Source organism: Malus domestica, chromosome 01 (assembly GCF_042453785.1).
Source record: "Malus domestica chromosome 01, GDT2T_hap1".
In the NCBI taxonomy this organism is placed as follows: Eukaryota; Viridiplantae; Streptophyta; class Magnoliopsida; order Rosales; family Rosaceae; genus Malus; species Malus domestica.
This window is the reverse complement of record NC_091661.1, coordinates 17,255,219-17,399,397: the sequence shown is the minus strand read 5'-3', so window position 1 is coordinate 17,399,397 and position 144,179 is coordinate 17,255,219. Positions and strand designations below refer to the sequence as shown.

Here is a 144,179-nt window from a genome sequence, read left to right as displayed (position 1 = left end):
GCTGCTTATGTGGAATTTGCAGGGGATGCACAGACGGTGATCGCTGCACTTCAACAAAATTCTGCGGACGATATGTCTCCGCTGGGGCATGTTATTAATGATGCTAGACATTTTCTGTACTCAATTCCCCACTCGCGACTGTCTTTCACTAAACCGGAGGCTGGCAGGGTTGGACACCGCTTGGCTCGGTTGTGTCTTTTTATGGACGGACAAAACCTATGGCTTGAGGAACCCCTTCATATTATTGAGGAAAGTTTAGACTTGTAATTTTAAGGTGCGTGATGCTCTTTTTTTCTTCGATCGGATTGAAATTTCCGATAAATTTTTTATCGAGGTGCATGTATGCACCTGTTCCTCTTTTGTACGTATTCCCTTCTCTTATTTATGAATATTGTACTTCTCTAAAAAAAAGTAATGGCTTGAATTTAATAAAATATAAGATCCAACTATATTTTCTTACCAAAATTTATAAATTCTTAGTAATTTATTAGGTGACAACCATGAATTTTGGATATGTTTGAATCTTTCAAATCTCTTAAAACTTTGTGAGTCATGATGGTTTACCTAATTATACTTGCCCTCCTCTACTTTTACTAATTAATCACAAGTTGATTGGTATTAGGTGTAAATTGTTTGTCTAATGAAAGTGATATTTATGATTATCCATCACATGGAAAAGAATCCACGCCGAATTCTTTTCCTAGAGATCCGAGAGATTATGTGATCGTGTCCGTTCATCGTATATCGTATGGTCAAAAATCATTTCAAAATTTAAAATTTAAAATTAAATATAAATAATACCTAATGAAAACTAACCGCACGATGTACAACGAACCGTCACAATTATGGAATCCTTGGAATCCCCATGAAAAGGATCCTTGTCGGATCCTTTTCCCTATCACATGTTTACCAACTTTTCCTTGTCGACAATATAACATTCATTTCATCCAGTCTTCCTTCACATACAAATACTAAGGAAATTCTCTTAAAGTAGGATTATTTATGAACTTTATGTTACCTCACAATTTAATGTTAATTTTCGTGCTGCAAAAAACATGAAGTAGAAGAAATGCTACTTTTAAAAAAGTTTCCTACACATTTCTCTCATTCACATCATCATAGCATCCTCCTCTATAATAGGAGCTGCCGTTGATTTTAGTTTGGCTAGTTTGAGTAACGTGCTACTCTTTGTACACGCACATTCGAATTTATGAGTCGTAGTTTAAATTAAATTGATTATCGGTTAGATAATTTATTTTTTTTGGTTACCATTTATTCTTTGAAAAGTATAAAGCATGAAATTACTTTTTTTTTAAAGGGATTTTCTTTCTTGCTTATAAAGTCTGGTTTTTGTTTTTTTGTTTTTCATTCTTCATTTGAAAAAGTTTAATTTATTGATTTGCCTCCTAAAATTGTCTCTAAGTCTTACTTTACCATCTGAAATTGGATTTCTCTATCTTTGCCTCCTCAAACTGCTAAAATAAAGGCATTTCACTTTATTTCTGTCAATTATATCCCATGAACGTTAAATGAAATGGTACTTTAGATATTTCATACTATGTTGGCAGAGATGAGCCATTGTGGTTGACGAGGTGAGGTATGAAAGTTTTTAGAATGCTCTAATCTCTAAATATGACAAATCTTTGCTAGAATGGACGTAAACATGGTGAAATGGCTAGATTTTGGCAGTTTTCAAGGGTAAAATGAGACAAATCCAATTTCATAGGGTAAATTGATATTAGAGGGCGATTTCTGAGGACAAATCAACAAATAAACTTTTGAAAATATAGAAATTATCTACTAATTCACGAATTTAAAGAAAAAAGAAAGATGAGTACAAGGTGATTATTTTTCAGTGCTTATGGAGAAATAAAAATTTAACAATGCATTGCATAATTTTGGAAATTGGGATATGTGCTAGTAGTCTACTAGACATGGACGACGAAGTTAGGAGATAAACTCACTTTAATGGCATTGGTGTTGACATCACTACATATGTATTTCAAACCAATCACGTATTGTTATTCATTTCAAATTTTTTTGTATGACAGTGCATGATTAATTTTAAATACCTTTGTATTGACATTTTAACATTCTTTCCTTGCAGTCCACTCTCAGAATCTCGAGTGTTGCAATTTAAAGTAACAAATCACGTTGATTCGCCTGGCCTTCTCTGCATTCCCTTAACAATGGGAGCTTGATGAAGGTGAGAACCATCAATGAAAAATTGACTCTTGAGAGACTTTCATGGAACGAACGTAACACTATCGTGGCTTCTCAAACCACTAATACAAGGTCATGTTTACGACTTTCTCCACATTACCTTCATTAGTGACTCGGAACGTGATAAAAAATCTGAAGGCAACATGGAAGAAACAATTTTGGTTTCAAAAATGAAGTTCAGTTAGGAAATTCCTGTATCTCCTTTCATACCCATGTGACTGAATTTCGGTGTGCATTGTACCATCAGATCACTTGGGAGGATTGGGATGGGTGCGGCTAGGAGGAGGAGGAGGTTGAGGATAACCGTCAAGAGGAGAAATTGGTGGAGGTCCTGGAGGATACGGAGGAGCAGATGCAGATTCTGGAGTATAACCAGGGGGTGGAGGAGGAGGTCCGAGGTTGTAAGGAAATTCTCCTGACTCTGGAGGAGGAGGATACGCGTGAGGTTTAGGCCCTGGAGGATATACAGGTTGCCCATATGCCGGTGGATGCATATATCCTACTGGCTGATGTCCATATCCTGCATGTTGATTTGGATACACCGCATGTTGGTTTGGATATCCTGCCGGTGGATATCCCGCTGGTTGATTTGGATATCCTGCCGGTTGATTTGGATATCCTGTTGGTGGAGGTGAACATCCAGCGTGTGGATGTTGATATCCGGCATGAGGAGAAACTGGCTGATCATTCCGTGACATCTGCTGCATCGGAGGAACTGCCATCACGAGCGGTGGACCAAGCTTGCCATCCCTTTTGTCCAGTTCAATCTTGTGCTGGGTCTGCATAACTCCAACTCAATGTTTGTTTGTTACGATAGAGATTCATCGCCATGAAATTAGAGGATTTTATCATATGCATCAGTAATGTAGGGTTGGAGATGAAGTTTTTAGTATCTTAGAGCAAAGGGGTTCAGGGATTACAGTTCAAATTTCATTGATTTATCAAAATTCAGGCATCAAGTTATATAAGCGAAAAAATCAGAAGCTCAATGCTTTTAAAATGCACTTGATCACTAATTTATTGCATACCTGCATGCAAGCACAGACCCTGAAAAAACAGACCAAGTCAGAATCAGTAAAAGGTGTAATGAGCTCCGGTCTGAATGAGTCAAGAAAGGTGGAATGAAGGCCTTACGAGCAAAACACCGTGTCAGCTATACAGTTCAACACACTGGAAATATCTGAGAGTTCCTCGCTTCCAGTTAAGCAAGCAATCAAGGAGCATATACACGCAATTTGGCTGAGGCAGAGCATACATCCCTACAAAAGAATGGCATGTTGGAGCAAGAAGGGTATCATAATATGTGTAGATGCAGAGAAAAAATTGTAAACATAAACATCAGGACAGATGAGATATTACAATAATGCAGTTGTCACACGGTGTTGTTTGTATATTGAACTCATCTTGGATTAGAAAGCGTGTCGAGGAAACTGAACTTGAAAAGCAGCAGCAGACCTGAAAGCAACAAAGTATGCAAACATATATACAGTAAAAGTTTCATGGATGTCGATGTCTAGAAAAATGCAGTAATAGAGCGCACAAGGTGAGGAATACCTACATGGATTGCAACATGTAGTAATAGATGAGTTAAGCCTGAATTTGTTCTTTAAAAAATGATGAATACCACATCACTAAACGCGTAAATTACAACAACAAAACAATGTGATTAATACCTCCGTAACAAGACACAATTGAGGGCAACGCCTTTCTCCAAACTTTCCACTGCATGGCATATATCCGGCACAGCATGTGTACCTGTAACACAGAATATCGCCAAGCTAGTGTTCAGGAATCGCAATCTTTCTGTAATGATCAGGAGTATCTGGAAATAAATGTAATTATTAGTTACAGTTACCTTGACATATCATTGTAAAGAGCTCGTTTGCGTAGCAGGTAAGAAACACACGGAGCACTATCATGTAACGAAGAAAAATTAGATTGCAGAATGCAAGAAACAAGGCATCTCTCTATAAAACACAAGTCTGAGTACCGAAAAATCAAAACGAGCAATCATATCGCCAGTACCAAAGTGTCACGATGAAATCGTTGATACGAGAACATCATACTAAACAATCTTACAGCAAAAGTAGAAACATATCTAATCGATAAGTGAGCTAAATGCAACAACTTAAGAATGCACCACAGAGATATAAGAGTGCTTACCAGAAACATGCCAAGCAAAAATCTGCATAACAAACAAAACATAACAAGATTAAATTTCGGGTTGGATCAAATGCACATAAAGAAAGAAATACCAAAATCCAAACATCAAAATTAAAGCCAATTCTAGTTGATGATGTTAGCGAAATCAAATTTTCCCTTTCTTCAAAAAAAAAAAAAAAAATCAAATTTTCCCATTTCTTTGAGATAAAACACCAATTTATTTGTCTATTTTCTTGCACTCATTTTCCCTTCACTTTCTCATAAACCAAACAACTAATCACCAATAACTAACGGTACAGCCTAAAATTTGGTAGGGCAGCCCCACATTGTGTGGGATTGCGTGAGGATGGTGGGACCAAAATACAAGATCACATGCTTTTATGAGATGCACCCTATGGATGACATCGTCACGTCAATCTTATACATACAAAACCTCAAAACCCATTCAGCCAAAAAACGAAAACTAAAAAACAAATTAAAAATCCACATCCCATCTGCATGGAGCTCACTACGTTTTCTCAGTAATACTCAAATCTTTTATTTCCATATTCATTTCTTCGTTTTTGTTTTACCTACATTTTCTTATAGACAAATCATCAAAGACGCAACAAAGAATGAAATTCCAATCAAAACAGTCGAACACCTCCCCCGATTCATAACAGAAACAAGGAAAATCCTCTGTTTTTTTCCTTCAAATTCTTGGCAACTAAACACAACTAAACAACAATGTACATTGAGCCGATACAAATCGCTACTTACAGGAAGTGTCGGCAGTCGCGGTGTCCATCAAACCGGCGTGCCATAGATTCCGGTACCCCTGACGGACCTGCATTTTCCCTACCTGGTCTTGAATCCCCATTTTCTCTCGATCCAAACAAGTCTCAAAATATTCCGAGAATGAAAGTTTATTGTAATGCGATCGAAATACGAAAATCGCAAACCAAAAACCACTCGCCGACAGAGAGAAGAAAGGATTTGTGGCGAAATTGAAGCGTTAATTTCAATAATCGCGAAGAGTGATTACCTTTTTTTGTTTTATATATATGCGTAACTGCGTACATGCAGGCAAAGCTGGTGGATGAGCGAGGTGAAATTACGTTCGAGGAGCTGACGAGATTGTGTGAGGGGAGAACAGCTGTGATTTGATATGTCCAAAAATGTAATTTAGGAGGTTGGGAGCTTAAGTCGCATATTTGCATGTGATATAGCGTACGTAAGTGGTGGAAAGATTTTTCAGTGGACTGGCCATATGTCATTCTATAATTGGAGTAAAGTTTTTGTTTTCCAATATCCTTTAAATTTTATAATGACATATAATGTTCTGTCCCCTGTTACTAATATAATAAAAACTCTCCTTAATTACGAGCGGGAATTACATTTTATGATAAACTATAGATACAATTGTAACTATGAGGAATAAAGTGAAACTTGAAGTAATCTACAGGGATCAAAAGGGATATTAACTTTAATATTTGTGTGGATTTTAATGCTTATTTATTATTGACTCATTGTACGGCTTCAAAACAAAATTTACCCCCATCACCTCTCTTTTAAAGTTTAGAATTAAAATATCAAATAAAATGAAATAAAATCTCTCAAGTAATCAAAGAAAAATGATCCTACATAAAATATAAATTAAATAAATTATTGTTTATACAATAAAAAACTAAACTTTTTTAAATGGTAGAATATGTGATTAAGAGTGTTTACCTCTGCACCCTATATTAATATAGGGAGAGTAAATTTTCTTCATGCGAAAAGAGCGTTTCTAAAATTATCTTGGATAAACAATTAGTTTTTTCGTTCCTTTTCAAATAATCCACATCAACAATCGGAAAATAGCTATATAAGGAATTAAGATTTGTCAAGAGTTTTAGTGATATTCTTCTTCATTTGTAAGTGAAAGGTTTTAGGTTTAATTCTCGCCAAAGGTGAATTTGATCCACATTATGCTAACCCATCTCCAACTCTTGGGTTAAAATCTACTTAAAATTTTTTTTTTTTTGCTTCGATGTTTATGGGTTAAAATTTTAGCCTGAAATTATTAAAAAATGAATTCAGACTAAATTTTATTTTTTTTGTTAACTTTTTTCAAATCTTTTTTTGAAGATTATCATAATTTATTTTTATGAACATTTTAACCTAAAAATATTTAAATTCTGAGAAAAATTGAAAATTCACTAAATCAAACCCAACAAGTATTTATAGAGTTTTTGGGTGAATTTTGGTTAAAATTTTTTTTTAATTCTTTTAGTCTTTGGATTTAATTTTGGGCATTTAGATCTTTTTTTTACCATTAAATTTGATCATATTCCATCTCAGCCATTGGATTTAATGCATTTTCAATTTTAAATTGCCCAAATTTTAAGTTTTAACCCAAAACTTATTTTAGACCCAACTATTGGAGAAGGATTGTGTGTGTTTAAACCTAAATTTTAGGGGCCAGCCTTTTAGACCTAAAATATGCGTTAAATTGGCCCTAATTTTAGTTTTAAACCCAAAACTTATTTTAGGCCCAACCATTTGAGAATAATTGGGTTAGTTTAAAACCTAAAATTTTCAATCCAAGAGTTGGAGATGGTCTTAGTGTAAATAATATCATTTGGTAAAAACATAAAAAATAACAAAAATAACAAAACAAAAAAGGGTAAATTACATAAAATTACCTCAATTATTAGGCCAGTCACAGTTTCATACCCCTTCTTTAAAAAATTTGAATGTCATACTTTATCTTCGAATTTGTTGCAATGTCATACATTTTATCAGTTATCTGTCAATTCCTCTGTTAAATGCTGATGTGGCTTGAGGCGGGGCCCACTTTCTATTAAAAAATTAATTAAAAATAATAATAATTTACCCTTAAAAATAAAATAAAATAAAAATCCCCAAATGCCCATCTTCCCCGACCCCCCCTTCCCTTCCCTGCAACCCAAATCTAAAACCCTGGTCCCTTCCCTTCCTTGCAACCCCCGACCCCTTCCCCACCTAGGCCAACATCTCCCCCCCCAGACCCACCTCATCCTTCTCTGCCGCCCACCCTTCTCCCTAAAATTGACCGACCCAGATTCATAATTGAAGCTTCGAAGGCCAAATCAATGGCCAAGCAGTCCAACCTCACCGTCCTCCAACTCCTCTCTTCATTCGTCAAGTCCGCCCATGCCCTCGCTCGCCCGCCCATCTCCAAATTCCACTTCGAAACCATCAGGTACAGTTCATTGAGTCAGATCTTCCTCGGCGTCAACCTCGAGTTCCTGGGTCTCCCCTTCCACTACTCGGTCCACACCGAGCAGTTCCTCATCACCAACTTCTCAATCCAATCGAAAGAGGTAAGCCTGAGGGGGAGATGTTGACGTGGGTGGGGAAGGGGTCGAGGAAGATGGGTGTTTGGGGTTTATTTAATTTATTTATTTATTTAAAGGGTAAATTATTATTTTTTTAATACTTTATTAATTTTTAATAGAAAATGGGCCCCGCCTCAAGCCACGTCAGCATTTAACAGATGAATTGACAGACAACTGACGGAAGGTATGATATTGCAACAAATTTGAAGATAAGGTATGACATTGAAATTTTTTTAAAAAGGGGTACAAAACTGTGACTGACCTAATAGTTGAGGTAGTTTCATGTAATTTACCCAAAAAAAAAACTTTAAAGTTTGAAATAAAATCAAATTCCATTAAATAGTAATAGAATTACCACTTGAGAATAATCTAGTGCCACAAATGTAAGTATGTATAATATCCATTGGAAGCAGTGTCAGTCTTGAGATTTTTGAGGTCCGGGGCAATACCAGAAAAAGTGCCCTAATATAACTCCACATAAGAAACAAAATTCAATTGTTTTAGTGTTCGTATTTGTGCATGCCGATGTAACTTTTCTTTGATAAAATGATAGTGGGGTGTGAGGGATTATGCTAAGCAACATGATAGCGGGGTAACTTCTACTACATTATGCTTTTCTTTATGCTTATAACTAAAATGCCATGGTCTAAAATCTCTCATGTGAATCCTGGCCATAATTATACTAACTTATGGTTTACAAATACAACTTTCTGTATTATCACAAAGACATGGTGAATACATGTTTGTAATAATATCTGTTTGTACCATACTTGACCAATCCCGAAACTACCGAGCACCGGCCAACGCTATACTGTCAAGGACCCAGAAGAGTTCCCCTCCGACCAGGAGGCCAATCACTACTCGACACGTGTCAAGATTAGAAGCCAATCAGAGCGCAGCACGTGTCGACATCAAGAACCAATCATAACATGACACATGTCAATGTGACAAAGCTACAAGTTTTTCTATAAATAGGGGTCATTCCCCCACAATATGGCCTAATGCCATTTGTGTTAAATCATTCACAAGAACTCACTAAATTGAGAGCTTGATCTTTTGTACTTGTGTAAGCCCTTCACTACTAATAAGAACTCCTCTACTCCGTGGACGTAGCCAATCTGGGTGAACCACGTACATCCTGTGTTTGCTTCTCTGTCTCTATTCATTTACGTACTTATCCTCACTAGTGACCGAAGTAACCAAGCGAAGGTCACAAAACCTGACACTTTCTGTTGTACCAAAGTCTTCGCTGATTTTGTGCATCAACATTTGGCGCCGTCTGTGGGAACGACACTTATTCCTACTCTCTTCAGCTGTGTCAAGCTGGTTTCTATCATTCATACACTTTCTTTTGACCATGCATCCCTCTCCAACATGGGAAGCGAAGGAAGCCACAGCACACAGAATGACACCCCCCTTGCACATAGTGCGAAGCAACGAAAAAAGGAAGGAAAACGAGTTCTTCTTCAAGCTAAAGTCGATAAGTTGGAAGCTCAGAACAACAAGATAGCAATGAGGAATGAGGTCCTCCAGGAGCAATATGAGAAGCTCTTCGAGACACTCCACGAAGCTAGGCAAGCTCAGACACGCGAGCTTGTTGCCCCAGTGGAAGTCAACCATCAACTGGGTGCCCTCCAACATGGAGGGTCACATGCATTCGACATAGATATCCCTGATAGGGAACAGATTACCCCTCGACTTGATAATCAACATGAGGCTTCTCTTAACCCAGTTGCTTCGACCCGAACCATGAGAAGTGGAGGGAGACACCTCTTTGCTGAAGGGGCAGAAGGATCGAAAGCCGTCTTTCGCGATTGTCGGGATTTCCTGAAGCAACGTCGAGAGAATTCCATCCATATAAGCTCAAAGATCAATGACCCAAGGATTTCTGAGAGACTCGGTCCCCTGCCACGGCCCGAGCCGGCCACCAATTTGGGGAAGGGGCAACAAGTCCTAGAGAGACATGAGGGTACAGGGGACTCAGAGGTGTTCCGACAGACATACCCTGGAAGCCAGTACAGCGAGTCCAGGGAAAAATCACATGCCCTTGATCAAACCTTCCTAATTCCAAGAGGAGATGGAGGTTTACGAAAGAAAGCTCCAGTGGCACATAACTCCGCTCAGGACCCCCTTGTCCTACAACTTCTTGAGGAAGTAAACAAGTTGAAGGCTGAACGTCAGGCTGAAATACCTGACTGGAACCAACCCAGGCCTGGCCCTCTTACAAGGAGGATCCTCAACACCCCCCTTCAAGCAAAGACAAAGCAAAAGCTTGGCTTGCAACTTTATACTGGAAAAGAGGACCCGATTGAGCACCTTAACCTCTTTGAGTCCACCATGGCATACCGGATGCACACCGACGAAGAGCGATGTCTTCTCTTCCCCTCCACCCTCTCTGGTGGAGCTCTAAATTGGTATTGTCGTCTTACACCTGAGACGGTAGACTCATTTGAGGAATTGAGGAAACTATTTGTTTCCCAACACATTTTCCAAACCGATCGCTTGCACTCTGCAGATGACTTGTACACTATCCGCCAGAAGCCAGACGAGTCATTACGTATGTATGCTGGCCGCTTCAGCCATGAATACTCCCGGTGTGCCGAGGCAGACGACAAGACTGCCCTCAAAGCCTTCACGGCAAGCCTACGTGATTGTTTCTTTAAATACATGATCAATGCCAATACTTGGAAGACTTACTCTGAGGTGATGGCGCAGGCTTATAACCATGCCTCCGCCGAGGCAAAGACATATCAGGAGAAACCCCCTACAACCATCCTTTATCAACAAGTGGGAGGTGGAAGCCAGACTCACCTAAATGAGAAGACCTCGACTTTCCAAACAGCAGTGGCACCTCCCTATGCCTTGCATAATGCTTCACCGAATCAACAGACATATCAATTTCAAGGCAAGAGGAAGGATTTCCATCCTCACCACTCTCCTTTCAGTAAAAAGAGTAAGGGACACTATCCCGATAACCAAGGGTATCGCCACAATAACGCTCGCCCCCAGGCAGTCAATGCAGTGGGTCAAACCTGCGTCAAGATACCCCCTACCCCAAGGTATGAGACATACACGCCCTTGAATGCCACATGCGCGACCATTTACCCCAGCATAGCTCACCTGATACCAAAGCCAAAGCCGAGGCACCCAGATTACACGCCTCCGAATAACGCGGGCATGTTTTGTTGCTACCATGAGCATAACGGTCATGATAGCGAGAAATGTATCATCCTCCGTGATCGTATTGAAGCTTTGGCACGAGAAGGAAAAATTGATCAATTCCTTCTTCACCCTCAAAGGGATAACCGTAACCAACGCCAGGTGAATGTCATATATTCCATAAGCGGCGGCACACCCATATCTGAATCTTCCAATAGGGCCATGAAAAACAGTGAACGAATTCTGAGGCCTGGTCACCAAGTGTTTCACGTGGAAGACATCAGGGGAGGGAAGTATCAAAAGCCTAACTGGGATCCGATATGTTTCTACCCTGAGGAAGAAAGAGGCATCATCTACCCTCATAACGACCCATTGATCGTGGAGGCTCACATAGCCAACTTTGATGTTCGACGAATCCTCGTAGACACAGGGGCTTCGGTCAATATCATGTTTGCCGAAGCTTTCAGGGCACTCAGTGTAGCTGAACACTTGCTCGATCGCTCGATTTCTCCTCTGATAAGCTTCTCCGGTGATATCGTGCAACCCTTAGGGAGCATACATTTACCCTTTACTATTGGTACAGGCCCTTACACGGCTACCATTACCACTAACTTCCTAGTGGTTGACTGCCCAACGGCATACAATGTCATCTTTGGGCGCACAGGCATCAATGATCTCAAGGCTATGGTATCCACGCATATGCTGTTGATGAAATTTCCAACCCCCCATGGCAACAGCTACATCAGAGGAGATCAGCTTAGTGCACGATCATGTTACAACACTTCAGTTAAGCAACAACACTTGCCCGGACCCAAGGAAACCCTGTCTGTACATGACCAAGTCACAAAGACCAGCCTAGATGAAGCGAACTTGGATCTTCCTGATAGCAACAATCAACCCGATGATCCTCGAGATGACTCTTTCACCCAGCAAGCCCAACCTGCTGAAGAGTTGGAGAAGGTACCTATCTCAAGAGATCATCCAGACCGTATGGTGAATATTGGCACCACATTGTCACCACCTTTTCGGTTAGCATTGATATCTTTTTTGAAAGAGAACACTGAAGTCTTCGCCTGGTCATACGAGGACATGCCAGGCATCTCTCCCGATGTCATCTGTCATCGTTTGAGTATTGACCCCAAGATCAAGCCGGTGAGACAGAAGCGAAGATCTTATGACGCTGAACGATACGAGGCAATGAAAGCAGAAGTTGAAAAACTCAAAGGCATAGGCTTTGTCCACGAAGTCAATTACCCGACATGGGTAGCAAATGTGGTCCTTGTTAGGAAAAATCCGACCAAAGAAAGTCTTTCGCTTCAAAAGGTCTTATGGAGGATGTGTGTTGACTACACCGACCTAAACAAAGGGTGTCCGAAAGATAGTTTCCCTCTTCCTCTTATTGACAGGCTTATAGACTCTACGGCAGGGTGTGAGCTCTTGAGCTTTATGGACGCTTATTCAGGATACAACCAAATCCTCATGAACCCCTCAGACCAAGAACACACGGCCTTCACTACTGACAGGGGACTATATTGCTATAAAGTCATGCCTTTCGGCCTAAAGAACGCAGGAGCAACTTATCAGAGACTGGTCAATTCAATGTTCGCCGAACAAATTGGGAAGAACATGGAAGTTTACGTTGATGATATGCTAGTCAAAAGCAAACATGCTGACCAACACATCACCAACCTATCTGAAACTTTCACCATTCTAAAGAGGTATCGAATGAGGTTGAACCCCAACAAATGTGCCTTCGGCGTGGGCTCTGGCAAATTCTTAGGCTTCATGATTAGCCAACGAGGCATTGAAGCTAACCCTGAAAAGATCAAAGCAATCCTCGACATGAAAGAGCCAATAACTTCAAAAGACATCCAAAGCCTTACTGGCAAGGTGGCAGCCTTAACCAGATTCATCTCTAAGGCCACAGACAGATGTGCTCCTTTCTTCAAAGCACTCAAGGGAAATAAGAAGTACATTACATGGACTGATGAATGTGCCGAGGCATTCAAAAACCTCAAGGAGTACATGAGTAAAGCCCCTCTACTCTCCAAGCCCGAGGTAGGAGACATTCTCATTATCTACCTATCGGTATCAGCTTCAGCCGTAAGTTCCGTTCTCATTCGAAAGGATGGGAATATTGAGCGACCTGTCTACTACGCTAGCAAAGCCTTACAAGATGCGGAGACACGGTACTCTAACATTGAGAAATTGGCTCTGGCATTGGTCATGTCTGCTCGAAAACTCCGCCCTTACTTCCAAGCGCACTCCATCATCGTGCTTACCAATTATCCTCTTCGACAGATACTCCAAAGTCCTGACACTTCAGGGCGAATGATCAAATGGGCAATAGCGTTGGGTGAGTTTGACATCTCCTACCAACCAAAGCCAGCTGAGAAGGGCCAAGCAGTGGCAGACTTCATTGCCGACTTCACATATCCGATTGACATTGCTTCTACACCTGAAGCAGTGGCCTCATTACCCCCGGAAGCTCAGAAGATAGAACCAACAACCCCAGCATGGAGTCTGTATGTTGATGGCTCATCCAACCAACAGGGCTGTGGAGCGGGACTAGTCTTGACTACACCCGACAAAGTAGCAATGGAGTATGCTCTTCGTTTCAAATTCAAGGCATCAAATAATGAGGCCGAGTATGAAGCCCTCCTAGCAGGATTACGTTTGGCCAAACACCTCGGGGTTAAACAAATTGATATTTTCAGTGACTCCCAATTGGTGGTCAACCAGGTTACCAACAACTTTGATGCTAAGGACAGCTCCATGGCAGCATATCTTGCGCAAACACAACTTTTGCTCAAGCACTTCCACTACCAGATCACCCAAGTTCCTCGAGCGGCAAACAGTCATGCAGACGCCCTGGCTCGCCTCGCCTCGGCTGTGGAAGACAAGATTGGAAGAAAAATTCATGTCGAACTGTTGGCAACACCAAGCACCATGGCCGCAGAAGTATGCAACTTACAACAGGGGGATAGTTGGATCACCCCGATCTATAATTTCCTTGCTCATGGCACCCTCCCAAATGATAAAGTCCAGGCTAAGCAAATTCGATACAAGTCTACCCGCTACCTGATCATCAATGATCAACTTTATAAGCGAGGTTTTAGCCTGCCATACTTAAGGTGTCTTACGCCTGCCGAGGCGGAAATCGTCCTTCGGGAAATACATGAGGGAGTCTGTGGAGATCATGTTGGATCTCGGTCCCTAGCACACAAGACTTTTCGCCAAGGATATTACTGGCCAACACTCCACCAGGATGCCATCAAAGTATCCCGCTCATGTGACAAATGTCAACGATATGCGGCTATTCCTCATTCCCCTCCAGAGCCTCTTACTCCTATGATCAGCCCTTGGCCCTTCGCCCAGTGGGGACTTGATTTGATCGGCCCAATGCCAGCAGGGAAGGGCAAAGTCTGTTACGCAGTCGTTGCAGTGGACTACTTCACAAAGTGGGCCGAAGTAGAACCCTTGGCAACCATTACTGAGGCAAAGATAGAAGACTTCGTGTGGAAGAACATCCTTTGTAGATTCGGCATTCCCAATGCGATAGTCACTAACAATGGGCGACAGTTCGACAACAAGAAGTTCAGGTTGTTCTGCTCTAAGTTCAACATCAACTTATGCTTTTCCTCTCCAGCTCATCCCCAGTCTAATGGACAAGTTGAGGCCATCAACAAAATAATCAAGCGCACTTTGAAAACCAGCTTGGACAAAGCTAAAGGCTGTTGGCCAGAATTTGTACCCCAAGTTCTTTGGTCATATCGCACTTCATATCGGACTTCAACAGGAGAAACTCCATTCTCACTTGCCTTTGGCACAGAGGCGGTTGTCCCTGTTGAGCTCGAGCAAGCAACATTCCGAGTCCAGAACTACATTCAAAGTGAAAATGACAAACAACTCACCCTCAACTTGGATTTAGTCGAGGAACACAGAAACCAAGCTCACTTGAGGAATGTCGCCTACAAGCAGCGCATCTCCAACTATTATGACTCTAGGGTCAAGCCTCGCTCTTTCAAAATAGGAGACTGGGTCTTAAAGAAAAGATTACTCTGCGACAGAGTCCCGAGTGAAGGCACACTTAGTCCAAACTGGGATGGACCGTATGAAGTCATTGGCATCAGTCGCCCTGGCTCTTACACACTTAGAAGCTCCGATGGCAAGACCCTTGGCCATCCATGGAACGCTGATCACTTGAAGTACTACTACAAATAGACTCACGATGTACAAATGTTGAGCTATAGCCGTTCGGCATCCTATGTAATGAAGGCCATTTGGCAATGAATTCACTAAAGAGGTAATTTAGCCAACTTGGCCCTCACTCTTTTACATTCCTAGCAATGGAACACTCAAGTGTTGAAACCTCAAAGCAGATATATCCAACACGAAACAAAATCTAAGTATGTGTCGACAAGACTATACAAAGAAAGGAACAACCAAACAATGGCTTATATCCAAACAATAGATCTATTCATACACAGCCAAAAAACTTCACTTAAAACAGCTTCACCCAAAAAAAAAAAAAAAAAAAAAAAGCTTCATCCAAAAAGTTTCACCCAGAAAGTTTCATCTATAAAGCTTCACCTACGTAGCTTCACCCAGAAAGCTTCACCATCAAAGCTTCACCTAGAAAGCTTCATCTACAAAGCTTCACCCAGAAAGCTTCATCTACAAAGCTTCACCATCAAAGCTTCACCCAGAAAGCTTCATCTACAAAGCTTCACCATCAAAGCTTCACCCAGAAAGCTTCATCTACAAAGCTTCCCCATCAAAGCTTCACCTCGAAAGCTTCATCTACAAAGCTTCATCTACAAAGCTTCACCATCAAAGCTTCACCTAGAAAGCTTCATCTACAAAGCTTCACCTACAAAGCTTCAACACCAAAGCTTCACCTACAAAGCTTCAACACAAAACCTTGCTCCAAATAAACAAATTTTGTTCACAAAACCCAAGATGCCCTTGAACTTGTACAAAAACACTTGGGTAAACATAAACATTTTTTGTTTTACACCCACAAGGGCCCAAAATTTTCCTTCTTATTTATTCACTTATATATGTTCCCAAACATATTATAATAGATCCAACAACAAGCCAAAGTCCCAAGTTTCATAATGGACAAAAGTACAAGCAATTCATCAATAATGAAGGTGCTACAAAAATTGGAATCTGCCCCAAAATAGAAATCCAACCCAAGAGACTTTTTCTCTCTCTCCCTCTTCCGCCTCCTTTCATCTATCAAATTTCTGCAACCTCTGCTCTTCTCCAATGGAGCTGAATTTTGGACACCCTATAGTTTTTGAGCATATGAACAACTTTCAAGAAGGAACCATTTCTGTTTGAGCGACGGAAATTAAAGTGTTGAAGCTCCAAGCATGACAGTCGGATTCTTGCAGATTTCGAAGCTGCTGTGATGTTTCGAAGATCTGGAAATATTTAACCATTAGTTCATTCTGAATTTTTGATATGTTATGAAAGAGACGATGAGGAACAACTTCAATGAAGAAAGCATGCTGATCTGAACAATAGAAAATGGAGTTTCGAAGCTCACTACAAATCTGACGGGTTGACAGAAAAATAATAACCAGTCATTCATCATACCTGAATTTCTTGAGTTATACAGCTCCGAGGGATCTCAATTTTGGATATGTTGTAGTTCACAAGTTAAGGAACAACTTCGATGAAGAAAGTATGTTGATCTGAGCAAGAGAAAATGGAGTTTTTGAAGCTCACAACAAGTCTGACGCGTTGATATACAAATGACGAACAATCACTCATCATACCTGAATTTCTGGAGTTGTACTGCTCCGATGGATCTCCAATTTGGATATGTTGTAGTTCACGAGCTAAGGAACAACTTTCATGAAGATGGTTTTGCGATTTGAGCCACAGAAAATGGTGTTATATTGAAGAGCTACCACTCCCTCTACGTAGACACCCTCCTTGGTTTACCTAGCTCCAACACCCACATTTCCTTCAACAAGACTGCAGCAAATCCGATTGTGAGGAAAGATGGCAATCTTTCCAGCCAAAAAGGAAAGGCAAAGCAAAAGAAAATTAAACACATTGATGGCATATTATGAAAGAAGAAAAGGAAAAGTAGTAAATGATGATGAAGTGTGGGAACAACATCATGACAAATGATGATGAGTCATGCTTTCCCCCCTCCTTGGATTCGGCTGAAAACATCCCCCTATTTGGATTCAGCTGAAAACATCCCACTCAGTCGACAAAAAAAAAAACAAAAAACAAAAAAAACAAAAAAAAAAAAAGAAAAAAAAAGAAAAAAGGGCCTAGGCCTCCACTTCTTTGGGCCTAACACATCTTCATAACAAAAAAACAATATATGAAGAAAGAGCCCTGGGTTACCACTTCGAAAAGAAACAAGTGAAGTTTTCCTACTCATGACATTGACTACTAGCTAGACACCTCATTCGGCAACTCTCTTCGCCTGAAGACTTGGGGGACTCCCACCATATGCTACTGCACCTTGACACTCGGCAGTCTCACAACCACTCAGTGACTTGGATTTTTCAAGTCTCCAACCGAGAAGTTTTCCTCACTCGGGAAATTAAGGGAACACTACCTCAAACTACATGCTTCACTCACAAAGCTTCAACAATACAGGTTTCAACAAAAGCAAAAATTCAAAGAACTTTATGAAGAAGGCTTTGGTGTATTTAACACAATATGTTGAAATGAAGCAAAGCTTATTTATTAATATTTTCGATAAGCCACAAATATGTACATATACATGAGTCAAAATAAACAAACAAAAGGAAGCCTTCACAAAGGTTGCTTAGGGGAAGTCTCAGCAGTCGGTAGAGCCCCAGAAAGAGAAAGCACCGGAGGGTGGTTATCCGGAGCCTCAGTACTTGACAAAACCCCAGAAGGAGGAGGCATTGGAGGTTCATCATTTGAAGCTTCATTACCAGGTACAGCCCCAGAGGACGAAGGCAATAAATGCCTTTGGAACAAACCCACAAACCGCTGATGATCAAGTAAAACCTTACCATCAGATTCCTTCATCTGGTCAAGCTTCCTCTTCATGTTTGTAGCATAGTCATGGGCGAGCCGGTGCAACTGCTTATTCTCATGCTTGAGCCCTCTAATCTCCTGTTTGAGACTCATCACTTCAGCAGCCAATGATTCAACTTGGCGGGTTCTAGCAAATAGGCGTTGGGCCATATTAGACACAGAACCTGCACACTGAACACTAAGAGCCAGAGAGTCCTTAACAGCCAACTCATCAGACCGTTTGGAAAGTAGTCTGTTATCTTTGGGAGTGAGAAGGTTCCTGGCCACCACTGCAGCGGTCATATCATTCTTCATCACAGAATCCCCAACGGTAAGAGGACCAGTAGGGGATATGAAGGATGGGCGCCATATGTTGTCTGGAGAAGGCGTGGCTGTCTCTTCTCCAAGGTTCAAGTCAAAATGACGGTCGGAGGGTCCAGACATTTTCAAATGTGTTGAAGAGGGAAGAGGTCAGACAAATCAAGATCTTAGAAGTGCAAGAAATGAGCTTCTACTGGTAGAGATTCAAGTGTGCTGTGGAACTTAATGCCAGCCTCTATAAAAATCTGCACTCGACGGAGCTTCAGAAATCGAAGAGGCGTTTGCTTTCTCAAAAGCTGGGCTGCTCAGAGACCACGAGGGCCGATCTCAGAAATCGAAGAAGCACCTGCTTTTTCAGCCTCGTCAGCACCTGTCACATGCACACTCAGCTTTGCGGAAATTACGGGCAATCTGTCGAAGATTTCTGGTGAAGTAGAAAGCACGTGAATCTTACTGTTCAATCACCGCTCTCCATATGCACCATCAACTCCTCGGGTACCACATATAACTTTGTCAAAGATCTCTGACAAAGTTTAGGCACGAGAATTTCGAAGTTCCAGCTACCCTACTATTACCCATAAGGGTAAAGGAACAGCACCACTGCTTGACAACTGGAAAGTCCCTATGTGTGTCGACCTCCGTGTTTTGCGGCAAGACAGGTTGGCAAGAACGTCCAACCTTTACTCACATTCGAGAAAAGACTCCCAACATAATTACTTTCTCAAAAACCGGAGTAGCACCGCTTTCCGAATCTCGAGAGTCAGATCCTCGACGGGATTGCTTGTTCGAAAACCGAAGAGGCACAACTCTCAGAACTTCGAGAGCCAGATTTCCTTAGATAAAGCTTGTCTGTAATCTTCACACGTAACATCAGCTTTCCAGATACCACATACCACTTTTTCAAAGTGCTCTGACAAAATTAAAACACGTGAAGCTGGCAGCTCCCACTACATTGCTGTGACCAAAAAGGGTAAAGGAATAGCATTACTACTTGTTATTGGGAAATCCCTATATACATTGACCTCCCTCCTCAACGGACAGGAAAACCTGCAAAAATGCTCAACCCTTTCTCGCATTCGAAAAGGCACACTCAACATAACCTCTCGAAATACTCAGCTTTATTTCCCCTCGATAATACCTCAGCAAATAAGCCACACCAAGAACAAGAGTATCTCATATCATCAGGGTCGAAAGCAAGAGTATCCCATATCATGCTTTCTCCCTGTCTTTGTCTTTGTCCTTGTCCACACCTGCAGGACAAGGAGAAAGAGAGCAGTCAGTCGGAACCTGAAATCAAACCTCCAATTTGGAACTGACTGCCTGGAGCCTTTGCCTGGGTGCTTACTTAGCATTGCTCTCGAGTACTCATCCTCAACTGCTGTCAAGGTCACGAATTCCACCGGCAAATGCCTCATGACAGTTGATCAGATATTGGCTCTTTACACTGAAGCTGCCAAGCGTGGATGAGTCACTATGAAGGAATGTTCTGAAGGACCATTTAAATGCAAAGGTTGCACACCACTTCTGCCATGCAAAAGATTGAAGCAGAAGGTTCAACGGTGAGCTGAAACAGATCACTACAGTACGACACCTTTCCATACCACATTCATTATTCCGTCAACAGCAAAAGTATCCCATATCATCAAGGTCGAATGTACTCTAGATTTGATGGACTTGTTTTGACCCTCAAATTTTTGAGTCGGCCTTATACTCTGAAGGGCACCAGAAAACCCTCCAGCACAGTTCAAGAATAAGCATGTGGAAAGTTACTTCTTCAAAAGCAAAAGTATCTCATATCATCTCTTATCCATTTGCTTCTCCTTATCCTGGCAGTTGAATGAGAGACAAGGAGAAGGAGAACAATCAACCGGAAGCCGAAGTCAAACCTCTGATCCTGGGTTGCTTACTTGGAAGTTTGACTGCTTACCTTGTCTGTCACCTCTTTCGGCAGATCTCCTAGCTCGGCGACTTGGGGGACTCCTACTATAGGGTTTGTATCACACTTGACTAAGCCCGAAACTACAACTAAGCTTCAAGTGAAATTGATACATTACCTTGTGCGTCAACATCAGCTAAATACACCATTCCCGGATGGAGGAAAGGTACTTCCAGAGAAGGGCAGATGAAGATCAGACCACACTTCAGTACTTAGAAGTTTGTGATTACTCAAGGGATTGGATCTTGCAAGTCCCCAACCGAGGAGTTTCCCTCACTCGGGAACTTAGGGGAGCACTGTTTGTACCATACTTGACCAATCCCGAAACTACCGAGCACCGGCCAACGCTATACTGTCAAGGACCCAGAAGAGTTCCCCTCCGACCAGGAGGCCAATCACTACTCGACACGTGTCAAGATTAGAAGCCAATCAGAGCGCAGCACGTGTCGACATCAAGAACCAATCATAACATGACACATGTCAATGTGACAAAGCTACAAGTTTTTCTATAAATAGGGGTCATTCCCCCACAATATGGCCTAATGCCATTTGTGTTAAATCATTCACAAGAACTCACTAAATTGAGAGCTTGATCTTTTGTACTTGTGTAAGCCCTTCACTACTAATAAGAACTCCTCTACTCCGTGGACGTAGCCAATCTGGGTGAACCACGTACATCCTGTGTTTGCTTCTCTGTCTCTATTCATTTACGTACTTATCCTCACTAGTGACCGAAGTAACCAAGCGAAGGTCACAAAACCTGACACTTTCTGTTGTACCAAAGTCTTCGCTGATTTTGTGCATCAACAATATCCATCCTTGGTTTTGGATCAAAGATGGACTGATACAAAGCACATTGCAATTGTAATTGCAACTCTTTCATGGACTATTGTGCTCTGCTCAGAATCTTATTTTGCATATCTGGTGGCATTATTCTTAATTTTGCTTTTGAAATTTCTTTTAATAGGGTATCATTTATTATTAAGTCTAAAGATATTTTCCTAAGAAAACTTTCATATCTTTCTTGTTTTTCTTTGCCACTCAAATGTTGATGTTGCTCACTATTTTGATGCTGCTTCATTTCAATGTCTTCTTCTAAGAGCTCAACCTTAATCTCTTCTATGAGTTCATTAGCCTCTTGTTTTATGGGTTCAATAACCGTTTTTTCTTTATTCTTATGCTGATCAGTTTCCAAACCTATTATCAATTCTTTTTTCCAGGTGTCACTTGCCTTTTACTGCATTCTAAGATATTGGAGTTCTTGGTTCATTTTGGTAAACTTATTAAGTAATGACTCATGGTCTTTAGAAATGACTTGAAGGCTATACTCAAGAGAATGAATCTGATGCTGACTTTGATGGAAATTAAAATTAGAGCTATCAAATTCTTGTTCTAAGGCTCTAATTAGTTTTTCATGGCCTAACCTCATGCTTGGCTGTTTGATTTGGATATTCCAAAAATTATCTAAGAGAACTTGTTGCCTATCATAGAGTTTTGGTATCCTTGACCTATACCTCAGGGTTGGATTTTTTATTCTTTCAACATAAGTGTCATTAAAGTTGAAAGTGGGTACTAGTGGTAATACTGGTCTACTTATGCTATTTTGGAATTCATTGAATGATGGAGGTCCATGGTGCACCATTATGCTATTGAAATGTGCTCTTCTGCCTTGTGGTCTTGTGCTATTTAAGGATGATGGTCTACGATATTCCATTCATGTTCAACAAATTAATCTTGAAAAGATATCAACTAATATATTGTCACTACCTTTTATATTTTCAAAAATTGGTTTAAAACCATTTCTTGCAATTGAATCAATAAAATTATCCCATCTTCGAGCTGCCTATTTATTAGCATGTATCTTGTTATAATGAGAAACTATACTTTGACAATTTGTTCTAATCATAAATACTTCATTATATAAAAATAAATAAAATATTTCAAGTGAGTTAATTATTCTAAAAATTTCTAAATTTGTTGATGGTAATATTGACTGTACATCACTAAATTTTCCCGATGAATATCTACAAACTTGTTCTTCAGACTTTGGTGACTTCTTATGCTTTTTTTGGTATAGTATACATGCCCATCTTAATGATAAAGTATTTGTTTCAACTATTTTGTAACTATCATCTAATGGTAATTAATGGCTTGAGTTGAGTAATTTCTTCCTTTATATTTTGAACTAATTTAATATATGCACTATTAAAATACTTTTGTCCAGTTTTGCTAGTTTTACTGTGTAATACTGCTATTTTTCTTCCTAAATCAGGGATAAAATTTCTTACATAATTTAACAAACCTAAAAATGTAACATCTCATATCGCCCAGGGGAGTGGATCATGTAAGCCTTATATGTATATTCTTATCTCTACCTAGCACGAGGCCTTTTGGGAGCTCACTGGTTTCGGGTTCCATCAGAACTTCGAAGTTAAGCAAGTTTGGGCTAGAGCAATCCCAAGATGGGTGACCTCCTAGGAAGTTGCTTGTGAGTTCCCAGAAACAAAACCGTGAGGGCGTGGTCGAGGCCCAAAGCGGACAATATCGTGCTATGACGGAGTCGAGCCCGGGAAATGGGGGAGCTCGGGCCAGGATGTGACAGTTTGGTATCAGAGCCAATCCTTGACCGGAAGTGTGTCGACAAGGTCATCGAGCCCCTAAGGGGGTGGATTGTAACATCCCACATCGCCCAGGGGAGTGGATCCTGTAAGCCTTATATGTATATTCCCATCTCTACCTAGCACGAGGTCTTTTGGGAGCTAACTAGTTTTAGGTTCCATCGGAACTCCGAAGTTAAGCGAGTTTTGGCTAGAGCAATCCTAGGCTGGGTGACCCCCTGGGAAGTTGCTTGTGAATTCCCAGAAACAAAACCGTGAAGGCGTGGTCGGGGCTCAAAGCAGACAATATCGTGCTATGGCGGAGTTGGGCCCAGGAAGTGGGGGAGCTCGGGCCGGGATGTGACAAAAAATGCTTGTAATTGTTTCTATATTCTAACTCATCTGGAAATTCTAAGACTTTTTAGCTATATGATCTTGTAATTGTATCTAACTTGATATAAATTCCTAAAAATTCTATATCTTGCCTTTCTAATGCTATTTTATTTTAGCTAATCACAATTCCATTATTGATAAATTTTTGTAAAACTATCACTAAGTGCTTTCTATGTTTATTTCTATTTTTACTATGTACTAAAATATTATCTACATAAACACTACAAAATTTGTCATATTTCTTGAAAATTTGGTCCATCTTTCTTTGAAAGATCGATGGAGCATTTTTAAGTCCAAATGACATAATAAGCCACTCAAAATGTCCTTCTGGACAAGTAAAAGATGTCCACTCAATTGATTCTTCTACTAATCGTATTTGCCAAAATCCTGATTTACAATCAAATTTGCTAAAATATTTACTCTCTTGAATTTTATTTATAAGCTCATCCTTATTTGGTAACTTATAACTATCTTCATATGTATTATCATTTAATCTCTTGTAATTATAAACTATTTTAGTCTTACCTCTCTTTAGTTCTAAATGTTTCCTCACAATAAATGCTACTGATCTATGTCTAGATTTAGAAGGTCTAATTACTTTTAAATTTAACAACTCTTTTATTTGATGCTTAAACTCTTGTTTATCTATTAAACTACAAGACATATTAGCTGTCTTTATGGTTATATCTAGATTAATTATATCTAATTTTGCTAATATTTTAGTTTTACTTCAATGTAATTGTAGGTCTTCTCCTATGATTCTAGTTTGTTCTGCTAATTGTAATAATTCTTCTAAACTTTTTTATCTATCTAATTGTAATATTTCTATACGGTTTCATTCTTCTATAATCGGATATTCATGTTCAAATATTTCTTTATCAAACTCTTCTATATTATTATGCTCATCATTTTTTTTTGAATTTTCTAAATAATAATTATCTTGGCCACTAGACTCTTTTATACTTATATTTTTGTATGTTTCTACAGTATTACTTTGATCAGTTATTGTAATGCCTCTTGTGAAAAATGTTATGTTAGGATTCATAAATAAAAAACCTTGCAAACTTTTCAAAAAGTTTAAACCTAAAATGAATGGGTATGATCCTACTGGTGAAACAAATGTTAATGGTAAATTAAATTGTTGTTTTTCTACTTTTATAGACTCATTATTAATACAATGTGTTAAATAAACTGGTATCTCATCAAACTGTGTTATTCTCACTGATTTTGCTAATTTTTGTCTATATTTTTTGGTATTAACTCTTTTTTTATGACACTCTTTGTGCTTGTTGTATCTATCATAGTTGTTGTTTGTATTTTGTGTTCTTTTGCTATTTCTATTTCACAATTTATGGTAATTAAAGAACTATTTTTTTTCTTTTCTTTACTATAAACAATATTTCCTAATATTTCAGTATTTTCTTGTGATTCTGCTGAATTAATTTCTTATAGCCTATTACTATATCACTTTTCACACATTATTGAATATGTATTATAATATTTATTTGCAACTAACTTTCTACACTTATGATATTTTTTCTGGCCAACCTAAATTTATATATTTATACTTTTCTTCATGTTGTTCTTCTATGAATGCATACATGTACTCTTCTAAATCACTATTTGAACAACTTGAATATTTTGAGTCTGAATCTATCATATTTATACTTTCTATACTACAAATACTCTCATTATCACTTAAATCATCTAAATTATATATTGAATGTATATCCTCATCTTCTTTTAACTTAAACATCTCCATCAAATGTACTTTATCTCTCTGCTGTTTACCTAATTTTGGACATTTAGGTCTAAGGTGCCCAACTTCTCCTCATAAATAACATTTACAACTACTTTTATCTTTTGGTGCTTTATATTTTCTAATGTAAGGTCTACCACTTCTTTTTTCTAAATGGTTTTGAAATATATTTTCTCTTCCTATATGTTCTTGAAGGTCTTATGCTGAAATTCTTATGTTGTTTGTAGGGTTTATATGACTTATATTTCTTTTTGTATATGACACACTCCGACTCAGAATGTCCACTAGGACTCCAAATCGAGCCGTGCTGGCCGATACCTGGAAGGTGACGAAGCCATAAGGTGTGATAATGTATAACTACGAACAAATTTTAAACCTAAAAGTGCCTAAACACACGAGTGCGCGGTGAGCGGGTATGGACCCATTCACACGTGATACAGAGTATAAGTAAAGTACAGTAAGGTAAGATAATGATTATACCATCATAAGAAGTCACCTGCATAGGGAAGTTGCTACTAAAACCTGGAGGAATGCAAAAATAGAAAATGTGAGTGGGTGAAAGCAAAGCTTTTCAAAAACCATTTCTCTTTCTAAAAGTAATAATTCCTCACCGTAAAGCTTGAATAATTTCCCAGAAAATATAATACATATTTGTATCGAAACCATAATCGGAATAGAATCTCTGGAAGTGCTATGATCACGTGAAGGTTGTGTGAAGTGCTACGATCACATGAAGGCTACACCTACCTTGAATCCAAGGTGAGCGTGTGGTGCGGGAGGTGAACGATCACGTGAAGGCTAGACCCTGTCCTCGGGTGAGAGCACTAACACCGGGGCGCAGGTTTATGAGCTCTAACTGCATCTAATATGACATATACAACTCATGGGCAACTTGTATGACAATGTCGGAGTTACCTCTTATTGCAACCTGTACAACAGTGTCGGAGTTGCTTAAAACGTAAATATAGTCATGCCATAACTCAATCATTCCAAATAAAATGTAATCATAACCATGCATCCCACATTTCTCAACATATACTCATTGGAAATTACCTGTGCATCATGCATTCACCTTCGTACTTCAAAGCATTCACAGTAATTATGCGCAGTAATATACTTATGGATATGCCTTGATATAATCCAAATATTAACCATATCGTAGTGCTTCCATGTATATATATATATATATATATATATATATATATATATAGACACACACACACACACACATATAATGTGGCGTAAAAGGCACAATCTATAAGGCCTTACTCCCGAACTATTTATTTTCAGGAATAATTATCGGTGACAAGCTCAACTAAACACTAGTTTAACTAACTATCAATACTACGATTCTTTACTTCAATTTCTCAATCCCTCACACAATGATTTATGACCAACATCCAATTACTAAATTATAAGGTTAAATCTCATATTTTCACCAATTCCTTCACATTACTCAATTTCCCAAACAAGGCTTTTGTCTCAAATATTGTATGGTTGCATCTAACGTCTTGTTAGACTGCCTATGTACCCTAAACAGCAATCGTACTAATACTCAAACCACAACAATTAGGTCTCAAAAGCATAATTAGAATAACAAATTTCATAAAATAAAACCATGTCAGCTCATTGGCCGTGTGCCGCCACACCAGCTGCCGCGAGTGGCGGTCGACCGCCCTGGCTCGTCGGAAAACTCAACTATTTCTAAAAATTCTAAAAAATTACAGAAATAAAGGTCTCAAAGAGTAGAATAAACTGTATACCTACAGCCAAGACCAATTTGGCTGGGAAACACCTCAAACTGGCCACGAATGGCCGGAAACCCAAGAAATGAGTGCTCCTTGATTTGTCCTCAAATCGATTCCGACGCTCCAACCAATAAGTGGGCATTGTTCCTGAGCTCAAGGAAGGTACTTTGATGGTGAGGATTGGTGGAAATCATTTCACAAATGGTGGATTCCACCACCATGCACCCATGAACCCGTCGGTGCTATCACACGAATTCGAGGTCAATTCGTGTAAATTTTTGAATGAAAATGGAAGATAAGATGATGCTAAGTTAGTTCTAGGTAGAGGATGGCTGAAATTCGTCGGAAGATCGCCTGAAAAGGCATCGAAAATCATGGAGAAATCGGGTCCAGGCTGCGGGTCAAAAGGGAATCCGGGTTTTCCCTTCCTTCTCTCTTCTCTCCGGTCCCTCCTTTCTGTCTCTCTGATTGGGCCATCCTCTCCTTCTCTCCTCTCCCGATTCGCTATACCCTCCCTACTTCTCTCCTCCAATTGGGCAGCTTTGCCCAATCTCTTCCTTTCCCTTTTATTTTTTTTCAACCACACACCCACATAACATATAAATCATTTAGTAATAATAAAAAAAACATAGTGTAAAATAATTAAAATAGTATTTCATTCCAAATACCTTCGTGTTCGTAACTCAATAAAACTTTTACTGTAACTCCAAAATCACTTCTATCTGTGCCTATGCGTCTGTAGGATCGAGCTTTATACAAACATGTCAAGAAACATGACAAAATATACGAGAATCACATACGTCCTCGAAAATCATGCTTTATCCACATGGCATTTCTGTAAATTCACATATTAAAAATTATAAAAACCATAATTTTTAGGGACGGGCTTTCACAGTATATTTTCTTATGCTTATTATTCTTATGACAACCATATTATTGTGGTAAATCTATATTGTTACAGCTCATATAAAATTGCTTCCTAATTTGTTTCTTAGCTTTTATTTGTTTACACTCTTGTCTAAGTATATCATATACATGTTGAATTCTAGGTCCTATTGCAATATCATTTTTCTTTGGATGCTTTTGCCAATCATTCCAAATCTTTTCTCCCATTGGTCCTTTTATTTTTGTCATACAAGTATCTAATAAATTAATATCACTAATTCTACATGTTCTTCCTAAATATTTAAAGAAGTCTGTTGTATACTCAGCTATATATTGTAAATCACGAATTTGTAATTGTTCTAAATTTCTAATTGCTCTTATTTATTCTTGTTCGCTTCTGCCATCTAACCTATTATGATTTAAAAATTCTTGTTTAATCAAAGTAACAAAACCATCAATATTAAAATGTGTTTTGGCTACCTGATGTTGTTCTGGATTTTGAACTTTTCATGACTGAAAATAATAAAAAAACTAAACCATCTAAATTGTGCTTAAAATAATATAATATATTTTGTGAATTGCTAAAATCTAACATTAATGCTACATGTACGCAACCTTTCTCCCATCTCTCAATTGTTCTTTCCCATTCTTGTGGATCAACATTATTTAAATTCAATATATTTCCTGTTATATTAATTTGTTCTAATCCTTTCAAATATGAAATTCTATTTTTTCTAGGTCGTTTTAGGGGTGGGCACAGTCCGGTTCGGCCCGATTCCACCCTCAAAATGAAACCAGAATCGAAAAATTTCAACGATTCGGTTCGGTGCGGTTCTGCTTAAATTTATTACTAAAACCATATGGTTCGGTTCATGACGGTTCCAATTCGATTCATGCCGATTTACGGTTCTAACCAAAATTATATATATGTTTTTTTTCTAATTTTCTACTTCTAATACCAAACACATATTTCAACCACAAATTTAAGTAAATTTGAGTTTCCACTACTAGATCTACAAGATTTGTGACTGGAGGATAGAAGGTGTGCATATAAATATAAATCAAAAGATAGAAAGGCTCATATCAAGACCAAAGTGTAGATCTTAAACTAAAACTAAAATGTACATAATGCATAATATACTGGAAAAGAATAGAGAAAAATAATGTAGGGGGAGAAAAGTGATAAAACAGCAAAGAAGGGGGAGAGAAGTGAAGAAAAATATTGGGCTTATGCACATGGTCTTCTTGGAAAAATCTCTTAATTATAATTCTACACTATTAAGAGAACCCTCCTTTTCAAAATTTTGCCACTTTTTTTTCCTATTTTGCCCTTACTTTTGATACACAAAGTTTACATGATGAGGGCAAAATAGTATTTTTGTATCTTTTAAACTTTTTGCCCCTTTTTTCTAATTTTCCCCTCACTTTTGATACACAATATTTACATAAGGAGGGCAAAATAGTAATTTTCTATCTTTTGAAAAAATGACAATCACATCCCTATTTTTCCTATTTTACTCTCACTTTTGATACACAATATTTATATAAGATAAAAAAATATGCACTTATTAAGAGAAATTATCCCACCATCATTTTTCATACAAGTAAGTGAAATCATGCCCTCACTTTTGATACACAAAGTTTATATAATGAGGGTAATTTTGTATCTTTTGAACTTTTTGCCAATTTTTTTCCCATTTTGCCCTCATTTTTTATACACAATATTTACATAATGAGGGTAAAATAGTAATTTTGTATCTTTTGAAAAAATAACAATCATATCCCTATTTTTCCTATTTTACCCTCATTTTTGATACACAATATTTACATAAGATACAAAATATGCTATTAAGAGAAATTATCCCACCATCATTTTTCATATAGGTAAGTGAAATCATGATATTTTTTGGATAGTTTGAATGAACTGAAGCAATTGTGCTTGAGGAGAAGGTGAGAGGAGGTGAGCGGTTGAAGAGGCTTTAATTTTGTACCTTTTGACAAAATGACAATCATATCCCTATTTTTCCTATTTTATACTTGTTTTTTGAGAAAATAACAATCATATACATATTTTTTTTCTATTTTACCCTCACCTTTGATACACGATATTTACATAAGAATGACAAAACAGTAATTATCAAGAAAAAATATGCACTTATAAAGAGAAATTGTCTCATCATCATTATTCCATACTCTTTTTAAAATTTTAAAAACTAATCACACTCCTTAATCAATAACAAAAACTAAAATAAAATTGTTCACACACATAGAGTGTTTGCTCATCTGCTAGTTTATATAAAAATAATAATAAAACAATAACATTTTGAAACGGTTCAGTTCGGTTTTTGTTCCGGTTTTGACTTTTTTGGTAAACGCGATTTTTTAAGATTTTTTTTTGTCACGGTTCGATTTGGTTTTCTGGTTTGGTGGTTTTTATGCCCACCTCTTGGTGCCTTCATCATACTTTCTTCTATGTAATCTATTCTAACTTGTTCTTTATATTATTCATTTGTTGGTCTAAAAAGTTGTCGATCAGTTCTACTTGTATATCCTGGATTTTCTACTCTTGATGTACTACTTTCTTCTTTTGGATTACAGTCTACTTTCAATTCTAATAAATTAGTATATTCTTTTCATCTTAAAATATGTTCTACTCCTATTTCTAAGATTAATTTTTTCATCTCTTCATCTGAAATTCTATGTAGTCCAAAATCATATGCCTTATATTTTTCTAAGTATTGTTCTTTATCTAAATGATCAATATCTTTTATAAGCTTATCTACAATATGATCAAAATTTTGCTCAACTAAATTAATATCTAAATAATAAAAAAACCATATGAATACTCTCATTTTCGATCTCACTCTCATCTTCTTCTATATTTTTAAGTTGCTTACTAAACCTAACTGTTGCTTTACTTGTACTAGTTTCATATATTTGTACTTTATCTGGTTGTCTATTGTTTGCTACTTGTAAATTAGATAATGTCCATTGAGTTCCTTCTAAAAGGCTATTATCTACGAGTGATGCTTCTATCATATTTACATGCTTACTACCAAATGTTTGAACTAAAATTTGAAATTCTAAATTAAACTTATAATTATATTTATTAAACACTTTTCCAATATACATTAAACTAATACACAAATTTGTGTACTCTCATTTCATATTATAATTTTTTGTTCTTATGCTTACATTAATATATTTACTAAATTCGTTTATTGTCATAACTTAATTTGGAATACATCCTATGACTGTTAAGTTTGAACTTAAGTCTACTTCAGTTGTTGCTATTGCTGATTGTTGGTGATTATCTCATCTATCATCATATATGTATACTAAAGCTTTTGTGCCTACTTATGCTCTAGTTAATCCTGATATTCCAATTAATATGGTTCCTCTGTGAATCTGACTGAAATGTGATTTTCTCAGATGCATAACTGCTTCCTTACTAAGTAAATTAAGTATAACTTCTTTATCAATACAACTAACTTCATATTGACTAATGCTACTTACAATTCTACTTCTATTTTCAAATAAACCTAATTGGTACAAATTATATTTATTTTTCTGTGTTTTCTCAAATGCTCTTCTAATAAATTCTTGTGCTTCCTCTTCTCCTAAAGAGTTCCATTTTCTGTTATCAAAAGATTTATCTTAGGTTTTCTAATATTATTATCTGCACTTAGAGTTAAATTTTCTAATTTTTCTAGCAAAGATGGTGGAAGTGATGAAGATGCATTATGTAAAACTTGGTTTATTTCTGGTATTTGTTCTTCAACTTGGTCTAATTTTTCAGCCAAGCTTAAAACTAATTGAATAATTAAATTATTTTATCGAATGGGAATATTACTACTAGCTACTTGTGTTGAAAAATCTGTTAAACCTACTTTTATCTAACTTACTAATTTCTTTCAAAGCTTAGATATATTATATGCTAGTTCTAGAATCGGTCATTAGACTTGTCATAGCCTGTCCCGGAGTTGTGTATTATTTATTTATCGATGGCATGAAATTACTTAAATACCCTTGGACGTTGAGAATTATTATGGGGTGTTGTGGTTTAGACTTAAGATTGTGGACCAATTAGCTATATTCCTCTATTATTGGACCCAATTAGAACTAAGTGTTCTCTTAGTTGTGATTCGTGGCTTTTGGACCACATATACCCACCTACCTTCTCTCTCTCTCCCGTACTCTTTCTATCTCTCAGACTCTCTTTCTCCCTCTCGGCATTTTCGTACAGATAACCCAGAAACCACATCAAATCTTGCAGATCGAAACCAAGGTAAGTATTTTCGTGTTCCTTGTGATCTCAGGAATCCATTAGTACAAGTTTTAGAACCCGAAACCTTCGAAAACCCTGTGAAACCTAACCTTCGATTTGTGCACTGTTCATACACACGTAAAACCTTGTGTTTCAGGGAATTTTAAGCTCATAGAGAGCTTTTGGAGGTCCCAAAGAGGCTCGGGGTAGTTCGTTTGAAGAATTTGGACGTCGGGAAGCCTATATACGAAGAGTTGCAGAGGTCACCAGATTTTCGAGCTTTCTCCGACGGGATTTCGTGAGATTTGAAGCTTCAAATAGGTATAACGCCATTCTTCTCACTCTAAGCTTTCATTTGGTTCAAATTTCGAAGAAAATGATTGAAAAATAAGTGAGAATAAACGGTTAGAAGTTTTTCCCAGTTTTCGGTGACGGCGACAGTCGCCGGAGTTCTGAGGTAGGAGACGACGGAATATTCCGATGTCGTCAGTTAGTTTGGACGGTTACTGTTGGGTTTAACGGAATATTCTGGGGAATATTCCTAATGGCAGTTAGGAAATCTGTCAGGATTCCCTGCGCGTGGCAGCGCATCTTGCCGTGCACTCTCCGGTGCATGGCGGTGCGTGAAGGGTACAAAAATTAATCTAAAATTTTGGGGATGATCCTGAGGTTGTGTAGGTCATTGTGGTATATTCATATACGAATTTTGAGCTATGTATGAGAAGTTATTAGCTAGTTTTGCCTATGTGCTTTAAAATAACGTTTTTATAGTTAATTCGCATATAGGTGAGACTTATCCCGAAGACGAGCGTATCCAAGGGCGACTTAGGGGCTATGACTCTTCGACATACCAGTAAGTGGGCTTTTGGTTTTCAGTATATATTTATATACTTGATATTTTTCCAGAAAAATGCGTTTAAATGATAGTATGCCATAAATGTCATGCATATAAGTTTATAATTCATATATAAATTGGTATGTGATGCTTTATATATATATATGTGTGTGTGTGTGTGTGTGTGGTGCTGTGGGCGCTTAAGTAAGCTCAGGTAAGTTGTGTTTGGTTATGTGAATCATCGATGATGCGATATGTGATTGAATAATGTTGAGCTCATAAAACTGCACTTAGGGTGATTGTGATTTAGCTATAGATATGACATGCCTGTTTATTATGTCACCTCCCGCACTATATGCTCATATTGGATCCAATTTATGTGCACAGTCTTGTCATACAAACCTTATTTATGGTTCTGATTCGTAGGTGACTAGCGAATTATCGCCCAGCTATTATGTGAGAGTAGTATTGAGCATGATTGTATTACACCCATTATTGTCGTATAGACCTTTTTGTTTGGTTCCGACTCTTGTGCAGTATATTGCCGTATAGGTCATAGTAGTGACTCCGGCTAGAGTAACTTTTGAGCTATGAATTCAGCCGTACAGACTACTATAAGGATTCCGGCTCACATGTTATATTTCTATGAAATTATTCTTACCTGAATTGCTTACTCTATTATATCTTGGCATGACATACATATGAACATGATTATGTGAAGCATGAATTGAATTGATATGATTTCATATATATTTGTGTATATGCTTATATCTCGATTCTGGGAAAAATTATACATGTTTTACAGCGATGGGTTAGTTATGTTGATAAATGAAATGGTTTTGTAAAACATTTGTTTTTGCCCACTCACGTTTTCTGTTTTGCGCCCCTCCAGGTTTTAAGTAAGCTTGTTATTGGTGGCTTGAGGACGTCGGCAGTTCTGACCTATCTAAATAATAGTAGGACTTTCTTGGTACTGTATAACTAGTCTTTGTCCTACTGGACTGCACCTAGACTTATTATGCTTTGATTATGAGTGTTTACTTTTGTAACTAACTCCTATCACTTCCAGTTTAGTAGTGCACCCTAGTAATTCGGTTTTTAATTATTCGTATATTTCCTATCATTATTGCTTCCGCACTATGCACATGGCTACGTCACTCTCACGTGATGTCCATCATACCATGATCTCGGTCGAGGTGTGTCAAGACTAATAATCTATCTATTTTATTATGCAACTTATCTACTTGTTCACTCAACTCTTTTTGCACTAGTTGAATTTTTTGAACTTCTAATTTTAACTGCTCAACTATTTCTAATGATCTAAGTTCTACTTGCTTAGGTTTACTATCTATAAGGTCAATGAGTTCTTTTACCTCTCTTTTGCTAGGAAACCTTCGAATATTTTTATTATTATCTTCTAACTGAGATGTAATATAATCTAAATTTTGTCTAATTGTTTTTATGGATTTTTTCTAAAAATGCTCTAACAACTGGTTTAACAAATGATTATACTTATTATTTTCTAATTTTATATTTTCTGCTTGACTAATAATAAGATCTACAATACTATTGGCTTGTGGATTTTCTTCACTATACAAAATATGATTATGGTTTCTCAATGGAAAATAACAAACTAAACTATTTTGGTCTAAGGTTATTTTTCTTTTTTGTGATTCACTAATTTCTAAATTAAGGTAATCTATCATATATTACAGTCTACCTTTCTCTAAAGGTACGGCTAACTGGTTTCTTAGAAACTCTCTTTCCTCTCTTAGGGTCTATAAAACTTGATATGTTGCTCTTTTTACTTCTAAAATTTTATGCTGCACTTCTGTGTTATTATATTTACTAATAAATGAAGGATGTTCAAGATAACCAAGATAAAACTTTTGCTCCTTCAAAGTCCTACTAATTCTTTTGGAGATATATGCTAATCTTCTCTTTATGCTAGTTATAGTTGGGTGTCTGGGACAATAAATACATGGTGGTTGTGGTTGACAGGGTCTACAAAGACAATAATATATGTTAGTCATGCAAAATAAAAGAGTGTGATATCAGTTGTGTTAATGACTTCCGTCCTCAAGGTACTTTACTATTATAACTATACTATTAAAATGCTAAACTTGGCTCTGATACCAAATTCGTGAAGCAGGCTTGGTTAAATAGTCGGATGACCATTATAACAACTAGACATAAAACCTTGCACATGGAACTTGACATGTTTCAGCATGACGGTCACTCACAATGCAGGTATAAGGCCTTAACAGCTAAACTCAGAGGTACGAAGAACTCAGAGGTACCCTGGTTAATGTCTAGTTACTTGTATGACAAGCATTCAACTATAATATAGTGCTCGAGTAAAGTATGATCATCAGTTTAGCAAGTTAATAATATAACTATAATAGTGTTTCCCTGTTTTGGACTAGAAGTTTAATTAAACAAACACACTAAAGAAAGAAAAGAAAACTTACTTAAGACTTGGAGATTGCTTGAATCTGTACACTTGAACTTTTATTGATATATAGAATGTTTACAAAGAGAAATGTTTACAAAGAACTGTTTACAAAAGATGCTAGGAAAGTTTCGGATGCTTGAGTGTATAAAGATTGAAGTATGGTATGTATCTGGTGTGTTTATACAATGAATGTAACTCCTCTTATATAGACTGAATGAGGATACTCTGATATAAAAAATTAAAATCTTTACAAAATGATATGGGCATTTCCTTGGTACTTTTCATCTTCTACTGTTGTTGAAATTGTCAGCACTGTTTCTGAAATGTGGTCTGACTTATTTGTCTTCTTTTGCTTTGTTTTGATAAATGCATGTGAACTTGCTTGTCTTCTTTTGCTTTGTCTTGATAAATGCATGTGAGCTTGTTGCATGGTTGTCTCCTGAAGCCCATTTTTTCCTTTTGTTTTGAACATGCATGTGATCTTTCTGAAATGGTTTGTCTCCCTTGTCTTCTTTCCCATAATTTAGGTATTATCAAATTGTTTTGTCCTGATGATTAAAAGGAAACTTTTCGTCTCTTTTGTTCAGCTTAATATGGAGATGCGTTTGCATAACTCCGCAGAAAAAATTATCTTTTACAAATTAAAAACAAAAAATTGGGACCTAAGTAGGTCATAAACTAAACATGGTTATTAGTTTAAATTTTCTTGATTATGTTAGTTTATTGCATACCTAGATGCAAGAACATACCCTGGAAAAACAGAACGTGTCAAAAGAATCATTACAAAGACTATTGGGGCTATAGATTGAATGTGTTGAGAGGGTGAAAAATGAAGGCAAAAGACTGCGTCGGCTATGGTAGTCAGTACATTGGAAATTTCACCGAGTTCTTCATTAATTTCCAGTTATGCACGCAATTAGGGAACATATGCATGCAAGTTGGCTAAGAATGAACATAAAACCCTACAAATTAAACAAGGACAAGTTGGAGTGAAATGGTATATGTCTCAAGATGTGGAGAAGGGCTTTCTACGAGTTCACCGTACTATGATACCTTAGTCTAATAACAAAATATCATGTTTAAGTCTCTCTCCACATTATATTGGACCGATATGCCATTGTTGATATAAAGCATTCCATATAAGTTGCTCTCCATGATGTGTGTGTGTGTGTGTGTGTAAGCCATGAGCTGATTTGAAGTTAGTAGAAATAAGCCTTGTATTTAGTTGTGTATTCACTTTGGTTAAAATTACCAAGTGTTGGGCTCATATTGTAATTTTGTCTAAGGGACATGTGGATGAATCACCCTGAATCTGGCTATATGTGTGGCTGAGATCACTTGATGTATTGGTGAGATCCCATCAGCATAACTAACCATTATGCAGTGCATCATTGTGTGTGCAAGTGGAATCAATAGAGAACATTCTATGAATTTTGCAAAGATAGAAAGAGAAGCTCTCATCACCATTTTCGTCCCTCTATGATTCCTTTCTCTTGTTCTTTCTTCGATTCGCACTTCCTCTTATACTAAAACTTTAACATAGCCTCAGAGCTAGGTTCGATCAACTGAGATCTGGGCGTGAACTATGAAAAGGTCATCGACGCTGAAGCAATCGAGCTGTATTTCAGCTTGCTCTGATTCTGGTGAAGTCGCCAGAACTCCATAAAAATCAAAATTAATTTGCCTTCAAATCATCTAAGCTAAGAGATGGATAGATTGGGAGTTTCTGAGGTGAGAACTCCGATCTTCTCCGATGAGAACTAGGAGTTTTGAAGAATTAAAATGGTCACCTTTTTCAAGTCACATGGGCCATGGAATTTGGTGGAAAATGGGATTACAACTCCCGATTCGAAATAGAAGAAGGTGAAGACTAAGGAAGACACAGACACTGATGACGAAGCCAATGAGAAAATGGTTGCAACCTTCATGCAAGATGCAAAAGGTCTGGGCATCTTTCAAAGTGCAGTCTCTAATCAGATCTTTTCCCCGGATTGCTAACATAGACTCAGCAAAAACGGCATGGGATATGTGAAACTTCATAATCTTATACGAGAATTTCAATATACTAGAATGTGTGACAATGAATCCTTATCTGGATATCTTACTCGATTGAATAATCTAATTAATCAAATGAAGACATTTGGATAAACTCTTTCAAATAAGAGATTAGTCCAGAAAGTGTTAATTAGTCTCACCAAGATGTATGATCCTATATGCTTAGTGATAGAAAACACAAAGAGTCTGGAGTTTATTGAGTTGCAAGAAGTTGTAGCTATCTTGAAAAGTCAAGATGAGAGGTCGATATGCATATTTCAGATACAACTGAGAGAAAATTTGCATCATTGTCTGTGAGTCTAAAAGGGCAAAACAATGGTAATGCCCACTCCGGTGCATTCAAACCACATAAAAACTGGAATTCAAAAAGGAAGAAATGAGAGTCTAAGCCTAACTTCCAGCAAAAGTCATTTGGAGGTCCTGTACATAATTCAACTTCTTCATGATCTACAAGACAAGATGCAGTCAAACCATAGTGTAAAGTGTGTTCTAAGTTCCATTTTGGTGAATGTAGATATAAGGGGAAGCCTAAGTGCTATAATAGTGACAAATTTGGGTATTGGGCCAGGGAATGCACAGTAGGCAAAGCTATCCAAAAAGCAAATTGTGCTAATCAAATGGAAGTGACATGAAATCTTTTCTATGTGAATAGTGTCATCACTGAGACAAAGGTGAATGGAAATTGGTATATTGATAGTGGTTGTACCAACCATATGACTGGAAATGTTTAACTACTTGTTGATGTAAGGACAAATGTCACAGAAAAAGTACAAATGCCTACTGGAAATCTAATGGATGTTGCTGGAATGGGATTACTTGTGATTGATACAAATACTAGCAAGAAGTATATCAGGGAAGTGATGTATTTACCTGGTTTAAAAGAAAATTTTCTAAGTGTTGGGCAAATAGATGAACATGGTTATTATCTGCTATTTGGTGGAGGAATATGCTGTGTTTTTTATGGTCCATCACTTGACGGTCTTGCTATCAAAGTCAAGATGAAAGGAAATAGGTGTTATCCTTTATCTTCAATGCGAAATGACCAGATTGCATTGAAAGCTAGTTTAACAGATTGCACCTAGACTTGGCACAAAAGGCTAGGCCATCTAAATCTCATAAGTCTCAAGCAACTGAGAAAACAAAATATGGTTCATGGTCTTGCACACTTAGAAGAGACTGATGGTGTATGTGAAGAATGCCAACTTGGAAAACAACACAATGACTGGTTTCCAAAAGAGCAAGCTTGGAGAGCAAGGTACCCTTTGAAGTTGATACACATTGATCTGTGTGGTCTCATGCAGAATGAATCAATTGCAGGGAACAAGTACTTTATGTTGGTTATTGATGATTGTACAAGGATGTCATGGGTATACTTTCTGAGATATAAATATGAGGCTCTAAAACGTTTCAGAAAATTCAAGGCAATAGTTGAACTTCAATGTGGATTTAAATTTTAAAGTGAAGTGTCTAAGAAGTGACAGAAGGGGTGAATTTCTCTCAACTAAATTCAACATGTTCTTGGAATCTGAGGACATTTAAGGACAATTATCATTGGCCTATACTCCACAGCAAAATGGAGTTGTGGAGAAGAAGAATACAACAGTTGTAGAAATGGCCAAGGCAATGCTTCATGATAAGAACATGTCATACTTCTTATAGGTAGAAGATGTACACACTATTATCTACATTTTGAACAGGTCTCCTACCAAAGCTCTTGGAAACTTAACTCCATTTGAAGCCTATAATGGTAAAAAGCCTGGTATTGCACATCTGAAAATATTTGGTTCACTGTGCTATATGCATGTACCTACATAATTGAAGCAGACATTTAACGCAAAGAGTACCAAAGGTATATTTGTAGGGTATGGAATTTGTGAGAAGGGGTACATAATCTTTGATCCTTCTACCAAGAAGCTGATTCTCTCAAAGAATGTGGTTTTCGATGAAACTATGTCTTGGAATTGGAAGGAAAGCTCAGAAATTCTATTGCAGTGACTTATATTCAAAATCAACCTGAGAATGTGATTGGTGTGAGTTCACCTAGACTAGGTGAGGTTGAAAAAGGTTCTTCTAGTTCTAGTAAGCACTGAGGAACAAGAAAGTATCACTCATGAGACTCAAAAGATTGCACAGCCTTATGATCATACTCCAGTGAAGTGGAGAAATATAAGTGATATTCTAGCTTAATGCAATCTCTGCATTGTGGAGCCTAAGAAATATGAAGAAGCTGCACAAGATAAGTCCAGGATAAAAGCAATGGAAGAAGAACTGTCAATGATTGAGAAAAATGAGACTTGGGAGCTTATGGATAGACCAGTTAATAAGCAAGTCATTAGAGTTAAATGGGTGTTCAAAACCAAGTTGAATTAGGATGGCTCAATGCAAAAGAACAAGGCAAGACTGGTTGCCAAGGGGTATGTGCAGAAACCAGGAATTGACTATAATGAAACATTTGCTCCAGTTGCTAGACTGGACACAATCATAACCTTAATTGCACTTGCTACTCAAAGAAGCTGGAAATTGTATCAATTGGATGTTAAATATGCATTTTTGAATTGAAAATTGCAGGAAGAGGGTTATGTTGATCAACTTAAGGGGTTTATGATTAATGGCAAGGAAGAAAAGGTTTATAGATTGCAAAAAGCTCTTTATGGATTGAAGCAGACACCTATTGACAATTATTTTGGTCAGTGTGGGTTTGATAAAAGCTTAAGTGAAGCAACCTTATACACTAAGAAAATGGGAGAGAAAGATATACTAATCGTATCCATCTAGTATATGACATAGTATATACAGGAAGTAATCAAGAGATGTTGAATGAATTCAAAGAAGACATAAAAGTGAAATATGAAACGACAGATTTGGGGCTTCTCCATCATTTTCTGGGAATGGTTGTGATTCAAACTAATTTGAGCATTTTCATTCATTAAAGGAAGTATGTTTCTTCTTTGTTGAATAAATTTGGCTTAAGTGAATGCAAATATGTCTCCACTCTTCTTGTTACTACTGAAAAATTGAGCAAGGATGATGGAAGTGGTGCAGCAAAATGAAGAGCAATATAGGAAGATTTTGGGAAGTTTGTTATATCCCACTGCTACAAGGCCGGATGTGATGTATGCAACTAGCTTACTTGCTAGATATATGCATTATCCTACAAATAAGCACTTTGAGACTGCCAAGAGAGTGCTTAGATGTGTCAAAGGAACACTGGATTATGGACTGAAGTATGAAAAGGGAAATAATGCAATACTAATTGGATACTATGATAGTGATTGGGGAGGTTTCATTGATGACAGCAAAAGCACATCAAGCTATGTTTTTTCCTTTGGGAGTGGAGTCTTCTCATGGGCATCTGTTAAGCAAAATTGTGTTGCACTTTCAATTGCAGAGGCAGAGTACATCGGTGCTTCATAAGCCACAACACAAGCTATATGGCTTAGGTTTGTTCTGGAGGATTTTGGAGAGTTGCAAACTGAAACAACACCTTTGCAATGTGACAACACATGTGCAATCTCTATAACCAAGAATCCAATGTTTCATCAAAAGACAAAGCATATAGATAGGTATCACTTCATCAAGGATGCCTTGCAGCAAGGAATTGTTGAATTGGTCTACTATCCTACCAAAGAGAAAGTGGCAAACATTTTAACTAAAGCTCCAAAGGAGATGTTCAACTATCCCAGAGACAAGCTCAGGGTTATATCAGCTCAAAGCTTAAGGGGGAATGTTAGTGTATAAGCCATGAGCTAATTTGAAGTTAGTAGAAATAAGCCTTATATTTAGTTGTGTATTCACTTTGGTTAAAATTACCAAGTGTAGGGCTCATATTGTAATTTTGTCTAAGTGACATGTGGATGAATCACCTTGAATCCAACTAGATGTGTGGCTGAGATCACTTAAAGTATTGGTGAGATCCCATCAGCATAACTAACTGTTATACAGTGCATCATTGTGTGTGCAAGTGGAATCAATAGAGAACATTCTTTGAAATTTGCAGAGATAGAAATAGAAGCTTTCATCACCATTTCGTCCCTCTGTGATTCCTTTCTCTTCTGCTTTCTTCGATTTGCACTTCCTCTCACACTAAAACTTTAACAATACATATATTACAATCATGCAATTGGGTATTGTTTGAATATTTAGTTCATCTTGTATTAGAAAGTGTGTTGAGAAAACTGAACTTGCAAATCAACTACATACCTAAACACAAGAAGGTATAAACCCGATATTAGATAGTTGCTCGACCCAGAAACTTGTAAGTTGTCAAGAAACAGACCAACAATGTATATCAAACTAATACTTGATGCACAAAATGTGCGTAAAATTACACACGCCCATGAAAAAACAAAATGTGGGGTAGTGTTTTTCTCCAAATGTTCCACTACATGGCATATATGAACGAGTGCTTATTCAACATATAAGAGTTGTTAAGTAAATGATCAGGTTTATTATATTCAGAGATAATGTATGTAATTCTTGTTTGGGTTAATATTTAACACTGGGCTTTGTAATAATGAAGGCCCAAAGGCACGAAAGTAAATGAAGACTTGCCCGAGCTCAGTCAATAGGTTCGAAGCATATTGAAAACTCTTTCAGCCAAAGTTTAGGCCACATGCCTATGATTGAAATGATGGGTGACAGAGACCAATTCACCACCATCCAAAAAGCACTTTATAAGGGCATGACAAGTAAATAAGTGACAACTCACTACCTTTCAAATGTTATCAACTAAAGACAGAGATATGACAGTATGGCCAAATGGTCTATAAAAGCTGAGATAGGCACTAGAGACAATGACACTCAACCAACCAATCAAAAGGCATACAAACTCTGCTCTCAAGCCAATTCGTACCCAGAAAGCTAAATCTTATCTAGATCCAGTCCCTTTTAACTATGGTTCCCTCATAGAAAGCTATCTTTTGTCAAGTTTAGAAGGTCTGCTACTTTCCCTTAGTGTTGTAGTATCGATTCCCTCCAGTAAAACCTGTTTATCTTTCATTCTTCATCGCGTACAAACCTTTGTAAACACAAAGAAAGGTGGCTGCAAGAAGTTCAACCTTGCCCGACAAGGTTAAATCTTGCCCGATTCTCTCTTCTTTGTACTTACATTTAATAGATCTGTCATTAATGTACTTTCCTTCATGTATTCAAGTCACTTTCAACTGTTTTCTACTTAAGAGTTTTATTTATGTTCGAATCTGGTTAAGTTATTAAGCTAGTTTTCATTAAAACAAAGTTTGATCGAGAAAATGGTTAAAAGGGCCTTGAACCCCCTTCATTTTGGACAAACAAGACTATGAACTAAAAGTCCTTGTTTACAAACAAGAAAAGAACTTAATGCAGATTTAACCCATCTGTGACAATCCTTTGATAAACAAGAAGTCTAAGTAACTTGGGACGCAAGTAACCAGCTTAAATCACTTCCATTCAACAATATGTTATATAAAGATAACAGTGGCACGCTCAGATCCTTGTTAGTTTTGATTGTGAACCTCTAGGCCTATACCAAAGACCTCACAAAGGCACCTTTCAAAGTAACTATAAACTCATCTTGCAACACACCAAGCAGCAAGATCTTGCCCAACAAGCAAGAATGAGCCACTTCCTCGGGGAGCTGTGCAAGGGTCCAGGTCCAGAAATCCAGCTCGAACAATTCTTTTTTTACATTTACATGTCATTATAAATGGCTTGTTTGCGTAGCATATAAGATACACATGGACCACTACGTTCACGTAACAAACAACAATTAGATGTAAAAACCAAGAAAATTAACAGATTGCAAAATTAGACTGCAGAATGTACGTACATATTTGAGTAGAATTTGAAAACCCGAAACTAAATGCAATAAGCATGCTTACCAGAAACATGCACAACAACAATCTTCATATATACAAACACACAGCAAAGAAGAAGATTAAATCCAATTGTAGTTTGAATATTTAAAAGAGAACTTTAATGAAAATGGCTTGGACTAAGTTTATTTTAATAAAAAAAAAAACCATGCTATAACTTTATTTAATTAAAAAGACTTAAATTTTAATGAAAACCCCTTACATTTTAATAAAAATGACAAAAGAACTTATATTTTAATGAAAATGACATATTTTTAATATTAAAAAAAAAATTTTAAAATCTGACGCGCGGACCCATGCAAATCCTCACACAAACTGTTTATGAAACTTTTTACACTATTTATGAAAATTTACGACACTTTTTATGAAACTTATTACACTGTTTATGAAACTTAACGGTACTATACTGTTTATAAAACTTAGCAGTACTACATTCTTCTCTCTCCTCTTCTTGAATATTCTTGGCACATTCTCACCTTCCAAACACATTTTCTTCTACTAATTTTCTTCGATACTTATTAAAATACAAATATTTAAAAATCATTTTTATTAGTTTTTTTATAAAAATATACACATATTTTTATCCTTTTGTCGCCAAGTCTCTGCGGCTGTTGTGTTGTTGGTTTATTAATTATTTGATACATGTTCGCCATCGATCTCTTTTCTGTGAAAATTTCTATGACACTTGCAAGCTGCGCATTTTAGGGATCCCGGAGTGTCCTCATCTCCGCCCAACATGAACTCACCGCATCCATCAAACACGTGGCCGCCGCTGTTGGCAGCGTGGTTTTTCAAACACTCCCTATACCTAACTCTTGATGTTGCTGCACTTGGCGGCGGTTGCGGTGGAGCTACTGGTGCTTTGAAATTTGATCTGCTAGCAATTGTTGTTGCAGCACTTGGGGTGACAATAACTGGAGTTGGGGTTGGGTCAAGATCTCTTCTTGATATGTCTAGGGTTTGATGAGGTGGGGGGGGGGGGGGTTGTCTGATGGGAGTTTTGGGGGTTTTTGGTTGGGGGTTGAGGGACGCGCGACTTGGATTTTTTTATGTTTATTATTTATTTTTTATTTGTTGTCCTTATCATTAAACAAAGTTAGTGAATGGTTTTTTATTAAAATGCAAAGATTTGAAGTCCTTTTGATTAGTTTTCCTTATTTAAAAACATAGTTTTTGCATTATTTTGAGAGAAATAACAATTTTTATGTTTCTTCCTCCTACTAAAGAAATTTCATTTCCTATTTAGTGATTTTCCCATTTATTTTCTTAGAAACCAAGCAACGACATATCTACAACCTCCATTTGGGTGACTTAGCCTTAACAAGAACTTTTCCCCTCGTATTCTCGGGAAGCAATCAGAAACAAACAAATGGAGGATTGGGGGTCTCTTCGCCTGTAACTACGTACTTACATGGACAATCGGCAGTCACCGTGCCCATCCAATCGGTATGCCATAGATTTCTGTAATCCTTCCGGAGCTGCATTTTATCCACCTGCTTTTGCATCGCCATTTTCGCACGATTCGGTCGAGTTTCAGAGAATGAAAACTAAGCTGATGATCGAGATATCACCACGGAATAAACAAACACACAAACGCAAAGAAGCATAGGGTTTGTGGTGAAATCTAAGCGCCTCGGCCCTCGTTCAAAAGGGCGCAAAGAGTGTTGTAATATGATGAGATATAGGCATTACGGTACGGGTGGAAACGAGAGTGTAATGGCACTGCACTACATAAAAATAGTTAAAGTTGTTTTTATGGAATGCAAGGCTTTTCATTTTAGGTAATTTGACCATAAAACCCAAGTTTATATGCAAAATGGAAAATACTAAGGAGATGAACTTTTTAGATCATATTTTATGGATCAAATAATGTAGCGGTTGATAGATGGATTTCATTTTTAATAAATTTAAAGGAGTTCAACCATCAACCGCCACATCAAGGCCGACCCTAAACATAGCCGAAGTAGGCGCTCACCTAGGGCCCCCACTCATCAAAAAAATAAAATCATAGACATTTGAAAAGAATTGATTGAAAGATTAGATTATGTAAACTTAATTAGTACATTAGCGTCTAAAATGGGAGACCTATGATATTTAAGTAATATTTGTATATCTTTCTTCTTTTGATATTAATTTTTAATGATATTGGATGTAGAAATAGACTCTCTCTTGTTATGTATTTAGCATTTTTTTTAAAATTTATATCAATGTACTAAAGGTTGTGGATCAGAGAATCTTAGAGTTCCACTTCAAGAACTCGCCTAAGGCCTCAAAATTCTCAAAGCCGGCCGTGCCACATCATATAGTATACCACCTATGCAAAATATATAGCGCAATTGAAACTGCCTATATATTGTACTTAAGCAATCAACTTTTGGTTTGGTAGTTGATTATAAATGATTGCATGCTTCCACTAGAGAATCTAGTGCCCCGTGAGGTCAGGAGGAGCCATTAAAATCAGCAACTAGTGGTTAGCTGGGGCATCACTGCAAGAGACCGAGAAAAATACTTTAAAGTCCTTATTACAAGTCTATTGAAGATTTGGAATCAAAATAGTTATCATGTACTCCTTTAATTGCAATATTTTTAATGTTTAGTATAAAGTGTATGATATAATTGTTTTAGAAATGTCAATAACAATTTTTTTTTTTACAATTATTTTTCATGTCTCTTGCCACACTATGCTGTAACTTTGAAATACCCCTTGAAACTGTCATTTAGTCTCAATTTATCCTCTGAAACTGGTTTTGTTTTGCCCTCTAAAACTAACATTTTCAACTCTTTTGGTCTCACTTCACTCCATTTCGTTAAAAAATTGTTAAATTCAAGGGTATTTTAGAAAAATAAATTATTATTTTGGTCTCACTTCACTTTAATTCAAATCCATGAGTTTGAGCCTTTTTAAAAATAAATTATTCAACCAATAGAAAATTTTCGAGCAATAAAATCATTACATCAACCAAAATCAGGGATACATTTTTGTTCTTAGTACTATTCACTTGCAAGACATCTATGTATTAGCTCAAAACTTTGCACTTGAAAAATACTCATTGCAACATAAAGGAAACATGATCAGCCTATTCAAGATATCTTTCTAATCGAATTGGCCTAACCACAAGTTTCACCCATAAAAAAATGATCCCAAATTAGTTGCACAAATATAATCTCAAGAAAAGCATTAAGTTATCATGTCCAAAATACTTCCCTAACCAAAAACATCATCTATAGCAAATGTACACAGTTTGCAACCAAAAATTTCACATTGTTGCTTAGTATTTTTTTATTGATTGAATCATTTATTTTTTAAAAAGGCCCTAACTCATGGGGTTTGAAATTGAGATTGGTTTAGTATGTAGGTTAGAGGTAAATAAATGTCTAAAATACCCTTGAATTTTACAATTCTTTGATGGAATGAGGGTGAAGTGAGACCAAAAGAGTTTAAAAGGTCAGTTTTAGGGGGCAAAGTGAGATAAAACCAGTTTCAAATGGTAATTTGTGGCTAAATGGTAGTTTCAGGAGACATTTCAATTAATGAGCATTTTGTATTATTATTGGACTTCGAAAACAGTTATATTAATGAGGAGAAACGATAATATATATTTTTTAAATATTATTATTCGGCTTGCAATCTATTGGTCTGATAATAATTTTGTTTGATTTATTGGTTGTAGCCCAATTTAGATTTGATTTGTTGGGTCGTGGCCCAATATAAATTTGCTAATGGATTGGGTTGGGCCTCTTTCAAACTTTTAAACTTTATCATTTGTATCATTTTCTCGTTTATGAATCTCTCATCGGCATAACATTTATTTCCTTTTTCATTTTGGTTAGCAAAACACCTTATCAATCTAGAACCAACATATTCCCCTCTTATACACCGAAATGGAATAACCACAAAAATTCAAGTGTTGAATTTGAAAGTAAAATTTTATACCGAAACCATTCAACCTTTAAATCTTCTTTTGAAGATTATTCCTAAAAAAAAATATATGAATTGGGGTACGTTTAGCCATCCGATTGTATTAAAAAAATCAATTGGGATTAGTTTATAATTTGATACAAATTTATATTTGTTGGGGATTAGTTGGAATGTGTCCTTATTTATTAATAGGTTTTTGGTCACAGGACCCAGTGCCCGGTCTAAAAACCTCATCAACTCCCTCTTCTAGTAATGCTGCTTAAACTCATTCTCTGGGATCTATGTTTACCCAATAGTTGTGTAGGTATCAATTAGCATATTCATGATGAATCGTTGCTCTATTTGATATGTACATTTTGATGACTAAATAATCACCCATTCGAATAATTTTTTGTAGAGATGATTATGAAGATTAAGAGGTTGAACATTTCCGATTATGAAATTTTTACAATGAAAATATGTCATTACAAATGGGAGGATGAGTTCATCCCCAAGAAGGGAATGCAAACATTATCTTTATATTTAGGCCCCCCATATGTTATCCCTATAATATAAATAGACAATGCTAAATAGACTAAAATTTTAAAATAAATTTGCAAACTAAATGATATGTCACTAGTAGGAAATAAGCAAGTTAAGCAATAATTAAGTAATCCAATCATCAATAACCACATTACTTAGTTTTATAAAATTTATTTTAAATTTTTAATGTATCTAGCATTATTAAATAAGGAGCATAGCAAACAAAAGCGGCATAAAAAGGCTAAACATAGGTTGTGGTAGGGCATGTGAGGGCCAGTCCACCCAGCCAGACCCAGGTTTCAATTTATTGAATTATTTCAAAGCAACTGTGAAATAACACTGTCCCAATTTTTTCACTTGTACAAAATTAGTGACAGATTAACATTGGGACCTGCTAGTGCTACAATACTATTCAGCTCAGCTACTACAAACATATTCAGCTCAGCTGCATGCCAATCCAAAACTACTTCTCCCTTATTACCCTGCCTCACTCAACCTAACTACAGATTAACTTGAATATGCCGGAATGTACGTATAATACTCGGCTAGTATTTAAACTCGCAATTAGGTAAGCTAGTGATGCTTCCGACTGCTGGACTCTCCCCATCTAAAATGCAGCACATTACAGCTGGCCGTGTGTTGTTTGCTATAGAAACATTATACACTCAGGTGGATATAAGTTTTACTGAATGACAATTAATATAATGAAGGGAATACTAATTAAGCAAAATCCAAGAGTCCAAGACAGCAAGACCCAATGGTCGACCCATTTGTCCTCATATTTGCTGCTGTGCCTGCCCTGCCTGTCCGTCCATTATATATGGAACCGCAGTAGTATGGTACCAAAAGTAACCAGACACTTTCTGCCCTGCACTTACTACTTGCTTGGAAACATTGGTACGTCTTCGATCTGTATATATGCTGTTTTGCTGTTGAGGTTTAGGGTTTGCACATTTGTAAGTCTAAATGTATGTCCACTTGAAAAATAACCCTAATTAGTAACATATATTCAGTTTGATTAAGGTTTTTCAGGATATCCAAGTTTTGCTGCAAACCAAACTGATCTGATTCCCTCTAATTTGCTGCAGAAGCTCTAGATTCATGACCTGATAAAGTTTAGTACAATGTGTGCATATTTGATTTTTTCATATGAAGGGAGGGTTTTCCGAGAACAAGATGAAGATGAACAGAGCTGTTATAGTATTACTACCAATCTAGTTGCTTGGCTTAAATTGCAGTGAAATAGTTTTTTCCTTGACTTGGTCCAATTTTGCAGAAGCTAGAAAACCCAGAAGGATTGTTGGAAATAATTCAGAAATGCATTTGCTAAAGATCAAATTTGCAGAATACCTACCTTGAAGTTTTGTTTGATCAATGCAAGTTGTTAAATAGAGAATAATTGAAAGGGTGCCTAGACACACAAAACTGATCACAACACTGGCACACTTTTTAATACTTAACGTTATTAATTCTGTGTGTCTAAATATATTGTACTAGAAAGACAAAGACATAATTTATCAATTATTCATTCTAATTATAAACATTTACGATCAAGTTCTAAATGTCGAGGAAACTATAATGGACGTTGTTTTTTTCTTAATCGTCATTATCGAAGTTGTCTACAAAAGGAAAAGATTGATTTGATTAATCATATATTTGCCTAGGATGCGTCTTATATCCCAATTTTTTAAGCAATGCTTTGCAATGAAGCTTATGGTCATCATTCAACCAAAAATTTACCAAATTGTATTCATGTAATCATTAAAATTTCTTTTGCTTTATGAAAACATACAGAGAGCCATATATCCTCTGATTCTTTCTTAAATCCTTCTTTTGTGAGTTTTCATTTTTCAAATGTTGGTACAAATTGGGGCAAATAAGGAGTTAAAAGTAGGGAGTTTTAACGAAACATTTTTGATATTGTTCACTTTTAACGAAAATGACATTTTTACTCTAAAAAGTCACTCATGGTATTATTCAGCTTACAATACCTTTTTGTCATTTTGATTAAAACTCAAAATTTTTAAGTTATTTTCCTTAGTTTTCCTTTAAAAATAACCCAAGTGTATAATTATAATTTTTTTTCCCTAAATTACAACCAAATTTTACCAATATTGCATGCCAAGGAAACTAAAAAAAAGTAGTCCCTTGTTATATTTTTCCTAATCAAGAATCGCTAATAGGTACAGATGGATATCGTGCACGTAGATCTTTATCTATATAAAAAGGTGAGCAAAATAAACGTGTATTGTCATCTCTTGACCGATGCATGCCAAAGAAACGGAAAGAGTAACCCCTTGTCACGTATTTACTGACTAACAACAAGTAATATGTACATAAAGACACCACACACGTAAATCTATATCTATATAAAACCTGCAAGCAACAAATATGATACAAAAGGTATTGTGAAATTATAAAATTATAACATCATCAATGGACCATGGAGATGCCAATTTCCTTGTAATGCTAGAAGTCCTTAAAAATTATGAATGTGTTACACTTTGGTCCGTTAACATGATCTTTGAAAGTTCTATATACCAATATTTCCGTCATGTGCTCCGCGTTAAGCCTTACTGTTGCATCCTTTTGATTGTGGATTTTAAGACTAAAAATTATCAATTCAAGTGTTAAATGGTCTAAAAGATTACAAAAATAGGGCACAAAACACATTCGAAGGACCATGAACTACAAAATTAAGCATGGTTATAATTTCAGCAACACACGTTCAAATAGGGTTTGCAGAAATACAAATATCATGGGTTGACCACTGGGATGCCAATGCGACTATACCACACAGTTTTACACCTTTGCCCCCGCTGCCCACTTATGGACAGTCATAAAATATCTAAACCGAACAGTTAAATAAAACGAAACAAAAAAAAGCAAAAAAACGTAAAGAAAAAATTTAAATAAAAACCCTAAAACATCAGCTAAAATGGATATCAAATTATCAACAGTCCCACCTCATACCGACACGTAGCACAACCCAATCCCGGTATCGGATGCCGTGCCACCTCATCAATCTTATCATCAGATTCCATTTCAGCCGTCCGTTCTGTTGACTCGAACCCAATTTCCTCCAATATCCCACGCACACGTACACTCATCCAACACTTGCCCGTGGGCCATTCGTGCTCGCCACTTGCTCCCCCCGAGCGCGGCTCGCCAATATTTCAACCCACGCGCCACCTCCCTCCCCCATGATCCTGCTACCACAAAAGACTTTGGGTGTTTCTATGTGCTCGAAACACCGAGTGCAACACCACGTGTCATTATAAGTAATGAAATATTTATGTTGAAAAATTAACAATTGAAAAATAAAACTTTCTTTCACTTATATGCTATCCATTGTCCGTATTCAGTCGCAATGAAAAATCTCTCGTTGGTAAGGGAAATGACCAGACGACCCACTTTAATTTACTGTGGGGGCGTGTCCAGAGAAGCCGGTTCCGTCATTATCTTCATTTTTTAAATATTATTTTTGGACAATACCGTGACGTGTAATAGCGGCAGGCTTTCCTTTCAGGCGCAGTACCAACCCACCTCTCGCCTCCGTAAATAGCACCAAACCTAGGGTTAAAATGGTAAAAGCGTACTATAAATCGAAAATGTATAAAATACGAGGGGCCGAGAAGGCAACAGAAAAGTTAATAACAAAACCCTGATTATATCGAGTACTGTGAGATCTGCGCAAACAAAAAAAACCCTCTCACCCCCGATAGCCTCCACAGTCCAAGAAAACCCTCGAGAAAGTGAGAGAAAAAAATTTCCCGGCAGCCAAACACTCCCTTCTGGGTTTCTCTCCATCTGTCTTTCCCTCCCAGATACGATCTTTGTTTATTCTTTCGGAGCTTTTTTTGTTTTTTCTGTCGAAGAAGAAAGATGCGGATCAGGAAGAACGCCAAGGTCTCTCCCCTTCTGTTCACCTCGCATGCTCCAGCTGCTGGGGACCTCCATCCGCACGTGTGCCAGCTCAACCGGAACCCCTGGGATGTTATTCCTTTGGGACCGGAGTCCGACCAGGTCAGTTAAATCTGTTTGTCTTCGAGCTCGATAATTTTATCCATTTTCGTTTTCTTTAAATTTCTGGGTAGATCTGCGAAGCCCCTCTTAAGCCCTTGAGCTCATGGTAATTAATTTCTGTTTTCCTACCTGCATTTCTGGAGCTAGGGTTTTCTTTATTGTCTTGGTTTTGTTGGTTTTTCCCCTAACATTAGGGTTCGTCATAAACCCTAAAATTTCCTGTTTTCTTCGTGTATTTAGTGTCTAATGCTCGATTAGGGAAATGGGTTTCCTTCCTTTTGTGATATTTCGAGGGGGAAATGTGAGTTTTTGATGGGTTTTTGTTGTTTCGGGTGGCTATTTGTATGTAGTGGGAGGTCGAAGAGAGCTTTTACGGTGGGAGCTTCGGTGATTCAATCGGAGCTGTCGAGAGGTAAGCCTCTCCTTCTCGTCGATTCGATTCGTTTTTCTCCTATTTCGTTCGATATTATTATTATTTCAAGCATTAGGGTTTTTCTGTTTCCTTTCGTTTTTATTCTCTCCCCTCTCTTAATTATATTATTATTCAAAATCTCTCGCGGCGCCTCCCTGAAATGTTGCTGTGTTACGATCTTACGAAACGCAGCGTGGCGTCAATGAGGGATGCCACGGAGGAAAGACGCTTGGAAATGATAGAAGAGCCCGTGGCGGAGGATGTCGAATTCGAAAAGGATTCGAATAAGGCGGAGGGCGAGATGGAGGTGGAAGAAGGGAGAATGGGCAGCATGTGCTGCCAACGGAACGACGGCCGTGGGTGGCAATGCAAGAAAAAAGCCAAGCAAGGGCAGTCCTTCTGCAACCACCACCTCTCCCTACTTCGATCGAACTACATTGTCAAGGCCAACGGGAATGGAAACAGTAGGGATAATGGAATTAATCACAACATTTCTTCGAGTAAGGCTCCTGCCGCGGTGAGTGGGGTGGTTCAGCTGGAAAATGGGGGCCGCCGCCGCCGGAAGAAGGCGAAGAAGGAATCCGCCTCTAACCCCTACGAGTTCTATTACTATTCGGGGTTTGGCCCGTGTCGGAACCGGAAGAGAGGCTGCGATAAAGAAAGGGAAGAGACCAAGGTCGTGGGTGAAATTGCTACTAATACCAGCTCTGCTACTACTTCTCCTCCTCCTCCTCCTCCTCATGAGAGCGGTCCTCGCTCACCCTTGTCTCCAATTGCGAATGGGGAATTCAATTATGACGACGAGGATGATGATGATGAGCTCGACGGCAGCGGCGAGAGCGGGAGGAGGCGGATGAGGAAGCCGGTGAAGGAAAGATCGCTCAAGTCCCTGATGTGAGGCAGCTGAAGGAATTCAGTGGATTATCGTGTTCTAGTTTCGGAGGAGGAGGGTGTTAGGGTTAAGAAATTTTAGAGGTAATTTTGTGTCACAGAATGTAGTGTTTTCTCGCGGGTGACCCTAGTGTGCCTCTCCTGAACATGACAGAAACGAGAGGGCTATCGTTAGGGTGTGAGTGACATGTACCGAAAAGATTGTGTGAGCCCATGTTCAAAATTGTAAGGGTAGTTTCGTAATTTAATAGCTGCGTTGTTATTCTCCTCTCTCTCTAGAGTTAGGGGTATGGTGATGTGGCTGAATGGAAGATGCTTGATCAAAAAATTAAAAAAATTAATTAGTTTTAAATGTTATGGCAAATTATATCCATGCAACATGGACTTTGTTGGGGTCCACAACTTTGAGTTCGACACGTGGCAGTGTAGTTGGAGAGCGGCCCATTCAGTTAAAGAGTTCACAGTATTCACATGATTTTTTATTTTTTTAATAAAAAAGTCCTTGACCTTGATTAATTAATGTTGAGGTGATTAAATCTTAATCTCCTTCTCTAATCTAATGACGCACGTAATTATATATAATAGTTGTAGGGTGCTATCTTTTGCAACGACAAGGAGGGACGCGCATGCATTACTAATTTTACCATATTCGGGTCGGCAAATGCTCACTACAAGTTTACAACATTTACCAAAACAAGAAACCTTGATCGAACCCTATCTAAGTAGCTAGTGAAATGAAATAGTATTTTCTTGTATCGTTGTTAGACGCAAAACATAATGCATACATACATGAAATGTTCAGAAAGAACATGATCTAGTGACAGAACAAGTCTAGAAATCAATGAGTTTTTTACCGATTATATTTGCGGATTTCATGTTCAATTCTTACAGATCGTGTTTGTAGAACTTTGTAATATAGTTTTGTTGGAAAATTCTTTGAACTCATAATATTCTAGCAAAAGTGTGCCCACTCGATGTTGCGGGTGTTTTTAAAACCTTACAAAACATCCAAAAAATTCTATATACATGTACAACTATAGTAGATGTTCAACGGTGGGTTTTACAACCCTATTTACACATATTTACAACGATGTTTACAATTCTGTTTTCACTCATTGGTCAAAAGATATTATTTATATGCACAAAAGTCAAAATATCAATCAAATAAAAATGTCTAAAATCGAATACAAATTTGTAAATCGAGCCTCCGCACGTGGAGAGGTTATTTTTCTATTAAATTTTCCTATATTTGGCTAAAAGGTCATATAAACACACTCATAAATTTTACATTTTTATAATCAAGTAGCAAGTAAAATTACAAACTTGTAGCAACCAGAGAGAAAGAAAAAAATTAAGATGTAGAAATATCCTCAAACATATTATATGAAAGCTAACCGTTTATGTTTGTAAAGCAAACTGCTGCATGAGCGGCAGCCACTTGAACAAATTGAAAGTACTTTAGTCTCTATTTCTTATTACAATAAATACATTAACACTTCAAAAAAGTAAATCTTTTTTTATCTTTTTGGGAAACTGATAAGAACAAAGGTAGCAAATTACAAAACTTGTGTATTTATTATTTCTTGAAGTATTGTTATATTATCTATTCCAATTTTCTAGGCAGCCAAACATTGCCAATCTCAATCACAAATGAACAAAGCTATGACATAAGGTAAGTTTATGGTAACATATACTCAACCTAAATAATTTGAAAACTATTTATATAAAAACAAAAGTAATTAACACTAATTAAAACTTATTTCGTGTTATTTCAATAAAAGTTAATATAAAAAAGTCTTCATTGAATTGCCTTTCCTTGAAGAATGTCTGCAGAACGTTCCTCTTCTGCAACTTTACTCATGACAATTCAAGAACAAAAAAAAAAAAACAAAAAAAAAAAAGCAATCAAAACCCATAAATGAAAACTGCCAAATGTGCACCATACGTATTCTCTTTTTAACTTGACAATCGTTACGTTACATGCGCAATGTGCACCATTTACAAAATTAAATGAAAAATAAAAAATATCAACAAACTTTAGCACAATGCTACTTTTCTTTTCAAAATTAGACTGTTTATTCACAGAATGGGGTACTTAAGTCCCACACCTATCTCAACAATTATGAGAGAAACATAATATGCGTCAACTTCGGTGTGATTTCCACTTCACAACATGAACACTAAGGTTCCATATCTCCTACCGTGTAATCAGAGGTATTGGAGTGGAATTGGAACATGGAAGTTCCAACTCACTGTGCATTTCATTAACATTATAAGGTACTACCTTCATAAAATGAGAAACTATTTAATACTTAAGTCCACAGGCAAGCTCTAAGAATTTTCCCAAGTTAGAAGAGATATAGCGATCCAATCAAACAATCCATAATTATTGACAAAATCAGAGACATATAACAGATTTCTTAAGCTAAATGAGTTGAATATTAATGTCAAGATGATGCAATCAACAATCGCCTATGCAACAATTCTGATGCAAAATTGCACTAATTTAGAAGACTAGAAACAAAAATTAGGAAAACGAATGACAATAAATTTAGAAAAATTGAGTTCGTTTTTACATAACAAAAACTATAAACGTTGGAACAATGAAGGAAAAGGGTACTTACATGTTCCTTGTCCAAAATCGTTAGTGCATTGTTAAGGGCAGCTATTAAAACCTAAAAAATTCCCAAAGGTGCAAAACTTAATGCCAAGACCCATTACTAAACATAGAGGAACTATAACCATAAAAGAGAACTCGAAAGCAAAATATCATGATTACAAATAAAAAAAGAACAGATATAAAACAAAAAGGAATCTGGTTTGTAAGTATGTGGATTCTTCACTATAATTTAAACACCATATATATGCTGACACTTACTGTTTGATTAACAGTATGTAGTATTGTTGGGAATAATAGAATGAAAAAGATTACATATACACTTTTAAGCCAAATATTCTAATGGGTTGGGCAATGACCACGCATTAAATTGACAACTCAAATAATGTTATATTATTTGCAATACACAACAGGAGATCTATGAGAATGTAATTATTATTGTCTATAATATAAGTGGCTTTTGATTAATGAGTGCACTTTATAAATTCAGTATGCTTGTGGTTGAGTTCATAGTATACTCAAGTCAGGTTCGTGTTCATTTGACATAAATGATGTCAAAACTCGCAACAAGTTTTCATCGTCTAATTGGGTTTGTGTTGATTTGATAAGGTTGAGTTCATGTTTGATGCATGTTGATTACGAAATCGCATATGACTATCATATATGAATGATTGTTGAAACTACAAAATTATAATTTACAATTGCAAAACATTGTGTATTGTAAACTGAGATGTTAAATATTGTGGAGCAATATTGCAATACACAATGACTAATGTGAACTACTACAATACAAAATTATACCAAGATTAGATTTCTAAGACTTCGATTATGGGTCAAGATTCATGGAGAAGAAATATGTCTTCATGTTCCCATCACAACCCTCTACATCAAAGTCTTATAATCAATTCATGAAGGCTGTGAAGAACGCATTAATTAACAGAAAATAATTGCAATGTGCATAAGGACTGTTATTTTCAAGATTTTGTCCATCAAGCCTAAATTTATAAAAGAAAAAAATAAACAAAATAAAATAAATACCAGATAAATTATCATCTCGTTTCTAGTCCCAGAAAATCAGTACATTAGCATTTCCTGCAAAACCCCAAAATTAGAAAATTAGTATATTAACATCGTACCACACCCCAAATTTCTAGTCAAGGGAATATTAATACAACCTCTGTAAAACATATTCAAAAAATACGAAAATAAAAAAAAATTACATACAATAAATATGAAAAAAAATAGATAATAATTAATAAACGAATTCGTAAAATTACAAAAGACATCTGAGATGGGGAATTTAAATACATAATTCAAATAAAATGAGGAAAAGGAAAATCCAAAAATTTGAAGCAAATGTTTACATGCAATAGATCTAGAAGCTACCTGATGTGATAAGAAATCGATTGAGATCAACCTTGAGGCCAGCCGTTGCCGGAATCGTCGAAATCATTGTCATCTGCCATTGTGACCCATTAGTCACGGAGGGAAGAGCGGGTGGAAAGAGAGAAAGGAAGGAGAAGAGCGGGGAGTCGAAGTCATAGTCGAGGATGAGCGGGAGGGAAGATAGATAAGGAAGAAGAAGAAAAAAAATAAAGTGTACATATATTTTCTGAGACAGTGGCAAAATAAGTAATAACACAAACTTGGCAAGGCCAAAACGGGAAGCACACTGAAATCCAATGCAAAACTGTGAATAATTCAAAATCATCTAATTGATAAATAGTGCAATTCAGCCTTTGCAAATGAGAAAAGAAAACGTTGGATTCATATTGTTTTTTTTTTTAAGACAGTTTGGCATTTATGTTGTAAATATGTGAATCATAATTGTTGATTATGTGCATATAGTTATGTCTACATGTGCGGCCATCTTTATTATGTAGCAACATCACTTACATACTTATATAGCTACAAGTTATCATTAGTTAGATTTGCCTGATCCTTCGAATTTCATTTTTATTTTATTTTTTTGTAAAATATCTCTAATAAAAAAATAATTTACACAGAAGAAATGAGCAGCTCTAGAAAATACCTACAAATATGTTGATCTCATTCCTTCTTACCTTTTTCATTACTATTTCAATCTTACCCTCATAAATTTAGAAAGAAAAAAAAAACATGCCTAACCACCCACCGTATTCACCAACATTTAATTCTTCGAATATATCTTTGTTTTTATTTATTAAAAGATCTTTAAAAAATGATTTACGCAAAAAATAGAGGTAACTTGAACATTTATTGTTAATCTTATAATAGTGGTATCATGTTGGGATTTTGAAGATAGGCGAACTAGAATATCAGTTTTGCTTCTTTTGAAAATAACTACTAAGGGCAATTGTGAAAAATACATGCAAGCATTTGAATCTCACTTTATCACAAGGAGCTTAACTGTGAGCATCTTGTCCCTTTATTCGGAAAAATAAAATATAAAAAATTCAATGGTATCTCTATTTTGACTCATTAAAGTAAAAATTATTGACATATTATTTTCCTCGCAAAAAGGTCTCTCATTTATGATTGTGTTTGTATGAATCACTCACTTGCAAGTTTACGATTGAGCAATATGATTATAACAGTTTAATGTAGTAACAGTTGCAAATGTTACACGATACACTTTGTTGATAGCTTATGTTACATAGTGATTTATTATTAGTTTGGTTAGAGCTTTCTTGAGCGTGCCAGAAATAGAATAAATAGTAGATAGAATTTATGGGTTTAAGCTTAATGATTTGTGAGATTTTATTCATAATACGTAAGTGTAACTACGCTGTAAAAGTGTAGCAGCATATTTGTGGAATTGACATGCATCAATTTTTTTAATCCTTATTAGCTAGGAGTCCTAATACTTTTTTGTAATTTGATAGAATAAAAGGCAATGAATCTAATTGATAAGTCAAAGTTTTCTTACTAGGTATGTGACACTTGATAGTCACGCTACATTATTGCATTGAAAATTCAATAACAGTGTAAAAATCAAAATTTGTAAAAGAAAAAGGTTAAGAAGTGTTGAATTGTCTTGAGGTCAATAAACAACGAGATGTGATCCTATTTTGATGGTTTTCTCATTTCAGCTCATGGACCTATGTTACACTGATCATTCATAATGTAACTTCAAGTACACCTCCACTTACCAAAATATGAACTTCATAATTATGAATTTTATAGATTTTAAGGCTCAATGCGATGTTGTTACTGTTGCGAGTTAGAGAATTGGAAATAACATGGTGGAAAGACAGTTTATTATGTTGGGATTGAGAACAGATATAAGGAGATGATATGACAAAAATGCTCTTTGAAAAGGGCACATTAAGAGTGTCTTTATACGAACAATATGACTAATTTAACATCTATTGCATTTTAGCACAAAATAAATGTTATGCTATTAAAATGAATAAAAAAAATCTAAATACACTCTAAATCACTTTTACCGTATATATCTCAAAATTATTTATCTTCTTCAACTCTCAAAACCAATCTCACCCTCCATTGCAAAACTGAACTCAAACCAATGAAACTACAAACATGTTGATTGAAAAAAAAAAAATTGGTGAATTGGATATGAATTCAATGCTTTAAAAGCTTCACGTGAAGTAAGACTTCATAGTTTTCATTGTTTTAGTGATTTCAACAACATTGGCATGCCTATAGCTGCATTGACACACCCCGACCAAGATCAAGGCATGCTGGCCGTCACGTGAGAGTGACGTAGCCATGTGCACAGTGCGGAAGCAATAATGATAGGAAATATACGAATAATTAAAAATCGAATTACTAGAGTGCACTACTCAACAGGAAGTGATAGGAGTTAGTTACAAAAGTAAACACTCCTAATCAGAGCATAATAAGTCTAGGTGCAGTCTAGTAGGACAAGTACTAGTTATACAGTACCAAGAATGTCCTACTATTATTTAGATAGGTCAGAAATGTCGACATCCTCAAGCCACCAACAACAATCTTACTTAAAACCTCGAGGGGCACAAAACAGAAAACGTGAGTGGGCAAAAACAAATGTTTTACAAAACAATTTCATTTATCAACATAACTAACCCTTCGCTGTAAAACATGTATAATTTTTCCCATAATCGAGATATAAGCATATACACAAATATATATATGCAATCATATCAATTCAATTCATGTTTCACATAATCATGTCCATATGTATGCCATGCCAATATATAACAGAGTAAGCAAATCAGGTAAGAATAATTTCATAGAAATATAACATGTGAGCTGGAACCCCTATGGTAGTCTGTACGGCTGAATTCATAGCTCAAAAGTTACTCTAGCCAGAGTCACTACTATGACATATACGACAATATACTGCACAAGAGTCGGAACCAAACAAAAAGGTCTATACAACAATAATGGGTGTAATACAATCATGCTCAACACTACTCTTACATAATAGTTGTATGATAATTCACTAGTTACTTACGAGTCGGAACCATAAATAAGGTCTGTATGACAAGATTGTGCACCTAAATTGGATCCAATATGAGCATATGGTGCGGGAGATGACATAATAAACAGGCATGTGCCATATCTATGGCTAAATCACAATCACCCTAAATGCAGTTTTATGAGCTCAACATTATTCAATCACTTATCGCATCATCGATGATTCACATAACCAAACACAACTTACCTGAGCTTACATGAGCGTCCACAGCACCACATTGACATATATAAAGCATCACATACCAAATCATGTATGAATTATAAACTTATATGCATGGCATTTATGGCATACTATTATTTAAACACATATTTCTGGGAAAATATCAAGTATATAAATATATACTGAAAACCAAAAGCCCACTCACTGGTAAGTCGAAGGGTCGTAGCCCCCGAGTCACCCTTGGATACGCTCGTCCTCGGGATAAGTCTCACCTATATGCGAATTAACTATAAAAACGTTATTTTAAAGTACATAGGCAAAATTAGCTAATAACTTTTCATACATAGCTCAAAATGGGTATATGAATATACCACAGTGACCTACACAACCTCAGGATCATCCCCAAATTTTCAGATTAATTTTTGGACCCTTCACGCGCCACCATGCGCCGGCGAGTGCACGGTAAGACGCGCCACCACACGCAGGGAATCCGTAGGATTCCCTAACTGCCGTTAGGAATTTTCCTCTGAATATTCCATTAAAACCCAACGGTAACCGTCCAAACTAACTGACAGCGTCAGAATATTCCATCAGACTTGACGGAATATTCTGTCGTCTCCTACCTCAGAACTCCGGCGACCGTAGCCGTCACCGAAAACTAGGAAAGACTTCTAACCGTCTATTCTCACTCATTTTTCAACCATTTTCTTCGAAATTTGAACCAAATGAAAGCTTAAAGTGAGAAGAATGGCGTTATACCTATTTGAAGCTTCAAATCTCATGAAATCACATTGGAGCAAGCTCGAAAATCCCGTGACCTCTGCAACTCTTCGTATCTAGGCTTCCCGACGTCCAAATTCTTCAAACGAACTACCCCGAGCCTCTTTGGGACCTCCAAAAGCTCTCTATGAGCTTAAAATTCCTTGAAACACAAGGTTTTACGTGCGCATGAACAGTGCACAAATTAAAGGTTAGGTTTCACGGGGTTTTCAAAGGTTTCAGGTTCTAAAACCTGTACCAATGGATTCCTAAGGTCACAAGGAACACGAAGATACTTACATTGGTTTCGATCTTCAAGATTTGAGGTGGTTTCTGGGTTGTCCTTACGAAAATGCCGAGAGGGAGATAGAGAGAGAAGGTAAGTGGGTATATGTGGTCCAAAAGCCACCAATCACAACTAAAAGAACACTTAGTTCTAATTGGGTCCAATAATAGAGGAATATAGCTAATTGGTCCACAATCTTAAGTCTAAACCACAACATCCCATAATACTTATCAACGTCCAAGGGTATTTAGGTAATTTTATGCCGTCGATAAATAAATAACACACATCTCTGGGACGGGCTGTGACATGCGTTATGAATGATATCCCTTGAAAAAATTATGGTTGGTGATGAGAATCACACATCTAACCACCCTTAGTCATATCTGATCACAAAAATCCGAAGATGTGAATAGCAGGGAGTGTAAAAAATAAATATAAAAACATAAATATGTATTTGCACCTAAGATGTGAAGAGTGGAGGTGTGAGGGTATTACGAGAAAGTATGTGGGGTTGGATTAAGATAAATTTTAATTTAAAAAAAAAAGTAAAATGGGAGTGTGTTAAGTTGTGAGGTGGGAATTCAATAATATGTGGTGTGCTAATAAAACAAGCATTTTCTATTTTGAAAATTAATATTGAAATTCTAAAGGTAATATTGAAATTCTAAAGGTAAAATGGGAGTGTGTTAAGTTGTAAGGGTTCGAGTCCCAGTAGAAACCTTTTTGGGCCTTTTTTTGAACTACATTAATTTTTTCTTTTCTCTTTAATATTTGTAGTTTAATTTATTTTATTTTTTTGGTGAAGATATTTGTAGTTTAATTTCTATCATTATAAAATATAACTTTTTATGATAAATTTATGATTAGGAATATCATAATTAATTAAAATCCTTAAAAGTTTAAAGATAAAATGTCACATCCCGGCCTAGGCCCCCACCACATCCCGGGCTCGACTCTGCCATAGCACAATATTGTCCGCTTTGGACCCCGACCACACTTCTATCAGAGCCAATCCCCTGCTGGAAGTGTGCCGATGAGGACGTCGGACCCTAAGGGGGGTGGATTGTAAGATCCCACATTGCCCAGGGGTGAGGATCATGTAAGCCTTATATGTATATTCCTATCTTTACCTAGTATGAGGTCTTTTGGGAGCTCACTGGCTTCAGGTTCCGTAAGAACTTCGAAGTTAAGCGAGTTCGCACGAGAGCAATCCTAGGATGGGTGACCCACTGGGAAGTTCTCGTGTGAGTTCCCAGAAACAAAACCATGAAGGCGTGGTCGGGGCCCAAAGCGGACAATATCGTGCTACGGTGGAGTCGAGTCTGGGATGTGGTGGGGGCCCGGGGTGGGTTGTGACATAAAATCTTTAAAACCTCCATTTACCCACCGGGAAGTTCTCGTGTGAGTTCCAAAAACAAAACCGTGAGGGTGTGGTCGGAGCCCAAAGTCGACAATATCGTGCTACGATGGATTTGAGCCCGGGATGTGGTGGGGGCCCGGGTCGGGTTGTGGCATAAAATCTTTAATACCCCCATTTCCATATATGATATCATTTAATCGAATACATGTCATTCATTTATTCTTTGGTCAACTTTTAAGGATCGTCTAATTTTCATTCTATTTGAAAACCATTTAGTCATCCATATATATATATATATATATATATATATATATATATATATATATATATATATATATTAAATATAATACAACTTTGCTCACAACACTAAAGTGGAGGGCGTGGTCGAGACCCAAAGTCGACAATATCATGCTATGATGGAGTTGAGCCCGAGATGTGGTGGGGGCCCGGGTCGGGTTGTGACATAAAATCTTTAATACCCCCATTTCCATATATGATATCATTTAATCGAATACATGTCATTCATTTATTCTTTGGTCAACTTTTAAGGATCGTCTAATTTTCATTCTATTTGAAGACCATTTAGTCATCTATATATATATATATATATATATATATATATATATATTAAATATAATACAACTTTGCTCACAACACTAAAGTGGAGGTGAGCAGGTGATGCTCATCCCTTATTGATTACCGTTAAATTAATTTGGTTTAATTGATTTAATACACAAATCTTGAATTCTAACTAATCTAACGACAATCAACCGAGTGGGGGTTAGAATCATCCTCACTTTAGGGAGTGAGAAAAAATGCAATAAAAAAAACTAACAGTTCATTATAAGATGCGACAATATCATAACCAATGATCTGTTTAACTAGTTCATAATAAAGAGCATGAGTTGTTCTGATTATAATATATGTACGGTGATATGATATGCCACCACACCATGCTTTTTGTATTTAAAAAGTAAGGAGTTTCAAACTCAAAAACATAAGGAATGCATATACATAGCCACCAAACCATGCTTCTTTTTTATTTAATTTCTTTTGCGTTTATATCAATTTATACACACAAAAAAGATAAAATATAAAATATACAAGAAAATATAGCAACCAAAATTTAGACCTTGTAAGGGTCTCTGTTTGAGTCTTGCACATGGCCTCCAAAATCTTAGGACCGGCCTGGGTTTAACCATGTGGGGGTAGGATGGGCATAACGGGGTTAAACCTGCCAAAGAGGATTACATTTTGTAGTAATTTTGAGTTATTGTTCAAGTAAAGGTAATCACAACAATATTTGAAATCAGCTTTTTCAACCGTTACAATTTTGCAAAACAAAACAAAACATTGACATATTATTTTTCTTGCAAATAGATTCCTCATTTAAAATTCCATCATTATGTGTCATTGACAGTTGTTATTATAACTGTAAAAATTGTAAATATGGTACGATACACTTTGCCCGTAACTTTGTACAATATGTGCAAGTGACACGCAATTTACACTAGAGAAATAAACTCATATTAAAATGAATATATTTTTACAAAAGTGAAGATTTTTTTCTTGTTAATAAGATAATGTTACTAGGATTAACAACCAAATGAATGATAATGTTACTAGCATGATTTAAGATTATTCATTTACTTCAAATATTTAACTTTTCCTTTATAAAGAAATCCCTCATAAACCAATTAAAGCAATTGAATTCACATAATAAAATCGGTCTTTATAGAATTTACATTAAGAATAGAGAAAATAATATTTAATAAACAATTGATTGAATCACATTATTACTAGCTTATTGTGAGGCCAAGCCCACCCCTCCCTTAATGTAGATAAAAAAAAATCATTTGACAACTAATTTAATCACATTATTATTTGCGTGTAAAATACTTTTTTATAAACGGCATTACACGCATTTTAAGATATTTTGAACGTGTTTAAAAATAGAGAAAATAATATTTAATAAACAACTGATTGACTTACATTATTGCTAGTTCATTATGAGGCTAAGCCCACCCATCTCCCCCTTGGTGTAGATAATATGTTTTGTTAAAAAAAAAAATTATTTGACAGCTAATTTAATCACATTATTATCCGTGTGCGAAATACTTTTTTATAATCGGCATTACACGCATTTTAAGATGTTTTAAACGTGTTTTAAAATAGAGAAATTGAATCATATTATTGCTAACCTATTGTGAGGTATTAATTAAAAAAAACAGCACAAAAAAACTATGCCGCTAATTCAAACAAATTATACACTCCACTTTAATAAATGTTTCACATAAACTATAACAATTTTTCATAGTATCTCTGGATCCAAAAAGAATAGATAACTGTGACTTATCCCCAGTTATCGCATTTTTTACGAAAAAAATATAAATGAATCTTGAAAATACACATAAGGTTCTTTCTCGGAAGAGGATCCTCCTCGGATCCACTTTGTGAGGATCCTAGGATCCCTACATTATAACCGTTTATTGTACATAATACGGTCAATTTTCTTCAGATACGATTTACGTTTAATTTTAAATTAAAAAAATTAAATAATTTTTTATCGTACGATACACGATGAACGGTTAAAATGAAATCCAATTCCCACAAAGCGGATGGAATCCAATTCCTTCTTTCCCTGGCTAAAGTTAAGTAAATAAATAAAAAATCTAACAAAACAGCAGAAGCCATGGATGATGACTGGCACATGTCAAAGGCGTCAGACTCACAAATCCTGTCCGAAAAAAAAAACCATTTAAAAATCCACGGGTAGTGACTAATCAAAATCATTTAAATAACTTTAATAAACAAATAAACCCATTTATCTTTGTAGTTTTTCTGTTCCATGAATCAGAAGCTACCATGGCTTCGAATTCGATTCTTTGTTGCTCTTCCCATTTAAATCCCAGCCTATTCGTCGTCGTTTTCTGCTTATTCGTCCACTGCTATTCGTATGGCGAACAGGGGCCGTACAACAGCTTCACTGTCTCCAGCTTCAGCTACCCGCCAACCACAATTGGACCCTCTGGATTTCGATATATTAGAGGTGAACGATTAGCTTTTTGATAACCTTTGAAGCATTTGATTGATTGGTTCGGTCTTTATATTGCATGGAGAGGATTATGGGGGTGTAATATTTGATGGGGTCGTAATCAAAATGTTGAATTTTTCTTCTGTTGTTTTTCGTTGGAATTCTGTAAAGTACATCGACATAGGTTTTCTTGTTGTTGAATTATGCTATAATTCTAAGTTTTGACGATTTTGATTTGGTTTGGTCTGAAAGTTGCTAGCTTTATCTGTGATCATGTTTGAAAGTTCTTGACATGGGATTGGTTGATTCACAAGCAAGCAGATTTTCAGTATTTTGTATTTTATTTCGATTATCGTGTGTAATGAGTGATTTTTTTAAGATTGTAATTTTGATTTATATTCAGAATTGTATATCTAATGGTTAGTTATGCAATTCCTAACTGGTTTTGCTGTTTTGCCTTGTTCTAGTTGAAATGCCACCATGGTTCTCGTCGATAGCAATGAATTCGAACGTGGAACTTGTAAGTATGCTTACCAAGGTTCAAATTTTCCGCTTTTTCTTTTGTCAACAATGTCTTAGTAATTTGAGGTGGAAACTGGAAAGGTATACCTTGTACTTGCCCGAGAGCTGATTCCCAAATGAAAGTGGTTATCTGAATTTGTGATTGCTTTCCTTTCCATAAGAAACAAGCCTGTAAATCAAAACTATAGTTGAATACATTATGATTACTCTGCATCCTTGCTAATGATTCAAATTATTTTCAGGCTGCTGGAGACATAGAAAAGGTTCCTAAAGTTGAGTTACCATTGATTTGCTTCCGAGCTGGTAGCCTCCCACTGCCGTATGTTAACACTTCTCTAGTGAATTCAGGTATATGTCACTCAGCTTTAGATGAACTGACTAAATTGAAGTGTCGGTAAAATAATATTACTCCGTAGTCTCTAGCCACATGTGTACTTTGTGTTTCTGTTCTATCTGATGCTTTGTCCCCTGTAGTTTTACGTTTCTGATCAACATGCATGTCAAAAGTATTCCACAAGATTTTGACTTGACAGATACCTTAGGAGTGTCAGGACTGCCGAGTCTGCCTTGATTAGTTTCCTTCTCTTCGGATAAGCGTTAAGTATCCCCAACAAATCTGACTGCTGGGCCATTTTGTCAAAAGTGCTTTTCAACTATTACTTAACATGAATTTATCCGTGTGTGTGGTTAATCAAGGACAAGTACAACTGGTATACACAAGCAATTTGTTTCACGTTTTTTTGCATAAACACATTTAGTTTTTCAGTTGCCCTTATTTTATATTACTTTGAATTCTATTTGAACAATGATTCATCATAGCATTGAATGAATTTACTGATATAGCAGTTCTCGCTCCCCTCTACAATGGTTCCTATAAGGGAATACAAGCTCTTCAGAGTTCACAGCAGTGCTATCCTATGCAAAAGAATTTTACACTCAAGTTGACAAATGAGCAGGTCTATCATCAAACCTTTTACTTATTTTTGTACACTTTTGGAGAGGGAAAGTTTGCTTTGAGAATATTTTCATGTTTTTCTGAACAAAATTTTATATTCTATATACCAAAGAAAAGTTTATATACAGTGTCTAATGGAATTGTAATTCAGATTTCTCCAGGAGTTTGGTATTTCGGTCTTTTCAATGGAATTGGACCTACAAGGACACAATCAAAGATGGTATGTTCTATTATCATTTACATTTTATAGTTCTTGTGTTGATTTGCTCTGCTGTTTGGGAATGCTGTTATTCATGCACCTGAAACCATTAGTTCCCTGTTTACTGTATGCGATGAAGTTTTGTTGTTCATACCTCACTTCAAAACATACATATATATTTATATAAATTTCTTTTCCGTCGAAGGGTCTTAATGCACTAATAATGGATAACATTGCAGATTAATCGCGCCCCATCACACTAATAAGGGATAGTAGCCTCTTGAAGTTTACATTCATTTGAATTCTTAATTGAGGCTACTATGCTGACATTGCAGATTAATCGCGCCCCATCATACTCATTCAGTGCCAATATCACTGTGGAAGGATGTACGACCCTAACCATGTGGGGCCCAGACTGCAATCAGACAATTAACACACTTTCATGTGCTCAATCTAACAGTTACAGTGCTGCAGACAATTCTTCAGAAGCTGGTTTGTATAACCAAACAATTGAATATGTAATTTCATGTAAAAACAATTTTGGCACTTGTCATGGAGATGGTGAGCCCAAATTCTACTCTTTGGATGTAGTGGGAGTATCACACGAGTTGAAAATTTTGGCGAAGGATGTTTGGTTAAATGTAACATCTTCAGATAACACCAAGAATGTTAGTGATATTAATTTAATGTTTTATGCACGGCATGGTGCATTACCTACAGAAACTGTGCATGACTATTCCAGTAATATAAACAAATCCTCATTGGTCATTCAATTTCCAAAGGTCGGTCGCTGGTATGTTACTGTTTTACCTCTCAACGTTTCAAAAGAGCTTGAAGGGAGTCTGGATACTGACACAAAAGTTTGTTATTCCTTGGAATCAAAACTGCTTGAATGTCCGGAGGGCAAGGCCGGAGCAAATTGTACATGGGAAATGTACACCCTTCAGGTGGGCTTGCTGATAAATGTGTTTCTGCTTATGAAAGTTCTTGAAAGTATTAATTTCTTCAAAGTAGTAGATTATTTGTTTAATTTCCATATTGATATTGTTAATACTTGTATGCATTAGTGGTGAAGATTAAAACGTTAAGTATATATTTTGAAGTAAGTTTGCACTGACGGGTATAAGAAGGGCGTGCTAGCAGAATATTTTAAGAATTGACTTGTAGTGGCCTAAAAATGCAGAAACAATAGCGATTAAAGAAAGATTCTGAGATCAAGGTGGATGTACTTATTAGATGGATGTTCTTATTTTCTGTAGTATTTAATTTTATTCTTGATGCTTCAAGAAACTTATTGGCAGGAATAATTTTGTTGACAAGCTGAGAATGGTTGTCTGCAGACATCACTGAGGAAAGGTTCAAGCTACTTTGAATACTACTATTTACTCATCAGTGAAAAAGTACCTCCTGAGTCAGCCAATTTTCCTCTTGATCGTCTTTTAACCAACTCCTCGCATGGCGGACAACCAGAAGAAACATGGACTTACTTTGTGATGGACATTCCCCGTGGAGCAGCTGGAGGACATATGCACATTCGATTAAACTCTGATGACAAGGTTAACTATGAAGTATATGCTAGATACGGTGGATTACCATCTCTTGCTAGCTGGGACTATTTTTATTCGAACAGGACAAGCAGTAGCCATGGCTCCATGTTTTTTAACTTATATAATTCAAGTGAAGACAAGGTCGATTTTTACATTTTGTACATTAGAGAAGGAACTTGGGGTTTTGGTCTAAAGCATCTCATCACCACCAGTGATGCTTCGAAAGTTCCGACTATCATGTCTGTTTCCCTTGAAAGATGCCCGAGAAGGTGCTCTTCACATGGAAAATGCGAAACTGCGTTGGATGCTAGTGGATTGGCATCATACAGGTTTTTGTTTAATCCTTCCCCTTAGGATTTCTTATCTACTGTGTTCTTAAGTTTCCTTTTTTGGAACACCTATGTTTTAATTTCTTGATCAGGAAGATAGCTGACACCTTATTGCGATCAGTATAGTTTTCTAATTTTAATTTTTTTTATCAGCTTCTGCTCATGTGATCCAGATCATGGTGGCTTTGACTGTAGCATTGAACTTGTAACACCTCATGGTATGTGTTATTTCAGCGGTGAACTTATACAAAATTGTTCTCTATGCTGTTGGTCTTTTTTATTTCTGGAGTTCAAAATTTGCTAATTTAGTCTTTTTTATTGAATAAGGTTCGTTTGTCATGGAGCCGGTAATATAAATTTTCTTCCAGGAAGCAAATTGAAATAGAAAGTGTCAGGGAAAAATCTGCAAAAATTGAGTCTGCTAGTTTGAAGAAATAAAATGTAGATGATCAAATTGCATCATTTAATGAAAAAGATGTTTTTGGAAACAATATAAACTTGTCTAAGTACATACTGTATCTACTTAGTTTGGATGACATAGGCCCTGAATCTGATATAGTTAGTTTGAAGTGGTTTTCTACAAAGTTATTGTTTACGTTGCAAACTATCCAAGATTGATTATTATGCTCTACAGTTGTTCTCTTACTTATTTCCCTCATGAAAATTGGCATAGGGCACGTATGGCAATCCATTTTTCTTATTGCGTCAAATGCTGCAGCAGCACTTCCTGCATTTTGGGCCCTTCGACAGAAGGTAATCCTCTTATAACTTAACTTTGATTCACAATAACTAGACTTCTTCAAACATAATGTAATAATATATTACTAGTTGAAGTTTGCGACAGTACTCTCCGTAAGATTATCCTAAGTGGACACTAAACTGATGCCATGTTGGTTTGACTCAATTCTGAAATTTAGACAATTTTCATTATCCAACCGGAAACCTTTTTTTTGCTTTTAACAAGTTGATCATAAACTCCGCCTGTGTAAGTGGTCCCAAGCCCGGATAAAAGAGGAGGGGGAGTGTGTCAGGTAGTCGACAGCTGGCACTCCTATCTTACGTCGAATCCTTGGATGCGATCATACCAGCTCACATGCACCGGATTCCATCCAAACTCCGAAGTTAAACGAGTTTGGGCAAGAGTAGTACTAGGATGGGTGACCGCCTAGGAAGTCCTTATGTTGCATCCCCCCACAGCAGACCCCACCTGGTGGGAAAAGGCTTTGTTGTGTTGTGTTGTGTTGTGTTGTAACAAGTTGATCATAATATCTGTTTACAGGCATTGGCAGAGTGGGTGATATTTACATCTAGTGGAATTGCAAGCGGAATATATCATGCATGTGATGTGGGAACCTGGTGTCCTCTGGCTTTTGGTGTCTTACAGGTACACTTCTTTGTCTCTTTTCCTTAAAGAAATAACTAATGGTCGAAACTTTTGTTGCAATAAGGAATGAGAACGCGATATGCAAGTAGTGGCAAAAGCCTGGACCCATTTGAAGTTGACAAATCCGTGGTATCGCGTAACTAAGCAGTTATATACTGCATTAAATCTGTATGATGAATTAGTTATCTCGAATTTTCAGTTCATGGACGTCTGGCTTTCTTTCATGGCCGTAGGGAGCACATTTGTGTACCTAGGCACAGTTGAGGACGATCTTAAGAGAGCATTACACACAGCCGTTGCACTTCTTACTGCACTCATGGTTTATACTAAGGCCAGAAGGTATCTTGAGTTGATGGACACAGTTTCAGTGCATTTTAAATCTGGACTTGGTTTTTTAGTACTTGCGTCATGCATCTAACCATGTTGAAATTTGCAGGCCGGGGAATATTATTCTAGTTATAGTAATTGGAACCATTGCTCTTCTTATTGGGTGGCTGATAGAATTGTCAACCAAGTTTAGGTCATTTTCATTTTCGACCAGATTCTCCTTAAATATGCTTGAGAGGTGGGTATCCTTGGAACGGTACGATGTTATTTTAAGTTTGCAAACCCTATTTGAATATAATAGCCCTAGTAGATAAGTTGAGGGTAGCCCGTTAACTTTTGTGGTAACATATATATGTTGGAGTTTATATATATGCTTATCCATTCCATTTCCTTTTCTAAAATACCAACGGATTACGCAGACTCCAAGCTGTTAACGGATGGCTCAAGAATCTCATTAAGACAACTTTTAGAAGATTTCGCTGGGGTTTTATACTTGCAGGTTTAGTAGCATTAGCCATTGCAGCAAGTAGCTGGGTACTGGAAACCAATGAAAGCTACTGGATTTGGCACAGGTATAGTTATATCATGAAAATCTTCCTCCTCTCTCTCTCTCTCTCTCTCTCTCTCTCTCTCTCTCTCTCTCTCTCTCTCTCTCTCTCTCTCATGATTGGTGCATAAAATGATCTGCAGCATTTGGCACATGACAATATATACATCTTCCTTCTTCTTCCTATGCTCAAAAGAAAGTCCTGCAAGTACGGTAGATACTGAGAATCAGATACCACCGACTGGAGCCTATGAATTGACTCGACAAGATTCATTTTCAAGAGGTGAGTAACGAGAAGAGTAGTACGGGAAATTTTGCAGGGTTAAGGTTATAAGAAAAAGAGATTTTTTTTTTTTTTTTTTTTTTTTTTTTACTGCCAAGAGAGAATGTTTTGGGAGATGGGAGGTTTGTGAATATCTTACTGGATAGATAGGAAGTATTATGAGTTGGAGAAAGATGAGAAAGTTATTGAAGGGCCTTGGTGGAAACTAAAGTAGGGACTGAGTGATTTCTAACCAAGTACAGACTGAGTAACGCTAAATCAACTGGTCATGTACCCTTTGTAATTGTAATCATAATATGTTCGTATATCTAATAAGGAATACACTCATGTCGAATGCAGTATACTCCCAGAACAATTAACATACAGATAAAATTTCGACAGACCAAAATACAATATTGTTCCCCTCCTCCAGATCCGTTCTTCAAGAAATTACTTGGCTTTCCTACTCAAATTGTGCATGCACATTTACTGTGTAGTTCTTTTTTACAAAACGCAACGCTCTTCGTGTTCTATCTCCGATAAAACCATATTATCTTCACATTCCATGGGAGCCCGAAGATCGTTATTTTGCCACTCTTCTCATGCTCAAGTACTACGGCTAGAAAATGAACAGAAGTCTGAAGCTAGTACCTCTTTGTAATCCTTACGGATGCTCCAGAGGATCTCCGCGCACCTCCTCATGCTAGGCCGGTTCTGTCTGCGTGGAGCCAAGCATTGTAACGCTAGTTCAAGAATCTTTTCGATGGCTAGATTACTTGCTGCTGTCCGTTCTAACCTCGGGTCCAAAATCGAAAGAGCATCTCCATTGGTAAACTTCTTCATAGCCTGCAAAACCAACCCAAGTCATGCACTAAATTCCCATGTAAACTAGCTCAAGAGAGGAGAAGTTCTTACCCATTTTGCAGTTATTCGTTCCTTGGTTTCCCGTTTAGGTTCAATCGGACGCCTGCCTGTAACTAGCTCAACCAGGAGCACACCAAATGAGTAGACATCACTCTTCTCCGTGAGTTGATAGGTTCTCAGGTACTCAGGGTCCAAGTAGCCAGCGGTTCCTTTAACTTGAGTAGAAACATGGGTGGCACCTGAGTCGCTATCAGCAGCAAGCCTAGCAAAACCAAAATCAGCTACCTTGGCCCTGAAGTTTTCCGTTAAGAGAATGTTGGACGACTTTATGTCTCTATGAATAATCGGATGATCTGCCAAGGAAGCCGAAGCATGGTCTGGTTAGTTCCGTCACAAAAATTCTACAACTCTCAGAGAACTAAAACTGGAGATTTACCTGTGTACATATGCAGATAGGTGACGGCATGAGCCACTTCAATTGCAATGTCCAGCCGCGCTGCAAGGTCAAGAATCTCACCATGCAAACCTGCATTACGCCTTGTATCACATCTCAGGCACTCAAGGTGATGCATTGAGGAGCCAAGGTGCACAGATACACGCTCATTCGAGCTCACATGCACACACAGCACACAGAAAGGAAGAGAGCAAAAGAGAGAGTAACACAAATAGAACTTACAATCCAAATGTTGCCTGAGGGTTCCATTAGGAACATACTCGACAACAACAATCTTTTCATCTTCATGCTCCAAGTACCCGTAGAACTTGACCAAACTCAAATGCTCCACCTGCGCCAGCATTTGAATCTCGCTTCGGAATTCCACTCCCAAATGCTTGTCATATACACTCTGCAAACAAAAATACCCACGTCCTCAGTTAATACTATATCGCACCGCGGTTTTAGCCCTATAACACACTTGTACCGGACCTTTTTAGCGCGTTTGACTGCAACAAAGGTCCCGTCTTCGAGTCTCCCCTTATAAACCGTCCCAAAACCACCTTGTCCAATCTTGCAAGAGGGAGAGAAGCTCTTTGTGGCCTTGTTTATCTCTTCCATGGTGAACTTTACACTCCCGGGCTCACTCTCATGCCTTGAGTTATTGGGATTGGAGTAGATGCCTCGATTTGAACTGCATCTTCTCTCTCTCCCATCTCTCGAAGCATCCGAAAATACTACAAAATCAACTTAGTTGATCAGTCTACCTCATTAAACAGACAAACTAATTTGTTTTAATCATTTTTTCTCTTCTTAAAAATATGAATAAAAAATAACAGAGAAGAAAACAAATGGCAGCCATTAGATACATTATACAAACTTTTCGTTGGTTTTCCTAAGGATTAAATAAAAAAAGTCGGAAAATTTATTCATAACCGCGGGTTGCTTCTGTAATGGCTAAAAGTGTTTTCCACAACAAAAGTTGCTTCTAACGACGTTTAGTTTAGTAGAAATCTTAAAAGTACTTGTGGATCGTAAAAACGCTTAGCTCTTCCGAAGAGCACTGGGGTTTTCAAAAAGAATTTCTAACATGTTTATAAGAAAAGAAGTACAAGTAAGTTCTAACATGTTTACATGAATTTCTAAAATTCCATCTCTACGAAATATCTCTACAGTTTTTACCAGACTCAGCTTAAATTCTTGAAAAGAAAAAGTTACGGAAATGGAATTACCGGAGGGAGCTCTGAACTCTTCAGAACCCGCGAAGCTTACGGAGCTCTTGGTCTCCGGCGGAGTGAAGCACGAGACGAAGGCTCCGGCGACGGAGCGGGCGGCAACAGCGACCACGCTCCGGCCAGAGCTGGATTTCGGTCCGGTTGAGGAGTCGGAGTAGGACGAGCTAGGAGAGTAGGGGATCCGGTCCGGGGTGCTCCGCGGGTCGGACGTAAGGCTACGGCGTCGGTACGATGGGGTTCGCCTCATTTCAGAGAAAGAGAGAGGGTACCGGAGAGATGGGACGTAGACGTAGAAATGGCGGGTAGTTGTAAGCTGTGGAAAGTTAAGAGAGAGAGAGAGAGAGAGAGAGAGAGAGAGAGAGGAGAGAAGACTTTGATTTTTCAAAAGATGAGCGAGGCTAACGTGCGCCGTTGTAGTCCAGGACTCAAGCGTGTCAAAGAGTAGGACCAGGTGCAAAATAGTTGGGTTTCATTTTCGGTGCAAGATTTTCAATTAAAATCTTTTTATCACTCTACTCTAAAAATGTAAAAACTATGAGAAAGATTCGTAGTTCAAGTAATCAAACATGTATTATCTTTGCTTGAGATTTTATCTTCGATTTCTTTCGTCTATTATCGCTTGATAAGTTAATTGAAAACGACATTAGATATAACATTTCAACTTTTTTTAGTTTAATGTCATTTTTAATAAGTTATTCAATGCGTTTATTTTCACTTTATTTTAAAATTTTGATCTTCCTAACATTATCTTTTTACTTTATAGAGACACGAGATTGATTGTAACTTTTATATTTGTTGGTTGGTTGTAACTTTTATGACTTCTCTTATCTCTAAATTCAAAAGGTTAGGGACTTTTTCCTAAAAGAAATTATATTTGTTGGTTGGTTGTAACTTTTATGACTTCTCTTAATCCATCTATGATCATTCTGGTATTTATGTAAGCGAAAAACGAACATAATGAACAATGAGTGTTACGTCTTATAACAAATATTATCTTCGTTTTTAAATTGACAGAATGACCCATTGTGTTTGATTTGCATCTTATTGTTTATTTATCAAAGGGCATTGTTATTGGCACTCCAAAAATCTCATTCTACACTTCAAATTTTCTATATTTGGAAAGAAAAATACACTTGTGAGGAATGTAGAATGAGATTTTTAGAGTGATAATAACACTTCCCTTATCAAATTACAAACAATGAAAAAACCGTCACCAACTCCATACTAAAAATGTGCAAGTGAAATTAACCTTGTGTTTTGAATATTTTCCTATTAATATCCATTTCTTTATCACAAGATTTTAATAAGATTTCGTCGACTTTTTGGTTTCAGTTTGAAGAAGTGAATGTGAAAACATTGGACCGACAGATCCTACCCTTTGTAACATGTCTAAGAAACATGCCCTGCCGTGTTCTTTTGGTAGCTCAAACATGCCTGTCTCCATTCTTTAGCGTGAGTGACATGTATAATTTGTGCACACCTCCTACCAAACAAAATTGCAACACCATAATTGATGTGATGTAAAAAAAGTTGAGATTAAACCATAAAATCAATTGATAATATATAGGAAGTACTTCAACTACTTATAAGCATATTTAAGGTTCTTTCTCTCATCGATGTGAGATTCATTCTCAACAATGCCTCTCACGTGTAGCGAATTTTCAAGCCTAATATATGGGCAACACAATTCGGGTGATGTGGAGCACGTGTAGCCGTTAGGTTTCGCACGTAGGACAACATGCTTTGATACCATGGAGAAAGTTGAGGTTCTACCATAAAACCAATTGGCAATACAAGGAATAGCCCAACAACTTATAAGCACATACGACATTTGTAATCACATTTATAATACACAATATGTATAGCAAACAAAATCAAGTAATGTTGCAATTTTGATGCAAGATTACTAACACTTTGATTAGAAGTTAATCGACTATGGCAATCCAACAACTCCTAGAGTGCAGTCTCCAGTTTGTTAGAATATTGACATAATTTCAAGGAACCCCTCCCAATTATCGACATCTCTTATATTAGGAAGGATGTTTAATCAGAATTATAATTTATCTGTTCTGATAATATAGGTGATAGCAAAAATGAAGTAAATTAAGAAAAAGATTATATATGGTAAGGGGATTTTCTTTGTATGGATGAAATGATGTGACCCAACAACAATAAGAGAAAAATGATAGGGATATTTATTCCGCAAATGATCATTTATTCTAGTGGCTGAAACCAATCATGCTTATGCATACAATTAACGTTATCGTTTTTACAAGTAACATTTTAACTCACTAACTCTATCGTTTGTCTATAATTTTTTATTGTGCCGATCTCATGTGTTTCAGAATTATATTGAACTTAGCTAAATTACATTCATAGTCCTTGTAGTTTGGATTTTGAATTTCGTCCTTGTAATTTTAATCTTTGCTTTTCAAGCCAATTCAATTGGCTTAGTAGATATGGTAGAGTAACTTTAAACCTTCTACTTGGTTTCCTGCCTTTCTTATAGTGTCTTGGCATGTAACTCAAAGAGATTCATTGGACGTGCCAAAATTATGTTGGTGTCACAATTTCCTTGATGGGGTTGGTACTCTTTGTTAGAAATGCATTTGAAAGCCTTGAGTAGGCATCGAGCTCTTTCAAATGAGTTATAGCTTGTTTGGATGCGATTTTCAAATGATTGAAAGCATTTTAATAAAAATATTTTTGAAAGCAATCCTTAGTAAAAATACTAGTAAATCCTAAAAAAAAACACTTAAAGATAAAGTGTTTCCTAGAAAAAGTACATAACTGATGCTTCTTGTAGAAAGCACTTCAAGTGCTTTTGGAACCCAATAACATTTTCTCTAAAAGCGCTTTCAATCATTTTAAAAACACATCCGAACGAGCCTTTATTTGTTACTGTTAGGTGTGCCACTCTTAGCTAAGACCAAAAGGATTTAAATGATGTTATTGTTATATTGTAGACTGGCGCCACAAGTAGACTGAGCTTCTATCAAGAGACTGCCACAAGGGGATTAAAATACATGTTAAGTCTTTTCTATGCCTTGTTATGTAAAGGACCTCAAATATTTTTTTGAGTATGCCAAGTGATAACCATAAACTGATTGGATTTTGGTTCAACTCAGTTTGCAATTCTCATATAAATATAACCGCATAATGTATGACAAACTATATGAAATTGCAAAGATAGGAAGGAAATGAAGTTAAACACTTACCAAATATTCAACAAGAAGTAATAACTTGATAGGAAATGAGAAATACAAGCAATCAGGCAAAGTTTAAACCTATTCAGGCAAGTTCTATTGCTAGTCAGGCAAGCTCTTGCTAGCAACTGAAGTGCTTTGAAATAAAGTTTTAATACAAGAATCAATATTACAAACAATGTACCAGAGCTTCAACCGTAAATACAATTGCAAAGGTGTCGAATTACAAAAGGAATTTAGGAAAGGTAGGCTGCATAGCTTTGAAGTCTTTTTGTGTTGTGAGTTGAATGTCCCTTGTCTTCTGCTTTTATGCTGCCTTTCATATAACAGGCCTTTCTTCCAGTTTAAGCTTTTTCCTCTCAGATTAATCCTGTCTGCCCCCAGTTGTTGATGTGACTGTTGCCAGAGAATAAAGAATTCACATTGCAACTTCGAGCTTTTATCCTCTCAACAGCAGTCAACAACAGCTAGTTGTGAACTGAATAGTGCTGACCTGAAACGTGCATCGATCAACAAATTCACTTTCTGTTATATGTTCTTTCGTATTATAGTAAATACTCGAGGATACATAGATATTATTTTAGTGCCTCGTTACAGGAAACAATTTTGGTGATGAAAAACAACAGCAGCAAGCTCACATTAGTTTGATCGCATCGGTTTTACATGGCTGAATTTGCAAGTTGATTCTTAGGCAAAGTGTATAGATACAAGTGATGTTTTACGCTAATATATATTTATATAAACTACGAGGAGGATCATTCAAACTTGGGTGCAAGAGGGGGAGCACATTAGTCTAACCAACTTGACTAAGCCGAGTACTGCAAGGACACTAAATGGAAAAGAAAGATAAGATTTCATGGGTCTTCATTTTCTTTTGTTATCTCGCACACAAATGCACAAGGAAGCAATTCTTACCAGATTTCAAAACTAAAGAGGTGAAGCACTGAGAAGAAGACAATAATTGGTCTCTGGCACAGAAACGCACTAGGAAACTTGGGATTGAAATCAACAATAAGAACTTGGGTGTTTAAGACTGACAGGATTGAATTACTAATTAAAAGACTAGATAGGGAAGAAATGCCAGAATCGTTATGAGAGACACAGTTTTTGGTAGTAATATTCTCGAAAAAGACGCATAATATATAGATACATAACTAACGTATCTAAGAACTAATAGCAGGTGAGATTTTAATGAGACATGAAGATTTATTTAATAAATGTAAAATACTCGGGAGATCCTTACCTCACAAGAAACCATGAGAGCTGATCACCATCAGAGTGGAGCTACCAATCATTTAAGTGCTCAATTTTGAAAGCTGAGCTCCAGACCGAATAGGGCAGTCAAGGGCAGATTCATCCAGAACATTGTCAAACCATCGCATCAGACGTATAACTTTTCTCCTTCATAAACCTGAGCAGCATCCCTAGCATGGAATACACCTCTGGTGCTTGCGGGTGGGATTCATCACCAGAAACAAATGTATGAATGTCACCCCCAGTCTCCACCCAGCTACAACCTGGAGCTTTATGATCACAACTGTTCTTCATCATTTGGCGTACTCTTGCTACATCATCCCAATGACCTTCAGAAGAATAGATGTTAGACATGAGAGTATAATTTACAGGCTTGTTTGGCTCCAATGCAAAAAGCTTTTCTGCAGCCCATTTTGCTAATCCTACGTTTCCATGGACTTTACATGCCCCTATGAATGCTCCCAAGGTGCTTGGATCAGCTTCGGTGGGAATCGATGTCAAAGCCGTGAAAGCCTCTTCTACAAGACCAGCTCGCCCTAGAAGGTCAATTAGACAGGTATAGTGTTCTGAATCTGGAATAATCTGATAGTCATTGGTCATTAATCTAAAGTAGTGAAGCCCTTTCTTTACCAACCCTCCATGGCTACATGCAGAAAGAACCGCAAGAAAAGCAATGTGGTCTGGCCTTGTACCGTAAGTTAGCATTTTCTCAAAAACCTCTGTAGCTTCTTTGGAAAGACCATGGAATGCATATGCGCATATAACTGACGTCCAAGTAACTTGATCGGGCTCAACAACCAAGTTGAAACACTTAGACGCACTAGACATACTACCACATTTGGAGTATGCACTTATCAGAGCATTAGCAATTGATGAAAAGAAATCAAACCCAAATTTAACCATGTAAGCATGAATTTTCATAAGTTCAGTAGTAGATGACACATTACCACATGAGCTAACAATGCTTGCCAGAGTTAATTCATCAGGATAAAAGTGTTCCTGCAACATTTCCCGGAGTAGTTTAATAGCCTCCTTCTCTTTTCCATGTAGTCCATATCCCACAATTATAGTGGTCCAAGAAATGACATTCTTGATGGGCATTGCATCAAAAACCTTCCAAGCATCACCTATGCTATCATTCTTTGCATACATGTCAACAAGTGCGCTGGAAACTAGAACATCTGAATCAAAAGCCTGTCTAATGATAATGCCATGAACCTGCCTTCCCGGCTCACAAGATCCAAATCTACGGCATGAACTGAGCAGACTGCTAAATGTAAACTGATCCCCCTGAACACCTTCCAGTCTCATCAAATTGAATACCCTAAAAGCCCCTACAGCCAAAGAACTTGAAGCATAGCAATTCACCATCACGTTCCACAAAACCAAATCCCTGCACAATAAGAAATCGAAAGCATGCCTTGCATCTTCAACTAGACCATATTTTGCATAAAAATCAACAAGAGCACTGCCCACAAAGCAGTTTGAATCAAATCCTAATTTCACCAAAAAACAATGCAATTGCCTACCAATCTCAACACCATTTAACTCAATGCAAGCACGAAACAAACCATTAATTGTTATATCATCCGGACTAACTGCTTCTAACAACATCCTTCTAAAATAATAAAACCCCAAATACAAATTCGGTTTATACTCACTCCCACAGTTGACAAGCCCATAAATCAAGGTATTCCAAGCAACCACATTTCTCACAGGCATTTCACCAAACAGCTTCTGTGCATCATTGAATTCCTTGCACTTGACGTATAGATTCAGGACATGAATTTGCAGCGACTGCAGGTTATGCAAACCCAACTTTACCACATGTCCATGGAATTGTTTTCCCTCGGGAAGAAAACCCATTTTGGCTGAAACTTTGAGGGCGTTTGAGCAGAAGGAATGGGCGGATTCGAGTACCGGCGTGAAGGCACTGCGTGGACTCGGAGGGAAAGACGAGTTGGTTTGATGAAATGGGTGAGCATGATTTGGGGCGTCTGTATTGGTTTGAAACGAAGCAGGAGGAGGGGTTGGCGGGAAACGTAACGGTCGTTTGAAGTGGACGGTGGGGATTGAAGATGAGCGGCATCTGGAGAGCATAGCATAATAGTTGGCTTCTTTTGACGCCTTTTTGATCCAAATAGCAGCGGCAAAGTTGAGGCCTTTCGATGGAGAAATTCTAGGTTCCGACAGTAGTGTTCGTGCGGATTCTAGACACCACTGTTCTAAAAATCCCCACCTAGCGCCACCTAGGCGCTAGGCCCTAGCCCACCGCCCTGATTAATGTCTAGGCCCCAGCCCACCGCCTAGACCACTTAGGCACCCGCCTAGCCCGCCTAGACCACTTAGGCACCCGCCTAGCCCGCCTAGGCACCCGCCTAGGTTGCAACTCACTTAGACAGAAAATATATAACTTTCATTTTGCATTTTGTTTTTTTCCAATAAATTGTATGAGACTTGTTGCATACTTGAATGAACATACATTATATCCTTATTTCACATGTTTTCATTATGTTCCAATACTTCATGATATATATGCATTCTATTTTGTAGTTTATGATGAAATTATATATATTTCAAGTAGAAGCAGACACTTATTTACCTGAAATATGATAGATTTACTTAAATCCGCCTAGTCCGTCTAGGCTCCCGCCTAGCCGCCTAGGCGCTAGGCCCCAGCCCGCCGCCCGACTAGCGCCTAGCGATTTTTAAAACCTTGCTAGACACACATAAATAAAAAAAACAAAAACTCCTACCTCATTGTCGTTGTTTTTCTCATGTTTATCGAACTCAGATTCTCTTCGAATCTAAAAAATATGAGCTTAAGGATCAAATGATCCAGACCGTTGAAATTTGATTCAACGGCGACAATTATTATAATTTTTAGAGGGGCTCCGCTCCCTGTTTTTAGTCGTTAGATCAAATTTTAATTGTCTGGATCATTTGATCCTTAAAGCTCATATTTTTTAGATCGTTCATGTTTATCCATCCCATTTTGTGTTTCAGCCCCTCACACCACTCCATGTCTAAAATATCGATGATATCAGAAATATCAGTAGTCCAAAAACACGAAAATTTAGATGGAAATATAGCGATATTATCGATATCGATAAAAATTGAATAAAAACCACGAAAATTGTCAGAAAAACTTGGAAATTTTTATTGAAACTTTGCAGGATGTTTATTTAGTCAATTATCTATTAGTTTATCACAAACAAATTGGAAGGAAATGCATTGCATAGTGGATTTAACTGATTTAAGTTAATTATATAGCGAGCTAGCAAACATTGTAAGTGTAGAAAATATGTAGTAATTAATGAAAGAAATTTAAACACACCTGTTTGGACCCAATTTTACACCATCGGCCCAAGCGATCGAGGCCGTTAAGTGAGCATGGTTCCCGACCATTGGATGGAGAAGTGAGGATAATTTTGTTATTAAAGGATAATGTTATGGTTTTTTATCATAATATTTATTTTTTTAATAATGGTTTATCTCGACATTTTCTTATGAAAATAATTATCTCCAAACAAGCAATATAGTTCGAATAGGCTTGGAATTCTTGTTATCAGATTGGAGTAGCGTGATGGGTGTGACTAGAATTGTCGAGGTGTATGGTCTTCTTCTATGCGCGGGATAATACCAAGAAGAAATCCTTGATAACCTCCAAAAATAATGGAGCCACACGTATCCTAGATTGACATAGTTGTTGGCATAAGAATTATACGCTAATAATTAGCATAGTCTTCAGGGGATAAACACGCATGCATTGATGGTTTGATTCCATCAAATCCTACGGCCAAGATGATGTGGAGATTTTGATGCAAATTGATGGTTTGATTCCATCAAATCCTACAGCCAAAGATGTGGAGATTTTGAATAAAGCACGGTTTGATTTGGTTGGATAACCGCATACAATTATGATGGTTCTGATCCCATCAAATTGGTATTGACCTAATTTAAGATAAGGACTAGTGGGAGATTAATCTGCACAAGTCATGCCAAAGGTCAAATACAATTCTTTGGAGATCAAGCCACGTCAAGCATGCATGTCTCTATAAATAAGAGTGATTGTGCAACGTTCAAAGCTCCTCCAGTTCAACACACAACTGCCATGCACAAATTCTCTCAACAACATTGAGATTTTTATTTTCTCTTTTCGCTGACACATCTTCCGTTGGCATCAACAGCACTGTGAAAGCAACCGGTGATATCTTAAGTCGGCATAGATAGCTCTGTCGCCGTAGAATCAGCCGATCTCGCAGCATCTTCCGTTGGCATCAACAGCACTGCAGCGAGGATGGTTGGTTACCTATCCAAGTCTCGGTCGAGAAGGATTTTCGAATCCTTATTGGTCGAGGTCATCTCATCAGCCTTCTCGGCGAAATGAGGTGTTACGAGTTACTACATTCGGCACATTGGAAGTCGAATTGGATATTGAACTTCGCTAAGTTAGCAGCCTTGTCTTCAGGCTCTAGAACCCGAAGGCCGAGACGTGTTCCTTCCTCAGCCACAATCGTAAGATCAAGAAGTCAGCAGCGCACCCAACGCAACATCAACAAATTTACTCCTCGGCCGAGCTCGGCCGACGAGTTGGCACGCCCCGCATTCACCGAATGACGTAGTTAGCTTATAGATTACTCGGCCTGCGCACCACGTAGGCTTGGTAGTTTTTAGGGCCAACAACACCATAATCATTTATATATAATGAATTAGTACAATATTTTACATTTTATACATTGCATGGTAAGATACATGAGTGACTTAGTACCACATAGAGTTCCTATCAAGGTCTAAAATATCGATGATATCTAAAATATCGATGATATCGGAAATATCGGTAGTCCATAAACACGGAAATTTCGATGGAAATATCAAGATAATATCGATATTTTAGACCTTACACCACCAATAGGTGCTGCACTCAAGATCTTCTCTTTTCTATAAAATTCCTCTTTCTCACATACACAAATTTCTCTTATTTTTTGTTAGTCCAGTTCTACTCGGGACGATTTGAAAAATTCATGTTGGACAACTTAACAAATCTGACCATGTGACAGTCTTAAAGATTCACTCTAATAATAGATTAAAAATAAGATATATTCATTAATTTCCCCCTTGAACTTGTGACTATTGGCCAATTTCCCCCCTCAACTTTAATTTTGGCCAATTTCCCCCCTCAACTCTCATAATTAGTCAATTTCCCCCCTCAACTTTAATTTGGCCAATTTCCCCCCTCAACTCTCATAATTAGTCAATTTCCCCCCTCAACTTTAATTTGGCCAATTTCCCCCCTCAACTCTCATAATTAGTCAATTTGCACCATACTGTTAATTTTTTTAATATGATCATAATTAAACAAGTGTGTGTAAGAAACTAAATAAGATGTATGTTAATCATTTTCCTATGTCTTTATCCTATTACAAGTAGATTAAAATTTAGAATTTTACAATTTATCATAATAAATCAGTATGGAGTAATTTTATTTGATTTTTTACTATATAAAATTGATAACGAAAACGATTGATGTGTACATTTTTGTATGTGAATACAATTTTCTTTATAAAAGTGAAAGTTAAGTTCAAGTAAATTGCGAAGAATCGAACTTTAGTGCAAAAATGGCTAGTCAATTCATAATTTTCGACTCCTTATTAAGAATAACTCATTTTATTGAAATAGGTCTGATTCATGAGTTTAGGATTATTATTTCTTCTTCTACATGCTTTAAACCCGATTCATAACTTCTTATAATCAACCCATATCACATACTAATTGTATTATGTTTTTGTACATTTTACCCTATATTATGCAGGTGAGTTTATGTTAATTTTAGTACTTTGTTGGAAGTTATTAGAAAGATTGAAAAAAAAAGAAAAAAAGAATAGATGGAAAATTAAAAAAAAATTAACAGTAGGGTGCAAATTGACTAATTATGAGAGTTGAGGAGGGAAATTGGCCAAATTAAAGTTGAGGGGGAAAATTGACTAATTATGAGAGCTGGGGGGGGGGAAATTGGCCAAAATTAAAATTGAGGGGGGAAATTGGCCAATGGTCACAAGTTCAGGAGGGGAATTGATGAATACCTCTAAAAATAATAATATTACTGTAAGCAAATTATGTAATAACAAAAAATATTAGAACCCTCTTTGTTAATTAAACAAGGGTTAAAATGTCATTATAACTGTATCAACAAAACTAAAGAAAAATAACCAAAACAAAAGTTTTGGGTAACTTAGGAAATTACATACAAAATAATTATTTTACTTTTTTTCGTTCTCTCCCTCCCAACCATGTAAACCATATCCGTTTCCTCCTACCTTCCTCTCTCATCCACGTTTTTCATCCAAATAAAATTAACCTTTAATGGCGAAATAGTTACATAGAAACAGTTGTTAAAGATATGAGTAACTTCTACAGCGAATAAAAACCATTTGAATATCATTACCAACAAGTTTTAGTGACCAAAACTATTTATATTTTCTCTCTTCCTGTAATTTTACTAACCTGAATGAATACAATTGTTAGTTGTTATTATTAGGATTAGGATTAGGATTCGGATTAGGATTGGGTGATAGATTTATGGTTCAGCTACTTTGAAGGTAAAGTCAAGACTTTGTTTTGGTAGAGATTATGTATAAATGGTACGTTTAGGCTTGGTAAGGAGATGCTATAAATAAACATGTAGAGGCAATGACACGCCCAAATATGTTTAACTTATGTATTGTCATCTCGATGTGCACATTTAGACATCCGAAAAAAATAAAAAAACATCGACAAAACAATGAAAGAAAATAATTCATTGTATTTATACACATGAAAAGATAGGAAAAAAGTCATTTTCCATGCTTTAGTACACGAAAGATTTGTCATGTCAAATTTCAATTGCTTGCGTTTCAAACAATAACTCATCTCTTGTTTTGCCTCCATGTTATTGGATTGTTTATACATGTTCTTGTTTTATTTAGGAACACTTTGGATGTGGTCCTTAACTACCAATGTTCTTTGACTAAAATCTTTGTGGTTTTTAGTTTTTTATCGAAGTTCTCAACATTAATGTAATAATGTATTTCTATGTAGGTTATTATATTTTTAAATTAAAAATGAAATTTGTAGATATTTATATTAATGAGATTTTAAATAAAACCCATAATTTATGGGATTAAAAAATTAAAAATGACTTATACTAACACACCCTGACCGAGATCAAGGCATGTTGGCCGTCACATGAGGGTGACGTAACCATGTGCACAGTGCGGAAGCGATAAAGATAAGGGTTATACGAATAAATAAAAACCGAAAGCTACTAATGTGCACTAATAAACAGTAAGTGCTAGGAGTAAGATACAAAAGTAAATACTCCTAATCAGAGCATAGAAAGCCTAGGTGCAGTCTAGTAGGACGAGTACTAATTATACAGTACCTTAAGATGTCCTACAATTATTTTATTATGTCAGAACCGCCGAAGTCCTCAAGGCCACCAACAGCAAGCTTACCTAAAACTTAAAGGGGTGCAAAACAGAAAATGTGAGTGGGCAAAAACAAATGTTTTACAAAACCATTTCATTTATCAACAGTTCTAACCTCTCACCGTAAAACATGTATACTTTTCCCAGAAATAGAATATAGCATATGCGTAAATATATATTTAAATATATCAATTCAAATCATGCTTCACATATTCATAACAATAAGTATGTCATGCCAAGATATAACATAGTAAGTAATTCAGGTGAGAATATTTTCATGGAAATATAACATATTAGCTGGAACCCCTGAGGAAGTCTGTACGGCTGAAATCATAACACAATAGTCCATCTAGCCGGAGTCACTACAATAACCTATACGGCACTATACTGCACAAAAGTCGAAACTAATAAAAATGTCTATATGACAATGCTGGGTGTAATATAATTATGCTCAATACTACCCTCTCATAATAGTTGGGCGATAAATCGCTAGTCACCTACGAGTCGGAACCACCTATGATGGTCTGTACGACAGAACTGTACACCTAAATTGGATCCAATGTGAGCATATGGTGCAGGAGGTGACATCAATAACAGGCATGTGCCATATATCTTTGGCTAAATCACAATCATCCTATGTGCAGTTTTATGAGCTCAACATTATTCAATCACATGCCATTAATCATTAATTCTCATAACAAAACATAACTCACCTGGTACTTACCTGAGCGTCCACAGCACCACAATCATATATATATATATATATGCATCATATACTAATTTATATACGAAATATAACTTTATATGCATGGCATTCAAGGCATACTTTCATTTAAACACATTTTATGGGAAATATCAAGCATATAAATATATATTGAAAACCAAAAGCCCACTCACTGGTATGTCGAAGGTTCGTAGCCCCCGAGTCGCCCTTGACTGTGCTTGTTCTCAGGATAAGTCTCACTTATATGCGAATTAACTGAATAAACGTTATTTAAAGCACATAGACAAAACTAGCTAATAACTTCTCATACAATGCTTAAATGCGGTGTTTGAATATACCAATGTGATCTACACAACTCCATGAACATCCCTATAGTTTTAGAAAAATTTTCCGACCACCCACGCACCGCCACGCACCGGCCAAGGCACAGCCAGACGCGCCACCCAAGCGCGGGCACATGCCTATCACACCAACGGCAACAGTGACGCAATTAGGAATATTTCGTTAAATAGTAACGGAAACTGTTAAAATTAACTAACGCGGTTGGAATATTCCGTCATCCTTAACCTCAGAACTCCATCAACTGTCGCCGACGTCGGAAACTGGGTAAAACTTAAAACCTTGATATCTCACTCAATTTTCAACCAAATTTCACGAATTAAATGTCAAAATGAACCTTAGGACAAGTAGAACAAACCCATACCAGTTTTAGGACCTAAATCCCACGAGATCTCACCGGAGAATTTAGAGAAAAACCGGCCAAGCTTGAAACTGACGATCCCGACGTCCAAATCGCTTGGTTTTTCTTCTCCGAGCTTCGTAGGGATGTTTTAAAGCTTCCTACAAGCTTCAAATCACCTGAAACCTTCACATTTACGTGTGCATGAACAGTGCACCAAATCGGAGGTTAGAGTTCTCGGGGTTTTTGGGGTTTTCAGGTCCTAAAAATAGCATATATGAATTCAGGGACATGCAAGGAGTTCAAATCTTACCTTCTTAACGTCGATCCGTGCATGAAATGTGAGTTTGGTGTTCGTCCGTACGTGAGGGAAGGAGAGAGAGAGTGTGTGAGTCCGAGGGAGAGAGCACGGAAGAGAAGAGAGAGGGAGAGTTGTGTGTGTGTGTGTGTGTGTGTTCCATGTGGTCACCAACCACCCAAAGAACATAACATCTAAGTCCCAAAGTATGTCACACACACACTACAATTTCAACATCTAAGGATAAAACCGTCATTTTACATCATCGATAGAAGTAAGTCCGGACGGGCTATGACATATACTCTCTAATATATTTTATGTGTGTGCGTATGGGTACATTCATCAAAGCTAACTAAACAATTACTAAAGCATGGGTACGTTTTTCAAAAGCACAAAAAAAAGATATTAGACATAATAACATTATTAAATTTCTTCTATTAAACTTGACATAAATATATTCTCAAATCAATAAAATAGAATAAACCCATATAAGTTTAAAAAATGGATTAGAGAAAAGATTGAATGAAATTTTATATAAATAATGGGTACATTTTAAATTAAAAAAGGGTATAGTTTTAACAAATTGGTATATTTAAGAATGAATACATATAAGATTAAAAAATTGATTTTTTTTTTATAAAAATTTAATGGGTACAAACTTATTCTAATTTTATTTTTTATGTTTGAGAAATGTTTGAATGGAAAATTATTTAGAAGTTTAATAAGGATGTGAGTATTAAAACTCTAAATCAATTACTAATTTTTTTTTAAAAAAATTATGTAACTTACATGTAATTCATTAATATATTAATGCTAGAGACTTTGATCAAAATCTAAAAACTGATAAGGTCTTAGTCAATAAACATTAGAAACTAGGGACCGGAAACTAATTTTTCCTTTATTTATATAACGATATATTTGCATTAACGGATAAAGAAATAAGTTGGTATCAAACTCATTATTCATAAGATTTGAACTTAAAACTTCTCATTCTTACAGATAAAAATAAATACTACTAGATTGTAGTGTTTAGTGATTTATACAAGTTTGTGTTAAGTAATGATTAAACTTTTCTACTTGAGACTGTCCCTTAATCTATAAGTCTTGACACAAGGTTAGAATTCTAGTTCTTCAAAAGTAGTATCTCATTGATGGCTCGGGCTCCCCTGGAAGGGGCCTTCTTCGCCTTCCACCTAAGCTGCTTAGAAAAGGCCTAAAGACAATCCCAGGGAACAATGAAGCTTCATAGGTCTTTCTGTCCAGATGCAGGTAGTCCGCATCTTCACCGACATGTCTATTTCAACGAGACTTATACAAGTTTGTGTTAAGTAATTATTAAAATCTACTCACTCATGTCTAAAATTGTCATGTTGTTCAACAAAAATAATTTTATCATTTTTATGGTTTGTTAAATACTTCAAGTTCGAATATTTGACGGCTATTTAAGAAAACATACCAAATTAACCGTAGATACGAACATAATGTACTATAAGCTTAGAAAAAAAAATTTCACTCACATGAAAAGTAATGTAAACAAAGTGTAATGTATTGAGGTTTCGGAGAGCAATTTGCATGAAACGAGTTTATCACTATATGACATTCCAGTTATACATAAATAACATTGTGTTATTAGAACAAAATGTCGTTGTGCGTATAACTCGTTTATGTAAGTCCTTTAGAGTTGCACTTTCTAAACTTTGTTATTTTCCTCAAAAACCGATTTAACCCAATGGAAAACCCCACTTTCCACTAGGGATGACAATTTCCAATCCAATCAGCGTAACCGATCTGAACGATAAGAAATTCATTATCCAACCATACCACGTCATCCTTCAACTCCATAACCATAAATGCAAGAACCACGTATGAACTAAGTGGTTAATCACAAACTTAACCAATCAATTAAATTAAATAATTATAATTTAGAGTAACAAGTGGTTAATAGAGACGTGCACTACACAGCCAGAGCATCAGCATCAGCGGACGCGAGGCGAGAGAGAGGGATATGACTCATATGAGAGTGGAGCGCATACTGTGCAAACGCAGAAAGCAACTTCCCACAAAAGCCAAAAGCGATTCTTTAATTTCCTTCTTTCACCGACTGGATACTTCTTTCCACAAAACGCTATCTTTCCAGTTTCCACAGGTAAAAGCTTTGCTTTTTTCGTTTAAAGCTCGCAAATTTTGATTAATTATTTATCTGGGTGTGCTTGTTTTTGTGTGCAAGAACTAATTTTCTTGTTTGGGTTTCTTAATTTTGTGAAATTTGCATCTGGGTTTTGACTGGATTTGTGGGTTTGCAGCCTTTTATTCAATTGGGTTTCTTGTTTGCTATTTTCTGTTTTTTTTTTGGGGTTTCACTGTTTTGTTTCGAGTGATTTTTCACTTTTTTTCAATTGGGGTTTTTGTTTGTCTTAATTGCTGAGTAGAAAAGCATTGTGAGAGTTGAATGAGTATTTGGAATTGAAGAGGGTCTCACAGGCTTTGTGCTTCTTTTGTTCCTTTTAGCAGAGGAAGCATATTGGGGATTCTACAGGTTGTACTTTTGTTCTCATGCTAAAAATACTTTAAAATTAGGTTCAAATGCTAGTGATTGCATATGTAACATACAAAAACGGAAGATGCTTTAAGCACTCGAATTCAAAGTGCAACACCATCACTAATTTCTAGTACTGCATGCTTAGAAAAATTTCATATGTATCGTGGTTTTAGTCGCTTTAATTCATAGGATTAGCTTTCTGGAGTGATGGCATTGTGGGCGGGAGCTTTTAGTTCCAGAAAACTGACACCAATATTTGTCTGTCCTGTGTTATAGATTTCTCTAGTAATTATAGTTTGCATACAGAAAAACATGTCACCTTAGTCCCCCATAAGCATGAGCATTAAGCACTTCAAGTTAAATGTCATACTTCGGTGAATGTGGAATGGCTGAGAATTTAACAGATGGGTGTTTGTGATAACCCCTTTTCTTTTATAGTTGCAGTTCTTATTTGATTGCAATTAACAACATAAAGTCCCATTTAAAAATTTTGGGATCATGAAACTATCAGTTTTGCACAGTCTGAAAAGCTAATCACATCGTCTCTTCATAATTTACCGACTATTTTGTTGGCTGGTCGATAATTTTGCAGTTTACATGTTTCTGCCTGTTTGAGACCACATTTACCACCTGTAAACTCTTATTTCTTATTCCTGCCTCTTTGCGAAGGTTAATTAAATATTTCAAGCACTTTGTTGTGGCTTCTTTTATGTTTTAGTAACTTAATATCCTTTTAATGTTGTAGTATGTAATCTTCTTAACTCATAGTAACATTTTAATTATTTTGAATCTATAGAAATTGACTTAGTCGCCTATGATGCTAAATAACAGAAAGCAATGCCCCTGTCTACACTTGTGTTGGGTGCATAACAAGAATAACTGCAGAGAATGGGAGGTTGTTGCTGTTCTTCCAGAAAAGCTCGTGTGCAACTGCATGGAGCACCTGTATATATCTATGTCTGTGTATTTCCCTTCTCACTCTAACGTCTCTTTTGTTATTATAGTTTGCTTTTCATTGAGTACCTAACTGTTTCGGGCTTATGGTGGAAATAATTTTATCACATGTTATTAGGAGAGTTGCTTGTTTTTGCTATTGTATTGGTTTACTATATATGCATTAAGATTTCATTCTTAGTTATTTTTCTTTCTTTTCTTAAAACTCTTTTCTTCAGTGTCCTCCGGTTTTGGAAGAGCAAGAGTCGTTAAGATCTCATGATGTCACAGCCTCCGCAATCAGTGCAGGACTTCTGGTTTGTTGGGATTTGGAATCATCAATACCTGACACTTACAGACCCCCTCCTCCACCTTTGCCATATAATATGGTCTTTGGATCAACAGATTCTGATTCTGCCAGGGAAACAATTAGTTGCAGTAGTTTTGATACTTCCGCTACTTGTGGAGATCTTGGGGAATCAGACTGCAAAGTTCAAGAAGGTTCTTTGGATATCTCACCGAAGAAGTTAGGACTTTCCAAATCAAATGAACCTCATGGTTTAGAAAAAGAAGACGAGGATGTTTGTCCTATCTGTCTCGAAGGTACTTTACCATCAATAGAAGAGAAAATCCCTTTTTGCATCACTTTGCTATTTTTAACTGCGGGTAGCTAATTATTAATCATGTTTCTCCACTCGCAGAGTACGAAACCGAGAATCCAAGGTTTATCACAAAATGCAAACACCACTATCACCTCTCGTGTATCCTTGAGTGGATGGAAAGAAGTGATGCCTGTCCTATATGTGATCAGGTTTGCCTTTTAAAATAAGTGATACGTGCAGTTATTATATATTTTTCATCAGATTGTCATGGAAAGGAGTTCGTTTTTCTAGATAGTGCCTTTGGTATTCATCTGTCAACAATGCTTGTACAGGAAGTCATTTCACCAATGAAGAAGGTAAAAGAAGAGTAGAAATTACTGATGCACCTGATTTTTGGTGGAATGATGATTACGGAACGGTTACAATCGTAAGGGTGAGCCTAGTTAATTGTTGACTGGATGAACCCTAGGTGCTAATTATTGAGTCATCAAATCTGTCTGAGTTTGTCATATGTGGTATTTAAAGCCCTTATGCTTGCAATTTAAAGTTTCTCCTCTGATATTTCAGGAACTGGCAGTTGACCAAACCTTGTAGTTTGTAGCTCGTTCTTTTGTAAAATCAAAGTTTATTTGCTGCTCGAAGTCAGAGATTGCCAACTCAGTAGACTCTAGACCGACAGTAGCTCTTTCTTTCGAAACTTTCCAGGGATGTGTGGCCTGCAGATTCATTTATAATTTCGGTCATGCTCAAATTGAAGATTGCACCGAATCTCTTTAGTTAGCTGTATTAGCGGGTCAGTTGATGGCGGCAACGTCTCTTTCCCTATGTTTATGGCTTGATTCAAATTCTCAGACAGGCCTCTAGGTTTAAAGTGGAGCAACCAAGAGGTTAAGAACAAGGTCTTCCTGTGGAACCAAGGTAACAACAGTTCCGCTATGTACATATCTCTTAGTTTGTTGTAGGAATCCTTCTGTTGCCCATTTGTTGCTGTCTGCTGCAGGATTTGATCATACACTGCAGTCCTTAAATTTGTAATTTGTGTAAATCACATCTCTTTTACTTTGTGGGTGGATCTGATTTAGAAAAATTGTTTCATGTATAAAAGCATGCAATGATGAAGAAATCTAGTCCTGAAAAGTATACCACACAAAGTTGATCTTATATACATTTGGGAAATTAAGGGCCTCGTTGATAATCATTTCGTTTTTGTTTTTTCGTTTGAGATAAAGAGGAGAAAATAGGAAGAAGGGGAGAGGTAAAATGGTGGGAGAGATGTGGAAGTGGATGTTGAAAGGGACACAAAATGCAAACTGAAAACAAAAAGTGGAAAACAAATTAGGAGGTGTCTCACTGGGCATTGATGATATACTAATCTTTCTCCTCATGCAGTCTTGCTATAACATAAGGCGACATTGTACTTTTGGCCTCCAAGTCAAACGGTACACCGTACCGTATGAGTTCGAACTCGAATTAGAATTTCGAAACCCTTGCTTTCAGCTTAATTTTTGTTGAACTGTCTGCTTGAACTTCCAAGAATTGAGAAAAAGCGTACCTGCGTATATACAATGCAGATTAAAGATGAGCTGGTGGCATGCAAGAGAGGCACAAAGTGAGCCTTTTGTTATCACAAAGGGAAACATTTGGAAACCTTCTATCACTTGGTTATTGTGAAAACAAGGACTTGTCTACTAGTAAAACGTACTTGTCCCCAATATATAACAAGCTTTTTCTTTTTTATACAAGCAATATTGAAAATTTAAAAAAAAAAAAATCGAGCACAAAACTGCAAGTGCTTGAATGCGAGAATTTTACATTTACAATAAACCATATCAATTATTAAACTTTTGTATTAATGCTTTCGAGACATGATATTGTGTTGATGTTCAGATAAAGAATTGTCATTCTCGTTGTTTCCAAACACCAGAAATAAAAACACCATATTTCGTGTTTTTTTTTATTTTTTATCCAAAGATAGAGATATATTAAATACGAATGGAAATGTTTACATCCTGCGCAAGAACATTAAACAAAAATTCAGGGCCAACATGGTCCTAGACAAAGTCCTTGCCTTCCTTAAAGACAAACTTAGCCACAGAGTGAGCGGCACGATTTCGCTCCCTAAGCACAAAGCCAAACGTCACAGACGTTAGTCTTCGGGCTAGTACCTCAATATCGCCAAGAATGCATTCAAAGCTACAGTTAGGGGCAGTCCCCTTATTGATCATCAGAATGACAGTTTTTGCATCTGCTTCCACAAAGACATTCTCAAATCCGTATTCAGTACAGTATTGCAAACCTGTACGGATAGCATGTGCCTCTGCAGCAGCCGCGCAGTGGAAAGTGTTGGTGCCCGAGCCTCCCGCCGCATGGAGAATGCCAGTGAAATCTCTGATAACCCATCCCGCTCCGGCTCTGAAGGACGCACTGCACCAGGACGCGTCGGTATTGAGCTTGAAAGTTCCAAACTGCGGCTTTTCCCAGAGAACAGGCATCATCGGAGGAGATTTTAGGGGCCATACTGCACCCTCATCCAGAGAACCATGATTCATAGCTTCCCTGTACTCACCGATGTTCTTCCTCCAAACAGTTAGGATTTCATTTGGTTAGCAGTGTGACCCTTTGAACACCACATCATTTCTGTTTTTCCATATCCGCCAAAGCCCAAACGCAAATTCTTGCATGATAGCCTCTGCGTCCTCTCTATCTTTAATACTAGTGCAGAAGATATTCCAGCTATCTAAAAAATCAGCACCGATCAATTCAATGGAGTTGAGATGTAGTGGGGAACAAAACCAGAGGCGGTGGCTGAGGTCACATCTAAAAAATAGGTGATTTTCAGATTCGTCAACCAAGTTGCATACCCCGCAGACATTGTCGATCCGCATATATCGTCTTTTTAGATTGTGACGAACAGCAAGGGCATTATTACAGCATCTCCATATGAAGAACTTGATTTTGTTGGGAACTTGAAGGTTCCAAATACCTTTCCAAACCTGATTGGTGTTATGGTGCATGCTAGGGACTCCTCGCCCTTTTTTTCCCAAAGCTCCGTTCTCCAGTAAACTAACAGCAACCCCGTAACCGGTTTTAACCGAGTAGCTTCCGTCGACGGTGTGGTGCCACACAAGTCTATCACAGCAGCCAAATTTACTTAAGGGGATGCTAAGTATGTGTTTTGTATCCTCCGAACTGAAGCCTTGCAGGATGACTTCACTCTTCCATGACCTGGAGTTGGGCTCAATCAAATCACTAACCATAGTTTCTTGCAGGCAGTCTCTCGGCTTTACCAAAAAGGTGGTGGGTTTCGGGAACCACGGGTCGTCCCGGATGTTAATCTTAGTGCCATCTCCCACCCGCCACCTGATTCCATGTTGAAGCACCCTTCGAGCTTCGAAGATACCTTTCCATCCCCACGATGTGTTTTTACCCTTTCCTGCCTCCCTAAAGGTTTTCTCCGGGAAGTATTTTTCTCTTAGCACAGAGGCTAAGAGAGACGACGGGTTCTGGATAATTCTTCAACCGATCTTAGCTAGGAAAGCAAGATTGAAACATTGTATGTCTTTAAAGCCAAGTCCGCCCAACTTTTTGTGCCTCATTAATTGATCCTATGAGATCCAGTGAACTCCCTTTTTTTGGTCATTTCCTCTCCACCAATAATTCCGTATAGCCCTCCCCACATCCCTGCAAACCCCGATGGGGAGCTTAAAACAACTCATGGCGTAGTTGGGCAGTGCCATGGCCACCGCCTTAACGAGGACCTCTTTGCCGGCATGGGACAGGAACTGCTCAGACCATCCCGCTAGTCTAGCCTCAATCTTATCCCGGACCTCAGCAAACACTACTTTTTTGGACATGCCAAAATCAGATTGTAGCCCTAGGTATTTCCCAAAGCCCATCCGACAGTGGATGCCCAAAGTTTCCCCAATTTTCTTCTTATTTCTTTTCGATGTTGTGGATCCAAAGAAAAGAGAGCTCTTGTCCAGATTTATGTTCTGCCCCGAGCCATTTGCATAAACATTCAGAACATCCACCATCCCTTGAGCCTCCTCCACAATGGCGTGCCCAAAAAGCACAGAGTCATCCGCAAAGAAGAGGTGGGATAGGGGGTTACCACTTGGTGTCAGCTTGATACCGTGTAGGGATCCGCGTTCCATGCTTCTTCTGATTAGCGAAGAGAATCCTTCGGTACATAAGAGAAACAGAAAAGGGGATAGTGGGTCACCTTGTCGAAGCCCCATCTCAGGATAGATATGGCCCGTCGGAGAACCATTAATGAGAATACTGAAGGAGACAGAAGAGATGTATTCCTTTATACGATCGCAGAACATAGGCGCAAAACCCAATTTGACCATCATGGAAAGAATGAAGTTCCATTCCACCCAGTCGTACGCTTTGGCCATGTCCAACTTTATGGCCATTCCTTCTTGGTTCCCTTTCTTTTGGTGAAGCAGAGAGTGAAGAATTTCATGCACCACTAGGATGTTGTCTTGTATTTGTTTCCCAGCAACGAAAGCGGATTGATATTCTCCAATTATTTTCGGCATCACAGACTTTAGCCTGTTAGTCAATATCTTGGCAATGATCTTATAAATAACGTTGCATAGCGCAATAGGCCTGAATTGCGCCATACTCTTTGGACATTTCACCTTTGGGATGAGAACCAAATTGGTGTGGTTTAGCTTCCTCAACAGTTTCCCCGAGTGCCAGAAGGCATTGACAACCAAAGTCACATCCTTACCCACAGTCTCCCAATGATCCTTATAGAAACATCCGGTGAAGCCGTCGGGCCCCGGGGCTTTCGTAGGTGGAATTTGGAAGGCTGCCTCCATAATTTCACTGTCTGTGATCGGAGCCGTCAGAAGCCGGTTGTCATCATTACTAACTCTATTCTCCATGCACTCCGTTATCTCTCCAATATGACTCGGCCTAGAGGATTGAAACAAGCCAGTAAAGTAGGAAGAAGCAATATCACATATTTCCTTTTCATCCTCGTGCCAAACTCCGTGATGGTCCTCCAGCCATTTGATCTTATTGTGCTTTCTTCTTCTCACAGTTTGTGCATGAAAGAATTTAGTGTTCTTTTCACCCTCTTTTAACCATTGAATTTTGGATTTCAATTTCCAGTAGGCTTCTTCTTCCTTGTGAGCAGCTCGTAATTCTTTCTCCTTTATCTTTATCTGGTCGGAAGCAAACTGATTGGACTCATAAGCCCTCCGGATCTCCACCTTCAGTTGGTCAATAGCTTTCTTAGAGTTTCTACCCCTGCCTCTATACCACTCCTTTAAGCTCCTTCTTAGTGTTTTCATTTTTTCACATAAACGAAAGGCATGGGAGCCTCCCGAAATACATCTCCAGTCTCTGGACACACGGTCGCGACAGTCTTCCATTTTGCTCCACCGTGAGTCAAAGGCGAATTTCCGTCCTCTCCACACCCTCATTTTTTCAGTGAAGAGGATCAGCATTACGTGATCAGATCCGTCGAGGGTGACGTGCTTGATTGTGGTGTCAGGGTAGAGATCGGACCAACCTGGGGTAGCAAGCCCGCGATCCAACCTCTGTTGGATGGGAAGTGAGTCGCGATTGTTCCTCCAAGTGAATGGGTAGCCTTCAAAACCCAAGTCCAGAAGCTCGTTCCTCGCCACGAAATCTCTGAAGTCCCTCAAACTGGAGATAGACCTTGTGTTGCCGCCTTCCTTCTCATCGTTGCACAAGATGTTGTTGAAATCACCAATGAGGAGGCAATGGTTATCATCATAGTTGATCCTTTTACTGAGATTCTTCCATTGCTCCATTCGTCTCCGTTCATCCGTACTGGCGTAAATGGCAAAAAGTCTCCAGTGGTGGTTGATGGTTGCATCCCAAACCTTGACTTCAATCATGAACTCCTCTGATTTTACAAGCATGATTTGTGACTCATCTTTCCAGAGGACACAGAGTCCGCCACCGATGCCTTTTGGCTCCACAGCGAACATAAAATTCATATCTAACCTTCTTTTCAGAAACTCATAGCGACTGCTTTTGTTTTTCGTTTCAAGCAGGATCACTATGTCGGGGGTATGACGCCGATTCTGTTCCAGCAAATTGTCAATTGTCAGGTCACCCCCGATACCCTGGCAGTTCCAAACGATTAGCTTCATGGATTCTTGGGAGACCCCTCTCGTAAGACCAATTCATGGGTGAGGATCTTATAAGTCTTATATGTATATTTCCATCGCACGAGACTTTTTGGGAGCTCACTGGCTTCGGGTTTAATCAGAACTCCAAAGTTAAGCAAGTTCGCGCGAGAGCAATCTCATGATGGGTGACCCACTGGGAAGTTCTTGTGTAAGTTCCCAGAAACAAAACCGTGAGGGCGTGGTCGAGATGCAAAGTGGATAATATCGTATTACGACGGAGTCTAGCCCAGGATGTGCTAGGGGCCTAGGCGGGGATGTGACAGTTAAACCTAAATTTTTAATCCAGAAAATTAGATTTATCAATAAGTTTTAATTCCATTGGGCGCGTTTTGGGTGGACAACAACCTTGTCAGGGTAGGCCCCACTTCCTATCAGCGCTCGCATGTTGGGCGCGTCAAGTTTGTGCGACCTCCTCTATTCTAGGCGCATCTATGCGCACTGTGGGCTAGGATCTTTAACTTAGGCTGAATCTTGGCCGATAGTTGCCCTAAAAACCAGTTTTAACTCGAAACTTATTTTAGAGTCAACTATTGAGTAAGTTTGGGGAAATTTAAAACCTAAAGTTCAAGTTTTAACCAAATAATTGGAGATGGTCTAAAAGTTTTAAACAAAATTAATTATTGGATGACAGCTCAGATGATTGAACGTCTTTTGAAAAGATAACACTAAATTACTCAAGCTCCCACGGGCGCTTAAACTTTAAAACTTAAGTAACAGATAGCGTATCAAAATCAATCACAAGTGAAGCATAACCTTATTACATATTCTTAATCTTTGAATAAACACTCCATCTTTAATACTTAACGACATAGGTTACGTGTTCAATTTGAAGAAAACGGAATGATGGCTGGACCACTTAATTCTTAACCTTTAAAATTAGGTCATCATTAGCGTGATGATTAATAAGACAAATTTAAAAAAGCAAAAAAATAGAATCTCAAAATTCAAAGATTTTTCCAAGGCATGCGCAGCACATGGACAAGGACAGGACGAAAAGACTACTTTGTGGAATAGGATTTTATCCGATATTGTTTGTGAGATCTTAAAAATCAATTCATCTTATTAAGTTTTAACGAAAATTTTGAGGTACTGTTTACGTTAATGAAAAATTATATTTTTATATTAAAAAATTAAACCTAATACTATTTACTTTATCCTTTATATTGTCTTTATGGCTAAAATTCAAAGTTTTCAAGCAATTTTCATTAGTTTTTTCTTCTTATTCCTTCATGAGTCATTATGTGTTCAAAAATTATTTAAAATTTTTATTTAAAATCAACACAAATAATGCTTAATGAAAATTGACTACACGATATACGATGAATGATTAAGATGAATTGATTCTTAGAATCCTCGTACTCCTTTTGTCTTGTTCATTCATATTTTATTATTCTTAGGAAATAAAAAATTCGAATATTTATCAAAAAGGAAAATTATGAATATTTAGATCTGTTGGCATCCTACCCTCCCCTAATTCTTGGTCCCCACTCTCCTTATTTTTAATTTATTTTTTTCCATATGTAACTTATTATTTAATTTCCATTTTTTTTTGTCAATATTTAATTTCCAATTTAAAATTCTCTTTATTCGATATCTTCCGTTTCTCTGTTGAAACTTTGAAACTTGAAAAAGAGATGACCTCCAGCGTGAGTGGACTTAAGAGAACATTTGTCCCCCACCATTACCTTTTCTGACCAATTATTTTACCAAAATACCCTCCACTACAAGAGTGATTTTCTTGTCCCTTTCGTGAAGCTACTTCGACTTATATTTATTTTCCTACAAATATAAGATAGCCAGGAGAATTTCAAAGGATATATAGAAGTAAGTAATGCATTTTTTTGGGAGTGTGATTATTTCGGCGCCCACTGATTACATGTTGAATCGCACTCTCGTGTCTTGTAGAACAAACATAGTTATTCTCAGTTTTTTTTTAAATGTTTATATGTTAGTAAACACATAAGAAATCGAGAATTATATAATTTTAATTTTCATTCTAAATAAGTAATTAGTAAGCATGTAATCAAATTTCAACTAAGTTACATAATACAAAATTTTCTGACCAATCAACTGAGGATTAAAAAGGCAATAACATCTCTCTTTTTTGTACGCAATTTCTCTTTTACCTTATTTCTTGGACAAATGTGATGTGCTTAAGAAAACTTGTAAATCACATCCCATTAAAAAAAAAAAATCTATATAATTTACTCCTCTCATTGTCTCACATATGCAACTCATATCCCGATCGTAAATTAGGAGTAATAATTCAAAGCATAATTAACTTTTTTTGTGTGTAAAAAAAATAAAGAAAATTACCTTTAATTCCCCTTACATAAATAAACACTCAATGTAAAAGAGCAAGAACAATAATGTATTTCGGTAATTTTACGTACATGTCTTGATACTTTTTGAGAAAAATTGTACGATCATTTTTTTTAAACAAATGATATTATCTACACTAAGGGAAAATCGATAATCTTGGCCTCACGATGGGCTAACAATAATATGGTTCAAATTCGTATTTGGAGAGAATCAAACCTAAGATCTTTCACTTACAAATGAAAAAGAATATTACTAAGAATAGTACTATATCCTAATACTAAATGATTTCATTCTACAATTACTGAATAACCTGAATTAGTTTAAACTATTATTTTTAAATCAGATTTGCAAATCAACATTATTCTTATTTCTATTGGGGTTTCATGAAGCCCGACCATTTATGCTCCTAGCATTGAAGTGGAATCTCAGGTTTATCTAAAAAATATTTATTTATTTAAATATATTTTTTGTCAGACCTTTTTCCCCTTGTGCGTTGGCAGCTTTTACAGATTTCCATAATCTCTCTCTGTCTCTCTGACCAAAAACAAGTCGGTGCTTTTTCAGTGAATTGAGGCTTCAGCCATCAATAGCACCATTGCCCTTTTTTTCCCGGATAATGTTTTCCCGGAAACCAAACACTTGCAATACTGAAACAAAATGAATGAAATTTCACCACGGCCGCCGTCGCCGCCACCCGCCATGGCTTCTTCCATGCTGCCCATTTCTCTTCTCCTTCTTCTTCTCCAAGCCCTTCTTCTAAAACCCATAAACGCCATCCCCGTTGACGAATTGTCACCCCGAATCGAATCCCAGTTCTACACCAGAGCCAAAGTCCCCGACTTTCCTGACTCCCCCACGCGCAGCACAAACGGGTCTCCCGTACCCGCGACGGCGACGGCGACGCTCCCGAATTTACAGTACCCAATGGCGAGGAACAGCGAAGTTGTAATCTTTGGGAACGCGACGCTCTCGAGCCCCAACCGGACCTTTGAGCTCGGCTTCTTCTCCACCAACAACGAAAGTCCCAAATGGTACTTGGGCATTTGGTATGCTCTGATTCCGGTCCCGACTTACGTCTGGGTCGCGAACCGGGGCCGAGCCGTCAATAATCTCACCTCCTCGAGCTTGGAAATCACCGGGTCGGGTCGGTTGGTGGTCAAAGAATCCGGTAACTCAATCGTGTGGTCGAGCACGAACGCGGGGATCGGCGTTAGTGTCGAGCTTTTGGAGAATGGCAATCTGGTTTTGCTTACCCAGGGAGGCACCGTCGCGTGGCAGAGCTTCGATTACCCGACTGACACGTGGCTTCCGGGGATGAACCTGACGAGCGAGCGAGGGCTTACGTGTTGGCGGAGCTACATAGACCCTTCGCCGGGTTTGTATTCTTTGCGGCTGAGACCGCCGGAGTACGGTGAGTTTGAGCTCGTTTTTAATGGTACTGCATCTTATTGGACAACTGGGAATTGGACCGGTAATGCCTTCGCTAATGTGCCTCAAATGACGGTGCCTTACATATATAAGTTCCATTTTATCGACCCATTCACGCCAACGGCGTCGTTCGGGTTCACTGAGTCGCCGCTGGATGGCCGGTTGGACCCGCCGCTGACCCGGTTCCAGATGGACCCTTCGGGTCAGCTCAGGCAGTTCACTTGGGCAACGCAGACCTGGAACACGTTTTGGTTTCAGCCTGAGAAAAAGTGCAGAGTGTTTGGTATGTGTGGGCCTTTTGGGGTTTGCAATGGTGAAACACCTAGGCCATGTGAGTGTGACTCCGGTTTTCAGCCGGTGGATGAGTCTAGTTGGAACTTAGGGGACTACTCGGGGGGTTGCCGCCGGGTGTATAATGAGGGAGTGGCTTGTGGTCAGAGGGATGATAGGTTTGACAAGGTTGGTGTTGTGAGATATGTTGGAAGTTATAGTAAGCCTTATAGAACTGACTTTGACGATTGTCAGGACATATGCTTGCTTTTATGTACTTGTATAGGTGTGGACTACGATAACATTACTGGCATCTGTAGAGTGTATAACGGGTCTCTCTCGAATTTGCAAAATTTGACCTCCGAAAGTGGATTTGTTAATGATTTCTATTTAAGGGTGCAAAAAAGTGCAACGAGATTGGAGAAGAAGGTGCCAATTCGTGTTGTTTTGAGTGCTAGCATTGTTGGGTCAATTGTAATTTTGGGCTTTGTAGCGGCGGTGGTGGTGATTTTTATTAAGGTAAGAGAGAAGAAGAAGAGAGAAAAAGAAAAGGTTCAGCTTATGTCAACCTTTAATTTGAAGGTATTTTCTTATAAAGAACTTGACACTGCAACACGGGGTTTTTCAGACAAACTTGGGCATGGTGGATTTGGAGCTGTTTTCCACGGGGAGTTATTAGATTCTACTATTGTTGCAGTGAAGCGCTTAGATAGGCCAGGTGGTGGACAGAAAGAATTCCAAGCGGAAGTTTGCACGATTGGGAACATTCAACATGTCAATCTTGTCAGACTTAGAGGCTTCTGCTCAGAAAATTCCCATAGACTTTTGGTTTATGATTACATGCCAAATGGTGCTCTTAGTGTGTACCTACGTCAAGATGGTCCAAATTTGAGTTGGGATGTTAGATTTCGGATAGCAGTTGGTATGGCAAGAGGCATTGCATATTTACATGAGGAGTGTAGAGAGTGCATAATCCATTGTGATATCAAACCAGAAAACATTTTGCTTGATAGTTCTTGCACTGCAAAGGTGTCAGATTTTGGGTTGGCAAAGCTAGTTGTACGGGACTTTAGTCGGGTATTAGCCACAATGAGGGGCACCAGGGGTTATATGGCACCAGAGTGGATATCTGGTGTGGCAATCACCATGAAAGCCGATGTATACAGCTATGGAATGACACTAATAGAATTACTTGCAGGCCGCAGAAATGTGGAGGCGCGCCAATCTGTAGGTGGAAGAGAGGGTGCAAGTGAAACAACTGACAGTTTGTTCTTTCCTCCACGGGCGGCACAGAAAATAATTGAGGGCAATGTAAGGGAAGTTATTGACAATAGGCTCGGATGCACATATAATATTGAGGAGGCAGAGCGTGCTGCAATGGTGGCAGTGTGGTGCATACAGGATGCCGAGGCAATGCGGCCTACCATGGGGATGGTAGTGAAAATGTTGGAAGGGCTGGTGGAAGTGACTGTTCCTCCAGCACCCAAATTGTTGCAAGCACTGGTTTCAGGGGAGTCTTTTTGCGGGGTAAAGGCTGATTCGGGAATTGGGTTATCTAATGGCAGCGACTTCTCCGGTTACAATACAAGATTATCGAGTGGTTGTTCAGAATCGTCTATTGGTAATGGCTCTTCCCTAGTGACTGAGATTGTGGATGATAACCAAAGAAGTTCAGTGGGCTTTACCGACCAAGCCTAACAGCATTCCAAGCCAGTTGTGTTTTCTGCCCTTCTTCACAATGGGTATTTTTTTTTTCTTAGTAACCCATTTAAGCATTTGATTGATTCATTCGCTTCATATATAGTTTGGGAAGGAGTATCTGGTGTAAATGTAATAGTGATGGATTGTGGCCAAATATCTAATGTTGTTTGAAGTGTTGTTGGATTTATAAATATATGGTTTGAATAGTCCTTAGCTTTAGCGTTTATTTGGGCTTGGTTGAGTCACAAGTAAGGTTCTTTCAGTGTTTTCTTTTTATGTCGATTATCATGCTATGAGTGATTTGTTTAAAATGTCAATTTTGTTTTAAATGCAGACTCATATAGCTAATGGTTAATTACGCAATACCTTACTGGTTTTGGTGCCTTGCCATGTTCTAGCTGGAATGGTGCCATGGTTCTCTTCAATGTCTATAGCATACGTTGCCATTGATTTTCTTCAGAGGTAGTAGCCCCCAACTGCCAGATGTCAACACTGCTCATATGAATTCAGGTACATATAAGTCACCTAGGTTTATATAAATTGATTTAACTGAAGTGTATATGGATAAATATTACTCCGTAGTCTCCATCAACATGCATACCTCGTTGCCGATATGCTCTGTCTGATGCTTTCCGTTCTGTATTATTGCATTTCTATTCCACAAAAGTTTTGACTTGAAAGATAGCTCAGGAGAGTCAGGACTGCCAAGTCTGCGACGATTAAGAATCCCAAAGTCACTGCTCTCTCATTCACTATGACAAAATTATTTATTGACTATTACTTAACACGCTTTGGTCATATATCTCTGGTTAATCTACTGTTTGCACACTCAACATTGTTCCTCAACTATTACTTAACATGAGTTCGTCAGATTGTGCCAGATTAATCAAGTAGAGGTGGTAAAGCAATCTGTTTGACTATTGCATGGTTCTTGTTTCTAGTTTAGATGAATTTAGATTTTCAGTTGCCCCTTCGTATTTTATCGTCACTTGATTTCAACTTGAATTATTATTGAAAGATTATTGATGGATTTTCTGCTATGGCAGTTCTAGTTGCCCTTCACAATGAACCAAACTGTTGGTTAAATTGCCTCAAGGAGGCTGGCACAAGCAAGCTGCCGATACTTGCCTTTCTACTTCTACGATAGTCTTTGCGAGCTTCTTCATCTTTCCCTCAGAAAAAGAAAATAAACATCCCAGGCTCCGCCATCGGACTGACAAGGACAACATTAAAGATGGTATGTGTTTTATCCCTCAATTTTTAAAATTGATATCTGTCACCATAGGTTTCATGCTTCTTTTGTTAATATGCTCTGCCTTTTAGGAATGCTGTTAGGGTATGGATCCAGGGTCGTATTTAAGACAATTTTTGAAAGATTCACTGGGGTTTTGTACTTGCAGGTTTAACTGCATTAGCCATCGTAGCGATTATAGCTGGGTACTCGAGACCAGTGAAAGTTACTGGATTTGTCACAGGTACAATCTTTCCCTCTTCCTTTGCTCAAAAGCAAGTACAGCAGCTACAAGTACGGTGTATACTGACAATCAAATACTCCCAACCGGAGCCTATGAGTTGACTGGACAAGATTTTATTTCTAAGAGTTCAATGGGAAAGGGGAGAATGTGCTGCCAAGAGAATAAGACTTGTCCTATTGCATCCAGGAAGCAGTTTCTTGAAACGAGTAAAAGGCACTTTACTTCCGTCAGCCGAAGCGGAGTTTTCCGTTCATGAAATCTTCCCGTTTGTATTTCTTGGTGAATGGTTTGGGAGATGTTGTTTTGTGAATATGTTTCTGTATGCATATTACACAGGCATATAGGCAGTATCAGAATTTGTGGGCAGAGGAGGAGAAATGTCATTGGATGCCTTTGTGGGACATTATATCGACATGAAGGACAAGTATATTTGTAGGTCTCACATTTCAGTGATTTCATTTTTGACATTACCTCTGGCCAGGTAGGTGGGTGGATATGCAGGGAGATATTCCGCCCTGTCATGTCGCCTTACTTTTACCTTTTTGCAAATGATGATGCCTTTTCCTTTCCACTAGGTCATGGAATTCTTTTCTAATACTTCATGATCATTTACCAATTGTAATTATTAAAACTATTTCTTTCCACATGCGTATGGGACAATTAACTTTTATTTTGTTTTATTATTTTTTATTAAATTTCGAAAAAAATAGTGGATTACAAATAAAAAAGATATCCTCTCCGGATCTTTTCCACTAAATTCACCAAATCAAGTGATCCGGACTCTTGAAATGTAATCCAACGGTTAAAAACATGAGTTCCCTTTAAAAGTTATAATAATTTTAGCTGTTAGATCAAATTTTAAGAGTTCGGATCATTTGATTGGGTTTCTTTGGTGGAAGAGATCCGGAGAGGATCTCTTTCCTTACTAATCACCCCGTCTCAATTTTTTTACTCTTTATTTATTTATTCATATATATATATATATTTATTTATAATTAACTTTCAATATATCGTCAATATATGATTGATATGTTATTTCTATTTTTTTTAAAAGACCAACGGGCAGTCCACCATTTTGGAGGCCGAGAAGATTTACAGATGCATTTCAACCTTCTCGCCACCATCGTGTTATCTCTATTTAATTAATTGATTTAGTTAACATTTGATTTTAATTAGTTTAATCGAGATTTGATGTAATATGTAGTTAATAAGAAGAAGAATAATAATGAGTGCTGTTATCACCTTCCATTGTGCTCATCCTACCCATTTTTGCCAATTTCTTAATTACTAATCTGTCCTTTAATAACCATACAGGGAACTGAAAAAAAAAAAATCAAAAAACAGGAAAGATCTTAATAACTAGATTGGTATGGCAACTCTGGAATTGTCATAACTGTCATGAAATAAAAAAACAAACAAAAAATCTTCCCAAACATGTTAAAAGGTTTTGCATAGATGGCACTAACCTTTGGTATGTGTATGTAAACACGAAATTTCCAAAATTTCAATGCCTACAGATATATCTCATAATTTTTTTTCATAATTTAAACCAAGCAGTTTTTAGGTCATTATTGGATCATTCCCACAAACGGTCTTTCAATTCAGAATATGTTGGGTCATAGATGAGTTTTACAAACAACAACATTTAGTAGGAATCGAACCCACATCATAATGCATAGACATTTTTGTTTTTCGCCCCTATGGTAAAGTGTCATTTGCACTATCTTTGTCCTTGATTTAATATTTTGTATATCGGTACAAAGTTTATATGCAAGTGACTTGAGTTGTTGTACCCAAACGGTTCAAGGCAATTACAACTAAAATTCTGAAGAAATAATAACTGAAAACTGCACTACAATCTAAGACTTGGTCATCTTTTTTATGCGAGGTTGATATCTTTGTATGGCGTGCCTAAATTATAGCTATATTAGCAGCATTCTTAAGATTACTTCGCCGGAACAAAAAAATCGAAATTAAATAAAACAAGAAGAAACACAAAGAAATCAGAATCTCCTGAGTTTTCTTTAATCCCAAGCTTCCGAAGGTGAAGCAAAAAAAAAAAAAAAAAAAGATTCAAAGGGTTGATTTAAAAGTTTTCGAAAATAGGTACCCCGGAAGAAAATGTACCAGTTAAGGCGGAGGCCTCTGCTGGATCATCTTCAGCAGTGCTACAAAGTCCAACATTGATGATTGATGGAGTGGATGACGCAGTCTCATCCCTTGAACCTGCAGAACTCCACCATGCTCCTCCCGCGTTCATTGGGTCCAGTGACGGAGATTATCCGGTAATTCACACCTTCCAGGATGCCAAGAGCATATGTTTTGTAGAGACCACAAAGCTTTGGTCAATTGCAGGGCCAATTGCCTTTAACATATTGTGCAACTACGGTGTCAACTCCTTCACAAACATCTTTGTTGGGCATATAGGAAATGTGGAGCTCTCTGCCGTTGCAATTTCTCTCTCTGTCATTTCCAATTTTTCGTTTGGCTTCCTGGTTAGCTTCTTCTCCTTGCATTGCAGTTTCCCAAAGGATTTTCATACTCAATGTTCCTATTTTGTTGTGCATTCGTATTCATTCACGATGATTAAGTAGTGTTATGCATACAAACGGTCTTACAATACTTGCACCACAAGATTTAGCGATCTGAATGTGTGTCAAGTACGTACATGATTCGCAACGAAATAATCTAAAGGATTTTCATGGTTTAATTAAGAAGGTAGATGTTTAGAGTTTTAGGGTTTTCATGAGAAGTATTTATTTGATAACTACAAGTGAATCAGATATACTAGTTTTTTCAGACCTGAGCATAGCCGGGTTGGGTAGGCATTGTGTCACCCTCTATACCTAAGTTCAAATTCTCCTCCCCGTCAGTTAGATTGCATCAGAACATCGCTACACGCACACAAAACACACACACACACACACACACACACATACACACATATACATACATACATACACTATAATTCAATGGTTAAAACTAAACAATGAATGTGGTTGAACTTGCAGCTTGGTATGGCAAGTGCACTTGAAACACTATGTGGGCAGGCATTTGGTGCTGGGCAAGTAGACATGCTAGGGGTGTACATGCAGCGCTCGTGGATAATCCTTTTCGCTGCCTGCATTGCTATACTACCACTTTACATCTACTCCGCGCCAGTCCTAAAACTCTTAGGCCAAGAGGATGACATTGCAGACCTAGCCGGGAAATTCTCCATCCAAACCATCCCTCAAATGTTTTCCCTTGCCATCAACTTCCCAACTCAGAAGTTCTTGCAGGCACAGAGCAAGGTTGGAGTTCTTGCATGGATTGGTTTCATCTCTCTGATAGCACACATAGGAATCCTTTTTCTCTTCATAAAAGTTTTCGGGTGGGGAACTGGCGGTGCCGCTGCAGCGTATGATATCTCAGCCTGGGGGATGGCATTGGCTCAGGTGGTTTATATAGTCGGTTGGTGTACTGACGGCTGGAAGGGGTTGTCATGGCTGGCCTTCAAGGAATTGTGGTCTTTTGCAAAACTCTCTATTGCTTCAGCTGTCATGCTTTGCTTGGAGATTTGGTATTTCATGACCATAATTGTTCTCACTGGACACCTTGACGATCCTGTTATTGCAGTTGGCTCCCTTTCAATCTGGTAACAAAACCCTTTGTTCTTTTACCGTAAAAATTGACTACAATGTTCCTCCCTCCACAATAATATGTACGTTAGGTTTCGATATTAATTGATACGAAATCATTTTATTCTGATTTGTGTTTGATTTTCTGTTTCAGCATGAATGTGAATGGATGGGAAGGCATGTTGTTTATTGGGATCAATGCAGCAATAAGGTAAGGAACTTTCACTTTTTGCTGCTAATTCTTAATTTCGTATTAAAAACCGTAAGTACTCCATTAGCTGACCAAGTGATGTGATAGTTATAATTATATGTATGTGGTTAAACTATAAATGATACATCAACTATCATATTATGTAATTAGTCAATGTCATTGTTCTGGGAAAGGGATCCTCTCCAAATCCATTTTGTGAGGATCCTAGGGATTCCCACATCCTTACCGTTTATCGTATATCTTGTGGTCAGTTTCCATCAGATGCTATTTGTGTTTAATTTTAAATAAAAAAATTAAATGATTTATGACTGCATGATACACGATGAATGGTTAAGATGTGGGGATGTGGGGATTAGGATCCCCACAAAATGGATCCGGATGGAATCCAATTCCATTGTTCTGAGGATTACTCTTTCTTATTCGCTCCTTGGAGTACACCTCCTCCAATTTTACTTCCTTGCAGCGTTCGTGTCTCCAATGAGCTTGGATCAGCACATCCTAGAGCTGCAAAATACTCAGTCATTATCACCATCCTTGAGTCTCTCCTCATTGGGATGATTTTTGCACTGGTTATCTTGGCAGCCAAGGATCATTTTGCCATCATCTTTACTGAAAGCAAAGAGATGCAACAAGCCGTCTCTCGTTTAGCCTTCCTACTCAGTGTTACAATGCTCCTCAATAGTGTTCAACCAGTTATATCTGGTAAACTTAATTTTCTCTTATCAGACAATTTAATATAAGACTACGATATTATCAAATCATCGAAACCCTTGAGGTTATAACAATACAAATTTCACAGGTGTTGCTGTTGGAGGAGGTTGGCAAGCTTTGGTGGCTTACATAAATTTGTTTTGTTATTATATTGTTGGGCTACCTCTAGGGTTTCTTCTGGGTTACCGTACAAGTTTGAGAGTGGAGGTAACCAAAGTTGTCACTAACAAAAGTTTAAGAAACTTAATAGTTCAAACCTTTCAACTAATGATTAGCATAAAGTAACAATAAAAAACTATGATTAATTAACATGCTGAAACACATTTTTCTTTTCATGATGAAAATAACGAGCGTTGTTTTTGTAGGGAATTTGGATTGGTATGATATTTGGGACATTATTGCAGACACTGATCCTCCTGTACATCGTTTACAATACTAATTGGAACAAAGAGGTAAAGTATTAATGCTTTTTCCTACCATCAAATTTAATTAAACATAACGCAAATTAATATGGTTATGAATTTATAATCCATACTTTGTGGTAAAATAAAACACTTAATTGAAATTAAATTGCAGGTAGAACAAGCCTCAGAAAGAATGCGGCAATGGACGGGAGAAGAACTAGGTGATCCGAAAAAATGGAGTGGTCAAGAAAATGGATTACAAACTCAAGCTATATAGAATCATTTTTTTTTCTTTGAATGTAAACGTTTTCTACACAATTTGTACACTAAGGAATGCCAACAACAACAACAACAACAACAACAAAGCCTTTTCCCACTAAGTGGGGTCGGCTATATGAATCCTAGAACGCCATTGCGCTCGGTTTTGTGTCATGTCCTCCGTTAGAACCAAGTACTCTAAGTCTTTTCTTAGAGTCTCTTCCAAAGTTTTCCTAGGTCTTCCTCTACCCCTTTGGCCCTGAACCTCTGTCCCGTAGTCACATCTTCGAACCGGAGCGTCAGTAGGCCTTCTTTGCACATGTCCAAATCACCGGAACCGATTTTCTCTCATCTTTCCTTCAATTTCGGCCACTCCTACTTTACCTCGAATATCCTCATTTCCAATCTTATCATTTCTTGTGTGCCCACACATCCCACGAAGCATCCTCGTCTCCGCCACACCCATTTTGTGTACGTGTTGATGCTTCACCGCCCAACATTCTGTGCCATACAACATCGCTGGCCTTATTGCCGTCCTATAAAATTTTCCCTTGAGCTTCAGTGGCCTACGACGGTTACACAACCCGCCGGATGCACTCTTACACTTCATCTATCCAACTTCTATTCTATGGTTGAGATCTCTCTAATTCTCCGTTCTCTTGCACGATATATCCTAGGTAGCGAAAACGGTTGCTTTTTGTGATCTTCGCTAGATTGCTCCGATCATTAGTGTGGATAAGTATATAAATGGATATAGATAGGAAAGCAAACACAAGATGTACGTGGTTCACCCAGATTGGCTACGTCCACGGAATAGAGGAGTTCTCATTAATTGTGAAGGGTTTACACAAGTACATAGGTTCAAGCTTTCCTTTAGTGAGTACAGGTGAATGATTTAGTACAAATGACATTAGGAAATATTGTGGGAGAGTGATCTCGTAATCACGAAACTTCTAAGTATCGGAATGTGGTATCGTCTTGACTTGCCTTATCTGTCTCACAGGTAGATGTGGCATCTTCTCTAGAAGTACTCTTCCTCCATCCAGGGGTGGTATCTTTAACTGGTGGAGATGCACAAGGTAATGTATCAATTTCACTTGAAGCTTACTTGTAGTTTCAGGCTTGGTCAAGCGCGATACAAACCATGTAGTAGGAGTCCCTCAAGTTGCCGAGCTAGGGGATTTGCTGAAAGAGGTGACAGACAAGGTAAGCAATCAGAGCTCCGGCTGATTGTTCACATTCTCCCTATCTTGCAGGCAGCATGAAGGATAAAGAGAAGAAAAATGAGAAGAGATGATATGGGATACTTTTGCTTTTGAAGAAGTAACTTTCCACAGGCTTATTCTTGAACTGAGCTGGAGGGTTTTCTGGTTTCCTCCAGAGTATAAGGCCGACTGAAGAATTTGAGGGTCAAAACAAGTCCATCAAATCTAGAGTACGTTCGACCCTACTGATATGGGATACTTTTGCTTTGACAGAGTAATGGATGTATCGGCACGTGTGCTGTTACGCTTGTCTCCACATGCTTCCTTGTATCCTTCTCACTTGCCCTATCTGTTCCTCAGGCAGATGCGGTATCTTCCCTGGAAGCATAAGATGTTGAAGATGAGTACTCGAGAGCAATGCCAGGTAAGTAAGTTCCAGGCAGTCAGTTCCTGGCTGGAAGCTTGATTCCAAGTGCTGACTGATTGCTCTCTTTCTCCTTGTCTTGCAGGTAAGAACAAGGCCAAAGGAAAAGACAGGGAAAAAGCATGATATGGGATACTCTTGCTTTTAACCCTGATGATATGAGATATTCTTGCTCTAGTATAACTTGTTTGCAGAGGTATTATCGGGGGGAAAGAAAGCTGAATATTTCGAAAGGCTTCGTTGAGAGTGCCCTCTCATATATGAGGAAGGGTTGAGCATTTTTGCAGGTCTGTCTGTCCGTTGGGGATGGAGGTTGACATATATAGGAGTCTCCTTAACAACAAGTAGTAATGCTATTCCTTTACCCTGTCAGAGCACTTTGAAAAAGTGGTCTGTGGTATGTGGAAAGCTGATGTTGCGTGTGAAGATTACAGACAGCTTTATCCAAGGAGATCCGGCTCTTGTAGTTGGGAAAGTGTTGCCTCTTCGGTTTTCGAACAAGCAATCCTATCAGGGATCTAGCTCTCGAGATTCGGAGAACGATGTCTCTTCGATTTTTGAGAAAGCAATCCTGCTGGGGGTCTGGCTCTCGAGATTCGGAGAGCGGTGTCTCTTCGATTTTTGAGAAGGTAATCATGTTGGGAGTCTGGCTCTCGAGATTCGGAGGGCGGTGCCTCTTCGATTTTGGAGCAAACAATCTTGTTGGGAGTGTTTTCTCGAATGTGAGTAAAGGTTGGGCATGTTTGCTAGTCTACCTTGCCACGAAGCACAGAGGTTGACACACAGGGACTTTCCAATTATCCAGCAATGGTACTGTTCCTTTACCCTCTCTTCGATTTTTGAGAAAGTAGTCATGTTGGGAGTCTGGCTCTCGAGATTCGGAGGACGGTGCCTCTTCGATTTTGGAGCAAGCAATCTTGTTGGGAGTGTTTTCTCGAATGTGAGTAAAGGTTGGGCATGTTTGCTAGTCTACCTTGCCACGAAGCACAGAGGTTGACACACAGGGACTTTCCAATTATCCAGCAGTGATACTGTTCCTTTACCCTTGTGGGTAATAATATGGGGTAGCTAGACCTTCAAAATTTATGTGTCTAAACTTTGTTAGTGTTGTTTCTTTGCTATTCTTTTACCCGTCTTGGTCAGAGCGATGTAGTGGAAGCTGCAAGCTTCACGTGCTCAACTTTGGCAGAGAACTTTGGCAAAGTTATCTGTGATACACATGAGCTACTATTGCGTGTGGGAAGTGGGTGATTGAACAGTAAGACTCATGTGCTTTCTACTTCACCAGAAGTCTTCGACAGAATGCCCATAATTTCCGCAAAGCTGAGTGTGCGTGTGACAGGTGCTGCCAAGGCTGGAAAAGTAGGTGCCTCTTCGATTTCTGAGATCGGCCCTCGTGGTCTCTGAGCAGCCCAACTTTTGAGAAAGCAAGCGCCTCTTCGATTTCTGAGATCGGCCTTCGTGGTCTTTGAGCAGCCCAACTTTTGAGAAAGCAGACGCCTCTTCGATTTCTGAGATCGACCCTCGTGGTCTCTGAGCAGCCCAGCTTTTGAGAAAGCAAACGCCTCTTCGATTTCTGAGCAGGCGCCTCTTCGATTTCTGAAGCTCCGTCGAGTGCAGATTTTTATAGGGGCTGGCATTAAGTTCCAAAGCACACTTGAATCTCCACCAGTAGAAGCTCCATTCTTACACTTCTAAGATCTTGATTTGTTCGACCTCTTCTCTCTTCAACACCTTTGAAAATGTCTGGCCCCTCCGACCGTCGTTTTGACTTGAACCTTGTTGAAGAGGCAGCCCCGCCTTCTCCAGACAACATATGGCGCCCATCCTTCGTCTCCCCTACTGGTCCTCTTACCGTTGGGGATTCCGTTATGAAGAATGATATGACCGCTGCGGTGGTGGCCAGGAACCTTCTCACTCCCAAAGATAACAGACTACTTTCCAAACGATCTGATGAGTTAGCTGTTAAGGATTCTCTGGCTCTCAGTGTTCAGTGTGCAGGTTCTGTGTCTAATATGGCCCAACGCCTATTTGCTCGAACCCGCCAAGTTGAATCATTGGCGGCTGAAGTGATGAGTCTCAAACAGGAGATTAGAGGGCTCAAGCATGAGAATAAACAGTTGCACCGTCTCGCACATGACTATGCTACAAACATGAAGAGGAAGCTGGACCAGATGAAGGAATCTGATGGTCAGGTTTTACTTGATCATCAGAGATTTGTGGGTTTGTTCCAAAGGCATTTATTGCCTTCGTCTTCTGGGGCTGTACCGCGTAATGAAGCTCCAAATGATCAACCTCTGATGCCTCCTCCTTCTAGGGTTCTGTCCAGTACTGAGGCTCCGAATGATCCCCCTCCGGTGCCTTCTCTTTCTGGGGCTCTACCGACTGCTGCGACTTCTCCTAAGCAACCTTTGTGAAAGCTCTCTCTTGTTTGTTTATTTTGACTCATGTATATGTACATATTTGTAGCTTATCGGGGATATCAATAAATAAGCTTTCCTTCATTTCAACGTATTGTGTTAAATACACCAAAGCCTTCTTCTCTAAGTTCTTTGAATTTTCTTTTGTTGGAGCTTTGTGAGTGGAGCATGTAGGTTGAGGTAGTGTTCCCTTAATTTCCTGAGTGAGGAAAACTTCTCGGTTGGAGACTTGGAAAATCCAAGTCACTGAGTGGGATCGGCTACATGAATCTTAGAACGCCATTGTGCTCGGTCCTGTGTCATGTCCTTCGTTAGATCCAAGTACTCTAAGTCTTTTCTTAGAGTCTCTTCCAAAGTTTTCTTAGGTCTTCCTCTACCCCTTCGGCCCTGAACCTCTGTCCCATAGTCGCATCTTCTAATCGGAGCGTCAGTAGGCCTTCTTTGCACATGTCCAAACCACCGTAACCGATTTTCTCTCATCTTTCCTTCAATTTCGGCTACTCCTACTTTACCCCGGATATCCTCATTCCTAATCTTATCCTTTCTCGTGTGCCCACACATCCAACGAAGCATCCTCATCTCCGCTACACCCATTTTGTGTACGTGTTGATGCTTCACCGCCCAACATTCTGTGCCATACAGCATCGCCGGCCTTATTGCCGTCCTATAAAATTTTCCCTTGAGCTTCAGTGGCATACGGCGGTCACACAACACGCCGGATGCACTCTTCCACTTCATCCATCCAGCTTGTATTCTATGGTTGAGATCTCCATCTAATTCTCCGTTCTTTTGCAAGATAGATCCTAGGTAACGAAAACGATCGCTCTTTGGTATTTCTTGATCACCGATCCTCACCCCTAACTCGTTTTGGCCTCCATTTGCACTGAACTTGCACTCCATATATTCTGTCTTTGATCGGCTTAGGCGAAGACCTTTAGATTCTAACACTTCTTTCCAAAGGTTAAGCTTTGCATTTACCCCTTCCTGAGTTTCATCTATCAACACTATATCGTCTGCGAAAAGCATACACCAAGGAATATCATCTTGAATATGTCCTGTTAACTCATCCATTACCAACGCAAAAAGGTAAGGACTTAAGGATGAGCTTTGATGTAATCCTACAGTTATGGGAAAGCTTTCAGTTTGTCCTTCATGAGTTCTTACGGCAGTCTTTGCTCCTTCATACATATCCTTTATAGCTTGGATATATGCTACTCGTACTCCTTTCTTCTCTAAAATCCTCCAAAGAATGTCTCTTGGGACCCTATCGTACGCTTTCTCCAAATCTATAAAGACCATGTGTAAATCCTTTTTCCCATCTCTATATCTTTCCATCAATCTTCGTAAGAGATAGATTGCCTCCATGGTTGAGCGCCCTGGCATGAACCCGAATTGGTTGTCCGAAACCCGTGTCTCTTGCCTCAATCTATGCTCAATGACTCTCTCCCAAAGCTTCATTGTATGACTCATTAGCTTAATACCCCTATAGTTCATGCAATTTTGTACGTCGCCCTTATTCTTGTAGATAGGCACTAAAGTGCTTGTTCGCCACTCATTTGGCATCTTCTTCGTTTTCAAAATCCTATTGAAAAGGTCAGTGAGCCATGTTATACCTGTCTCTCCCAAAACTTTCCACACTTCGATTGGTATCTCGTCTGGGCCTATTGCTTTTCTTTGCTTCATCTTCTTCAAAGCTACAACCACTTCTTCCTTCCGGATTCGACGATAAAAAGAGTAGTTTCTACACTCTTCTGAGTTACTCAACTCCCCTAAAGAAGCACTCCTTTCATGTCCTTCATTGAAAAGATTATGAAAATAACCTCTCCATCTGTCTTTAACCGCATTCTCTGTAGCAAGAACTTTTCCATCCTCATCCTTGATGCACCTCACTTGGTTTAGGTCCCTTGTCTTCTTTTCCCTTGCTCTAGCTAGTTTATAGATATCCAACTCTCCTTCTTTGGTATCTAGTCGTTTATACATATCGTCGTAAGCCGCTAACTTAGCTTCTCTCACAGCTTTCTTCGCCTCTTGCTTCGCTTTTCTATACCTTTCACCATTTTCATCAGTCCTATCCTTGTATAAGGCTTTACAACATTCCTTCTTAGCCTTCACCTTTGTTTGTACCTCCTCATTCCACCACCAAGATTCCTTTTGGTGTGGGGCAAAGCCCTTGGACTCTCCTAATACCTCTTTTGCTACTTTTCGGATACAACTAGCCATGGAATCCCACATTTGGCTAGTTTCCCCCTCTCTATCCCACACACACTGGGTGATTACTTTCTCTTTGAAAATGGCTTGTTTTTCTTCTTTTAGATTCCACCATCTAGTCCTTGGGCACTTCCAAGTCTTGTTCTTTTGTCTCACTCTTTTGATATGTACATCCATCACCAACAAGCGATGTTGATTAGCCACGCTCTCTCCTGGTATAACTTTGCAATCCTTACAAGTTATACGATCCCCTTTCCTCATTAGAAGAAAATCTATTTGTGTTTTTGACGACGCACTCTTGTAGGTGATCACATGTTCTTCTCTCTTCTTAAAGAAGGTGTTGGCTAAGAAGAGATCAAATGCCATTGCAAAATCCAAGATAGCTTCCCCATCCTCGTTTCTCTCCCCAAAACCATGGCCACCATGAAAACCTCCATAGTTGCCTGTCTCCCTGCCCACATGTCCATTTAAATCTCCTCCTATAAATAACTTCTCCGTCTGAGCAATTCCTTGCACCAAGTCTCCAAGATCTTCCCAAAATTTCTCCTTCGACCTCGTATCCAACCCTACTTGAGGTGCGTACGCACTAATCACATTGATAAGTTCTTGTCCTATTACAATCTTGATTGCCATGATTCTATCTCCTACCCTCTTGACATCTACAACATCTTGTACCAAGGTCTTGTCCACGATGATGCCAACACCGTTTCTCGTTCTATGTGTGCCCGAATACCAAAGTTTAAACCCTGAGTTTTCTAGATCCTTTGCCTTACTACCAACCCACTTAGTTTCTTGTAGGCACATAATATTTATCCTTCTCCTCACCATAACTTCCACTACTTCCATAGATTTTCCCGTTAAGGTTCCTATATTCCACGTTCCTAAACGCATTTTGCTCTCTTGAACTCTACCCTTCTGTCCTAGCTTCTTCACCCTCCCCCGTCTAATAGGATCAAAGTACTTCTTTTGTGTGTCCCGGGTAAAGTTGATAGGAGCATATGCTCCCAAACAACTTTGAGTGGAGTCGTTCGAAAAGAAGTTTCTATGGCCCCCTTGCTCATTTAACACTGCATCCGGGTGCCGATGGAGATACAGCGACCCTTGCTCACTTATCACTGTGCTCGGGCCGCACAGCGCGCCACTTACGGGTGACGCCCTAGCTTTAGCGCTATTTTGTTCTGGATTCATTTTCATAAGGATTCGACGTGATCATGGAGTGCCGGCTGTCGACTACCTGACGCCCTCCCCCTCCTCCTTTATCCGGGCTTGGGACCGGCCATGTAAGACATAGGCGGAGTTACACTAAGGAATGCCGTTCAAAAAAAAAAAAAAAAAAAAAAATATGAGTAAAAGAAAGAAAAAGGAATGGAATGTCATTGTAAATGAGAGAAAAAATCAAAGGAAAAAAAAAGGAACGTACAATGTACAAATCTGTTATTTGTCAAAAAAAAAATTCAAACGAATAATGAAATGATTATTAAATGACGCTTTAAAATATCTGTGAACACGAAAAATTCCTGAAACGAAAGAGACAAGAACAACGTGCACAAAATAATATTTGTGTTTGATGATTTTGGGTTACAATCTCTCTCAAATTTGATCCTCTGATTCGATCTCCGTAAAGTGTTGATTTGTGGATGTTTCGTTGATCCAAGGGCCGTCGAGGCTTGATCTTGGATGAACTGTTGGAAGTTTCTTCAAGGGGCCGTGGGCTTGATCTTTGAAGGTGGATTTGAGCGGATCTTCAAGGAGCCGTTGGGGCTTGATCTTGAGGATGAGTGTTTCTTCAAGGGCCGTTAGGGTTTGATCTTGAATAACAGTGATAAACGGATCTTCAAGGGCTTTTGGGCTTGATCTTGAAGAACGGTTGGATGTGTGGATTTGTTGATGTTGTTGATCCAAGGGCCGTCGGGGCTTGATCTTGAATTGGTGGAAGTTCTTCAAGGGCCTTTGGGGCTTGATCTTGAAGATGGATGATTGTTAATCCAAGGGCCGTCGGGGCTTGATCTTGGGATGAACAGTTGTGTGGATTTATTGATGTTGTTGATCCAAGGGGCCGTTGGGGCTTGATCTTAGGATGAACAGTTATGTGGATTTGGTGATGTTGTTGATCCAAAAGGGCCGTCGGGGCTTGATCTTAGGATGAACAATTGTGTGGATTTGTTGATGTTATTGATCCAAAGGGTCGTTGGGGCTTGATCTTAGGATGAACAATTGTGTGGATTTGTTGATGTTGTTGATCCAAAGGGCCTTTGGGGCTTGATCTTAGGATGAACAGTTATGTGGATTTGGTGATGTTGTTGATCCAAAAGGGCAGTCGGGGCTTGATCTTAGGATGAACAGTTGTGTGAATTTGTTGAACACTTTCTTCAAGGACCGTCGAGGCTTGATCTTGAATTGGTGGAAGTTCTTCAAGGGTCGTTGGGGCTTGATCTTGAAGGAGAAATTTCTTCAAGGGCCGTTAGGGCTTAATCTTGAAGGAGGATTTGACGAAGAACGAAGAAGGCTTTCTTGATCCTTCGGGATTTGCTTGAATTGGGGAGGTTGGATGCTTGAAAGCTTTAGAGTTTCAAAGCTTCAAGGATTTTGGATGTGTGGAGAGTATTCTCTTCCATTTTGGAAGTAAAGAAATGTATTTATGAATTGGTTTCCTTGATTCTTTGATGGAGGAGCCTATTTATAGGCTTTGGGAATGAATCACCACCATCCATTTGTTTTGGTGGATGTTGTAGGTGAATTTTGGTGGATGTTGTAGGTGAAACTTGGTGGATGTTTGTAGGTGAAACTTGGTGGATGTTGTAGGTGAACTTGGTGGATGTTGTAGGTGAACTTAGTGTATGATGTAGGTGAAGTGAATGAAGGTTGTAATTTTAAAACAATGGTCAACATTTATTTCACCAAAATTTCAATGTTTACAAATGTAATCTTAATGCAATGGCTAACATTTATGCCACCGAAATTTCAATGTCTATAAATGCCCCCACTTCAAGGCGCGTTGTATACATGTGCTTGTTACATGTAGGAGATGCGTTTTGAAGTCCCTTAATGTAGATGTCGATCCAAGGGCCGTGGAGGCTTGATCTTGAATTGGGCTGGAGATTTCTTCAAGGGCCGTTGAGGCTTGTTCTTGGACTTTGTTTGAGATTTCTTCAAGGGCCGTTTGAGGCTTGTTCTTGAACTTCTGTTTGAAATTTCTTCAAGGGCCGTCGAGGCTTGATCTTGAAGGTTGAAATTGGACCACAAGGAGCTTTATGTGGTAGATGATCTTTGGCTTTGGTAGTGGATGAATCGGCACGTATTTGTTTTTGCGCTTTGTTGACTTTCCACAGATTTGATCTTGAACTGCGTTGGAGGATTTTTTGGATTCCTCCAATTGTTGATTTTCCACAGCTTATTCTTGAACTGGATTTGATTCAAATATGGTGGACGCTTGATCTTGAATCGGACTTGTGATTTCCTCAAGGGCCGTCGAGGCTTGATCTTGAATTTGGCCGGAAACTTCTTCTAGGGCCGTTGATGCTTGATTCTTGAAGGTTGACTCGAACACATGGCAAGCAGGCACGAGGTGAAGGTGACGACTTGTTGCTTTGTTCAATCTTTCTAATTCACACCTGAGCAGTTTGGTCAACGGTATGATCTTCAAGATTGATGGGCTATTCTTCCAGTTGGTGACTTGATCTTTAAGGACTTGATTCAAGGGTGGTGAAACGGCACATGCAGCCCACAACGCCTAGCAAGTCGACCCAAGAATTTGAGGGTCAAAACGAGTCCTCCACCCATAGTGATTGCAAACCTGATGATATGAGATACTTTTGATTTTGAAGAAGTAGCGGATGAATCGACACGTGCTTTGTTGTGCTTGTCTCCATATGCTTCAATGTATCATTTTTCCTTGTCTTATCTATTCTTCTGGTAGAATGTAGCATCTTCTCGAGTTCTTCAGCTCAGACTCCTTTTGCCGAGCTGACTGTGCAGGCTGCATTCTTCTCTGCTTGTTTCTTCAGGCAGATGTGGCAGCTTTTTGAGTTCCTCAGCTTGGACTCCTTCTGCTGAGCTGACTGTGAAGACTGCATTTTTCTCTGCTTGTTTCTTCTGCACGTTGTCTCCACATGCTGCAAGGTATCATTTTCACTTGCCTTATCTGTTCTCCAGGCAAATGTGGCATCCGAGTTTGAGTGGAGGTTCCAGCATATTGTTTTCTTTATCCTTGTCTTTGTAGGTAAGAACAAGGAAAAAGGAAAGGACAGGGAGAACGCATGATATGAGATACTCTTGCTTTCTACCCTGGTGATATGAGATACTTTTGCTTTGGTGTCATTTGTTTGTAGAGGTACCCCAAGGAATAAGAAACACTGAGTGACTCGAGAGGCTTCGTTGGGAAGGCATTCTCGAAGATGAAAAAAGGTTATGTATGTCTGCCTTGCTATGGAGGGTGAAGGTGGACAGTTATAGGAAATTCTTTAGTACCTGTAGAGGTACTATTCTTTTACTCGTGTCGGCAACCAATGCGTGATTGATCAGTATGGCTTCACGTGCTTTCTTCTTTATCAGAAATCTTCGACAAATTGTTCGTAATTTTCGTCAAGCTGAGTGTGCATGTGTTGACGAGGCTGAAAAAGACTGGCTCCTTTTCGATATCTGGGATCGGCGCTTCGACAAATTGCCCGTGATTTCCGCAAAGCTGAGTTTGCGCGTGACGGGTGCTGACGAGGCTGAAAAAGACTGGCGCCTCTTCGATATCTGGGATTGGCGCTTTAACAAATTGCCCGTGATTTCCTCAAAGCTGAGTTTGCGCGTGACGGATGCTAACGCGTCTGGAAAAGCAAGATGCTTCTCCGATTTCTGAGCTTGCCTCTTTGATTTTTGAATTGGCCTATTCGAATTCTGAGCTCGCCTCTTCGATCTTTGAAATCCCATCGAGTGTTGATCTTTATAGAGGCACGCAGTTCGTTTCAAAGCACACTTGAATTTTCGCTTGTAGAAACTCCCTTCTTGCACTTCTAAGATCTTGATTTATCCGACCTCTTCTTTCTTCAACACCTTTGAAAATGTCTGGACCCTCCGACCGTCGTTTTGATTTGAACCTTGGTGAAGAGGTAGTCCCGTCTTCTCCAGATAACATATGGCGCCCATCCTTCATATCCCCTACTGGTCCTCTTACCGTTGGGGATTCGGTGGTGAAGAATGATATGACCACTGCGGTGGTGGCCCGAAACCTTGTCACTCCCAAAGATAACAGACTACTTTCCAAACGGTCTGATGAGTTGGCTGTTAAGGATTCTCTGGCTCTCAGTGTGCAGTGTGCAGGTTCTGTGTCTAATATGGCCCAACGCCTATTTGCTCGAGCCCGTCAAGTTGAATCATTGGCGGCTGAAGTGATGAGTCTCAAACAGGAGATTAGAGGGCTCAAGCAGGAGAATAAACAGTTGCATAAGCTCGCACATAGCTATGCGACAAACATGAAGAGGAATATTAACCAGATGCAGGAATCTGATGCTCAGATTTTACTTGATCATCAGAGGTTTGTGGGTTTGTTCCAGCAGCATTTGCCTTCGTCTTCTGGGGCTGTACCGTGTAATGAAGCTCCAAATGATCAACCTTTGGCTCCTCTTCTTCCTGGAGTTCCGTGGAGTGGTTGTTGGAAATATGCCCTGAAAGTCAATCTTTGGAAGAAATCTTTCAGGACAAATAAATGAATGTATGGATGAATCTTATACATCAAAGGCAAAGACACGAATTAGGACTATCTCAATAGACGAAATATGTCCTTAATAGTGTATCCATGGACAATGGATCGATTGAAGAAGTAATCTAATGATGTTAGACTACAGAGACCTTCTTCATATAACCAGATGTCCAAAAGGTTCCTGGTCATTGGATTGTCGGAGGGAAACTGACAATGCTTAGACCAGTACATACTATGTCTGCTTCAAATGGAAGGATGGAAAGTCTCATCCCATTCGTGTTGTGACACTAAGACAAGTATGTAGGTGCTCATTAGGGGAATGAGTTCACTGAACACAATCGAACGAGAGTACTTGCATGGAGGTCTACTCACATGTCAAGCAAGTAACTCTAATGGTTGGAATAATGTAAGTAATCCTTAGACCTGAGGCATCGTCGTTGTCTTGTGGTTAAGTACTTAATCTTTGATTATGTCAAAGTCTCCCCATTCGAGGGTGTCCACGGCATGATTGGGGTTAAGCCACTTAGTCATGAAAGCAAGTGTATGCGCAACAAGGAATCTCTAATCCTCGATAAGAGAGGAAGAATACTCTAAGATATGATTCGGGAATCTTCGGCCGAAGTATCGAGCGTATTAAAAGGAAAGCGTTCCTATACGACTCAAATGAATCATATATGCAGGAATAATCACATTAGGGGTTTGACATAATATCCATACCCTAATGATGTGATTGAGAGTATTGTATTAGAGAAGGATCGAATTACATTGTAATTCCAACTGAATAGGTTCTTCGAATAAACTTCTACATTAGCTTGGGTAGCTATGACATATGGTTAGATGTCAATCATAGCTTGTGAGTTCTTCTAGATGATTAAATGTAGCCACCAAAGAAGAATGGTGAATTGAAATGAAGTTTCAATTCAATAAGTGATTGAATTAATTGGATTGGTTCCGATCACCTCACTGCCTTGCTAATTAGAACCTAAAAGATTGTTCACCGATACACTATTGTAGTGAGTAACTAATGGATGATGGAAATGATTAATTGGATTAATTAATTGTTGTGATTAATTTAGAAAGTCTAAAGAAATCATAAAAGCGATAAAGATCGTTTTGGGCTTAAAGAAACGTTCGGGTTTAATTGGGCCCATTGGGCCTAAACCCATTGGGCTTTTATTCAAGCATTGGATGACTTGAAATTGTAAAAGCCCAAAGCCCAAAAGAACAACAAAGAGGCCGGCCATATAGGTGTGGATTGGGTGAGATATTTAGTCAATTTGTTGGCTAGGTTTTCTTTGATATATAAGGGACTTTATATTGATATTTTCCTTAAGTTATTATTTTGGTGTTTAGAACAACAAAAGAGAAAAGAATATCTCTCCAAAAACTATACAAAGGGCCGGCCACCAAAGAGAGTGTTTTAGCTAACAATCTTTCACTCTTTTGGTTATTCCTTCATCCTTCTCACTATATTTGTGGGTGAGGATCTTTAGAGGTTTCCTACTTTGGAAACTTGAAGAGAACCTAGGAGCACTCATTCTAACAAAGTGGAGGAGGCAAGGAGGGAAGCTAGCATCAAGGATTTCAAGGAGCAAAGAGCTTGGAGGTGGTCCATGCTTGGTCTAAAATCAAGATCAAGAGGTATAAGACTAACCTTCACTTTGTTCTTGATTCTATAAAATGTTTTGATGCATTATATATAAACCTATGAACCTTGAAGGGGATTTGCATGACTAGATCTTTGATTTTATATGATAACATGCTTCCGTTGCTCATGTATATGAATTTTGAATTGTATATGCATGCTAGTCATTAAGAAATCCCACATGAAACTCATAGATTTCCCTTCAGTGGTGTGGCTTCAAACAGTCAACCTCCGGCGCCTCTCATTTCTGGAGCTCTGCTGAGTGGTGAGGCGGCACCTGATTGTCCTTGAAGATCCCCTCTTGTAAATTTGATTTGATTTTTTTTAAGTATGTATAATGCAAATTTATGTAAAATTTCCAGAAAAAATAAATAAAAATGGACTTTATTTCTCTCAATGCATTTGTTTTGTTTTGTTTTTTTTTTGTAAATACATAATAACATATGTATTTATTTATTTATTCATTTGTAATAAAATTGACTTTCTTTAATAAAACTTTTATATATTTTTTTATTTTGATATGACTAAACTCGAAATTGAATGTTCGAGCCGCCTACGTACCCTTCTAAAGAAGAGATCAAGCCATAACGTAGTTCAAATGAGTGATGAATTTAACAGTAATTTTGATGATGATTTTGCCGTACACAGTTTATGCTCTTGTGGGCCAGGAGCTTTGGTTCATGCAGTTTAGGCTCGTGCGAACAAAGAGCATGAGTTGTCGCCTTTCAGGGGTAGTAGCGCTTCAAGAATCTGCCATTGATAGGGCCGATCTTCAAGCCGTCTTCCGCCATGATTAAGTAGGCGCCATTGGTGTAGACTTCTTGTATTACGTATGGTCCATCCTATTTTGACGTGAACTTGCTCTTTGTCTTGTGAGTTGTGATGATAGGCCTACGCAATGAAAGGACGAGATCTCCCATTTGAAAAGAACGAGGGAAAACTTTCTTGTTGAAAGCCTTGGAGAGTCGTGCTTGATAACACTCCAAGTGTTGCTGGGCTTCGAGTCTTTTCTCATCCAGGGCTTCCAGCTCTTGAAGGCGCAACTTTGCATTCTATTCGTCAGTCAAGCCTTCTTGTAGAGCCATCCTTAGCGAGGGGATTTGACTTTTGAGCGGTAGAACAGCTTCCACGCCATATACGAGAGAATAAGGTGTAGCTTAGGTAGGCGTTCTATATGTCGTCCTGTATGCCCAAAGTGCTTCGCCTATTCTTTCATGCCAGTCTTTCTTTGTTCTGCCAATTACCTTCTTCAGGAGGTTGCACAATGTCTTGTTAAATGCTTCTGCAAGACCGTTGGCCGGAGCATGATACATGGAGGATTTATGCTGCTTGAACTTGTATTTCTCGCAGAGCTCGTCCACGAGTCGGTTGGAGAACTGTTTTTCGTTGTCAGTAACAATGTAGCGAGGCACGCCATATCGGTGGATGATATGTTCCTTGATGAAACAGACGATAGTTTCCTTCTTGACTTCCTTCAGGGGTATGGCTTCAGCCAACTTGGAGAAGTAATCTGTTGCAGCCAGGATGTAAGCTTCTCCTGCAGATCACTTTGGCGCAATTGGTCCTACTACGTCTAATCCCCATGCATCGAATGGCCATGAAGTAGCTGTAAGGTGTAATGGTTCAGGCGGTTGATGTATGAAGTTGGCGTGAAATTGGCAGGCTTAGCACCTTTTGGCGTGTTCTAGGCAGTCCTTTACCATGCTTGGCCAGTAGTAACCCATTCTTTTGAGCTGGAAATGAAGCTTCGGTCCGGACTGATGCGCTCCACATATTCCTGAGTATGCTTCTTCCATGGCTTGATTGGCTTCTTCCTCGCCTAAGCATCTCAGAAGTACTCATTCAAAAGATCGCCGGTAGAGTGTCCTTTTGTAATAGAGGAAACGATGCGCTCGTCGACGTACTTCAGAACGGTGTTTTGGATCATCTGGGAGTATTCCATGCTCCAAGTAGTTGATCAGCTGCTGTCTTCATTCTTCAACGTTGACCGGAAGTATGGAAATAACATTTGTATCACTTAGTACCATTTCAGTGACAGGCGGGATTACCCATCTTTGGCAGACTGGCACGTTTGTGGCTTCGTCTTCTCCTAACGTTATGCTCGAGGCTAGGTTGGCGAGAGCATCTGCCATTTGATTCTCTTTTCTTGGCACGTGTTCTAGTGTTACGACCTCAAATCTTTGTAGCAATTGCGTTGCCAGCCGGAAGTATGGGACGAGATCATCTTTCCTAACCTCATATTCAGTCAAGAGTTGATTGATTATGAGCTTGGAGTCGCCATATATCTCAAGGGCTATGATTTCCATGTTGATTGCCATTTGGAGCCCGATGATCAGTGCTTGGTACTCAGCGACGTTGTTGGAGCATAATTCACTTAGTTGGAATGAATAAGGTGGTATTTGCCTTTGTGGCGACATGAATACTACTCATGCCCCCGCTCCGTCTGCTCGTGCAGATCCGTCGAAGAACATCGTCCATGTCCGAAATATGTCGATGTAGAACACCTCTTCGTCAGGCAAGTCGTCTGAGATTTTCCAATCGGCTGGGATTGGATGGTCGGCAAGGAAGTCTGCTAGCGTTTGTCCCTTGATGGCTTTAGCTAGGACGTAGATGATCTCGTATTGATTGAGAAGCAATGCCCATTTAGCTAGTCGTCCTGTCAAAACTGGCTTGGACATGACATATTTGACCGGGTCAGCTTTATCAACCAAGTGGATGGTGTAAGCATGCATGTAATGTCTGAGCTTTTGGATGGCAAACATCAAGGCAAGGCACATTTTTTCTATTGGGGAGTAGTTCAACTCAGCGCCGGTGAGCGTTCGACTGAGGTAGTAGAGCGCTCTTTCTTTCTGGGATTCGTTTTCCTGTGCCAAGAGTGCTCCAACTGAACTTTCCTGAGCAGCGATGTACAATATGAGCGGTTTCCCTGGTACAGGTGCCCCCAGGACAGGTGGACTTGATAAATACTTCTTTATGCTTTCAAAAGCATTGTTGCATGCTTTGTCCCATACGAATGGAACATCTTTCTTCATGAGTCGACTGAACGGTTGACAACGCCTTGCAAGGTTGGAGATGAAGCGTCTGATGAAGGCTAGCCGTCCTTGTAGACTTTTCAACTCGTGCAGGTTTCTTGGCTCGGGCATGCTTTGAATGGCCTTGATCTTTGATTGGTCCACTTCAATGCCACGATGCTTGACAATGAAGCCGAGGAACTTTCCAGATGTGACGCCAAATGCACATTTTAACGAGTTCATCTTGAGGTTGTATTTTCGCAACCTTTCGAACACTACTCGCAAATCCTTCAAGTGATCTGGTCTTTTCTTTGTCTTGACCACCACATCGTCTACATAGCATTCTACATTCTTGTGTAGCATGTCATTGAAGATCTTCTGCATTGCGCGTTGATATGTAGCTCCAGCATTCTTCAGGCCAAATGGCATCACCTTGTAGCAGTAGATACCTTTTGGAGTGCGGAAGGCTGTTAGTTCCTCATCTTCAAGAGCCATACGAATTTGATTGTATCCAGAAGAGCCGTCCATGAATGATAGTGCCTCATGGCCAGTGGTCGCGTCCACCATGATTTCAATGATTGGGAATGGGAAGTCATCATTTGGGCAAGCATCATTGAAGTCTCGGAAGTCTACGCAAACATGTATTTGTCCAGATTTCTTAAGAACTATGACGATGTTAGAGATCTACTTAGGGTATTGCACCTCTCGAATGAAGCCTACTTCGATCAACTTGTCAATCTCAGCCTCGATTTGTGGGATGAGCTCGGATCGATAGCGTCTTTGAGTTTGCTTTATTGGTCGCGTTCCAGGCTTGACTGCAAGATGATGCACAACAATGGTCGGGTCGAGGCCGGGCATTTCCTTATAGGTCCAAGCAAAGACGTCCTTGTACTCTAATAGCAGCTGGTAATACTTCTCTATCTCGTCTGCACTTAGTAATGCACTTACGAAGATAGGCTTTGGTTCCTCACTTGTGCCTAAGTTGAGTTCTTTGAGATCGTCAACTGTGGCTTGCCCCCCATCTTCGAGTTGTGACGGTGCTGCAATGACATCTTCCTCGAGGATTTCATCTTCTTCACCTTCTTGGATTGTGATGCGGAAGACGTCTTGGGCCTCTTCTTCGGTGTTGACCTCTCGAGCTTGTTAGCATGAAGATTGTCCAGTGTGGATGATGGTGCGCCTTTTCACTTTCAGTGATCCAACTGTGTTAACCTCTAAAATTGCTTGGCGCTTCATTCTTGAAGGAATGGAACTTTGAACGTCATCCTTTTCTGCCAGACGATCGATCTTTTCTACTTCTGGTGTTGTCTTTCTCCTTTTGGAAGACTCTTTGGCTTCTCCAAGTCTTCTTATAGGTCACCAATGTCCACCCTTCTTTATCATCGATAGGTGCATCCTGGTCGTTTGTCCCCAATGATGGTTGTGCAGAAGGTGCCGTGTAGCTTGTACATTGATAGGAATGGTCGGGTATTTCTTGAAGAGGCACGGGATCAAAGGACCCGAACACGATCGTAGTGGTATGCGTTGCGGCTGTGTCTTCTAGGTCGAGCTCAATCCACCCTTGCTATGCCAACTTCATGATGAGTTCTTTTAGGATGAAACATTTGCCCACATGATGACCCACGATACGATGGTACTTGCAGTACTTGGGATCGTTGGTACGATTCATCTCTTCAGGGCGTTTGCATTCAGGCAACTCAATCACCTTCTTCTCCAGCAAGTCGTCCAGCATTGCATCCATGTCGGAGTCCGGAAAAGGGTATACCTTCTGCTCCAATGCCCTCAAAGTGTTTTTGTACCTATCTTGGGTGTAGGAATGCTCACTTCTTTTTATCTCCTTTGCTTTGTTATTGAAGGAGATTTTGACGGGTGCGGACAAGGTCTTGATAGGGATGGTTTTGGTGGTAAAAGCTTCCTTGGCGGGCTTTTTCCCATGATTGTCTGCTCTTGAAGTAAACACTTTATCCCTTTTGAAATCGGTGATTGGCTCATTCTTTCCATGGTGGGCGATGCTCAGTTCCATATCGTGGGCACGAGTGGCTAATTCTTCAAAAGTCCGTGGCTTGATACCTTGAAGGATGTATTGTAAACCCCATTGCATGCCCTGGATGCACATCTCGATTGAAGAAATCTCGGAGAGCCTGTCCTTACAGTCGAGGCTTAGATTACGCCATCGGTTGATGTAGTCCATGACTGGTTCTTCCCTCCATTGTTTCGTGCTCGTCAGCTCCAGCATGCTCACAGTGCGGTGGGTACTGTAGAAGCGGTTGAGGAATTCCCTTTCCAACTGTTCCCAGCTGTTGATGGATTCGGGCTCCAGGTCTATGTACCACTTAAAGGCGTTTCCTTTTAACGAGCGCACAAACTGCTTGGCGAGGTAGTCTCCCTCCGTCCCTGCGTTGTTGCAAGTTTCGACGAAATGTGCAACGTGCTACTTTGGGTTTCCCTTTCCGTCAAATTGCATAAACTTCGACGGTTGATAGCCCTTCGGCATCCTTAAGGCGTCGATCTTCCTGGAGTAAGGCTTCGAGTACAACGTGGAGGCATGAGAGATTCCTTCATACTGTGCCTTGATGGTGTTGGTGATCATCTCTTGCAGCTGCTGGATAGAAAGAGATCCCATGAGTACCGCTGCTTGGTTTGGCTCCGGCTTCACATCGATTTTCTTCACCGGGGGCTCGTCTTCTTCGTCGTCTTCCTTCTTCAGATGATCAATCTTCAGGTTGGGTTTCTCGCCATCCTGCGCCTCCAGTCGGTTGACGAGTGCTGCAATTTGTAAGTCTTTTTCTTCCATAGTTCGGGTTAACCTTGCAATTGCTTCATTCATCTGAGCCAGCTGCTAATCGATTGAAGTTGCTCCGGTAGCCATAACTTGCATGGATGTGCTGTCGCTTGAGTCAGCATCGGAAAACAAAGACTCAGAATACTTCTTCGGCTTTCCTCCCTTTGTGCCCTTAGCGAGGCCAGGGTGATCACAGGTTCGTACCTCGGGTACTCTTGTTCCTTTGGCAGGGTTGAAGAGCGGTTGTGGCGCCAATGGATTGTCCATTTGCGGCAGAGGTGCTTAGGATCCTTCCCTCAGTGATTGCGAGCACGGCTTGTCCCTTGCTTGATGCCATTAACTTTGAGGTGTGTTTGGATTCCTTGAACGGAGAAAGAGATGAGACGTAGAGATTATCCCACCGGGCGTGCCAATTTGTGAACACGGAAAATTCCTAAAACGAAAGAGACAAGAACAACGTGCACAAAATAATATTTGTGTTTGATGATTTTAGGTTACAATCTCTCTCAAATTTGATCCTCTGATTCGATCTCCGTAAGGTGTTGATTTGTGGATGTTTCGTTGATCCAAGGGCCGTTGAGGCTTGATCTTGGATGAACTGTTGGAAGTTTCTTCAAGGGGCCGTGGGCTTGATCTTTGAAGGTGGATTTGAGCGGATCTTCAAGGAGCCGTTGGGGCTTGATCTTGAGGATGAGTGTTTCTTCAAGGGCCGTTAAGGTTTGATCTTGAATAACGGTGATGAACGGATCATCAAGGGTTTTTGGGCTTGATCTTGAAGAACGGTTGGATGTGTGGATTTGTTGATGTTTGTTGATCCAAGGGCCGTCGGGGCTTGATCTTGGATGAACGGATGATGAACGATGGTGCTTTCTTCAAGGGCCGTCGGGGCTTGATCTTGAATTGGTGGAAGTTCTTCAAAGGCCTTTGGGGCTTGATCTTGAATTGGTGGATGGTTGATCCAAGGACCGTCGGGGCTTGATCTTGGAAGAACGATGAACGAAGAATGAAGAACGAAGAACAAAGAGAGCTTTCTTGATTCTTCGGGAACCTTGAGAGCTTTAGAGTTTCAAAGCTTCAAGTATTTGGGGGATTCTCTTCCAATTTGGGAGTAGAGAAATGTCTTTGTGAATTGGTTTTTTGATTCTTTGATGGAGGAGCTTATTTATAGGCTTTGGGAACGAATCACCACCATCCATTTGTTTTGGTGGATGTTGTAGGTGAAACTTGGTGGATGTTGTAGGTGAACTTGGTGGATGTTGTAGGTGAACTTAGTGTATGATGTAGGTGAACTTAGTGTATGATGTAGGTGAAGTGAATGAAGGTTGTAATTTTAATACAATGGTCAACATTTATTTCACCAAAATTTCAATGTTTACAAATGTAATCTTAATGCAATGGCTAACATTTATGCCACCGAAATTTCAATGTTTACAAATGCCCCCACTACAAGGCGCGTTGTATACATGTGCTTGTTACATGTAGGAGATGCGTTTTGAAGTCCCTTAATGTAGTTGTCAATCCAAGGGCCATCGAGGCTTGATCTTGAATTAGGCTGGAGATTTCTTCAAGGGCCGTTGAGGCTTGTTCTTGGACTTTGTTTGAAATTTCTTCAAGGGCCATCGAGGCTTGATCTTGAAGGTTGAAATTGGACCACAAGGAGCTTTATGTGGTAGATGATCTTTGGCTTTGGTAGTGGATGAATCTATTTGTTTTTGCGCTTTGTTGACTTTCCACAGTTTTGATCTTGAACTGGGTTGGAGGATTTTTTGGATTCCTCCAATTGTTGATTTTCCACAGCTTATTCTTGAACTGGATTTGATTCAAATATGGTGGACGCTTGATCTTGAATCGGACTTGTGATTTCCTCAAGGGCCGTCGAGGCTTGATCTTGAATTTGGCCGGAAACTTCTTCAAGGGCCGTTAATGCTTGATTCTTGAAGGTTGACTCGAACACATAGCAAGCAGGCACGAGGTGAAGGTGACGACTTGTTGCTTTGTTCAATCTTTCTAATTCACACCTGAGCAGTTTGGTCAACGGTATGATCTTCAAGATTGATGGGCTATTCTTCCAGTTGGTGACTTGATCTTTAAGGACTTGATTCAAGGGTGGTGAAACGACACATGCAGCCCACAACGCCTAGCAAGTCGACCCAAGAATTTGAGGGTCAAAACGAGTCCTCCACCCAGAGTGATTGCAAACCTGATGATATGAGATACTTTTTATTTTGAAGAAGTAGCGGATGAATCGACACGTGCTTTGTTGTGCTTGTCTCCACATGCTTCAATGTATCATTTTCCCTTGTCTCATCTATTCTTCTGGTAGAATGTAGCATCTTCTCGAGTTCTTCAGCTCAGACTCCTTTTGCTGAGCTGACTGTGCAGGCTGCATTCTTCTTTGCTTGTTTCTTCAGGCAGATGTGGCAGCTTCTTGAGTTCCTCAGCTCGGACTCCTTCTGCTAAGTTAACTGTGAAGACTGCATTCTTCTCTGCTTGTTTCTTCTGCACGTTGTCTCCACATGCTGCAAGGTATCATTTTCACTTGCCTTATCTGTTCTTCAGGCAAATGTGGCATCCGAGTTTGAGTGGAGGTTCCAGCATATTGTTTTCTTTATCCTTGTCTTTGTAGGTAAGAACAAGGAAAAAGGAAAGGACAGGGAGAACGCATGATATGAGATACTCTTGCTTTCTACCCTGGTGATATGAGATACTTTTGCTTTGGTGTCATTTGTTTGCAGAGGTACCCCAAGGAATAAGAAACACTGAGTGACTCGAGAGGCTTCGTTGGGAAGGCATTCTCGGAGATGAAGAAAGGTTATGTATGTTTGCCTTGCTATGGAGGGTGAAGGTGGACAGTTATAGGAAATTCTTTAGTACCTGTGGAGGTACTATTCTTTTACTCGTGTCGGCAACCAATGCGTGATTGATCAGTATGGCTTCACGTGCTTTCTTCTTTATCAGAAATCTTTGACAAATTGTCCGTAATTTTCGTCAAGCTGAGTGTGCATGTGACATGTGTTGACGAGGCTGAAAAAGACTGGCGCCTCTTCGATATCTGGGATCAGCGCTTCGACAAATTGCCTGTGATTTCCGCAAAACTGAGTTTGCGCGTGACGGGTGCTGACGAGGTTGAAAAAGACTGGCGCCTCTTCGGTATCTGGGATTGGCGCTTTAACAAATTGCCCGTGATTTCCGTAAAGCTGAGTTTGCACGTGACGGGTGTTAACGCGTCTGGAAAAGCAAGATGCTTCTCCGATTTCTAAGCTTGCCTCTTTGATTTTTGAATTGGCCTCTTCGAATTCTGAGCTCGCCTCTTCGATCTTTGAAATCCCGTCGAGTGTTGATCTTTATAGAGGCACGCAGTTCGTTTCAAAGCACACTTGAATTTTCGCTTGTAGAAACTCCATTCTTGCACTTCTAAGATCTTGATTTGTCCGACCTCTTCTTTCTTCAACACCTTTGAAAATGTATGGACCCTCTGACCGTCGTTTTGATTTGAACCTTGGTGAAGAGGTAGTCCCGTCTTCTCCAGATAACATATGGCGCCCATCCTTCATATCCCCTACTGGTTCTCTTATCGTTGGGGATTCGGTGGTGAAGAATGATATGACCGTTGCGGTGGTGGCCCGAAACCTTGTCACTCCCAAAGATAACAAACTACTTTCCAAACGGTCTGATGAGTTGGCTGTTAAGGATTCTCTGGCTCTCAGTGTGCAGTGTGCAGGTTCTGTGTCTAATATGGCCCAACTCCTATTTGCTCAAACCCGTCAAGTTGAATCATTGGCGGCTGAAGTGATGAGTCTCAAACAGGAGATTAGAGGGCTCAAGCAGGAGAATAAACAGTTGCATAAGCTCGCACATAGCTATGCGACAAACATGAAGAGGAAGATTAACCAGATGCAGGAATCTGATGCTCAGATTTTACTTGATCATCAGAGGTTTGTGGGTTTGTTCCAGCATCATTTGCCTTCGTCTTCTGGGGCTGTACCGCGTAATGAAGCTCCAAATGATCAACCTTTGGCTCCTCTTCTTCCTGGAGTTCCTCCGAGTGGTGTGGCTTCAAACAGTCAACCTCCGGCGCCTCTCATTTCTGGAGCTCTGCCGAGTGGTGAGGCGGCACCTGATCGTCCTTGAAGATCCCCTCTTGTAAATTTGATTTGATTTTTTTTTAAGTATGTATAATGCAAATTTATGTAAAATTTCCAGAAAAAATAAATAAAAACGGACTTTATTTCTCTCAATGCATTTGTTTTGTTTTTTTTTTTTTTTTTTTTTTGTAAATACATAATAACATATGTATTTATTTATTTATTCTTTTGTAATAAAATTGACTTTCTTTAATAAAACTTTATATATAAATTTTTTATATTTTGATATGACTGAACTCGAAATTGAATGTTCGAGCCGCCTACGTACCCTTCCAAAGAAGAGATCAAGCCATAACGTAGTTCAAATGAGTGATGAATTTAACAATAATTTTGATGATGATTTTGCTGTACACAGTTTATGCTCTTGCGGGCCAGGAGCTTTGGTTCATGCAGTTTAGGCTCGTGCGAACAAAGAGCATTGGTTCGTGCAGTTTAGGCTCGTGCGAACAAGGAGCATTGGTGTTTCCTTTTATGCTCGTGCAGACCAGGAGCTTTGTGCCATGAGTTTAGACTCGTGCGGGCGAGGAGAATTGGTGTTGTTTGTAGTTTCAACTCGTGCAAACAATGAGCATTTGGTGTTGTCTTTTATGCTCGTGCAGACCAGAAGCTTTGTGCCATGCAGTTTAGACTCGACGGCCCTTGAAGAAATTTCAAACAAAAGTTCAAGAACAAGCCTCAAACGGCCCTTGAAGAAATCTCAAACAAAGTCCAAGAACAAGCCTCAACGGCCCTTGAAGAAATCTCCAGCCCAATTCAAGATCAAGCCTCCACGGCCCTTGGATCGACATCTACATTAAGGGACTTCAAAACGCATCTCCTAAATGTAACAAGCACATGTATACAACACGCCTTGAAGTGGGGGCATTTGTAGACATTGAAATTTCGGTGGCATAAATGTTAGCCATTGCATTAAGATTACATTTGTAAACATTGAAATTTTGGTGAAATAAATGTTGACCATTGTATTAAAATTACAACCTTCATTCACTTCACCTACATCATACACTAAGTTCACCTACAACATCCACCAAGTTCACCTACAACATCCACCAAGTTTCACCTACAACATCCACCAAAATTCGCCTACAACATCCACCAAAACAAATGGATGGTGGTGATTCGTTCCCAAAGCCTATAAATAGGCTCCTCCATCAAAGAATCAAGGAAACCAATTCACAAATACATTTCTCTACTCCCAAAATGGAAGAGAATACTCCCCACACATCCAAAATCCTTGAAGCTTTGAAACTCTAAAGCTTTCAAGATCCAACCTCCCAAATTCAAGCAAATCCCGAAGGATCAAGAAAGCCCTCTTCGTTCTTCGTCAAATCCTCCTTCAAGATCAAGCCCTAACGACCCTTGAAGAAATTTCTCCTTCAAGATCCCCAACGGCCCTTGAAAAACTTCCACCAATTCAAGATCAAGCATCGACGGCCCTTGAAGAAAGTGTTCAACAAATCCACACAACTGTTCATCCTAAGATCAAGCCCCGACGGCCCTTTTGGATCAACAACATCACCAAATCCACATAACTGTTCATCCTAAGATCAAGCCCCAACGGCTCTTTGGATCAACAACATCAACAAATCCACACAATTGTTCATCCTAAGATCAAGCTCCAACGACCCTTTGGATCAATAACATCAACAAATCAACACCACTGTTCATCCTAAGATCAAGCCCCGACGGCCCTTTTGGATCAACAACATCACCAAATCCACATAACTGTTCATCCTAAGATCAAGCCCCAACGACCCTTTGGATCAACAACATCAACAAATCCACACAACTGTTCATCCTAAGATCAAGCCCCAACGACCCTTTGGATCAACAACATCAATAAATCCATACAACTGTTCATCCCAAGATCAAGCCCCGACGGCCCTTGGATCAACAATCATCCATCTTCAAGATCAAGCCCCAAAGGCCCTTGAAGAACTTCCACCAATTCAAGATCAAGCGCAGACGGCCCTTGAAGAAATGAACATCGTTCATCATCCGTTCATCCAAGATCAAGCCCCGACGGCCCTTGGATCAACAACATCAACAAATCCACACATCAAACCGTTCTTCAAGATCAAGCCCAATAGCCGTTGAAGATCCGTTCATCACCGTTATTCAAGATCAAACCTTAACGGCCCTTGAAGAAACACTCATCCTCAAGATCAAGCCCTAACGGCTCCTTGAAGATCCGCTCAAATCCACCTTCAAAGATCAAGCCCACTGCCCCTTGAAGAAACTTCCAACAGTTCATCCAAGATCAAGCATCGACAGCCCTTGGATCAACGAAACATCCACAAATCAACACCTTACGGAGATCGAATCAGAAGATCAAATTTGAGAGAGATTGTAACCCAAAATCATCAAACACAAATATTATTTTATGCACGTTGTTCTTGTCTTTTTCGTTTCAGGAATTTTCCGTGTTCACAAATTGTCACGCCTGGTGGGATGGTTGATCCAAGGGCCGTCGGGGCTTGATCTTGGAAGAACGATGAACGAAGAACGAAGAACGAAGAGAGCTTTCTTGATTATTCGGGAACCTTGAGAGCTTTCTTGATTCTTCGCTCTTCGTTCATCGTTCTTCCAAGATCAAGCCCCGACGGCCCTTGGATCAACCATCCTACCGGGCGTGCCAATTTGTGAACACGGAAAATACCTGTAACGAAAGAGACAAGAACAACGTGCACAAAATAATATTTGTGTTTGATGATTTTGGGTTACAATCTCTCTCAAATTTGATCCTTTGATTCGATCTCCGTAAGGTGTTGATTTGTGGATGTTTCATTGATCCAAGGGTCGTCGAGGCTTGATCTTGGATGAACTGTTGGAAGTTTCTTCAAGGGGTCGTGGGCTTGATCTTTGAAGGTGGATTTGAGCGGATCTTCAAGGAGCCGTTGGGGCTTGATCTTGAGGATGAGTGTTTCTTCAAAGGTCGTTAAGGTTTGATCTTGAATAACGGTAATGAACGGATCTTCAAGGGCTTTTGGGCTTGATCTTGAAGAACGGTTGGATGTGTGGATTTGTTGATGTTGTTGATCCAAGGGCCGTCGAGGCTTGATCTTGGATGAACGGATGATGAACGATGGTGCTTTCTTCAAGGGCCGTCGGGGCTTGATCTTGAATTGGTGGAAGTTCTTCAAGGGCCTTTGGGGCTTGATCTTGAAGATGGATGATTGTTGATCCAAGGGCCGTCGGGGCTTGATCTTGGGATGAACAGTTGTGTGGATTTATTGATGTTGTTGATCCAAAGGGTCGTTGGGGCTTGATCTTAGGATGAACAGTTGTGTGGATTTGTTGATATTGTTGATATTGTTGATCCAAAGGGTCGTTGGGGCTTGATCTTAGGATGAACAGTTATGTGGATTTGGTGATGTTGTTGATCCAAAAGGGTCGTCGGGGCTTGATCTTAGGATGAACAGTTGTGTGGATTTGTTGATGTTATTGATCCAAAGGGCCGTTGGGGCTTGATCTTAGGATGAACAATTGTGTGGATTTGTTGATGTTGTTGATCCAAAGGGCCGTTGGGGCTTGATCTTAGGATGAACAGTTATGTGGATTTTGTGATGTTGTTGATCCAAAAGGGCCGTCGGGGCTTGATCTTAGGATGAACAGTTGTGTGGATTTGTTGAACACTTTCTTCAAGGGCCGTCGAGGCTTGATCTTGAATTGGTGGAGGTTCTTCAAGGGCCGTTGGGGCTTGATCTTGAAGGATAAATTTCTTCAAGGGCCGTTAGGGCTTGATCTTGAAGGAGGATTTGACGAAGAACGAAGAGGGCTTTCTTGATCCTTCGGGATTTGCTTGAATTTAGGAGGTTGGATAATTGAAAGCTTTAGAGTTTCAAAGCTTCAAGGATTTTGGATGTGTGGGGAGTATTCTCTTCCATTTTGGGAGTAGAGAAATGTATTTGTGAATTGGTTTCCTTGATTCTTTGATGGAGGAGCCTATTTATAGGCTTTGGGAACGAATCACCACCATCCATTTGTTTTGGTGGATGTTGTAGGTGAATTTTGGTGGATGTTGTAGGTGAAACTTGGTGGATGTTTGTAGGTGAAACTTGGTGGATGTTGTAGGTGAACTTGGTGGATGTTGTAGGTGAAGTGAATGAAGGTTGTAATTTTAATACAATGGTCAACATTTATTTCACCAAAATTTCAATGTTTACAAATGTAATCTTAATGCAATGGCTAACATTTATGCCACCGAAATTTCAATGTCTACAATATCATCTTGTAAAAAAAGTCATAGAAATTATAAAATTTATCATTTGTCTAACCTATTAGACATAATGACAATTAATTGTGGATTTATATATAGTTTACCTTGACGGAGGTATAAATCTATAAAATGAGTAGTTATGGTGGTGGTGGCAAAGGTGGTGAGAGGATGATCGAGGGTTGTGATGAGGTTTGGGTGTTGGTGACGATGGCTGATGAGGGTTGCCATGATAATTTGATGATGTTAGTAATGGTGGTTCCATTTCGTAAGAGTGGTGGTAAGGATGCTAGTGATGATGGTTGCGCGTATTTTCTTAAAATTTATTGTTGTGATTTGAGAAATAACATATATTTATATGAAATTTAAATTTGTCGAAATCATATTTAGTGGAATTTTTCAAGTTTGGATCACCGATTTGAGGTTACAAGATCTCCTTCTTACTATCCCGAACCACTAAGAATCACATACAAGAATATTTGCGTGTGGTATTTACCGTTATTGCTAACATAGACTTTTTACATTCTTTTGGAGATACTCTTATTGGCATCCTTGTCATATGTTGAGCATGAACAAGTCACGCCTCATCTTAGTGACATATCCTTTGGAATAATATTATGCGATGGTATACAGAACCGATATGATTTGGACAAGTTCTGTCACTAGGTATTGTTTTTCAAGCTAAAATAGAGAATACGATTCTCACTAAACCTTCTTCACAGGCTTGAAAACAGCCAATCCTTGGTTTAGAATTTTGTTGCGAATCTGCAAATTATATTGTATGTGGTTGGCAATGGGATCGTCATGGGGTTTATAATAGTGAACAAGTTATCCAATTTCTATACGTTTAATGAATATGAACTTTAACCTACTCTTCCAACTCTTTGTGTAGATGCTATCGTTAAAAAAAAATTAAAAAAAAAAACCTGAACTTTTTAATGGACCTAATCTGTAGGCGAGATAATTTAGTGAACCTACCCATGTTGTTTATAATAGATTTAGTGAACCTATCAATGTAGGTTTATAATGTAAACGAACCTCTGCGTGTGGATTCTAATTCCTAATGGTAAGTATATATACATATCTTGAAGGACCTCTAGCTCTTCAGTGTATTTGAGTAGCTGTAATATTTTGTGCAAAATTGGCCAACAACTAGCTCAAAGGCAACACTTGCAGCCGCCCCAGAATCATTAAACTAAAACACACTATGATTACCTGATGCAAAGGTAAGAAACGACCCCAGCAAAAACAATCAAAATATTTATGTACAGCGCAAATATATAAGGCCTCAAAACAAATATAGAATAAAAACGAAAGTCAAAAGCTGTAAACAAGAAATGCAACATACAAGGTACTTAAAATCATGGTACCTTAAATCGTCGGTGCATCCATTTATTAAAAAGGATTTTGAAATTTGAATTCTCAAACACTGCGAATGAAATACTTCTGTGAACCTTCTTGGTTGCTTATTTGAATTCTCAAACACTGCGAATGAAATTTGAATTCTCAAACACTTGCCATCAGTTTATCCTTTTTTTTTTTTAACACTGAAAATGAAAAGAAAATTGTAAAACAACATTCTTCAAATACAGGCTGACTCATTATTACAAAATTTGAAACTTGCTTATTTGAATTGAAAGTCAATGGACCTATATTTATAAGCAAAATATGCATGATTAAACCTAATAATTGACTACGAAATTGGTCTTAAATCTAATTTGCTCTACATTCTAAGTATTTCTATGATAACTCAAAGATATTTTTGAAGATTATAGATATTCTAGAAAATCCATTACCTATGTCGTGAATACCTTAATTATTCATTTAACCATATATGGTTAATTAATTGTAACAATTCAATGAAACACAACTTCTAAGTCCTTTTCGAAGTCATTTTTCTTGTAAAACCTTCCGTCTTCTACCCCTATAGCCTCTCTCCTCCACATCCCCTTCCTCTCTTTATCTATCCCTCGATGGTTCACTCCTCTTCTCGCCTCTTGGGTTTTTGTTTTTTCCTTTTAGCGTATGAAAAAAGGAAAAGGGACCTCTTTCAAAATTTTCACCGTAGTTGGAAAATTTCATATGAAAAAAGGAAATCCGGATCCTCTTTGTGAGGATCCTGAGAATTCGTGAATCATATTCGTGCATCGTACATCGTATGGTTAGAAATCATTTTAAATATTTTTATTTAAAATTAAATACAAACAATACCTAACAAAAACTGACCGCGTGATGTACGATAAACGTACACGATTTACAAATCCCCAAGATCCTCACCAAAAGGATTCAGAGAGGATCTGTTGGGAAAAAAAGGGTTCACAGGTTCAAGAAGAAGGGAATCCCAATTTGTAAAACCACACAATCTCAATTTTTTTGGTGCTTTGTAATTAACTGGGTTTGAATATTATTGATAAAAGATTGGATGAAATTGGATGTGTGAAGTTATATTAGGCTTTTATACAATTGATTTGCTAGGTTTAGATGGTTTAGATATTTGATGAGACTAGGTTTTGGAGATGGAAGAGATTCAAGATGACATGAAACTTTCTTCTCTCTTCTTGGTTTTTTTTTAAATTTTTTTTATCAATTAGTATTTTGTTTTTGTGTAACAGAGATTATTTAAGTTGATAGCTCGATCTATCATAAAATTAATATGAGAGCTCATATAAAAATAGACGTCACTGTCCTCAAAATGAGGATCTTAGCATCTCGAATACTTTCAGTTAAATTTTGTTAGTTTGACAAGTAAGTAGTGTCCAAAAACAATTTTAATCAGCATGTTTAACTTATCTAAACAACCATTTAGTACTACGGTCTAGTGTATTCTTCTTCACTTGTAAACGAGATGTCTTAGATTTGACTCTCGCTAAAGGTGAATTTGAACTACATTATACTAGCCCATTGTGAGATTTAACTCACTCTCCCACCCCTTTAGTTAAATAATATCGTTTGTTAAAAAAACAAAAAAACTTATCTAAACAACTCGTCCTTCTCATCCTTTGACATATCTTCCTCCCCAATTAATAATTGTTTATGTTTGTTTTTTGATAAAGAATATTTTTTTTTTTTATGTTTAAAGAGCAACTATACACAAAAATAAAATACAAAGTAAGATAAAGAGTCTCTTGGAGGACCATTTTTCTACCCTTTTTGTTAAAATAACTAAACAACCTCATTTTGAAGTTAAAAAGGCTTTAAAGATGCTCCAAGAGTGTCACCGACGCAATCTCACACACCTTGCTTGAATCACACCGTTAACACTCACATTGTTGGAACACAAAATTGATAAATCTGATACACACACACACACGTGTGTCTGAATTAATATCAGAATGCTCATGGACTTAAAACATTTAACTTTTGTATTGTAAACTTAAAAAATCGTGTCGTTTGCATACTTGCGGACTTGGAGAGCTTTTTAAATGTGCCTAGAATACGGAGTTGTACATTATATGTTATTATACAAGTAGAATGAAGTTCTTTTCAAATGTTCCTCTATCTGTATAATGACATATAACGTATGCTCGTGTTTAAGGCACACTGAAAAATCTCTCGTGAACTTGGAGCTCTATATACTTGGTCCAAAGTTCAATCCCAAAAAGTAATTTACTTAGTTACCAAAAAAAAAAAGTAATTTACTTAAAATTACAAAATTGCTTTTTCACTTTATTTTCTCCAAACTATGTACAACTATAATAAATTAATAATATTTAAATAAACCTGGAAATTCAAAATAAGATAAAAAGTAGTGCCCCAAGATTTAACAACAAATCTAATGTTCGAGCTTCAATAACTTTATCAGAAATCAAACCATATCATCCTTAAGATAATTATTATGTGTTGTGGTCTATTTTATCTGACAAGGAGAGTGAGGGCCGGCGGCAAGGAAAAGAGAGAGAGATATGTGTTTGTAGAATTGTAGGGGAATGTGTGTTGTTATCCATCCTACATTGTGCCTTTATTTATAGTAGTAAAAATGAGAGAAGCTATTCCTTCTTCCATAAGTAATACAAGTTGTAATAGGAGATGATAACTAGAATAAAATCTATTCTAGGATTTACACAATCACACTTAAACTAAGAATGTTTACAACACTCCCCCTTGAGTATGTAAATACTCAAGGTAGATTCAGCATCATGCAGAAAAGTTAAGGAAGTCGACTCGTCGACACTGATTCCAAGGAACAACGCTTATTCTCAATAAGGTATGAACTTGCATAAGTAGTAAGTCTCACTAAAAAAACCTTAAGGCTATGGCAAAAACCCGATGAGGGACAAAATCCATAGTCTACCCTAAAAATACGTGAGAAATGCAAATTCAAAGACGTCATCAGGGATATGACCAGCCCAAGGTGGGTGTCTCGTTTAAACCTAGTTAGGTAGCAAAAACCCAGTGGGGAAAAATCTCCTAATCGTAGGGAAAAAGAGTACATTAAGATTAAGCAAGTATCTTTAGGATACTCCCCTTGAGTTTGACACAATTCCAAAGAGAAATAGTAATGTTACAACTTAGAAAGTTTACGCATACCAATTCCATGAATAAGCTTCTGAAACATCGTCTTCGGCAGTGATTTGGTGAAGAGGTTAGCCATATTGTCTTGTGAACGGATTTGCGTGACTTCAATGTTCTGATGCTCTTGTTGTTGATGTGAAAAGAAGAACTTCGGCGTAATATGTTTGGTGTTGTCTCCTTTGATATAACCATTCTTGAGTTGTTCGATGCATGTTGCGTTGTCTTCAAAGATCATCGTTGGGACATCAACAGTCGCAGGTGCTTCGAATATGGCCCACTACCGCTCTCAACCAAAAGCATTCCCGAGTTGCTTCATGTAAGGCAAGAATTTCAGCATGGTTAGACAAAGTGGCAACTAAGGTCTTGTTTAGTTGACCTCCAAGAGATTGTGGTGCCTCTAACAGTAAAGACATAACTCGTTTGAGAAAGCGCCTTGTGCGGATCAAATAAGTATCCTGCGTTGGCATAACCAACAAGGCGAGAATCAACTCGAGAAGTAGAGGGTGCAACATTACTCGATGATCCATATGGATAGAACAAGCCTAAATTTGTAGTACCCTTAAGGTAACAGAAGATGTCTTTCACACCAGTTTAATGTCTGCGTGTTGGTACATTACTATATCTTGCCAAAAGTTAACAGTGAAGGAGATGTCGAGTCTAGTGCATTGAGCTAAGTACAATCAAGTGCCTATCGTACTTAGATAAGGAACTTCAGACTCCAAAATTTCTTCATCATCCTTCTTCGGACGAAATGGATCTCATTTTGCATCTAGCGATTGAACGACCATAGGAGTACTAGAAGGCTTCGCTTTATCCTCATTAAAGTGACGCAACACATTCTGGGTGTAGTTCGATTGATGTACTAGAATTTTATCCGAACAATGCTCTATCTCGAGACCGAGACAGTATCGAGTCTTACCTAGATCTTTCATCTCAAATTCTGAATTCAGGTGCGCTGCAGTTTCGCGAGCTCTTCAGGAGTTCCGATGAGATTCATGTCATCGACATATACTGCAACAATCATAAATATGGAATGTGACTTCTTAATGAACACACAAGGGCATAATTCATTGTTCATATATCCCTGACTAGTCAAATACTTATTTAGATGGTTATACCACATTCTTCCAAATTGTTTCAAACCGTAGAGTGAACGCCTCAGCCTAATTAAGAGCATGGGTTTGGAAATATTTGAACCAGTCAATGTAAGTCATTCAGGAACTTTCATATAAATATCCGTATCAAGATCCCTATAGAGATATACGGTTACTACGTCCATCAGCCGCATATCTAGTTTTTCGAAAACTACCAAACTGATAAGGTAGCGAAAAGTAATCACATCCATAACGGGTGAATAAGTTTAGTCATAATCAATCACGGGGCATTCGAGCTTTGTAACGCACAATTTCGTTCTTCTCATTAAGCTTTTGAACAAAAACCCACTTGTAGCCAACGGGCTTCACATGTGGAAAAGTAAGATCTACAGGTCCAAACATATTACGTTTCGCAAGCGAATCGAGTTCGACTTGGATTGCTTGTTTCCAATTTGACCAATCAGGTTTACGTCGACATTCATCAATGGAAC

The 144,179-nt window shown here is 38.4% G+C and overlaps 9 protein-coding genes, 1 long non-coding RNA gene and 1 other non-coding gene across 19 annotated transcripts; 6 read left to right on the top strand and 5 right to left on the bottom strand.

Annotated features, from left to right (window-relative positions):
- Positions 1–2,058: 2,058 nt before the first annotated feature.
- On the bottom strand, positions 2,059–5,410 carry LOC139193977 (uncharacterized). Its single transcript, XM_070817936.1, has 8 exons — positions 5,146–5,410; positions 4,387–4,408; positions 4,079–4,135; positions 3,897–3,978; positions 3,583–3,678; positions 3,358–3,482; positions 3,252–3,270; positions 2,059–3,002 (listed from the first exon to the last, which is right to left on the bottom strand). The coding sequence occupies exons 1-8, from the start codon at positions 5,243–5,245 to the stop codon at positions 2,472–2,474; spliced, it is 1,032 nt and encodes a 343-aa protein (XP_070674037.1). The 5' UTR covers positions 5,246–5,410; the 3' UTR covers positions 2,059–2,471.
- Positions 5,411–15,913: 10,503 nt separating this feature from the next.
- Positions 15,914–16,814, bottom strand: LOC139195852 (uncharacterized). Its single transcript, XR_011580927.1, has 3 exons — positions 16,676–16,814; positions 16,494–16,591; positions 15,914–16,318 (listed from the first exon to the last, which is right to left on the bottom strand). It is a non-coding gene; the product is annotated as an uncharacterized lncRNA (long non-coding RNA).
- Positions 16,815–51,117: 34,303 nt separating this feature from the next.
- LOC114822734 (uncharacterized) lies at positions 51,118–53,044 on the top strand. The gene is made up of 3 exons (XM_029097806.2): positions 51,118–51,479; positions 51,830–51,891; positions 52,084–53,044. Exons 1-3 carry the CDS (start codon positions 51,339–51,341, stop codon positions 52,787–52,789), a joined length of 909 nt encoding a protein of 302 aa, XP_028953639.1. The 5' UTR covers positions 51,118–51,338; the 3' UTR covers positions 52,790–53,044.
- Positions 53,045–65,212: 12,168 nt separating this feature from the next.
- Positions 65,213–71,890, top strand: LOC114822626 (uncharacterized). The gene is made up of 16 exons (XM_029097573.2): positions 65,213–65,474; positions 65,927–65,979; positions 66,224–66,329; positions 66,825–66,937; positions 67,088–67,156; positions 67,471–67,627; positions 67,727–67,803; positions 67,918–68,082; positions 68,476–69,011; positions 69,165–69,229; positions 69,685–69,764; positions 70,291–70,395; positions 70,595–70,734; positions 70,832–70,978; positions 71,142–71,294; positions 71,413–71,890. Exons 1-16 carry the CDS (start codon positions 65,291–65,293, stop codon positions 71,558–71,560), a joined length of 2,298 nt encoding a protein of 765 aa, XP_028953406.1. The 5' UTR covers positions 65,213–65,290; the 3' UTR covers positions 71,561–71,890.
- LOC114826806 (5S ribosomal RNA) lies at positions 70,083–70,201 on the top strand. The gene has a single exon (XR_003775834.1). It is a non-coding gene; the product is annotated as a 5S ribosomal RNA (ribosomal RNA).
- LOC114822721 (calmodulin-binding receptor-like cytoplasmic kinase 2) lies at positions 71,801–74,441 on the bottom strand. Its single transcript, XM_070823862.1, has 6 exons — positions 74,061–74,441; positions 73,321–73,565; positions 73,072–73,240; positions 72,832–72,921; positions 72,447–72,748; positions 71,801–72,377 (listed from the first exon to the last, which is right to left on the bottom strand). Exons 1-6 carry the CDS (start codon positions 74,308–74,310, stop codon positions 72,138–72,140), a joined length of 1,296 nt encoding a protein of 431 aa, XP_070679963.1. The 5' UTR covers positions 74,311–74,441; the 3' UTR covers positions 71,801–72,137.
- Positions 74,442–77,277: 2,836 nt separating this feature from the next.
- Positions 77,278–80,715, bottom strand: LOC114822615 (pentatricopeptide repeat-containing protein At2g46050, mitochondrial). 2 transcript variants are annotated; one of them, XM_029097400.2, is made up of 2 exons: positions 78,513–80,715; positions 77,278–77,762 (listed from the first exon to the last, which is right to left on the bottom strand). In XM_029097400.2, the coding sequence occupies exon 1, from the start codon at positions 80,621–80,623 to the stop codon at positions 78,638–78,640; it is 1,986 nt and encodes a 661-aa protein (XP_028953233.2). In that variant the 5' UTR covers positions 80,624–80,715; the 3' UTR covers positions 77,278–77,762; positions 78,513–78,637. The 2 variants fall into 2 exon arrangements, with proteins under 2 accessions (XP_028953233.2, XP_070679960.1); XM_070823859.1 differs by having other exon boundaries at positions 77,278–77,665.
- An 8,851-nt stretch (positions 80,716–89,566) lies between these two features.
- Positions 89,567–92,887, top strand: LOC103439221 (probable E3 ubiquitin-protein ligase RHB1A). 7 transcript variants are annotated; one of them, XR_011582273.1, is made up of 7 exons: positions 90,054–90,226; positions 90,822–90,898; positions 91,061–91,186; positions 91,402–91,765; positions 91,864–91,973; positions 92,097–92,197; positions 92,332–92,887. XR_011582273.1 is itself a non-coding variant. In XM_029097349.2 (5 exons), exons 2-5 carry the CDS (start codon positions 91,118–91,120, stop codon positions 92,356–92,358), a joined length of 570 nt encoding a protein of 189 aa, XP_028953182.1. In that variant the 5' UTR covers positions 89,567–89,836; positions 91,061–91,117; the 3' UTR covers positions 92,359–92,887. The 7 variants fall into 7 exon arrangements, 3 of the variants coding, with proteins under 3 accessions (XP_028953182.1, XP_070679955.1, XP_070679959.1); XR_003770689.2 differs by lacking the exons at positions 90,054–90,226; positions 90,822–90,898 and adding an exon at positions 89,642–89,836; XR_003770735.2 differs by lacking the exons at positions 90,054–90,226; positions 90,822–90,898 and adding an exon at positions 89,680–89,836 and having other exon boundaries at positions 91,026–91,186.
- An 859-nt stretch (positions 92,888–93,746) lies between these two features.
- Positions 93,747–94,313, bottom strand: LOC139197913 (uncharacterized). Its single transcript, XM_070825972.1, has 2 exons — positions 93,930–94,313; positions 93,747–93,773 (listed from the first exon to the last, which is right to left on the bottom strand). Exons 1-2 carry the CDS (start codon positions 94,311–94,313, stop codon positions 93,747–93,749), a joined length of 411 nt encoding a protein of 136 aa, XP_070682073.1.
- Positions 94,314–100,698: 6,385 nt separating this feature from the next.
- LOC114822583 (G-type lectin S-receptor-like serine/threonine-protein kinase SD2-2) lies at positions 100,699–105,806 on the top strand. 2 transcript variants are annotated; one of them, XM_029097263.2, is made up of 4 exons: positions 100,699–103,702; positions 104,060–104,171; positions 104,708–104,898; positions 105,062–105,806. In XM_029097263.2, exon 1 carries the CDS (start codon positions 100,920–100,922, stop codon positions 103,656–103,658), a length of 2,739 nt encoding a protein of 912 aa, XP_028953096.1. In that variant the 5' UTR covers positions 100,699–100,919; the 3' UTR covers positions 103,659–103,702; positions 104,060–104,171; positions 104,708–104,898; positions 105,062–105,806. The 2 variants fall into 2 exon arrangements, with proteins under 2 accessions (XP_028953096.1, XP_028953066.1); XM_029097233.2 differs by having other exon boundaries at positions 103,996–104,171.
- Positions 105,807–107,117: 1,311 nt separating this feature from the next.
- LOC103416197 (protein DETOXIFICATION 34-like) lies at positions 107,118–111,245 on the top strand. Its single transcript, XM_008354462.3, has 7 exons — positions 107,118–107,631; positions 108,148–108,773; positions 108,911–108,967; positions 109,431–109,669; positions 109,767–109,885; positions 110,044–110,130; positions 110,255–111,245. The coding sequence occupies exons 1-7, from the start codon at positions 107,323–107,325 to the stop codon at positions 110,357–110,359; spliced, it is 1,542 nt and encodes a 513-aa protein (XP_008352684.2). The 5' UTR covers positions 107,118–107,322; the 3' UTR covers positions 110,360–111,245.
- Positions 111,246–144,179: the final 32,934 nt, after the last annotated feature.

Excerpts from the sequence above, each read along its gene's own strand:
- LOC139193977 (XM_070817936.1), bottom strand. The coding sequence starts at position 5,245 with ATGGGGATTCAAGACCAGGTAGGGAAAATGCAGGTCCGTCAGGGGTAC. Across the intron at positions 3,979-4,078 it reads CTTTACAATGATATGTCAAG|GTACACATGCTGTGCCGGAT; the intron begins GTAACTGTAACT and ends TCTGTGTTACAG. Across the intron at positions 3,679-3,896 it reads AATTGTGTCTTGTTACGGAG|GTCTGCTGCTGCTTTTCAAG; the intron begins GTATTAATCACA and ends TGTTGCTTTCAG.
- LOC114822583 (XM_029097263.2), top strand. The coding sequence starts at position 100,920 with ATGAATGAAATTTCACCACGGCCGCCGTCGCCGCCACCCGCCATGGCT.
- LOC103416197 (XM_008354462.3), top strand. The coding sequence starts at position 107,323 with ATGATTGATGGAGTGGATGACGCAGTCTCATCCCTTGAACCTGCAGAA. Across the intron at positions 108,968-109,430 it reads GGGATCAATGCAGCAATAAG|CGTTCGTGTCTCCAATGAGC; the intron begins GTAAGGAACTTT and ends ACTTCCTTGCAG. Across the intron at positions 109,886-110,043 it reads GTACAAGTTTGAGAGTGGAG|GGAATTTGGATTGGTATGAT; the intron begins GTAACCAAAGTT and ends TTGTTTTTGTAG.
- LOC114822734 (XM_029097806.2), top strand. The coding sequence starts at position 51,339 with ATGCGGATCAGGAAGAACGCCAAGGTCTCTCCCCTTCTGTTCACCTCG. Across the intron at positions 51,480-51,829 it reads TGGGACCGGAGTCCGACCAG|TGGGAGGTCGAAGAGAGCTT; the intron begins GTCAGTTAAATC and ends ATTTGTATGTAG. Across the intron at positions 51,892-52,083 it reads TCAATCGGAGCTGTCGAGAG|CGTGGCGTCAATGAGGGATG; the intron begins GTAAGCCTCTCC and ends TACGAAACGCAG.
- LOC114822721 (XM_070823862.1), bottom strand. The coding sequence starts at position 74,310 with ATGAGGCGAACCCCATCGTACCGACGCCGTAGCCTTACGTCCGACCCG. Across the intron at positions 73,566-74,060 it reads AGAGTTCAGAGCTCCCTCCG|TATTTTCGGATGCTTCGAGA; the intron begins GTAATTCCATTT and ends TTGATTTTGTAG. Across the intron at positions 72,749-72,831 it reads CTATCTGCATATGTACACAG|ATCATCCGATTATTCATAGA; the intron begins GTAAATCTCCAG and ends CTTCCTTGGCAG.
- LOC114822626 (XM_029097573.2), top strand. The coding sequence starts at position 65,291 with ATGGCTTCGAATTCGATTCTTTGTTGCTCTTCCCATTTAAATCCCAGC. Across the intron at positions 70,396-70,594 it reads TGGCTTTTGGTGTCTTACAG|TTCATGGACGTCTGGCTTTC; the intron begins GTACACTTCTTT and ends TCGAATTTTCAG. Across the intron at positions 70,979-71,141 it reads AGGTGGGTATCCTTGGAACG|ACTCCAAGCTGTTAACGGAT; the intron begins GTACGATGTTAT and ends CGGATTACGCAG.
- LOC103439221 (XM_029097349.2), top strand. The coding sequence starts at position 91,118 with ATGGGAGGTTGTTGCTGTTCTTCCAGAAAAGCTCGTGTGCAACTGCAT. Across the intron at positions 91,187-91,401 it reads GAGCACCTGTATATATCTAT|TGTCCTCCGGTTTTGGAAGA; the intron begins GTCTGTGTATTT and ends TCTTTTCTTCAG. Across the intron at positions 91,974-92,331 it reads CCTGTCCTATATGTGATCAG|GAACTGGCAGTTGACCAAAC; the intron begins GTTTGCCTTTTA and ends CTGATATTTCAG.
- LOC114822615 (XM_029097400.2), bottom strand. The coding sequence starts at position 80,623 with ATGCTCTCCAGATGCCGCTCATCTTCAATCCCCACCGTCCACTTCAAA.
- LOC139197913 (XM_070825972.1), bottom strand. The coding sequence starts at position 94,313 with ATGAATCATGGTTCTCTGGATGAGGGTGCAGTATGGCCCCTAAAATCT. Across the intron at positions 93,774-93,929 it reads GCATTCTTGGCGATATTGAG|GATGTAAACATTTCCATTCG; the intron begins GTACTAGCCCGA and ends GTTCTTGCGCAG.